At 41.8% G+C, this 121,735-nt stretch overlaps 2 protein-coding genes across 5 annotated transcripts; one reads left to right on the forward strand and one right to left on the reverse strand.

Moving 5' to 3' along the window:
• The first annotated feature begins 46,636 nt into the window (after positions 1 to 46,636).
• Positions 46,637 to 66,567, forward strand: SERBP1 (SERPINE1 mRNA binding protein 1). 4 transcript variants are annotated; one of them, XM_063137654.1, is made up of 10 exons: positions 46,637 to 47,175; positions 55,407 to 55,560; positions 55,989 to 56,135; positions 56,260 to 56,355; positions 57,108 to 57,182; positions 59,926 to 60,103; positions 61,526 to 61,573; positions 63,324 to 63,497; positions 64,308 to 64,361; positions 65,111 to 66,567. In XM_063137654.1, exons 1-10 carry the CDS (start codon positions 46,755 to 46,757, stop codon positions 65,165 to 65,167), a joined length of 1,404 nt encoding a protein of 467 aa, XP_062993724.1. In that variant the 5' UTR covers positions 46,637 to 46,754; the 3' UTR covers positions 65,168 to 66,567. The 4 variants fall into 4 exon arrangements, with proteins under 4 accessions (XP_062993724.1, XP_062993739.1, XP_062993732.1 ...); XM_063137669.1 differs by having other exon boundaries at positions 56,284 to 56,355; XM_063137662.1 differs by having other exon boundaries at positions 46,638 to 47,175; positions 64,308 to 64,346.
• A 13,350-nt stretch (positions 66,568 to 79,917) lies between these two features.
• IL12RB2 (interleukin 12 receptor subunit beta 2) lies at positions 79,918 to 99,493 on the reverse strand. The gene is made up of 16 exons (XM_063134407.1): positions 99,461 to 99,493; positions 97,479 to 97,747; positions 95,686 to 95,800; positions 94,964 to 95,136; positions 93,253 to 93,395; positions 92,272 to 92,410; positions 90,016 to 90,095; positions 89,429 to 89,444; positions 87,571 to 87,768; positions 86,818 to 87,006; positions 85,303 to 85,404; positions 85,064 to 85,222; positions 83,470 to 83,604; positions 82,808 to 82,892; positions 81,009 to 81,108; positions 79,918 to 80,598 (listed from the first exon to the last, which is right to left on the reverse strand). Exons 2-16 carry the CDS (start codon positions 97,738 to 97,740, stop codon positions 80,065 to 80,067), a joined length of 2,430 nt encoding a protein of 809 aa, XP_062990477.1. The 5' UTR covers positions 97,741 to 97,747; positions 99,461 to 99,493; the 3' UTR covers positions 79,918 to 80,064.
• Between the last annotated feature and the right edge of the window lie 22,242 nt (positions 99,494 to 121,735).

Consider the following 121,735-nt stretch of genomic DNA (forward strand, 5'->3'; position numbering starts at 1 on the left):
GCCTTCACAGCGTCACGTTCCTCCTAAGCCCCATGGTTTCACTCCTGCGGGGTGGCATCAGGTAATCCCCACACCAGGATTGAGCATGAGGTTTCTGGTGGTCATCTGTGTACCAGAGCCACCGTCCCCCCTTCCTGGCTTCCAGAGATCAATGGCCAGTTGCCATCTGCCCGGAATGCCCCCACCCCCAGATCGACCATGGAGTGAGGTCAGATGGCAGAAGAGCCAGGGTGACCTTGCTCCCAGTGAAAAAGTAGGGGTAAGTCCTCAACTTTTTAACAGTGCAGTTTCATGGAAAAGCCCCACGGTGGCTGTGAATCTGCAGCTGTTTCATATAGGGTGGCCATATGGAAAGGAGGACTGGACTCCTGCATCTTTAACAGCGGTATAGAAAAGGGAATTTCAGCAGGTATAATTTGTATCTGGTCAAGAGGACAGGGCTCCTGCAGAAGAGGGAATTTCACCAGGTGCTGCATGCATACAAAGGACACCTGCTGAAATCCCCTTTTCTATACAACTGATAAAGATAAAGGATCCTTGTCCTCCTTTCCATATGGTCACCCTATACTGACATAAAGCCGATTTGCAGCCACCGCGGGGCTTTGAACATGCATAGACAGCCCCCAGGTGACCCCTTTCTTTCTTGTAACCTGGCTTTTTCAAAAAGTGCCCAATGATTCAAGCTAGCCATGAGAAATTAACTTTCAATTAAAAGAAAAGCAGGAAAAGTGCAATTCTATATGCAGTGTGATGGCTTCAAGACCTGTGTGTCCCTACAATCATCACTAAAGGAAATGTTTTGACGTCTAGGGTCATGGACCAGACACTGATAGAAGAGAAGCTAGGGCCGTCGCTTTCTTGTTGCTGTTTTCTTTCATGAGCACAACGTGTTCTGTCTGCTTGCCTTCCTGCTTCATGGGCTACCCCCAGCCCCGTCCCAATGGCCCAGTTTCTTCCACGCTGTGAAATCCTGACTGCACCCCATGGCCTGTATTGCTTCCTTCCTGTGGTGGGAAACTTGTCACTAACCTTCCTCCTGTTGACGGTACAGCTTGCCACCATGAAGTTTTCCATCAAGGCGCGTCACCACAGAGTCAAAGCACTGACACTTGACTCCTCTGTAAACATTGTAGTAATACCAAAGAGAAAAAGAAGATGACGGAGGTTTTCTGCAGGCGAAGAAGTTGGGGGGGGGGAGAGAAAGAAAAGTGCTGTCTGTCTGTTTTCAGCATCTAGTTGGTAATTTATTCCCTCCCCCTCCAATTAAACACATGCAAAACTTTTTCATCAGCATAGTTATTTATAAAGAGTAATTTAATCCCCTATTAGTCGCCAGACTGTTAACTAGTAGCAATTCTCTCTCCAGGAGCCTGCTAGCATGGAGCACAGAAGCACCCTGGTCGCTTTGCAGAGGCCTTGAAACTCACAAGACACAGAGCTCAGGAATTTACATGGGGGGATAGAGGTAAGGAAGTGGCTCTGAAAGAGCGGGCAAGTGAAGTCAGGCTAGATCAGAAAAAGAGTTCTGAACTGCCATCCCCTTCCCATATATTCCATAATAACCCTTGCTCGTGCCGCTTCCTCAAATCAATTCTGAAGGGTAAAATAAAAGGTGCAATGTTGCTGGACATTGCTAGTACATTGGTGTTCGTTGGGCTTGTGAGGCAGAGGGCATGGCAGATACACAATCAGGGCCGGTGCCAGACTATTTTGCGCCCTAGGCAGGTGAGCTGCTTTCACCCACCCACCCCCTCCCCAGCGTACCTGGGCACGGGGCGCCATCTCGCCCACCCAGCCGAAGTGAAGCCAGGACACTGGGGTGGGGATGGGGGCGGGCGTGGCTTCACTTTGGCTGGGTGGGCGCCCAGCCGAAGTGAAGCCAGGACACTGGGGCGGGGGGGCGGCTTTGGAACGGCGCACCCGGAAGCCGCCCTCTCACAGCCACTGTGAGAGAGCGGCTTCCGGGTGCGGCATTCAGCGACCCCCTTACCTTGGTGCTCTAGGCAGCCGCCTGAGTGGCCTCTATGGTAGCACCGGCCCTGTACACAATATTCTACTGAGATTATCGGAGGAGGACAGGAGAAGACAATCAGTTACAACTGGCAGTTCTTTGCTGTTCATAGGAGCAGATGTACTTGGTTGTGTGTGTGTGTGTGGGGGGGTTCTCTAGCAGAAGTGGGTGAGGGAGAAGCAGAGTGTCACCACCCCATTAGCCCCGAACATAGAGAAGCCATACACCCATGACGGCCTTGTGTCGGTTCTCAAATCGCTTATTCAGATGACTCTAGATCCGAGCCCCAAAATTGATTGGACATCGCTCTCCGGAGACTGGCAGACCGACATAGCCAGAAAGATCCTGCAGGTGCGAACATGAGGCTCTTCTGAGGGATAAAATCTTCTCAAAGAAAAGCAAGTTCCCACAAATCAAGCAAGGCCCATTAAAATCAAGGGACAGCTGGCAGCTCAGGGTTTTTGCGTGTGTTTGTTTTCTAATGGGGGGTGGGGGAGCACTTTTCAGTTGGAGCTGTTTCGTTTCTCCTCCTCCTCCTCCTCGCTGGGCTTGCATGTGGATTCTTGGCCAGGCATCCAGGGAGTGGATCACACAGCTGGGCAAATGCAACCCTCCCTCCGCTTGTTTAGTTCCTGAGCCATGTGGCTGACCATGAGCGTGGGCATTTGGCCAGCTGCTTCCCTCCGAGTCTGGGTCAAGGCAGTCCACAGGGGAGCCTTGTTTACCCCACGCTGCTCATTAACAGCCCGTGAACTGCTATTGGCTTGCGAGATTTGACTGACGGCAGGAAGAGGAACGATCCAGGAGGCCCTTGGAAGAAGTTAGGAAAAAGCTAGCCTTCGCTTTGCTTATTCCAAAGGAGGGCGACACTGAACATCACTACTTTGGCCCACGTGGTCTGAACGCAAAGAGGGAGCTGCAAAGGAAGGAGAGGTGGGAAAGGTCATCAAGTACAATGGGCTGTCGTCAGTGGAGGCTGGTGGCTCCTATGACAGTGGGGCAGTGGATCCGCTCTGGATTTCAGTCAGAACTCTAAAGGAGCAATCCAGGGTGCTGAACCCAACCCCCCAAATGGGTTCAGAACATTGGATTGTGCCTTTAAAGTTCTGGCTGGTTCTGACTGAAACCCAGATCAGATTTAACGCCCCACTAACATAGGAGTCACCAGCCTCCACCTGCTGTTGAGATTGTTACTTTTAAAGCAAAAGGTTCAAGCAGTTCGGGCCCGCACGTTGTGCAGTGTTGCCTAGAGGCTACTCTTTGTGCTGGTCTCCTGTAACCGAGCAGGCTGCTGAGCAGTCCAGTCTATCGGTTTAGTTGCTGCAGCTCAAGCCATCACTTTTCTGCCAGGCGTGCAGGGGTGGAAATGCCGCAACCCTTTACCCTCTGCTTCTCCTCACTTCTCACTTAGCAGTGCTGGTGCCATGTTTGTCATTGTGTTGGGGTATCAGGGCCTGCAAGGGACACGAGGGTGCCTTCGCCACACTTACTCCACCACCACCACCAAATCCTGCGCTCTGCAGAGTTGCACATGCAGGAGTTTGGAAGGAGCCCTGGTGCATCGGATCTAGTCACTATTACATGTAGGATTGCCAGTCTAGATTCTGAGAGGCTACAATCCTGTGTATGCTGATTTAAGAGCAAGCCCCATTGAACTCAGTGAAGTTTACTTCTAAATAAAGACGTATTGGGTTGCAGCATAAGAGTTGTACTGAATTTCCCCAGGGATAGGGTGACCATATGAAAAGGAGGACAGGGCTCCTGTATCTTTAACAGTTGTATTGAAAAGGGAAGTTCAGCAGGGGGCATTTGTATATATGGAGAACCTGGGGAAATTTCCACTTTATCACAACAGTTAAAGCTGCAGGTGCCCTGCCCTCTTTTAAATCTGGTCACTCGGGTATAGCTCCTGCAGCTTTAAATGTTGTGATGAAGAGAGAATTTCACCAGGTTCTCCATATATACAAATGACACCTGTTGAAATTCCCTTTTCTATGCAACTGTTAAAGATACAGGAGCCCTGTCCTCCTTTTCATATGGTCGCCCTACCCAGGGAGGCTACTTGGAGTGGCCAGATGCAAAAGAGGGAAGGGCTCTTGCATCTTTAATAATGAGGTGAAACAGGGAATTTCAACAGGTGTCACTTGTAGGGTGACCATATGAAAAGGAGGTCAGGGCTCCTGTATCTTTAACAGTTGTATTGAAAAGGAAATTTCAGCAGGTGTCATTTGTATACATGGAAAACCTGGTGAAATTCCCTCTTCATCACAACAGTTAAAGCTGCAGGAGCCCTGCCCTCTTTTAAATCTGGTCACTCTAGTATAGCTCCTGCACCTTTAACTGTTGTGATGAAGAGGGAATTTCATCAGGTTTTCCATATATACAAATGACACCTTGCTGAAATTCCCTTTTCTATGCAACTGTTAAAGATATAGGAGCCCTGTCCTCCTTTTCATATGGTCACCCTAGCCATGCAAGGTGCACAAAGGAAGGGGGATTTAACCCTTTCCCCCTGCTGTATTCATGAGGAAAATCCCTCCTTTGGAGCTGGTATTTGGTTTACATGGGAAATCTCCCATTGGTTCCCACTGGAAATGACATTCATTCACCCATGCAAATAGAACTTGCAGAGGAAGGATTTTTCCTTTGAATTGCATCGAGTTAAATGTCTCCCTCCATGTATGCTGAGATGGTGATCAGCCTACCCACCCCTGACTCCAGCTGATAACAATTTGCATGGTTTAAAACCTGCATGTAAAGATACATTTAATGGTCATGTCTGGTTTGGCCTTATGTCGGCAGACAGATGCCCCCAGACGTCAAAAGAAAACTGAAGCGCCCGTAAGGAGTTGCAACATTTGGGCCTGTGTTTAATCAATTCCACTTTGCAACCTCCAATTGTCGTTGAAGATTTTCCTTGCAGTTCAGGTCTGCAGAAAAACTGCAGCAGAAACTCGAAAGATGTTTGTTCAGGAACTTGAATGAGGCAAGAGCGAGACTGACTTGGCAGAAGCCGAATCTGGTTTTCCTGGAAGGGAGTGACTGAACTTGCTGTACTAAACTGAAGCAAACCTGCACTTCCCGGTATGTTTTCAAGGACGGTTGGGTGTTTTGGTTGTGCAGGTCGAGCAGGCCACACACACAAGAAAAGAGTTAAACTGTAACAGCCAGTTAGCAATTGCCACTTCCTTAATGCCTTGGACCCGCAAAGTGTCCAACGGTGGCAAAAAAGGAGCTAAAAATCATAATATTGAGTGCTGTTGGGGGAAGGGAAAATATTTATGAACTGCATTATTGAATGCTTTACTGGAGTTTGTCAGCAGAGGTTTGGTTGGTTGGTTTTTGCACATCATGTTTATTCATGCTCCTGAAATGTCATCATGTGCAGTCTCTCGTTACAGTTGTATTTGCCAACTTGGACCACTGACTAGAACAATGTCCTTGTTCACCCAATTGCTGGCACCAGTTGGAGACATGACATTCTTCTCTTGCTACCATAGCCCACCCTTTATGTCCCAGAAACATAAAAGAAATACGGTTTTACGTACATCTGATAGAATATCCTTGTCTGCTGTCATTCGATATTTTTCTCTGAGGTTGGAAAACAAATGTTTCTTGGGAAGTGCAGCCTACAACCACCACATGATTGAAACGGTTCCATTTTATTTCCCCAAGTAGGTGCCTCCCTACACTAAGCAGGATACAACAGTTTGAAAACTGTATATGCAGTGTGTCCTGGGCCCCAACAGTTGTCACTACTGTTATAAACCATATTAAAGCAGTAGTGTAGACCCTGACCCTGTCCAGCTAGATTATCAATGCAAACAAAAAAAAAATGGAAAATGTTGCTAGAAAGACGTGGTGGGATGAGAAAGTTGGCGAGGGTGGTGTTTTGTCTGTGAGACGCGAGGACTTCTTTGAGCGGTGCAGAATGAAGAGCGCACCTGCCAAGAAAGCTTACTGAAGTCTGGATGGAGGTTTTTAAAAGTTTAGAGAAGTGGCTGGATCATTTACAAGTTTGTTGGAGAGATAATAAAGGTACAGCTTGACCTTAAGCATGTGTTTACTGAGAAGTCAGTCCCAGTGAGTTCAGTCAGTGGTGCAGCTGGGTAATTTTAGACCTTAGACTTAGGGTGCAATCCTAGGCGTGCTGAGACAGGAATAACGTCCTACAACTCCCAGCATTCCCCAGCCAGGGAATGCTGGGAGTTGTAGACTTTATTCCTGTCTCAACATGCCTAGGATTGCACCTTTTATTTTCTTATTAAGCTCCTCTTTAGAAGGTGGTGTGTATTACTCCAGTTATGACCCGCGCAACAAACATTCCTCTTTGCCCCTTGTGGCCATGCCATGCTTCACAATAGGGTTCTATATTCCTGATACGTTTGAGCGAAAAACAACTCCACCTGTTTTACCAGCCCTGGATGAGAAACAACACATGTCTCCAAGTATCTGCAGTTTTGCCTTTTAAACTCAGATCACAGCACCGTTGTGTAAAATGCAGCCTGCTTCTGCTGCCTTGATACTAGATACATTTACCTGGGAATAAGCATAACTGTAGGAAAGGAGCATCTGTAACCACGCCCAGTTGGCTGCTCCTTGCATCTAAAATGCTTACAAGTCAGAAAGGGTGCTGCTGCAAGCAGCGGCAGCCCTCATGGGGGCCTATGCTGGCCCAGGTGCAGGTTCAGCACCTGTTTGCCCCTGTCTCCAACACTTAGGGGGCATAGCTCAGTCTGATAGAGCACCTGCTTTGCATGCAGAAGGTCTCAGGTTCGATCCCCGGCTTCTCCAGGTAGAGTGAGGAAAGAATCCTGCCTGAAACCCTGGAGAGCAGCTGCCAGTCAGTGTCGACCATACTGGGCTAGATAGACCAATAGTCTGGCTCAGTATAAGGCAGCTTCCTGTGTTCCTATGTTCCTACTTGCTTCTCCCTGGGTGGTCATTTGGAGGCCCTTGGGCTGTAGGGTGCCTGGGTCTCAGCCCCAAGATTCAGCCCTAGCTGCACCAAAAGTTCACTGAGATTCCAGTACAATCCTATCAATGTACACTCAGAAGTAATCCCCACTGAATTCTATGGGACTTCCTTCCAGGTGAGCACAGGATCACAGCCTTACTCCTGGGTTAGTGCACATAGGATTGATGGATTGATTTTGCAAAATGCTGTATTCTTGGGGGTTTTCTCCCACCAACCCTGTATGTTACATACATTCTGCTCCCATTTCACAGATGGGAAGAGCGATAAGCCTGCTTTCTGAAACTGATGTCCAGAGCTCTAGTCTCTGGGCATCCATAGCTCACTCTCACGTGGGGCCTCCTAGAAGTGATTCTTCTCCCATTGCTATAGTCACATGAAATGGGCTAGGAGGCCACTGGAAGGCTGCAGGCAGACTCTCTACCTTTAAAGGTCCCAAGGCAGAAGTATATCTGGTGCAGCCTTTGCCCAGAAGTGGAGTTGGTCCTGTGTATTTAACTTTGTTGGGAGTCGCAGCTTCCTTTTCTGCTGTGTGTGCATGTGGGTATTAGACAGACACCCACCCAGCCACCCACAGCTGCTCATTCAGGGGCGGGAGAGACATTTGCTACCAGTCCTGTTCACCTTTCTGCCCCACCCCATGTCTAGGACTTAATTTAAGCCAGGGCTGTTTGCCAGAGCTAATCCTCTCAGCCAGAGGATCTGTTTTCATGAACTCTGGCAGGGAGTGCCAGCAAGAATGAAGCCCCCGTACAATCCTTGCTTCTAGAAAGGTTCCCTTTTCTCTGAACTACATAATAACAGTCAGAAATATTGCCTTAGTTGCTCCCCTATCACTGCCTGTACACTTTGCAAAAACCTGCATTTGTTGACTTTCTGTGTGTCATAAGAACATAAGAGCCCTGCTGGAACAGACCAAGGGTCCACAGGTCCAGCATTCTGTTCACACAGTGGCCAACTAGCTGTGACCAGGAACCCACAAGCAGCACATGCGACTCATGTCATGCGATTCTGAAAGGCACTGGAGCTCTGGTGTAAAACGTGGCAAATCATAGAATAGTAGAGTTGGAAGGGGCCTATGAGAGCCATTGAATAGAAATCCACCTTAAACCATCCCTGACAGATGGCTGTCCATCTGCATCTTGAATGCCTCTAGTGAGGGAAAGCCCAGGATCTCCCTAGGTAATTGATTCCATTGTCGTACTGCTCTAACTGTCAGGGATTTTTTCCTGATGTCCAGCCGGAATCTGGCTTCCTGTAACTTGAGCCCATTCTGTGTCCTGCCCTCTGGGATGATTGAGATCCTGGCCCTCCTCTGTGTGACCTTCCAAGTATTTGAAGAGTGCTATCATGTCTCCCCTCAGCCTTCTCTTCTCCAGGCTAAACATGCCCAGTTCTTTCAGTCTCTCATCATAGGTCTTTGTTTCCAGATCCCTGATCAACCACATTGCCCTGCTCTGAACCCCCTCCAGCTTGCCTGCATTTTTCTTGAAGTGTGGTTGATGCTGACACTGCTCAGGCCTCCCTTTGACCTTCTTACCTGCTGGCTTCCTCTTATCAGATCTGCTTAATACAGTGACAAAGTGACTGATCTTTGGGGTCAGATTCTCTAAAATCCTTTGGGCCTATGAGCCCAAAGATTGTTCTATAGCATGACTGAGCAACTTCTGAATGTTGGGGACTCCATTGCCCCTGTAAACTGCCCCCCCCCACCTCTGAATTTGCTGCTGTTCTGTGATTTCACAGGGAAACAAGGCATGTGAGGAGAATGGTGAAACCAACAAGGTTTGAATCTAATCCAGTCCCTGGCTGAGAGATCACTAGGAGCCACTCAGATTTCTAAAGCAAGTGTAGTTATTAACAGCTATAGGGGTGCAATGTTAATCAATTAAAATTCTCTCTGGCAGTTAAAATAATGCCCACAGTTCATTTGTCCTCTCTTTCCCCAAGCCAGCCTGATGAATGTCCAATAGCTTGTGGCCACAGAAGGACCACAGGTGCGCAAGACCCGTTCTGGCAGTGCACAGTCCCCTCAAACTGGGAGCACAAACCTGTGGGCATGGTGAACCAGCCCCCCTCATCTCAGAGGCATGGAAATAGCATGCTGGGCCCCTCGAGGAACTATGCTTCCACAGCTCTGGTGATGAAGATGTGGATCCTAGGAGAAAGCAACACAAATGTCTTGTGAGATAGTGAAGGCACATGGGACATGCATGAAATTTGAAGCAGGGATGTCCGTCATTTGCAAATCCTGCCCTTTTTGGCACTGACAGATTCCCCCTGCCTGCCTGCCTTGGCTTGCATTTGCAAGCCGAGCCACAGGTTTTTCCTGAAATCCGGAACTCTTTTTGGAGTTGTTTTCTGCAAATAGAAAGTTGCACAAATTGAAGCTGCAATTTGCATGATGTACACCAATTCCAGCCATAAATTGTTTAATTTGGGCAGATTACATAAACTACAGCTGCAATTTGCAGATCTTTCTGTTTATGAAAAAATCCCGGAAAATCTGTGAGCCGGCCCAGCTTGATGCAAATAGGCCCAGCTCATGGGGAAGTGAGCCAAAGACCAGGGGGCCGAGCTGCTGAAAGCTGGGCAACCTCCACCTCTCGGACGGATTCCTCCGATAACCCTACTTTGAAGCCACATTGTTCAGCAGTTTGGCCAGTGAATAAGTGACCAGGTATGAGGAAGAGGGGTTAATCTACACCTGAGTTTTCACCAAATTGGTACATAGGAGACAGCCTTATTCTGCTTCCTAACAGTGGCTGTCCTGGTCTCAGGCAGAAGAGAGGACTTTTTCTTCTTTATCGATAAATTGTAAGCTGCTCCGAGACCCTTTTGGCTGAGGTGCGGGATAAAAATACTCTAAAATAAATAAATAAAATAAATCACCTGCTCTCTGGTCCTTATTAACTGGCGATGTCGAGGACCTTGCATGCAAAGGATGTGAACATTAGAAGAGCTATGCTGGATCAGACCAAGGGTCTGTCTAGTCCAACACTCTGTTCACACAGTGGTCAAACAGCTATTGACCAGGGACCAACAAGTAGGATAAGGTGCAATAGCACTCTCCCACCAATGTTCCAACTAGTGTATACAGGCTTACTGCCTCTGATACTGGAGGTAGCACATAGCCATCAGAACTAATAGCCATTGATAGCCTTCTCCTCCAGGAATTTATCCAACACCCTTTTAAAGCCAACCAAATTGGTGGCCGTCACCACATCTTGTGGAAATGAATTCCATAGTTTAACTATGTACTGTGTGAAGAAATACTTCCTTTTATCTGTCTGGAATCTCTCACCATTCAGTAACATGGGGTGACCCCGGGTTCTAGCATTATGGGAGGGGGAAGAAAAATATCTTCCTATCCACTTTCTCAACACCATGTATAATTTTGAACACTTCTCTCATGTCTCCCCTTACTCACCTTTATGTGCTGTACCACTAAGGGATGGGCCCTACATATTAAACAGGATTGGGATACTACCCTTCTTTTTTTCTGGGCATCAGGGTGAGTCCTTCATCATTAAACAAAGAGGAAGAAAATATAAACACTCAAGATGGCCAGTTGAACACAGTTGCAATGCTGTTCCGAAAGACCATTGATGTGATCTAGGAAGGCCCAACTCATGTTCTTTATTTGTCTCCATGTTCCTAAGCACAGTGGTGGGCCAACTTCAGGTTTGCAGGATCTGCTTTGTTTATTTTCTAGAACATTGAGATCTGCCAATAGGAGCCGGGTGCAGAAGATGTGCACCTCTGCTCTCTCTTTAATAGGAGTAGAAATCAGTTAGTCCTGGCATGGAGCTAAATATTATCACCTGCTAATAGCTGCGGATAAAATCTGTTCCAGGGGCAGTTACAGGGATTGGTTTGCAAGCTGGCACTTCTACAAGAGAGGTGTGATTGGCCGGTTGGAGGCTGAGGAGGAAATTTCAAAATAAAGAGATAACAGGACATGGACGGGATTGCAAGAAAAATAAATAGGCTTTGAGGGTTTTTTGCTTTTTTGTTTTTGAGAAACAACAAAAACAACACTGAGTTATTAATAAGCAGATAGTATAAGCTGGATGGTAAACATCTATCTGGGTATAAACACTGCATGCTCTTGTTTTTAGAGGAAATATGTTTGTCTTGCATCCCTTGGCTGGTCAGGCAGTTGAGCTGATGCCCTTGCTAAGCCTCCTGCAGCTGGACACGGTTCAGTCAAGTGTGCAAAGAACCAGGTGTGAGACTGGGGGTGGGCAGGGAATGGTGTCTTGCAAGTTACTTTAGTCACACAAGACACAGTGAAGCCAGACACTTTTGCTGCTGTTCTTGTTTTTAACATCAAAACAGCTAACTGGTCTTGTTAAAAGAGGCACAGTGTGTTTTGAAGAAATACATTGGAAGGTCCCTTTTCCCAAACACACATGACAGAGAGGGTGAGTTGTTGATTTCCAAATGCCTATAACCATGGGGTTGGATTCAGGATCTGTCTTCTGTGAGAGGAAGGGCTGAACTTACAGAAGGTCCCCCTGCCCCAATTTTTGAGGATACCCCCATACCCCATAGGTCACACCGTTCAGCAGGGTCTCTTGATTCTCTAGCATTTTCAGGGAGCTGGAGGGGGCAGCACAGTTGACCCTCTGTACATCTAGATCCAACCCATGGTCTCCAACGTTTCCCAAATGAAAGTACAGAGTCTTGTGTGTTTATTCCAAAATCCACATTAGTGTAATACCTTTATTACGCCAAACCAAAAGGTCAGAAAGATTGCACAAGGTTTGGAGATTTCCAGATCTCTCCAAGGAGCAAGATGTTACAAACAGGCAGGGAGGTTATGTTTGGGAGGGGAAGGAAATAGGGGAGAGAGAGAAATCTGGCTTGATGGTGAAGTCAGTGAGTGTCTGCATGTTCAAAGTTCTAAGGTGAAGTGGCTGACATTCAAATTAGAATCTGCAGGTGATGTGACAGCTGGGCCTGCAGCTGCCCCAAAGATTGCTGGGAATTTCCCATTTTGGATTTCCCATTTTGTCTATTTATAACATCACGCTTTTAGCACAATCAATCGCTGTATGCCACTATTGCATCTCGTTTAAAATCTTCAACAGCCAGTCCTGAACTAGCCTCTAAAGGCTTTTCTACAAGAGTGATTTATTGTATGCTCACTTGTGGAAGTTAACGGGGCCTTAACATGGGAGTATCAACCTCCTCCAGGATGTCCCACACATCCCCCCCCCTTTATCCCGCTTTCAAAAAGATTGGAGATAAAGGGACATTGAGTGTCTCTACACTAAGGGAAATCACATTGTTTATTTGGGGCTGTTGTGTTTCCTGGTTATTGGCATGATTGATATGAGCTGATTACACCAGAGGAGAGGGGTGACAAGGTGGAAGATCCTGCTGCTTCCCAAGGCTCCTTTATTGAGGGAGCGCACCCCTCCCTCCATCCCTGGCATGTGTGCAAAGGAGGGGAGGGGACGTCTGTTGTACTGTTTGTTCGCTGCCTCCTGGAAAGCCAGGAATTACTCTGGGTAGACATAAGACCCCCAGCACGCTTACTTGTGAGTAAGCCCCGTTGAACCCCACCAAGGGGGTGCTCTTGGTGGGGTGGGGGATCAGAGCTGCCTCCCTTTGTTGCAGGGAGCCATTTTACCTTTTTCTCCTTCAATCGCAGACACAGGAAAGTCCTTCCTCGGTAAGTTCATAGCGCAACCCCACCTTTACACACAGCCAATTTTGTGCTATTAGGGTTTATTCCAGCTTGTCTTTGCTCTATTTTATAATGGAATAAAGGGGGGTGGAAGCTGTCGTGGCTGATGCCAACATCATCAAAAAGATACACGAACTCCCAGGAGTGGCCAGCCAGGAACGTGCTTTGCCTGTGAGAAGCCTATTATTCCAATCTATCAGCTGTGTGAAATGCTGGCCTAGTGTTATAATGACAGTGCCATCTAGTGGCTGTAAATTGAAACACACAGGAACGTATAGAACTTGCCAAGGAAGGACTTTCCTCGATACAAACCACATGTAAAGACACCCATCATAATCCCACAAAGAAAACAAAAGCAGAAAGTCCCCGTAAGGCCATGGGATTTTTGCTTAATGTTGGAAAGCTCCAAAACTGACAACAGTTTTCTATGTTAAAATGGCCATCCCCTTTGAATTTGGGGTGTGTGTGTGTGTGTTTATTTATGTCAAGGGGAGAAATATATATGGTATTGCACTGTTAAACTTCTAAAAAGTCTAACAGAATATTTAATATCTCAATGGATGGAGTTGAAGTTATTATTACGGAGCAGCAGCAACTCAAAGACATTCAGCAGTGTTTATTATCTACACAGCCAATGGTAGGAGAATGAAAGGGATGCTAGTGCTCCCTAGTGCAGATGAGTTGATAATGATGGCAACTTTTAAACAGGCATTCTCCAGAAGGCAAAACAAGGCTGGTGATTTTCTAGAAAACGTGCATTGTCCATAGAACATGGTGACAATTTGTGTCTCATAAGGGGTAATGCGCTTTTAATGTTGAGAATGTTATTAAAATGCTACAACCGCCACCTGCTTTTCCACTACTTGAAGTGGAAGCCTTAGCAAGTGAACTTTATCTCTATGCTGTGAACAGCTTCACCTGGCTGATTTCTGCCCATCAGGTTTCCATTAAAGGTACAAGAGCAGAGCATTTTTTCCTTATCAGTTGGTAACAATATTGCCCACAGAAAAGCTTTCCTGCTCTTGAATGTGTGCAGTTTGTGCAACTGATTTCTTTAAAAGTTGCATGAAAGGGCAAATTCAGCTAGACAAAGCTATTAGCTATTTCTCAAAAGTTGCACTTCTGATCTCGAATACTGCATTTCCCCCCTCCCCCAGAAATAGATGTGTTGTACTTTTACCAAGAAAAATGTGATTCTTCCCAGATCTAAACAATTATTTGGATTACCTGGTAACCCACAAATGTATATTGAATGGGGGCAGGAAAGAGAAAGACCAATTGTTTTACTACTTGTTAATCCCCCTGTCTGTTAATACAATGAAATGATGATGAAAGGTTATTATGATATAAATAATCTAAGTGATGTTGAATATATACAGATGTAATAGTGTAAAGGAGCGAATCATAATCTCACAAACAATCTGGAAGCAGAACCCCTGTTAAAATGCAGAATAAAAAGCCTCATGTAGAAATGCCACTTGAGTGGTTATAGAGTGTTTATGCCTATTTTGTATGGGTGAATATCCTGAAGAAGAAAAAAGTGGTTGGCTGGAGAGATGATGAAAAGCTAAAACACTATGTATTTCTTGAAGAACATAAGAAGGGTCCAACTAGTGGCCAACCAGCTGTTGACCAGGAACCCACAAGCAGGACAAGGTGCAACAGTACCCTCCCACCCATGTTCTCAAGCAACTGGTGTATGTAAGCTTACTGCCTCTGATACTGGAGGAAGCACATAGATATCAGGACTAGTAGCCATTGATAGCCTTCTCCTCCAGGAATTTATCCAACCCACATTTAAAGCCATCCAAATTGGTGGTCATCGCCACATCATGTGGTAGGGAATTCCATAGTTTAACTATGCGCTGCATGAAGAACTATTTTCTTTTATTTGTCCTGAATCTCCCACCAATCAGCTTCATGGAATGACCTGTTTGAGTTGTAGTATTATGAGAGAGGGAGAAAAATCCACATTCTCCACACTATGCATAATTTTGTACACCCCTATCATGTCTCCCCTTAGCCTCCTTTTTTCCAAGCTAAACAATCTAACCTTCCCTCAGAGGGGAGATGCTCCAGCCTCTTGATCATTTTAGTTGCCATTTTCTGCCCTTTTTCCAGCTCTACAATATCTTTTTTTAGGTGTGGTGACCAGAATTGTACACAGTTGAACTGCTTTTGCTTCCTCTCTGGTGCCATCTTGTGGCTATTTTGTCTTACACAGAGACCAATTCCTTTTCTTTAAATTGCTGGGCCTTGATTACCACCAAATAAACTGCCTCACCCAGATCTTAATCTTCTAAGGCTACATTCACACTTACTCATTAAGAAATTCCTGATTCTGCCCAAATTGCTCTGTGGAAATGTCATGTTAACTGCCTCTCTTCTCTAATACATGCACGCTCACCCACACCCACACTTCCATTGATAATTAGTTACTCATGTCTTTTCTCGATTTATCCCTAATGCACACTTAATTCTGGATGCGGGGCAGGATTTACAAAGTCTCCCTTTATGGGAAATTCATCTCCAGACTTTTGTAGACTAAAATTCATATGACTTGAATTTAAGAAAATGTAAAATTATTTGGAGTCCTACTCTAGACTGGATTGACAAATGTTTTAAACATGGAATAGGAACAGAAAGGATCCAACAATCCCCCCCCCCCTCATTTTAAAAGAAAATGTGGACCTTTGGCTGTCCAAAACCACACCTTAAAATCTAATAGAATATGTAGGTGACAACCTCATTGGCCCTTATTTATTACATTTCTCTCTCGCCCAATAGCTGAAGCTCTCTGGGTGGTTCACAAAAATGAAGAGCAGGGTGGATGAAAGACTGTTTGCATAGAACCAGGATGGGGGACATCTGGCCCCAGTTAATACTGTCCAGGGGGGTTCCCTAACTGGCCCACCTAGGCCTTACCCTGCAAGCCCTGCCCTTATGTCTGACCCATAGAAGACAGGAGCAGCCCTACCTGCCAGCCACTGGTGCTCTAAGTGAACCATGCAGTTGACACCCACACCCCCAAACCCCAAGGGCAGGTCTGGGATGAGGACTGTGGTAAACTGGGAAACATTTTGCCCCTGTTTTCAGTTTAACCCCACCCCACATCTTTGGAAGCAGAAATATTACCGTTTATAATAAAATGTGCCCCAAATGTTGTTGTTTTTATAAAAAACTAAGCACTAAATCAGCACAGAGGGTCTGATAGCAGCAACAATGGAACAAGTCCATCCCTCCCTTCTGCAAAGGGACAGAAGTTGCATCCGCAACGCCCAAGGGAGGTTCCTAGAAGAAGGGTCCCAGTTGCATCCTGGGGGCAACGTGGCCAACAAGGCGCCCCCAGCCCCCAGGCTCAGCCCTCCAAGGGCAAAGGAAGCGGCTGCTCTTTGGGGAGTCTCTCATGCCCTGCCTCCAACTGGGAGCAGCGGTGGAGCAGGAGGATATCCCACATCGCCTGAGGGAGGACTTGATCCCAAAAGTGGGTGGGCGGCCTGATTTAGCCCCACCTTTCCGAGTCGGTCCCTCGTTCACCTTCACAACCTCGTTTCTATTCCCGCTGTACGCACATGTGTGTTTTTTTGTATTGTTTTCCTGGAATTCGGCGCCCCACTTCACTTTGGCCCCCTAGGGGACCTATATGGATGGGCCACCCCTGATAGAAGCAACCACTCATTTCTGAAGGCAGTTGTAAGTTATAACTGGTTTGCTTTGGCCCAAGAATGTACATGTTCAAGAGTTTCATGATTGTTATTCATTAGGGTGGTTGCAGAAAAGCTGCTGCTTGCAACCAAGTGAATGTGATAACCAACAGTGGTATGCCGAGGATGTTTTTAACCAATGCAGAGTACTTAATTTCTACCTGTGAAAGCTGAAAGGAATACTATTTTGAGTAGTTCCACAGTCAATGGGGTGTGTATGTGTGCAACCAACAGGTGCCTTTTATGGGCTGTCCTGGCATGCTGTGGTTGCAAAACTGGTCTGTTATCTCTGTTTTCTTTGAAAGGATGGAACATTACGGTAGGATTAATGGGGAGAAGCAGACAGTTTTATTGTTTTCCTTTTTAGCCTGCACCTATTGTTCATTTGTAAATTAAGGTACAGTTGATGAATAGAGTAAGTGGGAAGGGGGCGTGGAAGGCTCAAAAAGATGCTGTGGTGGATCCCTGCTCCAACAAGTTAGTTTGTATTATGCATGTATTTTCAAACATATTCTCACACCTACATTTTAGGTGTACCTGCCCCCAAAAGTAGTGGGCCGTACAACTCCCAACATAAGTTACGTTGCACTGGTGTAAATTATCCAAGTGCAGTGGCAATAGTGTTACCTGGCATTTTGACCATCAGCTAAAGCTATTGTGGTTGCACTAGGGTAATTTATGCTAGCGTGACATTATTTGCATTGGCAGTTGTGCCCTGTTGGATACTGGCCTATGTTTGTGGTACAATGACATTACCTGACAAGATGGTGTGTTAATCCCAATTCTCAGTTTCAGCCCACCCACCCACCCAAATTTTTTTTTGGCTTGGCTTGGCTTCTCATTAGCCCTCTGATGTGTTTATCAGTGCCTGGAAGATAAAGCAGATGGGCCCCTGCTGTTATAAGAAGGCTTAAAGCTTCTCTACATTAAGCAAAAATCCTGCACTTGTATTAGGCTTTCTTCTTCCGCAGTCTGTCCAGGTTTATGATGGGCTCCTTTAGACAGTGAACATGTGATTTCGAATGAAAAACTTTTATTGGAAATGCTCTATTCGTTCAATGAAACATTGCCATCTAGTGGCTGTATTGTAGTGCCACACTGGCATTACACACTGCTGATATGGCACTATTAACTTTTATTACAGCTTATCTCTGATTTTTTTGAAAGTGGGATAAAGGGGGGAAACCGTGGGAAACTTCCAGGAGGTTGACAATGTTGTATAAAGGACCCACAAACCTCCATAAGTGACCAATCACGAACATACAATAAATCAGTCGTGTAGAGAAGCTTTTACAGGATAAACCAGTGAGGAAACTGAGTGTTAGGATTGCACCCGAGGAAGCCTCCTCAGATGAGGAGGAGGCAAACTTACAAGTAGTAGAGGGTGTTTCCTCCCCCACAGCCGGACCAGAGACTTTCCGCACAGTTGGAAAGGAGTCGTGCAATGGAGGAGGATGCAGGTTGCGTGGAGGAGCCACGGGCCAGTCAGTCGCTTCCTCTGCCTGTCTCTCCTGAGGCTGAGTCAGAGACGGAGGTGGTTCGACCACCAGCCCCCGCGAAAGGAGACGTAAGAAAAGGGCAGAACAAATGCAGGGGTTCAGGCGAAGTATGCGCCTGCAGAACAGGCAGGGAAAAAACACTGAGCTGTAGTAGGGGGTTGGGTCAAAGGGTGGAGGAATGAGGCACAGCTGGGAGCTGGGTGGGGTCATGCTGGCAGGGCTTGAAAAGGGGAAATCTGACCGCTGGTCCAGTGTAGCAAACACCTTTCGTTCCTCCGGTTGCTACTGTGCCCCACGCCTTGCCTCTTGACCGTGACTTTGGATTCCTGACCTGGACTGGCTTGATTGACTCAGCTTGAACGTTTATCTCTGGCATTTTGGACGACTGACTTGGCTCTTGATATAGGACTGAACTTGATCTTCACTTGCTCTTGGCTCCTTGACACCGGCACCCTCTGTTTGGTTCTTCGACCCGGATCGGTAGGCTTGCGCTTCAGAACTTGTCTCTGGCTAGAACTATTGGACTTTATGTAAAGGACTGTGTTTTTCTTAAACAGCAGCAGGACCCTCCTGCATTCTTGGCCAGAGATTTATGGCTGGGTAATTGGCAATAAAACACTAAAGCAATAAAGCATTTAGCAGAACGCTTTGACTCGCGGCTGGTCACTGAAACTGAGCAAGAACCTTATTGTCTCGCTTCAACAAGAATAGAGCAGCAACAGGAACGCCTGACTCCACCCAGATAGAACTAAGTCGATTGCCATCTACTGACTAAACTATATACCCTTATATTTAAGAGTTTTCTACATGAGGTTGTTAAATGGCAATTAATTGGCTGTATCTACCTTTGGTTTCATGGCAGAATTAAGATCCAAGCATTACAGGAGGAGCATTTCCTCTTCTGCTTTTCTGCTGCATAACCTCTAGATGGCACTGTGGCATCACTGAATAGCACACATACACAAGAAGAAATGGCACTTCTTTCACTTTCACAAGTTTCCCTGCTCTAAAAAAGCTTGCAAAAAATGCTGGTTAGACCCAGAAGCAAACCTGGTGGGTCACAACATTGTCTAAAGAACCTGTAAGTAACTGAGTAGGAGTAACAAGTGCATGATAAATGCCTCATGTAGAAAATCCCTAAGAGGTTCCTGAAGTAATTTTATTTATTTAAACAAAATCATATCCCACTTTTCTTGTGCTTATGCAACACTCAAGGTAGCTAACAACAATTAAACTAATAATAAAATGCAGGGCCTGTTCAGATAACACATTAAGCTATGGTTAGGCTGCTAATCCTTTTAGAGCAAACGGTTAGTGAGGGTGTTTAAATCGTGGTTATGTAGCCACCATGGTTAGGAATGTGTATATACAGTAAAATCCAAGGCCAGTATCTAATTTCTTTCAGGCATACCCACCTAATACAACTGGGACTTTTCAGGTGAAATATGAGAGAAATAGTTGCTGCCCAATTCTTTAATGGCTTGGTACTTGTAATGTTGGTTTATTCCCTAAATTTGCCTATAGCAGGTTGCTGCTTTTTGTTTCCTTTGATACCTAACACAGGTATCAGTTGGAATGTGAAAGGCTTGAATACTAGCTGAAGGAATGATCTCTCTGCTCTCAAATTCCTTGGCCTCTGAAAGAAAGGCACTCCACACATGCGCTGGTGCACTCTTCTGATTTTTATTTCATAAGTTATAAAGCTTCGGCTATGGGGTGGTATATAAATTTAATAAATAAATTGTTGACCCTAACCCCTGACAAAATGAACCAATGAACAACACACACACACACACACACACACACACACACACACACACGTGTGCGCCATTCCTAATGGGGCCCTGGTTTGAATCCTTGCTCAAATTAAGCTGATTTGTTTTAAAACTAATTTCCAAACTTTCACATTCATGGTGTGAAAATGTGATGCCAATGAGCAATACTCCTTAATGATGGTGTGTAACTACTGGAGATCACTGTCTTGGCAATGGCATCATATTTCCAGTAAGAAAACCTCTACTTTTACCCACCAGTGGCTGCCATCGCCCACTGAAAAATGCATCATTCCAGTTGCCAAGGTTTTGAGCTGTCAAGAAGTCAGTGAAGTAAAATGTTCTGGCCATGTCTCAAAAGAACTATTCCAACGTCTGGCACAATATGTTCTAACGCTCACTGCACCATAAAGCCTCTAATCTACATATCTACCTGTTTCCTCTATTATATATAACCCCTTCTTCCTCCTCCATCTCAAACCGATGAGAATTATGTTAGATTGGGTCAAGTAAGGAGTTCCACACTCATCTGGATCTTTGTCTGTTCTGCATTTGGCAATCATCTGCATATAAGAATTGTGTTGTAATTATATACACCAAGGATAGGGAACCATTTCAGGCCAAATTCAAAGGTCTTGGGGGCCACATTACCCCCAAGTAATGTGGCTAGAAACGAAGAGGGCAAGGCTACATTTGCAGTGGGTGGAACCAATCAATTTTTTCTCATTTTACCAATCTTGTTTATTTTTTAATTTTACCAAAGTAATTTAATTTACCTCTTTTCACTTTGCATACATATTACTCAGAAGTATAGCATACACACTTAAATGGGATTGTGAGAATGCAATGAGGCTTACTTCTGAGTAGACTTTTTTTGGATTGCTGTGCTCGAAACAATCTGAGCTGAAGAACATGTAAATTTATTTATTTATTTATTTATTTATTTATTTATTTATTTATTTATTTATTACATTTATACACCACCCCATAGCCGAAGCTTTCTGGGTGGTTTACAAAAGTTAAAAACAGTGAACATTAAAAAGTATACAAAATTTTAAACCATCAAAAACATAAAAACAACAGTATAAAAACAATGGTATCCATTTAAAAACAACAGTTCTGGGGTCCGTTAAAAATAAACAAACTTAGCCTTATTAAATGCTGTTAAATGCCTGGGAGAAGAAAAAAGTCTTGACCTGGTGCAGAAAAGATAACAGTGTTGGTGCTAGGCGAGCCTCATTGGGGAGATCATTCCATAATTGGGGGGCCACCATTGAAAAGGCCCTCTCCCTTGTTGCCATCCTCCGAGCTTCCCTCGGAGTAGGCACTCGGAAGAGGACCTTAGATGTTCAGCACAGGGGTCCAAAAAATCAAGAATTCTGTGGCAGAGCCTTGAACATAATGAAACAATCTATTAAGAAACTAATTTGTAATCTGAATGGGCTATTGAGAAAGTGCTGTTCCAAGGAAATTACAGAAACTAATGGCAAATCATTGTTTAAAAAATTATCATTGCAAGATATTGCTAGACCTCTGGTGATGTGTAGGACTGTTAAAACATGGAGACTAACTCATTGTATGAATACAAAGTTCTTTTTCATGATAGAGGTGTACAAAATTATGCATGGTGTAGAGAAAGTGGATACTAGAAGCTTGAAAAAGTGCAGAAAAGGACAACTAAAATGATCAAACAGCTGGAGCATCTCCCCTATGAGGGAAGGTTACAGCAGCTAGGATTGTTTAGCTTGGAAAAAAGGAGGCTATAGGGAGAAATGATAGAGAAGGACAAAATTTTGCATGGTGTGGAGACTATGGATAGGGAGAACCCGGGATCATCCCATGAAGTTGATTGGTGGGAGATTCAGGACTGATAAAAGGAAGTTCTTCTTGACACAGCACATAGTTAAACCATGGAATTTGTTACCTCAGGATGTAGTGACAGCCATCAACTTGGATAGCTTTGAATGGGGATTAGGCAAATTCATTGAAAGAAAGTCTATCAATGGCTTCTAGTCAGAGGCCGTGTGCCACTCTATACCAGTTGCTGCGAAACATGAGCAGGAGATTGCTATTATGTTCAGTCCTAGTTATGGGCAGGGCCGCCCCAAAACATTTTTCTGCTTGAGGCAAAGGATAAGATCACACCAACTTCCCATTTCCTGTACTGAAGCCAGCTGAATTAGCAGTTGACTCTTAATTCAATACTGGTGCAGTGTCATCTGAGGCAACAGGCTAGTTAAGGATGCCCTGGACAGTCTGTGTGTCCTCTAACAAAGGGGAATGCCTGGCAGCTCAAGAAAGAACAGCTATGTGTGTGGGTAGGGGGAGCAGTTGCTGCCACCGTATCCCAGCATTTGCTACCTGAGGCGGTTGCTTCACTCTGCATAATGGTGGGGCGGGCCGTGTTTGCAGGTTTCCTCTTGACAGCTGGTTTGCCAATGTGTGAACAGCACACTGAACTAGAGAAGCCTTTAGCCTGAGGTTCTTATTCAGTATTTGGAAAACAGATATACATGGTTAAATGGTTTGTTTTCTCTGAAGTTGGAATCAGTCCCTGTGATTCCTTTGATGAATGCTCCTTCAAAGAAAAGTGGGGGAAATACTGGAGCTGTAGTCAACACATTTCGAGGATGGTTGGGCAAAGCTGGTCAAAAGTCTACCAGGCTAAAAGTCTACCAGGGAGGGAGGAGGCTGGACCTGCTGGCAGCTTGCCTGAGAGCCAGTTTGTTCAAGTGGACTTGAGTATTAAGAGTGGGACCTGTCTTCAACACCAGTATTCTTTCAACTGGTCTTGGGACAAAGGGCATTCTCCTGCACCTCCTGTTTTTTTAAACGTACGGACGATAGAGACCAACATCACAGCGTTGTTGGGAGCGCAACACAGCCCAGCTTCTAAAATGCTTGGCACATCAGGATGTTATAGACACGATAACATCCACCCACAACGCTCTGGCAGCCTTATCTGAGATACACAGGGTAGAGTTGCAGGGCTGGGTGGGGACTGCTCCCTGGGTGGAGACCGGTGGGTCTGGGCCTCCTCCTGGGCAATGTCTCAGTCTGATCTTCAGAAGCGTAATCACGTCGTTCTGCTTTGCAGCATTTGGGAGACCTGGAACTCTAGGTCGACTCACCTTTGGGCAGCCCTGCCTCTGTTTTCCTTCAGTGAAAGCAGTGGAGGCTGGTGGCTCTGATGTCAATGGGTTGGTCAATCCGCTCCGGGTTTCAGCCACAACTCTGAAGGAGCTATCCAAGGTGCTTTGCAAAGCTCCTCTAGCGTTGCTGTGGAGTTTATGTGAGGAGCTGGTGTCAGGGCTGGCGTAAAGGTTAGGCACAGTCAGGCACCTGCCAAGGGCCCACCCCCCAGCAGGGGCCCCCTGGCCTTGCTCCAATTCTCCACCATTGCAGCCCATTTGATCACCTGCCTCTACTCTGGCCCAGACAATGGTGGTGGTGGTGAAGAGGAGGAGGAGCAATAGAGGCACTGTCTATTTGTTTCCTGGCTCTCTCTGCGTGGCAGGCAAGCAATGGCACCTGGTGACAATGGCAGTCAGAAGGTAGGCTCACTGAGGCAGTTTCTTGCCCAAGGGCCCTCCAAAACCCACAGGTTGCACTGGCTGCTTAGCAGATCCCCTTTGACTTGCGCTCTTCTATATAGCCAGGGTAGTCCAGTCTACACTGAATATATGTGGGGCACCGACCACACCAGTTGGACTTCCTTGCTGTTGTCCCTCTTGAACAGCTGCCACCCCTGGCCGCTTTCTTGCAGCTGCATGTTTTTCCTGAGCAGAGTGAACTTGTGAGAGGGAGGTGAAGCAGGAGGGCTTTGGAGGCAGAGCCTGCTGCCGTAAATATGGAAGCGCACCGTCACCCGAACAGGTGGATGTTGGGAGTATGGAACCAGTGGGCCCCGTCTGAGTTTCCCCTCCATGCACTCACTGAAAGTGGGAGGATGGGTGTAGTAGCCGTTATTAAATAATGTGCCATTTTACTCTACTTCAGCCCGAGGACATAATTCAACATGATGACAGCAGAAGCCCTTCTTGAGTCTGAAGGGTTTCCTAAAATTGGGTGAGGTGATTTAAAATACAGCATGCACAGCCAGGAGCTGAGCCATTTCCCTCTTCTACCTGTGACTGAAATCCCCCCCCTAGGGGATTTGGGGAGAAATGCAAAGGGGAAGGGTTCAGTTCTCCCTTTAGCCTATCTGTCCTTGCTCCACTTTAAATACCCCCTCTCTCTTACACACACACACACACATGCAGGCCCCATTCAGACACTAAACCATGCTGCTTAACCATTTTGTGGTTAAGCAGCATGGTTTAGCATGTTGTTTGAATGGGGCCAATATGGGTTTGATGCCAGACAGAACTCTACACATGTCTGTGCCAGCATTGTGGCTGCGTTGCCCATTAATCATTTGGCTGCTCCCCAGCAGATGGGTAACTGCCAGCTCTCCCAACCCAAAAACAAAAAACTGACAACAATGCAAAACTGTTTGTTACTGGTTAGGCTTGATCTTCTTAAACGTAATGCCTGACTAATTGCTTTGTTATCAAGAGTTTGGAAGTTGTATCCATGACTCAGAGTTAGTAGGATACAAAGCCATCTTGCCTAGCAAAGCCTTTTTTTAAAGGGCCTCTTGTGTATAGCATTAAAATATGTTTATCCCAAACGTGGTGGCAGGGAGTAGGAAATCACGGGAGAGGGGAGGAGGAGGAGGAGGAGGTGAACACGACTGAGAGGAGAAAGTAGAAATAAGAGGTGGGGTGGGAAGGTGATCCCAAGCAAGGAGGAGGAAGAGGAATTAGGGGGCAGAAAAGAAATACCCTTGCAGGGTGGGGGGGAATAGCAAATGCATTCGTGAACCCATGAAAAAATGACAAATGTGCCTGAAAAGATTGCCTACCCCTGGTCTATATGATATGTTCCAGTGTTTGGATATACATATTTCAATAGCCATTCAATGATAATAAAATGTTCCAGGTAGAGCAATGGTATTCTCTCTAACATTGTAGGATGAAATATACCTCTAAGCTTTTCTACACGAGGCTGTTAATCCGCTTTCAGTTTTGTCACAGAATTGAGATCCAAGCACTATACGAGGAGCACTTCCTTTCCTGTTTTTCTGCTCCATAACCTTTAGGTGGCACTGTGTTATAGTGGAATAGTGCAAATACACAAGCAGAGAAAGGTTTACTTTCGCTTTCATAAATAATACCACATTTTCCCTGCTCAAAAAAAAAAAAAGCCTTACCAAAATTCTGTTTAAAAACAGAAGTGAAACTGGAGGGTCATGACATCATTAAAGAACCCATTAAAAACCATGAATAGGGAACATCAAGCACACAATTAATTTATTGTGAAGAAAAGTTCTATATGAGGATGGATGACAAACAGGGCTCACCCGTGAGATGTGGCTCAGAGATTAGATGGAGATGTTTCTCTGTATACAGGTCAGACTACAAAGCATAAGGAGTCAGCCACCAGTTTCTCTCTAGTACACCACTTTGGTGCTGTAAGCATGGCTACAAGGGAATAGCATTTAGTAACAGCTTTAGTGTTTTCTTTGAGAAGTAACTTGGTGATCTAGTTGGACAGGTGTGTTTAGCTTTAAATGAAAGCCTGTAATTTATTGTTCAGCCAAACACCGCAAGTCTTGAATGTGACTCAACACAGCCATTTTGTGTCTAACCATAGATAAAACTATTTTCTTTGAAGGCATAGGGTATTTTCTAATTTTGTACAATTAAACCAAGGGTAGGCAACCCAGTGACATCCAGTTGTTTTGCACTACAACTCATATTGACTGTTGGTCATGCTGACTGGGGCTGATGGGAGTTGTAGTCCAAAACATCTGGAGAGCACCAGGTTACCACCCCCCTGAATGAAGGAGTTCAGTTACTCCCAATTAGGAAGCCCAGTCATATATTTTTAAAGTCTGAATTTGCTTCCTTGGCTTTACAGGGTTGTGTAACTTGATTGCACTAGCAATTCCAGATGGGTTGTAATTCAGTTAGTACACTAACAGTTGAAATCATCCAGTTCTTTTACTTTAAAGAACTGTTAGCTCTACTGTATCTATCTGACAATGCAGGCTTTTGTCAACAAAAGTTCATGCTGCAATAATTTTGTTAGTCTTGGTGCAATAGGACTCTTCTGGGCATGTGACATCATTGTGAATGGGCTTCTCTCATAAAGGTGCATTTGTATCACCACCTTTTCCTATCACCCTACATCACCCTCCCATTAAACAAGGGTGGGGAACCAGTAGTCCTGCAGATGTTGTTGGACTCCCACCATACCTGATCACTGGCCATGCTGGCTGGGGCTGATGGTATTTGTAGTCCAACAACAACTGGAGAGCCAGTGGTTCCCCAACCCCTGCTATTAAAGCACCATTTTTGGAGAAAATTTAGTGCCTTTCTCCCATGCATTGCCATCAAATCCACAATAGATCCACTGGTGGAAAAGAGTCTCATCTGCAATCTGCTTATTCATAAGTAATTCCCCAGAGGTGTGTGTGTGTTTACCCAAGCACAAAGACTGTTGGCATAGTAGCTTATCATAGAATAGTAAGGCTGGAATGGGCCTATAAGGCCATTGAATCCAACCCCATGCTCATTGCAGGAATCCACATCAAAGCATACCTGACAGATGGCTGTCCAGATGCATCTTGAATGTCTCTAGTGTGGGAGAGCCCACTACCTCCCTAGATAATTGGTTCCATTGTAGTACTGCTCTAACAGTCAGGAAGTTTTTCCTGATGTTAAGCCAGAATCTGGCTTAACATCAGGAAAACAAGGGGAGGGGTATAGAACTTAAAGTAAACAACCCCTCTTGTTCATGGGAAAGGGATTGAAAACAACATTTAGTCATGCATGCAGGACCAGAATCCTTTAGGAGAGGGGACAGGCTGACATCCCCCCCCCCCCACAACCAACCCTGAATAGATGAAATGATATCAGGGGTTTTGGCTCCACCTCCTGACATTGTTTGGTCCTCACTGATGTGCCAAGTGGAAGATCAATCCAGCACATCAGCCAGAAGCTGGTCTTGCTGTGTGCAGAGCTTCTGCCATGGAGGAAGCTCCATACATGGCAAAGCCACCCCAACCAGTGTGCCAGGTGGATGATCCCCTGGTGCACTGGCCAAGGCAGCTTTGCCTGCCCCTTGCCTTCTCCCATTGGGTAAGGATGTGGGGCAGAGGAAGTCAAATGGGTGGGCACCTCTTTTGCACGCTGTCCTGACTGGGGCACCAAACTGCATGCAAAGGAAAGGAGTCACCCAAACCCGTCAGGAGCTCCTGCAAGTGCCAGCCAAGCACTCAACTCAGCTTCACTCAGAGATAACAAGGGGATTTCCCTTCCTGCCTTTCCCTAACAGGAGAGGGAATGATGCACAGGGAAATCCCCTTGGTATTTCCAATCACAGATTGGAGAATTCCTCCCCGGCCTCTTCCTCATGACTCCCCCCTCCCATGGGCTTCAGGTGAGGAGGTGGGACTTGGGGAGATGAGTGAACTCCCACAGTGGGAGCCCAAACCTCTGTGGCCCAGAACTTCCTCACTCTGCTTTAAACAGAAACACAATAATTTTGTCGTAGTGGGGACAACTGTGGCCAGGTGACCTCCAGACGCTAACTATAGATGATCAACTTCCACGTCCCTTCGCTATCTTCTGGTGTGGTCCTTTATCTTTAAACCAGACTTGGATATGGCAGCACTTCAAGTAGAAGACACTTTCAAATACAGGCGGGTTCTCCTTAAAATAGGATGCAACAACTGCTGCTTTCAGTTTCAAGCAGTACATTTGAAAACTCAGCCATGTTCTCTCCTCTGTGTTAAAATGCGCATGCTTTCGATAAACAGAAATAAAGTCAGCCATTTATGACCATGAAGAAATTGAGGAGTCTTAGCAACAAAGCTGCAATGCTCACTCTAAATGTGAGTCACAATTAAAATGCCTCTGAAAAAGGCAGTGAAGTTTATAGGTTGTGACATGCTCTTGTGGAAAGCATTTTTTTTCTTTGCAAAATTGCCCAGCACCTGAGCAAGGGTGGAGAACAGCGAGGAGTAGTACTCAGCAGAAAAAGCCAGTTTGGGGGCAATTAAATATTTGGGTGTGGTGAGACAGAGAGGCTAATAGGTGTGACCACAGAGCATAGCTACAGCATAGATGCTCTCCAAAAAGGATGTGCCCTTATGTGCACTCTCTATGGCCATCTCAAGAACAACAGCAGCCCTGCAAGTCAAGACTTGACAGCAATAGTGTCTTAGGCACAGCTACCACAAAGAGCTATATGGTGGCCATTTGAAGCTGTTCAACATGGCAAGTCAATCAGCTACAGCTGCTCCTAGTATGAAGATACCAATTTTCACAGCACCACTCTCAAAAATGGCCTAGTGGCAGCATGGTGAAAATGGGCAATGCCCACTTGCTTTAAACATACACTTTTCACACCTTTAGTTGCGTTTGAGCTTTTTATATGTGTGGTACAGGGATATCCCTCTCGCCCTCCTCACCCTAGCATTCCAGTTGCTTTATTTTGTCTCTGCCCTTAACCACTGGTTCATCAGTTCTGTTAGTGTTGTGTGGCATGTGCTAGAGTTGAGCCCACCTATTGGCTAGTGCCTGTGACATCAATAGTGATAAAGCTACACAACCTTTCCTCATGCCTGGCCTAGTTTGAGAACTTTTTCAAAGTTTGATTTTACTTAAGAAGTTCTTGCTTCCACTCAAATGCTCATGATAGCCCTTGTGGGGATGGGAAAACCATAGCAAACACCAACAAGAGGATTTTTTTAAAATTATTTTTTTAAAAAAAGCTTAGAATACCCTAACACCATAATGTCTTTTTTATTTTTCTTTGCTGCCCTGCCTGACAATCTGTATACATTTGAAAACTGTGAGCTATTCCAAAGAATTATATTTGACCCAATAAGTGATGCTAGCTGCAATACAAAGGCATATGATATATTGGGTCATTGCATTTCTGCAAATCTGAGTCTAAAAAGTAGCAGCTTGTGGTTTAAGTACAATGTACTACAAAAAGGAGAAAGCACCTAATGATTGCTCACAAGTATATAAGGCACTTTGCTGTATCACATATCAATCATCTTTATTCCCTCAGGAAATACTGGGAGTTGTCATTTTGTGAGTGTGCCAAGGATTCTCTGTAAGAATGTCATTACTCCCTTAAAACTTCATTTCCCAATATTCTTTTGGTGGAAGCTTTGGGAATTAAATCAGTTTGTATAGTGGATAAGTTCCCAACTCTTGGATTCTGGGAACTGAGTGCAATATAAGTGCCATCACATATCAACAACTCTCAGATTCTGGGAGTTGCTGGCTAGCACCTCTGGAAGAAAAGCTGATCTATAGCTTAAAATATTTGAAAGGAAACCTATGTGACCCTGTTCAGAAAACACGCTAAGCCACAGCGATTAAGAATTTTGAGCGAAACATTATGGCTTAGCAGGTTGTGTGAGGCATGACTTAGAGTGTCGTGTGAGCCATTCCTAACCACGGTGCCTACATAACCACGGTTTAAACACACTCACCATTTCCTGTAAAACGGTTAGCGGTCTAATGCTTAGTGTGTTGTCTGAAGAGGCCCGTAATCTTAATGTTATTTTCATAAACCTAAAAAGAGACTATCTAAAATCATCCCTAAGGTGTTCTAATGGAGGCAGCAGAGAAGCATGAGCCATACATATATGCAGTAGTAGACCCAGAAGAACGAAATGTTAATCTGTTTCAAGGCTGCAATATTTCAAGATTGTAACAAGGGACATACCTAAGAAATATGCAGTTTTCACAAGTTACATTTGTATCAGTCATTGGAAAACTAGTTTGTAAAACTGTGCAGAAAAAACAAAGAAAGAATGACAATGGAAAGTAACGGGACTCTCATTCTTCTTGTGAAGCCCTTGGATTTTTCTTTGGGGGAGGATGCAAAGTAGTCAATGAATCCAACGTTTATTGCACTAGCCAAAGGCCATGACAAATACATCAAAAGAAAGCCGGATGCAAAGTGGCATAGATGTTGTTAAAGCTTACTGGAAAATTCTGAATGAGTGTAGAAAGGATTCTTTACATGAGGAACATGAGGGGGGAAATCCATGTTGCTATAATTCAATAAAATAATGATGCTTTGAATTAGGATTTTTAAAATAACAACAACAACAATAATAATAATAATAATAATAATAATCCATGTTTTTTTAAAAAAATGAAACATAATTTAATGCATCCTAATACTACAAAGGTAGCTATGGAAATCACCATACATAGTTACTACAGTTGCTCTGTCCCTAAACAGATTTAATTATCAATGTGGACCTGTAGGAAATTTGAGGAACTGCTGTGGGTACCGGAACAAAATGGCTCCCATGGAGGTTGTGGCTAGTCATGTAGGGTGACCATAGTAAAGGAGGACAGGGCTCCTGTATCTTTAACAGTTGTATTGAAAAGGGAATTTCAGCAGGTGTCATTTGTATATATGGAGAACCTGGTGAAATTCCCTCTTCAACACAACAGTTAAAGCTGCAGGTGCCCTGTCCTTTTTTGAATCTGGTCACGCTCCCACAGCTTTAGTAGCGAGGCTGGGGGTGGGGAGAGAAATGGAAAGAGTTGCCGTATTTCTTCGATTGTAAGATGCCATCAATTGTAAGATGCACACTAATTTCAGTACCACCAACAGAAAAAAAACCTAAGACACACCCGCGATTCTAAGACGCACCCCATTTTTAGAGATGTTTATATGGGGGGAAAAGTGCATCTTAGAATTGAAGAAATATGGTACTTCTTCCACCCAACCTTCTTCTGCCCACACAGACGTTTCCCCCCCCCCTCTCTCTCTTTCTCCTTCTCCTCTCCTAGCCTCTAGCCTGGTTATTTTTCTACCCCAAACCCATGTTCTCACTATTTCTCTCCCTTCCCATCCCTAACCTTCTTATTTCTCTTTTTCCCTAGCCCCCCTAGCCTTGTTGTTTCTCTCCATTCCCAGCCTCTAGCCTCACTATTGCTCTCCCACCACCTCTTTCCCTTGCTGTTTGTCCCGTTTGCCTGTGTCTTGGCATAGTCCATCTTCTTCATGTTCAGCAGGAGGTGGATGTTTGGAGATGAGTTAGAATTCATAAGATAGTTGCAAAGTCCCTCTCATTCCCCATCCAATGTAGTTGCTTAAATTGCTTTCTCATGGGCTCAGGGCAGGTCTTTTTGTTTTATCATTACAATAATTGTGACATGTGACATTGAGAAATAGTAAACTTGCCCAAGTCCACAATTAATTATTAATTTAACAGCTGAACATGGATTTTTTTGGGTGGGTGGGTTGAGACGGCAGGTTTTCTTTCTTTCTTTCTTTCTTTCTTTCTTTCTTTCTTTCTTTCTTTCTTTCTTTTACAAGTCCTTGTTCTGTAAGTCATTAGTAAGTGACAATGTTTTCTCCCTGCTGTGAAAAGCTTCACCTGATTGGGTTGGGGTTTTTTGTAGATAGCTGCTGTTAACCTTGCCACCTGGACACCAGACATGCTGCTTTAATGCATTCAGTGCAGCTGTGGTTCCTTATGCCTGTTCCCAGGGTAGAAAAACATACATTATGGGTTCTCATGCAAAAGTCACAACCCCCAATTGATATGTGATGGCACTTACATTGCACTCACAAAACGGAAATTGTAAAGCATACACACACACACCACACAGAGAGCATTCACAGCCACAGGAATATTAAATACAAACTAATACCAGTAAAAGTCCATTTCAACTGTAGGTTTTTCCTCAAGTTCATTTGAGAATAGTTTCTACTTCCTTGGGAGAAACATCTATTTTGGAGTGTGTGTGTGTCTTTTTTTCAGTTTCCAGCTTGAGTTGTTGCCACCCGCAAAATCCTCCCACTCATTTTGTACATGATAAATGTGATTCTTTTAGGCTCAACCTGTGAAGAAATGTTTTGTCAATGTTTTGGTACTTAATATCAAACCACATATCAAACATGCCCTGTGCAGAGCCCAATAACACTTAGCAACCCACAATCAAATTAACTTCTGCCACACACACAAGCTGTCTTTAGTTTTTCTTTACATTGTCATCCAAAGAAAAAAATTCCTGGAAAAGGCCTAGAGTTCAATTTGGCTTTTACTGGTGTTCCATTGTACATGTTTAATATTCATGTACTTGTGAGTGTGTGTGTGGATGGATGGATGGATAGATAGATAGCAATTGGTTTTGTTAGTGCAAAATAAGTACCATTTGTATATCAATTGGGTCTTATATTTGTGGTTGTGATTGTTCCCTCTTCAGGTCTGTGATCTACCCCTCACTTTCCCCCTTTGCTATGTTGAGGGGTACAAGCAGTCAGGGCTAGGGAAAGAATGAGCAGAAGAAGCTGTAACTATCTTCAGTTCAGAGAGCGCAGCAAACATGGCTTGTATCTAGGGCTAGATCTTCTGCTTTACAGCAGTATTGAAGGGCACTGATAACTAATGGGGCAAATTACACATTTGTTATACCGCTTTCATAGAGCATCATCACATGGGTGGGTTGTGTTTCCATACCATTGCTTTTCCACACTTCCTCATTCTTCCTGGTGGGGAAAAAGGAAATAAACGAAGACCATGTGGCCCATTCAGAGGCTGTTTTTATTGTGCAGCTTTTCCTGCACACAGCAGGAGATCATGGCATGTCCTGGTTTTTTTTTAAAAAAAGTCAGATTAAAAGGGGTCTATTTGCTACAGAAAAATGAGTGGAAGGAGTGGGAGGCACATGGGAGGTGACCGATGTTGTCTAAAGGACACACGCTCATCTGTAAGTGGGTGGTAGCGAACATGTGATAAGATGCTCGTCTGATGAACCTCATAGTATTATTTCCTGCTGTTTATTCCATATTTTCTGCATGAAGCATTTCTCATCCTTCCCTACCGATGTTTACGGATTCTTTAGATGATCTTGTGACCCTTTTTTAAACTGCACTTTTGGTAAGCTTTTTTTAGAGCAGGGGAAATGCAGTAGTTCTTGCAAAAGAAAATGCTCTTTCCATGTGCAATTGCGGCATTCCGCTATACCACAATGTTACCTAGCGGTTATGTAGTTGAAAAGCAGGAAAGAAAATGTTTTCTGTATGGTGCTAGGTTCTCAGTTCTGCAATGAAATCGAAAGTAGATAAAATGGATTAGCAGCCTCAGGAGAAAAGCTTCTGGTGTGCACCAGGCTGAGGAAGACTATTACAGAGGCATCTTAGGGACAAGCCTTGTTGCAAAAGCAAATAGTATGGGTGTCCACTGGAGGCATTTGAGTGTTGTGGCACTCTCTCCTTACGTTTGCACTCTTCTTACAGTGCCATGTCAGCTAGGTCATGAGGAAACTGTTGTGGGGTGTCGGGTGTTTTTTTTAAAAAAACATGCACTGTTTATGGTAGCCCAGTATTCTGTATAACACTAGTGCTATATAAACAAGTACTAAACAGAGAAAACTCATGTCTTTGTTATGGCAATGCCCTGGCCTAAATATACATGTGCCAACTTTAAGAAGTTGTGCAGCTTCGTTTGGAATATTGGCAAGGCAATGGCCTAAAGCTGTAGGTCTTTTTCTTCTTCTTTGTCCTCAATATCAGTTTGTTGCATTTTCTATTGCCTGTTCAGTGCGGCTTTCTAAGCACCCTGCCAGCAGCTGTTGGCTCTGCTTGAAAATAGCACAAACAGTGTAGCGTGTCACAAAGAACTCAGCTCCTCTTTTGGTAAGGAGTGTAGGGGCAGTTCCTTAGGTAGGTTGTGCATGAGTCGGTGTGAGCCAAGTAATGCTATTTTCATTCTGCAGCCATAAATAGCTCCCGCAGTCTTGCTTCTGTAGCTGCTGGAATTGCTGGCTTTATTCCAGGGCTAAATAGTGACTAATAAAATAAGCTTATTCCAAAAAAAAAGCTCGGTGCTTTGGTTGAGTTCCTCAAAATCTTCAGCTCCAGGTTGTATGAAAATGGCTTCTTTAGATTTCTTTTTAAAAAAAATCTATTTGCAAATATAGCAGAAAAAAGGGGGGAAGGGGGTAACAACAAAGGAGGGAATCTACTCACAGTAACCATTCGCAGCACCATAAAAAAAGATGGAAAAGGTTCAACATTTCTGTTTCAAATGTCTATGTTAATATAAGCATCGAGACAAAATTGTCAGCTGTAGGACATGCATTCAAATGCAGCAAGAGCGAAAAGATCTTCAGATCATTGAATGATAGGTAGTGGTGCTCCCTCCCACCCCAGGCTTAAAATATGAGTCTCTGTGCAACTGAAAGGGCTTTCAAAGTCCACTTTGGCTATCCGCCCGTTAATCCCCACATCGCCAGGAATGTAATGAAAATGGCTTGAGGCTTTTTCCTACTTCTGGGTCTATGCCTAATTTGATGCATTTCGTTGCAACTTCCCCTCTGAACACAGCATACAAGTAAATGGCAAGGCAGCAAACACTTCACATTTCTGAAAATATCCAGGAAATCACAAGGTCTAAAATGAAAGTGTAACCTATGATCTTTACTACTACTACTACTACTACTACTACTACTACTATTTATGATGCATATAACACTCTTTAAACCTTGCCAGATGCTTACTCAGCTTTATTATGTTGCAAGTAACTACCATCCCCATGTTTACAGCTATGGAAATGAATGAAGAAGAGAGAATAATTTGCTTAAAGCTACCTAACGAATTTGTGGGAAAGCGGGATATAAACCCACCTCTCTTAAAGCTCCATCACACCAGCATTATAGTCTGCTGTCGTGGTGAACTGCATGCAAAAAACTCAGATGACATTGACCATGTCTTGCTGTGATTGCGGTTCTTCCCCCCACCACACCCCCCGGTGACGTATTTTGGCACGAGGAAAGTTTGGTTCTTCTGGTAATGCGAAAGCACACTGCTCAAACTTCAATGTGTATTTTCATCCATCATTTTCAACCTGATGTTCTGTGGCATGTTTTCAAGGGGTGGTAATGTTGACAAAAGAGAGGGGCGTGCCTTTTCTCTAGTGGGCTGTGTAGCTTCTCTCCCCTCCCCTTTCCCTCTCTCCTTTTCAATAAAAAGGAGTTTTAGTTGATTAATCAATTAATCTATGGATGAAATTTGCATGTGGGTTATAAGCAGTCCCTCTGGAGCAAGAAGAGGTCCCCTTGAACTCTTTGTTCTTACTCCTGAGTAGGCATTTTCACGTTAAAAGAAATGTGGAAAATGCACCCTCCTTGCCAGCAGCACCCTCATTTTTAAAGATAAAGAGATCCAAATTGGCACTTTCAGAATGCCCAATTTGAATCCAATTGGATCATCCCTTGATTTTAAGAGATTTTTAAAATGGAAATTAAACAAATGCTTACATTTGCGTAAGTTTCAAAGATAAAGAGATCCAAATTGGCACAGTGATAGCTCTTAAGGAGAGCTTTCAGCCTACCAAATTTGAATCAGATTGGGTAATCCCTTATTTTTTTTATAATTTTTAAAATCTCCCCCTTAAATTCTTTTCCTCTTCTTTAAATTCTTTCCATCCAGGTGGGCACTTTACTGAAGTGGGATTCTCTCTCTCTCTCTCTCCCTCCCTCCCTCTCCACACGCACCTTTTCTTTCTTTCTTTCTTTCTTTCTTTCTTTCTTTCTTTCTTTCTTTCTATTTTCTACCAGACCAATCCCAGGCAGTGTTCAGTGCTCCTAACTGGAACTCACTTCCGAGTAAAGATGTGTAGGAGGGAGCTTAATGACTTATAGGGGATATCTATGAAACTACTTAGGGGAGAGAAGTCCTTGTTTTTCCCAAATCTGTTCAGCAACAAGAGAAGCTACTGCCAAGGAAAAAGCAGAGCAACACCCTAGTAGCCCCATGTCCATCACAGTCAGTGCAGGGGGGGTGGGGGAGAAGTTGTCCAACCACCAACAACCAATAAAGTGTAGGGGGAGGTACGAAGTAGAGCTGTGGGTGGATGCAATAGCAATTCGCAGATGCGCAGGAGAGGAGAGGTGTAAAGATGCATGAACCCTAAAAGCGCAGACGTGTAAGTGATCAGGGCTTCACACGCTATGGAAACGAAGGGGGATAATAATACAAGGGCAAAAGTGATGGAGCTTATAGAGCTGTAATCCAGCACTACCTACTCTGTTGCTATTATGTGTTTGTTTGTTTAAAAGTCTATAATAGGTGTAGAAATTCAGCCTATGGAGTCTTTCCCTGGTCTGTACAAACTGTGTAGTAACCCACCTATGTTACTACAGGGGAGAATCTTGGAGCACCAGGTAATTGTCCACCTTCTCCAGCCTGGTGCCCATCTGATGCATTAGACTACAGTTCCCAGAATTCCCCAGCAAATGTGGCTGGCTGGGGGATTCTGGGAATTGTAGTCCAACACTTCTGGAAGGAACATGTTGGAGAAAGCTGCCCTAGTCTTGATATCAAGCAAACATGTCTTTGTGAAGTTGTGCATGCCTGCTATTTCTGCCCATCTGCCTTTCTGTACCTTCTGGGACTGGAGCCATGACCCTGACCTGGTTTGCCATCTCCCTGGCACATGGAACTGGTCACATGAAAGGTCACATGAAGCACTGCTACGACCACAAGCATGAAGGCTCTGTGGTAGCTCTGTTCCCAGCCTTGTTTCTTGGATGGCATGAATCATCTTACAACTTTAAAATCACTGTTTTTTTTTGCATGAAGCTGCCTTATAAGTTGGGCCACTGGTCTATCTAGCTTAGTATCATCTAATCTGACAGCATTGTCTACTCGAGATCTCAGGCAGAGATCCTACCCAGCCCTATCCAGAGATGCCAGGCATTGAACCGGAGGCTTTCTGCGTGTAAAGCATGTGGCTCTACCCCTGAGCTATAGCCCATTGGGAATCTTTAGGTACACTCATGTCTCTTTAAAACATACTATGCATTGCGCCCCTTACAAGTGACATCCTTAAAAAAATGGCAGGGCCCAGAGTAGGAGGGAGAGTGCTTTTGAATACCGTAACCTGAACTAATAAAAAATCAAAGCCCCTGCATCTTTGGTAGGATAGGGGCAGCTATGCCAAGAAGCCAACATGGCTCTTGCATGGCAAGTATGAACACTGGGCAAACTCACAGAGACCATCTTTCTTCTAGTGGGATTGAAGTTGGGCCCTGCCTTGATGGCACCGCATTGCCGCTGCTTTCCTGCTAAACCCCGTGGTTTCGCTGCTGCGGATAATCCCGACGGTTGGAGGCAGCACAGGCTATCTGGGTGTCCATTCAGCTCGCCAGCCCCAGCCCCTGCCTGGCTTCCGGTGACCAATCAGTGGTTACCATCCACCCTGGAATGCCCCATGTCAATGCTGGAGCGAGGTCAGATGGCACAAAGGTTGTGGTGACCTCGCTCTCAGCGGTAAAAGTCAGGGTAAATGCCTGACATTTTAAATACGCAGTTTCACAGGAATGCTCCACAGTGGCTGCAAATCAGTGGCTGCATCATATAACCAAGGTGGTGCCGATTCACAGCCACCGCAGGGCTTAGAAGACATATAGACAACCCTTTGGCAACCAAGGCCTCTTTTGCATCTGTATTGTCTTGCACTTGTTGCAGTCAAGTCTCTGAGTTACAATGAAACCTAGGGGGGATCTACACTACAGCTTTAAAGCGCTTTAAAGTGCTTTATAACAGTTTTGACAACTGTTGGAGCCCAGGACACACTGCATATACAGTTTTCAAAACGTTTTCAAAGTGCTTTAAAGTGCTTTAAAAGCAATAGTGTAGATCCCCCCCGAAAGTAATGCTCTCAGAATATTGGTAGAGGAACCGGAGAACTGAGGCCAGACTTTAGAACCAGGGAATGGAGTGGACTGGTGGCACAGAGGGGTGTGGGAGGTGGTTGGAAAAATAGCAAGAAGCAGCTGGGGAGGACTGGGCAGAGATGTGTGTGATTGTATGATGGATGAATGGTGTGTGTGGTTGTGTGTCTGTGAATGAATGGACGGAGCTTACATATGTGTGTGTGTTGTTTGTGTGTATAATAGAAATAAAGAGTTTAGATATGATCCAGTAGAGGAGATTATACAGGTATTTTGAGGGGGAATGATCCTGAAAGAGACAGAGTGCTTTTTTCTGTGTTTTCTACTGTGGGTTTCTGTATGTGAGTAGAGGGGTACAATGGTTTTTGTTTGTGTGCTTGGAAGGAAATAATTTCAAAGTGACCAGTTTATTTCAAGGGGGAAATTTAGGGAATAAGTTTTAGAGAGATTTATTTATTATATTTTTATACTGCCCAATAGCTGAGGCTCTCTGAGTAGTTTGCAATTAAAACCATGAAATACAACAGATCAAAACATAATATAAAGCTTTAAAAGTTTAAAAATACCACATAAAACCAAACTAAACCCATCAGCAATTACAGCCCAGGGAAAGCCTATGTGAAAGGATGTGTTTTCAGGAGGGATTTAAAGCATGTGGCATTTTCCACCTCCCGAACTGCACAAGGGAGGGTTTTTCCAGATGGTGCCGCTACAGAGAAGGCCCGACATTGAGTTTCTTCATGGTGACATTCCATTTGTTTTGGAAAGACCAGGAAGAATTAGAGGTGATTAGGGTAACTTGGTCTGCCTGTCAGTAAAATGAGTGTTCTGTTGGAGCGTGCTATCTCCAGTATCTGAGGCAGTAAGCCTGTGTCCACCAGTTGCTGGGAAACATGGGTGGGAGGCTGTTGTTGCACCATGTGCTGCTTGTTGGTCCCTGGCCAATGGCAGGTTGGCCACAGTGTGAACAGAGTGGTGGACTAGATGGACCCTTGGTCTGATCCAGCATCAGGGCACTTCTTAGGTTCTTATTGTACAGTATACAAATGTAAGTCAATATGTGCAACGGTGTTCCAACGAAGCCATTGCGATGACTGGTATTTAAAAAAAGCAAATGTAAGATGTTTTGAAGTTAAAGAATTTTGGAAAACATGGCTCAGTTCATTTCAGGCACTATCCCAAATTATTTTCTAATCACAACTCCTGCCAGTGATGGGGAGCAAAAATTATTTATTTTTATAAAATTAGGCAGTAACCTGAGCTGATGCAACCAATGACCTGACCTAGTAGGCAGTGGGTGAGTTGGCACTAAATGGACAGACAGTGACAGCTGTTTGAAGGAGCTTCTTGGAGGTACCAGGATACAAAGAGAGAGAGAGAGAGAGAGGTCTTGTGGAAGAGACAAAAACACAGGGATCAGGAGGAGGAAGGATCTACCATAGCAATATTTCCAGATTAAGACTAACAATTGGTTTGTCAGAGACAGCTGACAAAGGTGGTATGATAAAAGCTTTGTCACCTGCAATTGTACATATTCATTTCTTTTGCCCTGCTGTTGTTCTTTGATGAAACAGGCTTTGCAGGTTTTTGAAGCACCGGGAAAGTTCTGCAAAACTCCTTTGATCAAGGATTACAGGCAGCAGGATGAGGGAATATACCATGGGCAATGATGCCTCTTTCATATCATCTTCCACTCTTTGAAGAAGTATAATCTGACTGCAGCCACATGGTGAGTCAACTCTGCAGTTTTGAAAGAGAACAGATGTATACCCAAGACATAGAAAAGCCATAGAGAACATTGTCAATCCATGGGGGTGGGTGGGTAATTAAAAGACACAGTAGGGTAATAATTTATTAGGATTAACTAATATGCCACAAAATAGTGAGGTTGACTTGAATTCTCCAGCTCTCTTAGTCTGTGGAATGCTGATTAGCCAGCGTCTGGACAGATTCTTCTTCTCTCGCTCTGTCTCCCTGAAGTTCTGGTCCCTCTCCTCACCTTCATGCTATTCCTCCATTCCCATAGCCTCTAGAGAGGCCTCTGCCAAGATGCCAGACCCACTCCTGACATCCAAGTCTCCTCTGCTAACACCGACCTCTGCTGCTAACTCCAGTAGGGTCTCTTTCGCCATACTGGCCAGAAGCACCATTCCATGTCTATTTCTAGCATGAAGGGGGGAAAGGGAATGATATCAGGGCATGGGGCTATGCCCCCTGGTGGCGTCCAGCCTATGGGAGTGGGGGACAACCTGCATCCCTGCCATAATGAATCTTATGATGTTGTTTGTACCATGTTTAGGAACATTTGTTTCAATGAGTACACACACACACAGAGACAGGTTGTTTCCAGAACAGGGAAGCTAGTTTTATATAACAGGAATCAAAGGGTACACATGATCAAACATGGGGAACCAGATTTTTGCAGGACTCTTAGTAAAACATGTCCCCAAATTCTAGTAGGGATTAAATTAGTTCATATAAGACAAAGATATTTTTTTCTATTTTCCAAGCAGGAGCCACCCTGGCTCCAGCCACTGCCACAGAAGCAACTGCAGAGCTTGCCACACACCAGGAGCAGTGTGGTACCTTGCAGATGGGGGTGGGCAGGAACCAAAGGAGTGATTTCAGCAAAGTGGGGCCAGTGTGGGTACTGGAACACTGAGGGGATGGAGACCACGGTTTTTATAGGGTTTAGACCATTGGCAGGCAACCTTTTAGGCCTGTGGGTATATTTGGCAATCTGAGAAACCATCCTGGGCACCACCACATCCTGGATGCCATGGGAGGCATGGCTCGTTACAAAGGACAAGTAGCCTGCCCAAAAGACTGAGTACAAGGCAAATGTGGGGTCTGAGCCCCAATACACTAAACTACCCGCTTGGGGCCATAGTTTACAGCATCAACAGAAACTTGTTTCACAGATGGAAAACTCTTTTTCTCTGTCCCCACTGTCTGCCTGCTATCTCATTCCCCCATCTCTTTTCTCTCTCATCCTGGTTCACCATGCATTGATGTGCTCTCACGCCATGCCCCATCTATCCTCCATCCATTCACATACACACTTTGCTTTAAAGTGATTCCAGCTGCTGGTAACAAAATACATTAACTTAAACAAACAGTGGAAGGAGTAGCACACCTTGGTGGGCTGGTGCCAACGGGTAGCATATTGCCTACCTCTTGTTTAGACAACAAACCATCTTGGGTCCAACTGAAACAACCCAAACAAAAGAGAGGAAAATGGCATTGAGCACTGTTAGACTGTGGACTGAATAATCAGAAATGTGAAAATGTCAGAAAAATATGCCTCCCTGCTCCCAAACTAATAAATTATGATTGGGTACCTACGCAACATTATTTGAGGGGTTGCGCCACCTTGGGAAGCCCAATCACTCTGTTTTGTTCAAATGAGTTTTACTCTGGGGACCAGTTTTGGGATTTTCTTTAAAGTTGTTCAACAACAACAACATAGCAATACCAAATGACAAAAATGTTGTCACAGTAGTAGCTTTTTTGGTGATTCATAAGTGGCCACCCTAGTTTTTTAAGGTAGTTCCATGAATGGATGTAATGTGACAACTTTAGGCCCCTTCTGTCTGTGAGGGAAATCAAGCATCTAGGCAAGCCTTCTCCTTGAAATGTTTGTTTATTTATTTATTTATTTATTTATTTATTTATTACATTTTTATACCGCCCAATAGCCGAAGCTCTCTGGGCGGTTCACAAAATTAAAACCACAATAAAACACCCAACAGGTTAAAACACAATTACGAAATACAGTATAAAAAGCGCAACCAGGATAAAACCACACAGCAAAGTTGATATAAGATTAAAATACAGAGTTAAAACAGTAAAATTTAAATTTAAGTTAAAATTAAGTGTTAAAATACTGAGTGAATAAAAAGGTCTTCAGCTGGCGACGAAAGCAGTACAGTGTAGGCGCCAGGCGGACCTCTCCTTTAATTTATTCTTTAGTTATTAGATAAATGTATTTACAGATTGCTTTTCTGCTCCCAGAGCCCTCAAAGTAATGTACAATTTAAAACATCAATACAATAATGCAATACAATAAAATCAACAAATCGCAATAGCAAAACATTTTCCAGGCAAGCAATCCATGTGCATAGTTCAAACACAGACGTGTAGTACAGACCATGGGGACTGTACTACATGTCTATGTGTTCATGTTTGGACTAGTTTACTGAGTGATCACTCCAAGATGCAGAATGTCTGCTATTTCTTGTTTGCTCGTCCTTTCCTATTTTCTTCACACACACACACACCCCGCACCCTTTCCAAATGACATGCCTTGCCTTTAAATATCTATTTCCTTCAGTCTGATGGCCAGAATTACGGCAAATTGCCTGTAATTCAGGGCTAATCTGTACAACCAATTAACTTGCTGAGTGATGCCATACAGATTTGAATTGTAGTGTTAACCAGTCACATCTTTGCTTCACCCATGTGCCCAGCTTACAACATGACTCACATAAACTAGGATATCACAAAGCAAGCGCGTCCTGACCACTTCACAATGTTCAAAACTCTCCATGACTCTATTAATCGCACTCTCTCACCACACACCATCTCAAATTGGACGTGAATTAGGGCACTAAATTTCAGAATGTTCCATCTCTTCTCCTTGACAAGTGCTGGCTCTGACAAGCTCACATTCTGAAGAGTTAGGTGAAAAATGGCTGTTATTGGCCTGGTCTGCTGCTTTGTATGTTTCAACTGTCAAACATACAAGGTAACTGACGAGACTGTATTTAGGCTGATTTGACAGCTGTTGGCAATTGACAGGTGGGGAGAAGGGGTCAAGATCATGTGTGGTGTTCCCTCACCTATCACCTATCAAAGGCTGCCAAATCAGCCTATATACAGCCTATTGTTCTGCAGACAACCCACACTGCATGGCTTATTCTCCAGGGTGGATTGTTGTATTATGCGAACTCAGCCTATATATCAACTTACTTAGCAAGTGCAGCAAGCAAGGAATCTTAACTTTAAGAAAGATATTATGGCACCATGTTTTCTATTTATTTCCTATGTTGAAACTCTTCAAACTTCAAATTCCAACCCAGTACAGTTGCCTATATTTTTTCTAATATACACATACACACAAATAACATACATTCAGATATACAGTACTCTTTATGTTGTATAAATTGTAATTTTACTCTTTCATTGAGTATTGAGCTCCTAACTTAGGCTATTTTACTGTAGATGTACCATAAGCATATCAGTTATATACTAAGACAGATAATTAGTGCATTTCTTTGTTTCTTTAGTGATTTTTTCTTTTTGTTACCTTTATTTTGAAATAAAATAAAATTTCATGGGGAAAATAGATATGTCACATACAAAAATGGCATTAATCTTTGCTTGAATATGTTTGTGTAAAGGTAGGATCACGTGCAAAAAAAAACCCCACTGGGTGTGGTATGGTAAGGGATTCTTTACTGAGCATTTTTTCATTGTGAAATGAAAGCACCAATCTTGTATTGTAAGTATTCTCTAAACACAGATAATGCACCTTCTTTTTCTAGTATTTTTTAAAACTCAGGACCCACAGATTAGAAGGCAGATTATGCCATATGATGAAGGAAATGAACAGCAGGGGACTCTCACTTTAGTGTTGCTAGGAAGAGAGTCCTGCTATTTTTTACCTTCTCCAAACTGGATATAAAAGATCAGGGAAAGGATATGTTCAGTAGTAGGCTTCCTGCTTGCCAGGTGCACTTGGCTCTCGTGAGTGGATTTGTCGACACCTTTCTTGAACAATAAATACCTAAAAGATCTCTATAATTCTTCACTGCTTTTCAGACTTTTGATAATTTGTATTTTGCATTAGATATCAGTCAAACATTTTTTTTTAAAAAAAACCTTTTTTCTTTATATAAGGCCATAATTGTTTTCATTTTGCTGATGTTTTCATTATAATAAGTTTCTTAAAACTTTGAAAAAATAAATACTGTAAAGCCTCCAAAATGTTAATACTTATAATTTTACCTAGATTCTAACTTTTTTTTTACTGTTGAAAAAATGGCACCATATTTTCTGTTGTGTTAAATAGTTCCTTTATTGTAGTTTTAAAGGATTCCTTACTATTGGCCATGCAGGCTAGAAGTGATGGAAGTTCAAATCCAAAACAGCTGAAGAGCACCAGGTTGGGGAAGGCTGGATTAAATGGTGTCTGTCTATTTTGTATCTCCACTATTTCAATTGGAGGACTTTATTCTCAGAATTCCTTTGTTTGATTACAAGATAGGGTGTATAGAAATAGCTTGGAGAACCTGATTCCCTCAAAGCAGGACTTCACAACCTTTGTCATGCTGAATCCTCTTAAATTAATGCTTTCTCTGTTTGAACCACACAAATCTCTAATGCCTATGTACACCAAATAACAACAACAACAACAACAATTTATTTCTTATCCACCTCTCCCTTTGGATTGAAGCAGGGAACATCATTAAGTAAAACAATACAATATAAATAAAATGCATAAAACTTGATTAAAAGATCACATAAAACCGATAAAATGTTAACAATCAGGACATCTTAAAATTCCTGGGTTTAAAATTCATCTGGGTAGGCCTTCTGGAAGAGACTAGTCTTTATAGCTGTCTTAAACTCAGAGAGAGTGTTAAGTTGACGAATCTACTCCAGCAGGCCGTTCCGCAGTCTGGGGTGGCAGAAGAAAAGGTCCTCTGGGTTGCTGGAACATGGGCAGGAGAGTGCTTAAATATCCTGCTTAAAGGCTTCCTGTGAGCAGCTGGTTGGCCACTATGTGAACAGAATCGTGGACTAGATGGACCCTTGGTCTGACCCAGCAGGACTCTTCTTATGTTCTTGTGTTGACTATTGTATTTTACAGCTATGTTGTTTTAAAAATTACTGCGTAAGTCTTAATATGAATGTACAGGTTTCTTTTGAACCCCCTATATATTGGGTCCCTAGCTCCAAAAATATTCAATATATTTGTATGAATTAGGTTTGAACAAAATGTTCAACATTCGTAAGTTTTCAGACTCTAACTGTGAGAGAGCTCATAGGTGCATCTTGTGTACACAACCCATTTAATTAAAAGTATTTAGAAATCGGTTGAATATATTATGTTATAAATGAAGGAATGACAGAAGTCATTAGAAGCAGACTATCCAGTTAATGTTGGTCTTCACTTATTTTAATGAAATTGTTATGGGACTATTATGATGTCTTTTTTATCTGCTCATGATTTTGGTTAGTGGTTTTTCACTTATTTCAATATTGTCTGTTGGCTGTTGTAGCTTTTTATGTTGCTTTTTTCTCATATTGCGTAGATATTAGTACTGCTGTAAATAAATTAATGTGCTGCAAACATATTGATTTATCCACAGAGCAACTTGTGACACCCCAAGGCTGGATTACTGCAATGCATTCTATGTGGGGCTAGTGCAGAACACAGCAGCTCAGTCGTTGTCAGCATGCATTGCTACAGGTCAGTTTAAGGTACTAGTACTAGTGTACAAAGCCCGAAACAACTTGGGACCAGGATACCTAAGGGAGCACCTGCCTGATCACTGAGGTCATCAGAGGGCACGCTCCTGATGGTTCCACATGGACCTATGGCCCAACTGGAGTTCACCTGGAGAAGAGCCTTCAGTATGGTGGCTCCCTTCCTTTGAAACTCCCTGCCTCTGGAGACCAAGCAGGTGCCAACACTGCATTGTTTTCAGCACCTCCTGAAAACAGCTCTTTTCCAGGAAGCTTTCCTTGGTTGACTAGCCTCAGTTTTATTGGCACTCTATTTTAAAAATAATAATTTTAATAATGTTTTGTTCTTTTTATCTTTTGTTCATTTTTATTTATTTTTTATTTATTTATTTATCATATTTATACCCCGCTCCTCAGCCAAAAAAGGCTCTCAGAGCGGCTTACACTTAGCAAAAAAGACAATCCCTGCTCTCAGGCTTACAGTCTAATAAAGACATGACACACAAGGAACAGGAGTTCAGGAGGGAGGGAATCTTGTTGTTCATGCTCCAGAATCTACCTAGATGTGGAGTGGGATACAAATGTTGTAAATGAATAAATGAACTCCCATCAGCCCTACCAGTAAAGCCAATAGTCAGGGAAGACAGGAGTTTTAAGCCAAAACATTTGCAAGACCACAAGTTGCCCACCTATTTTAAAGAGTGTATAGGATTACACTGCTTCAAATGCAGTGTAATCCTATGCATGTTTTCTTGGAAGTAAATTTGTGTAAGGGTGCTTCCAGATTAGTCTTTTGTCCTGCCATCCTTCTGCATCATTCATGGAATTCTATGGAAGCATGTGTGTCCCGATGACATCATCTTCCATTTGTAATGTTTTCCCACCATTTCTTTAATTTTTTGAGTACGTACAGACAGAGGATTCCTATTACTATCAATCAAAGGGCATTGTGTACTTATTTTGTCTTCTCCTCTTTAACATACTTTTTCTAGAAAGAAAAAAGATGGAAGCAGTGGGAAAACATGGGATACAAATGGAACACGTCTGGACGCTCCATCAAGTACTGTGTTTGAGATAGGGCAATTGCACCTCTTTCTTACCAGAAACAAAATAGGTGAATAATACATTTTGATTGACAGTGCTGGGAGCCCTCCATCTGGAAGCATGCTAAGATTTCAGCTTCATCGTGTACAGGTATAGATGCAGGCAATGTGCACCTGTATAGTAAAGGCATCAAGAAACGACTGCAGCATGAACATGGTTCAGTTCTGAGGATGCTTATATAAAATGTGTTGTATATACCCGTAAAGATATGTGTGAACTGAAGCTGTCCTAAGTGATCTGTGGCAACGGATCTTGAGTAAGCAGCAGCAGTTGCTTTGGCCTTCCAGGTTTTCTGGCATGTCTGCAGGGAACAGCATTCCTTGATTTGCTTGAGGTTAAGAGAGGGTGTCATTAAAACTTAGGGGGAGGAAAGGAAGCGTCTGCCTCCTCTTTCCAACCGTTTCTCAGTGACAAGAGGCTGTTCTGGGACAGGGCTTCAGGGGGAGGTCGCCTTCATCTCCCCTTTTCTCGCCTCCTTGATGCTGCGGTGCCTGCTGGGATTTGTGGTCCCTCCCTACGAGGAGAGACGGTTGCTCGGGCAGTCGGGATTTTGGCCTCCAGCTCCCGAGATCCTCTGCGGGCACTAGTGGCGTCTGTTGCTGTTTCCCGGATGTCACTCTCGCCGGAAGAGAAGCGAGTTTCTTTGGGGGCCGGCCATCTTGTGTGGGCAGCAAGCAAGCGCGCAGGGGGTGGGCCAGGGGCCTGGGCAGCATCGGAGGAGGATCCCACCGAGAGGGGCCCATCATGCCCGGACACCTGCAGGAAGGCTTCGGTTGCGTCGTCACCAACCGCTTTGACCAGCTCTTGGACGACGAATCCGATCCCTTCGAGGTGATCCAGGCGGCCGAGAGCCGCAAGAAAGAGAGCGCCGGCGGAGGAGGTGGCGGCGGTGGCGGCGGCGGAGGAGGGAGCCACCAAGGTAGCCGTGGAGGTGGCGGCGGGCAGGTGGCCCAAGCCAACTCCTCCTCAGGCGGCGGCGGCGGTTCAGGCCAGGCGGGCTCCGGTGGCGGGAGTGGCAGCGCGGCTAAGCAACTGCGCAGGGAGTCGCAGAAGGAGCGCAAGAACCCTTTGCCACCCTTCGCGTCCTCCTCTGGGCCTGGCGGCGCCGGTGACCGAAGGGAGGATGGGGGCGGTCAGCCTGGCTCCGCGCCCCTCAGGAAGGAAGGTGAGTGGCGGGATTTCGTGTGTGCATGGGGGTGGGGGGGTGAGGTAGAAGAGCAGGGCCCCTTGCAAGGTCAGCGCCTGCATTGGGCGGGCGGAGAAAGCCTGCGGGGCCTCCCCCCCCGGTCAGTAAGTCGAGCTCGCGGCGGTCCTCCCTCGCAGCTCCCCACCGCCTTCTGAACAGCACGTGGTGCCGGAGCAGGAACCCCCCCTTACACACACACACACACACACTCCTACACATTTTTCCTGGTGGACCCAGCAAAGGCAGACCCCTAAAGAGACGTGAACCTCCCCCCTACGTTTCCTAAAAGGGTGTGGGTGGGTGTAGAGCTGGCTCTGCTTGGCCTGAGTCGAGCCACCGCGTGTGAACGCGCGCCGCATGGGAGGGAAATGCGGGGGGTGGGGAGCCCGCTAGGCCAGGCTAGGGGGCCCTTCAAATTCGCAAGCCGTTCGTGGGGAGGCAAGGCTTGTTCCGAGGGGCGTGCGCCAAAAAAAAGAGGCCCCTTGCGCCGTGATGCCTTGGCCCTCGAGAGATCTTCGTTTAAAGGAGGGGGGCTTAGTAGTGAGATGTTTCTTGAGGGGGTGGATGTGTTTCTAGCTGGAGGTTTAAAACGCGGGTTTATACATCGAGAGTGGTTTTGATGGCTCGTTTCTGTAAAGCTGCCTGTCTTGAACCAGAAGAAGTACGATGGACGCGTGGCGGGGCTAATGAAGTTTAGCCAATTTATACCTGGGCCACGTGCGTTACCCGCATGTTGCTTGTCTGGTGGTTGGGCTTCAACTATCTACTGCCGCCTACTAGGGCTGAGCGAAGAGACAAAATGGAGCTCTTTAAGAGGTTTAGTTGAGGCCTTGTACGGTAACATAGGAAAGGAATATTTTAATAACTTTTAAAGTTTTAATTGCAGACATGCAACACAATGCTGTGGATGCTTACTAGGAAGTAAGCTTCACTTCAGTGGAACGTGCTCCCAAGCAAATGAGAATAGGTTGTTCTCTATTTAGTAAAATATTTGCATTACTTTTCTGATTAGGGTTTCAAATGATTTATGCTTATTCTGAGGCGAAATATTGGGAACTGTGCACCACTGTTTGAATTCTCCTCTTCCTTTGCAAGTTGAGTAGTATGCAGAACATGGCATTTGAGATGGGGAGTCAAACCTAGAGTTTTTCAAAGTGTATTAATTTTTCCTATCATTTTAAACTAATAAAACACCCTACATATTTACTGTGAGTTGGGCTTTCAGAATATTAAAAAAAAATACATTGTGACATTGGCTTTCTTCCTCTTCAAAGTTGTACAGAAGCATAAAATGAAGTATTGTGTATTCTTATAACAATGGCAGTGTTACCCATGTGCTTTTATTAGGGGAAAAATTCTGACATAGCTTTAAAATTGTTAAATGTAGTTATAGTCAAGAAGTGAGATATATATGTTCTTATGTATGAATAATTAACATTTGTTTATGGGTCAATAAAATTGTACTTTTAAATTTTTGTGCAGTAACATTTTCTCGGGTATATTCTTCAGATTACTTAATACAAATCAATAGCTACTTACTGTGCTTAAGTCTTGCCTTCATTCTCAGAAATAATTGGTTAAAAAAAGGAAAGTGACATTCTTTCTAAAAAAAAATGCATTAGGACTTAATCAGGGTTTCTGATTATGGAAACATGCACCTGTAAGGCAACAGCAAATAAAAACTTCACACCAGGTACTAATTGATATAGCACAATTGTCATAGCTGTCAAATACAAGTACTTAAACAATGTATTTGCTTTTATACTGAAGATTAAGCATGTAAGCTATGCTCAATAACTGGCCTTTAAGTCATACATACAGCTTTTCTGTCTGCTTGTTGACCCAATGGTGAAAGGTCTCCTCCCTCCCCCTACTTTTGTGCTCTTGTAGTGACTCCATTAACTATAGTAATGGTTAATTAGGGAAAAAGTTGGTGGAGTGATTGGCCTGTTCTGAAGATTGATTTAGGGTGCACTCACATGCATGTTTAGACAGAAAAATATTCGACAACACCCCAGCATTCCCCAGCCAGCATGGCTGGCTCAGGCATGCTGGGAGTTGTAGGACTTTTTTTTTTTTGTCTAAACTTGCATAGGATTTTGCATCCTTAGTGAAACAAGTGGCTGAGAAGGAGGTGATTGGTTATAGAAAATGAACTGAAAGTTGACTTGAAAAGTTAATATGCAAATAGAACTCTTAATAATGAAAACATTTGTAAGCTTTATTGTGCTATGTAGATTTACCAATTTGTTTACCACATTTTCTAAAGCAGCTGTTTCATTAACAGTGTCAAATGATTTACTAATATGATGTTAAAACAAATTTGGGGGGGGATACTTTTGCTGCATTTTATACTTTTTATGTTTTGGAGAAGGTTCCCCCCCCCTAATTTAAATAATCAAATGGTAAGATGTGCATCAGGAAGGAGACATGATTTTGTGGTTAAGAACTAAGCAAAGACTTGGAATATTTACACTTGGATCCAGGTATTATACTAGTACAATTTCTTCTGAAGTGCATGTAAAATATACTGGTAGCATTTGAGAACTTAATGTCCTCATTAGCCTGTAAAAATTACCAGATGCATATTCCTGTACAGTGTACTTTTATGATTACATGTGAATATCATTATTTAGATACTCAAGTCTGCTTGTACTTACATTTTCACATGAGGTAGAGTACTACTTAGCTTAAGTTTATGAAATTGGGTGAAGAATGCCTTTTACAAGGTATCTAAGAAATAAAATTATTTCAAATGTAAGATAGCTGTGTTTCAGGTCCACATTTTTCTGTGTCATTATCTATTCATGGAATAATATTTGTATACCCATCCTTTCATGAAACTCAGGGCAGTCTTCATGGAATTCTCAGGAAATTCTGCAACAAATTTATTGGCCAGGCCCAACTATGGCATGCACCAACAACACTTTATGTAATTTAGGTTTTTATGATGAAATATTTGAAGCTGATTCTGTGTTACAGCAGTTGTAGATATTCTTTTTTTTAAGGTTCATTGCATATACTTTGTCTTCATGTATGACATGAACCTTTTTTGAGGCAATCCATTAATGGTGATAACTCCATTACCTTTGATGGTGTTATAGTCCAGTTGTGATGTTCTAGAACTGCCTTTATTATTACAGAATGTGTAATAATTCTGTGAATTCAGGAAAAAAAAACTTCGCATCGTTTATCCAAACATACATATCTTCAGAAAAGTAAAAATCAAGGTGTGGTGTAAGTTGCTCACTAATATATTTCTCCTTTTGGCATGCTCACTAATATATTTCTGCTTGGCAGTGCAACATGAGAATCCCTTCTTCATCACTGGAGAGAGAAAGGGGTGCATTTTGAGCAAGTGACTGCCTCCTCCAAAACCCAGCATGGCCTCCTTCCTTCCCTGAATTCTGTAGTGACTAGGGGGGATGGTAGCAGCCAGTGGTAAATGCAAATTATGATCCCCCTTTACATTGTCCTTTGAGGGAAAAACTTTTTTTTTAGAAAATAAGTGGTAAATGTCCCTTTGCTGAACAGTGCCACACTACAGTTGTAAATAGATTAAATAGGGGTTTTAAGCAATTCTGATAGAACGTGTATTGCTTGGAGTTTGTCTTGCTGACAATATGGTGTGAGTGTGTGTGGGGTACTGGATACTACTGGTTCCTTACAGATTGTAAGCAAATCCTGGTCTAGTCAATTTGGTCTTGTCAATTTCACTAGACTTGCGGGACTACTAGAGAAAATGCTTCAGTTATATTTGTATAGTGATCATGTTATTGTCATTGGATCAGGAGTAATGTTGTAGTAGCTGTAAAGTAAAAATTCCTGTACAGAAATAATGTTTTATACATAGCCCTGATCATCTGCAATGTCTATAACACAGCATTGACCAGTTGAGTTAAAGCATCTTGCTGAATAGTGGGCCTAGAGCAGTTGTGCACGATGCAGTATGTTATACTGGGGGAGAGCATTGGGTAACCAGCAGGTAGTGCAGACCTTTTTACATGTTTAAGGTGTTTTTCAGCAGTAAACGGATGTCAAAACCTGTGCTGTTCCAGTGGCACAAGAGCTCCTTTCAGCCACCTTAAGTAGTCTGATACTGTGCAAGTAAGCTGTTTTGTCTGGCTTTATAAAATGCACTAGAGTGTTTTTATATTGCTAGTAAGTGTGTAATCTAGACCAAAACTAACAGTGGCCCAGCAAAGGCTATCATATCTCTTTCATTTTGAACTGTTACAGAAGCAAATGTCAGTGGGTTGGATCCAGATTAAATTAGTCATGCTGTTGTCCCGTTGAAACCTATGGGACAAGTTAGTCTTGATTGACTCAGTTGGAACTAAAGCATGACAAATGTAGTTTGGAACTATCCTAATGTCTTAAATTATATGGTGCAACTGTGTAATACTTTGAGAAAGAATGTTATGTCATTGGTACTACTTTTTTAAAACCCTTGAGTATTCAAATGCTGCTTAAAGTGCAGTTCTTACTTATTGCCTTTTCAGTTCCAGGGCAGTATAATCATTGGTAGCCAAAATTTGCAAGAGCTCTCCCTCTCACATTGAGGAGAAAGAGAGGAGTGTTGTCTCTGTCACAATGCATTGGGGGAAATTGGAAGCAATGGACAATCTCGCTGCTTCTGGAGTGCCTCCAGTTAGAGATGTGAAGGCCCAGGGAAAAAAACATTTTTTCCCTGAAGCCTTTTTTGGTTCCTCCCCGCTCCTCACCCAGATGAAGAAAAAATGGATTATGGAACATTTTATTTTAGCATGATGAATAAAATGTTTAAGACAAGGTGTTCATATATTTACTTCTCCAAATTCTTTTTCAAAACTATCAGGTTATTACAATTTCTGTGCACTGAGGACAAGCAAGTCCTAGGTTGCAAACTGAGAGTACAATGCTCAAATGCAAGAGCAAGATGCATTTCTGCCTCTAGGGGGCTCTGCCATTGAAGCAGAGACTGAAACTGATAGTGATAGCTATAGCTCAGAAAATGAATCTGATTAAATTTCATGCATATTCATTGAACGTTGGTCCCCCCCCCTTTTTTTCTCAGTTCTTTTTATAGAAATGGGTGCTTTATGTCTGCTTGACACTGGAGGGCTAGCGGATACATAAATAATTTTCTTTGTTACTAATGTTGATGGTTTCTTCTGGGTTTTTTTATAAATAGTTTCTTCCCTGCTCCTCATAAACTGGCAAAACCATAGAGGTTCCTTACACTTCAGGAGATTGTTACAGTGAACCTCAATTTGTTACCAACAAAAAAGTAAAGATTTAAAAAATTAATTCAATAATTGTTTGAATACACTGTACTTTTAACATATCAAATGTATGGTAATAATTTTATGCCAAACCAACTTGTACATAATTACATTTTATGTTCCTAAAGTAACAAAGTGACTTTCAATCTGTACAAAGTGATAATAATGTATTTTTTCAATTTTTCTGAAAAATTCGGTTTCTCCCCAAACCCCTCCACGCACCCCTGGAAAAAAAAATTTTTTTTTCATGGCTTCAGAATTTCTGGAAATTTTACATGACTACCTCTAGTGCCTAGCATGATTCTGAACAGGGCTCCTGCCCATGTCTCACCTTACCTTAGGGTAGGCTGTACAAGGACAAGGATACCTGTTCATTGAAGTGGCAGAAGCGAACAAAGTTGCATATCCTGGAATTGCAAGGACAAGCGGCCACAGAACGGTACAGAGGAGAGCCATTATGGGTACAATCAGAGCACATTCTAAGATATCCAACAGCTTTACCATAGGAAGGCACTCTAATCTTGACTTCAAAAGGGTAGGATGTACTGGCCAGGGTGACTAGGATGGATTCTTTGCTTCCTGTGGGATATGGGAGTCCTTGCTTCCTGTGGGACAGGGGTTGGTAAGAGAGCAGGCATAACCTTGTTGAGAGCGTGAAAGTTAGAAGGGGGAATGGGCAAGGAGGATTCTGCCATGGTACCTAGTGATGTGAGAAGGGATTGTGGAATTAGTTCAGTGATGGTTGACAGGAACTCCATTCTCATCAGAGGCCACAGCAGGTAGCCTCAGGAGTGGGCTTGGACCTGACACAGAAGCTTGCCATATAAAAGATATGGTCACCAGTGGCAATCAATTGAGTATTTTTGTGGACTGCCGGTCAATTCTGTTTCAGAAAGAGCCAATATTATTCCAGCTACACTGATCAATAGTTTTAATAAACAATAAGCACTCTTCTAGCTATCTTGTAATAGCTTTTATTTCTTACCCAAACTGTACAGTCACATTATGGAGTGCATTATGGGTCACACTCATAATGTATGATCTGTTTTATTAGAGGAGGCTATTTCTTAATCTAATTTGGAGTTTTGTTTCCAGCGGTTTCAGGGATGTTTCTGACATTATTTTTTAAGACACACAAGTGTGAAGTCATCTAGAATGGGCTTTAGCATTCAGCACAACTCTGAAAGCCAGTCCAAAGCATCTTTTCTATAAAGTGGGCTTATAGCCCATCAGTTTTGCATATGATGCTGGTATTAAAATATTGTTTGAAGCAGCCATTGATGCTAAGAGGAGGAAAAGCTGATTTCTAACATTGAAATATACCTAAGTTTCCTTATTTATTTGAAAAGTTGGGTACTGATCCACAGGAGTTCTAAGCTGTTTTGACACAAGTCTCCCCCGACTTCCATTAGACCAGGCAGCTGAGTACAAACAGCATGGCCAGGCTGCTGGGTAGCCACCATTTACAGCTCCCACACCGGGAAGAGTGGGTTGTGTGCTGGGGACTGTTAGTCTCAGTTGCAGCAATGTTTCTTACTGTGTAAAGTTAATTGGAGAGGAATGCTAGTGCTGCACCCCACAGTGCTTCTACACAGAGAACTATTTCTTTGGGGCCATAGGTCCAACTTACTCCTTATCATCAAGCCATAGTACAAGCCCTCATCTAGCACATTTAACTTGATTAGTGTTTGTACTTAATGCGGGAAAGGGTAGTTCCCTCTTTTCCTAAATGCAGCTCTTCTAGTCCAGCCTTCCCCAACCTTGTGCCCTCCAGTTGTTTTGGACTTCAACTCCCATCAGTCTCAACCGGTGTAATCATTGTTTAGGAATGCTGAGAGCTGTTATCCAAAACTCTGCAAAAGTCTACAAACATTTCTGAAGTGGAAACGCTGACTAGACCAGCTTCTCGTCCAGTCAGTTTCTCTCCTCCCCCCTTTATTCTTAAAAATAAGAACATGTTCTTGAATGGTGGGGTGTTGCTCAGAGGTGGAAGTGCACTTTCAATGTTTTTCTTTCCCTGATAAGGGCTGCCTTTCTGCATATATGAATATGTAGCCATCCTTCTACTAACAAAGTAAAAGTAAATTCTTTGCAAGCTGTTCCAAAAGGGAGGCATGTAATTAGGGGAGCATGGAACAAATTACTTGATAATCTTATCAACACATATGCTGATTGTGAATTTTGTTAAACAGAAAAGAGGACAATAAATATTTTAATAATCTCTGTTTCAGTAGTATATGCTTTGTGGGTTTAGTTGCGGCTTTTCTGGGGTACAGCTTGAAGGACTGTCAACACCTGCAAAGCTAATTTGACCAGACGATGGCTCAGTTCACACAACACTTTACTGTACACCATGTGAAAACTCCACTCAATGGTGGAGTTTTTAGGAGGTACTCGCCACACAACATATTCCAACCTCACCATTGTGTGAATGTGGGTTCTAGCCAGGGAACTCTAGCTATTGGGGAAATTTCACTCAACTCCGCAAGAACCTCCATGGAGTCCTCCAGACAACACTGAACCCAACAGTTGTGCAGGAACTCTCCTCTGCACAGCGTGGATATTCAGGGTGGAGTGTTTTTCAAAAACAAACAAACCCTCCATCGTAGGGTGGAGTTTTCCCTCCAGACAACACATTTCTCAACAGTGGTATAAAAACTCCACCATGGAGTTCTAAAACCACTGTTGAGAAACATGTTGTTTGAACTGAGCTGATGCGTGTACCATAGGCAAAGGCTGTTTTATAATACTGCTTCCGAGTCTTGGATTATTGTTTTTTTTTTTAATTACTATGTGTACCATAGACAAAAACAGATAATACTGCCTCCAAGTCTTGGAAAAACTATTATCCATAAACCATGATGCTTGTACTGTATGTTGAAGAATAGCACTTGCTTTGTGGAAGTGGATAAATAACTTACTGATGCGGATTGCCTTCTATTTTAGGGATAAGACGAATTGGCAGAAGGCCTGATCAACAGCAGCCACAGGGAGACGGCAAGCCTGTTGAGAGGAGGCAAGAGAGACGGCCTCCTCGTGAACGACGATTTGACAAACCTGCTGAAGAAAAGGGGGAAGGAGGAGAATTTTCCGTTGATAAGTAAGAATTGTGTGCTTTAAGATTTGATTGGAGGAGAAAATAGTGCTAAGTGGTCTGTTATTAGATTTAACATGAGATAACATAATGCAAAAATATTTGCCTTACAATGGCATGTTTCTTCATATATTAATAAAAATGCTGAAACCAGTCTGGCCTAGAGATGAATGTGTGATCTTTAAAGATAATACTTTCCAAGAATGTTAATAGTTCTAAAGTAGTTGCATCATCATTTTAAAACAATATTGGGGGTGGGGGGAAGGCTAAGAAGAATAGTCACTAGCACTGTTATGATAAAGTATAATAGGATAGATGCCATATATATCAATGACTAAAGTATTTCAATATTATAAAGATCTGGACTATTTTCATTAGTGCATGTAAAATGCATTTGCAAGTGTAATTCCCAATTTAATTTTTATTTACCATAGGCCCATTATTGATCGTCCGATGCGTGGCCGTGGTGGCCCAGGTGGAAGAGGCGGCCGTGGTGGAAGAGGACGTGGAATGGGCAGAGGAGATGGCTTTGACTCCCGAGGCAAACGTGAATTTGATAGGCATAGTGGAAGTGACAGATCGTAAGTCTTAGACACAATATTTTTGCCATTTAAAGATACATTGCTTCCCAACAGACTAATACTTTGAATATTTGCCTTTGAATTTCTGTGTCCCAACACTATTATGTTAACTCAGTTTTGTTAGTTCTCTCTCACATTCACATTTCAGTGGTCTAAAGCATGAGGACAAGCGTGGTGGAAGTGGATCGCACAACTGGGGAACTGTCAAAGATGAACTAACGTTAGTATTTTGCTTTGAAATGCTTTTTTCAGAGTAAATATAAGTTATGAGCAATGCTATATTATCAAAATTACGTGATGAAAGTTTAAAACTTCACATATTAAGCATAAAATTCAACATGCAAAGTTAGAAATCAGGGGAGGTGACTGGAAGGAGCAGGATTTTCTAAAAGTGTAGCATACAACAACATGGAAAATAGCAAGCATTTGTCAATGGGCCTGTTCAGACAATATGCTAAGCCATGGCTAGGCTGCTAATCCTTTTGCAGCAAATGGTTAGTGAGCATATTTAAACCATGGTTATGTAGCAATGATAGTTAGGAATTGTTCTCATGACATGCTAAGTCATGGTTGTCATGACACACTAAGCCATTATGTTTAGCTCAAAATGCTTAACCACCATGGCTTAGCATGTCATCTGAACATGGTCTGCATTATGATTCTGGTGGTTAAAAATGTCAGCGTTGAATCTAAATTGGAATATAAAACCACCCACATTTTTGCTTTTTCAACTTCATTGATGGCATTCTTTATTGAGAGAAATACCATAAGATATTTTATGATAACATTTTTTTATGATGCGGATGCATATTTCTAGGAAGCTAAAGGATCTATGTTTGAGAGAATGAAAATTCTGTGAAGATACACCACATGTTTCCAATAATTTTGAGCCCAATGACTGTTAATTAGCCAAATATATTGAATGTGCTAATTTGAACCACCAATCTTAAAGAAAGCCCCACTTCATTGCAGTGACTTGGATCAATCAAATGCAACAGAGGAAACACCAGAGGGAGAAGAGCATCCACCTGCTGACTCAGAGAATAAGTAAGTGTTAAATTGCCAGGAGTGTTCTTTGGTCACCTGTGAGAAGTTAGGCTCTTGATGAGATAGATCGTACATGTGGAAAAGGCTTGTTTTTTGTTTTGGTACAAAGCGTTTCTTTTAAAAATAGGTATCTCTGAGTGCGAATTTATCTTTTGTTATGTAACAAGCTGATTAAAACTGGGATTTTAATTAGAATTGAAGTTAATCTAAAATTCCTCAAACATGTGAAATTGTTTAGATGAGAAGCTCTGGTTTTGAATTGTAACTGGTGAAACTTGTGAAATCCAAATTTGATCCTGGGGAGGAGGTAGAGTAATTGTAATTGCTTCTTCATCCTGATGTGGCGTAGCAATGCTGTGCAAAACTATTAAATGGGTGAGAAACAATTTGCCTGACTTTGTCATGACCTTTTAGAATGGAAATGTCCTCTCAGGCAGTATAAAAAGAATATATATTGCCTCACCTAAGAAGCTGCTGTGCCAAAATATGTTGGTGCACACCACTCTATGCCATATTTGGAGTGTCAGGTATATGAACTTGGCCCATGCTTGCACTTTGGGAACTTGTTGGCAATACTTCAATTTTTGGTGGGTAGGATCTAATTTAACAGAAGTCTAATCTTGAACTTCTTGCCATTTATTTATTTATTTCATTTATATACTGCCCAATAGCTGAGGCTCTCTGGATGGTTCACAAAAATTAAAACTATAAGGTACAGCATAAAAAATCAAATATAGAATCTTAAAACCACAATATAAAAGTACAACCAGAGTAAAACAGAGCAGCAGTGGAGAGATTTAAAATACAGATTGATAATAAAGATTTAAAACAGCAGAGCTAAAATAGTATGGTAAAATGCTAAAATACTCGGGGGAAAAAAAATTTCTTCACCTGGTGCAGGAAGAGTACCACATAGGTGCCAGGTGAACCATATCATTATATATGTTAGATGCAATATGATGCATTTAAATCATGGCATTGATGTATTTAATCATATCTGTGGCCACCTTGTGACAGGTCTCCATCATATTATTGATACAGCAAGTTGCTCATCACTGTTCTTTGTGCAATTTGAATAAAATCGCCCACTTTTTCGCCCAAGGTAGAAATGAACATGGTGATGAAATCAGTATGAAATTTAAATTAAAATGCCTCTGACAAATCAGTATTTGGAACTATACTGCATCATCTTTCTATTTGGAGGACCTTAAGTGTGGTGCACATACAACAGTTGGCCAGTGGAGGTTAATTTATATTTCTCCATGTGGTGGCTGCCCCCACATGACAATCTGTCTTATCAGCAATTGCATGGAGACAGATGGACTTAAAACAATAGAACTTTTAGGAGTAAGATAATGCATCTGTTGGGAAAAAACAAGCTCTTCCATACTTAATAATAATAGGAAAAGGTCAGAATTATTCCATTAGTCCCATCAGTCACCAGCATCACATTAAAAAACTATACAGAAAACCTTCAGAATACATATATCCACACCAACATCCAGAAAGCAGTCATAATTAAAACATGTTTTAAAGATGTTTTTGTATGGTTTGTGGTTGTTTTATGCCAATAAAGGTACATTGATTGATTGATTGATTGATTAAACATGCTCCATTGTCAGGAAATTCCTGAATCTGTAAAAGACAGCATGACTTGGCAAAGCCCATCATGTCCATCTAGAAAAGGCTCCATGAGAGAATAATAATATGAATAAAAAAATACTATAAAATACATAAAACTGATTAAATACATCTAAAACTAATACATTATTAAAATAACAGTCAGACTTGCTGCTGATGAGGAAAGAACTTGGGAATGAAGAATGATCATGCACAATTTCCCATGTTTTTTGTTCTCTGCTAGAAATCGGTTGTCAGCAATATATTCTACACATAGATTAAAGCCAGATGTTACCCCTTAACCTGGTTCGCTCATAACAACAAACCATAGTTTATTTAACCATAGTTTGTTGAATTATGAGTTGTTGTTATATGCGAACCCGGAACTATGGGTTAACTATGGCTTTTCAGCCACAAACAACCCATGAAGAGAACCTATGGTTTGTTGGATTGAGGCTGTTCGCACAGCATGCCATCCCATAATCCATGGCCTGTTCTAGGGTTGTTTAATTCTCGCATAATGCACTCTTCACTGCATTCACACAACACAAGTGGGTTGCATATTTAATATAGCGCCCACAAGCGCCGTGGCTTGTTGTCAAAACTCGGTCACTGTGGGTTGTTTAAACTGTTGATTGTTAGTCCGTGAAGCCAGAATTAGATTGTTCATGGGTTGTTTCACTGGACTACAGAGGCAGTGGGCAAGAGCAGTCAAAGAACCCAACCAGTACTACAATGCTGCAAAGGCAGTTGTGATACAGGGAGGGAGAAAACAAAGGCTGAAAATAACAATGGTTTGTTTGATCATCTGCTGTAAAAACCCTGGCTATAGGGTAACAAAGTATGGTTTAAATAAGCCATGGGTTAGCTTTATGTGCTTAACCAGGACATTGATGAGTTGAAATTGGAAGATAAGTGTGATAGTAAAGCTTATGTGTTCAAATAAATTACAGCAGAACATTATTTTGTCTGAATTAGAAATTCATGTGATTAAATTTTGTTAAGAATAAATTAGATGGCCTTCCTACTTGCTGTAGTGTTCCTGTGTTCAGACGTCATTCTGGATGTATTACTCACTGAAAAAAATACGAAATGAGTAGCCATCACTGTAAACTTATTGTAGAGAGAATGAAGTAGAAGAAGTCAAGGAAGAAGGTCCTAAGGAAATGACTCTAGATGAATGGAAAGCTATTCAGAATAAGGATCGTGCAAAAGTTGAGTTCAACATCCGCAAACCAAATGAAGGTGCTGATGGACAATGGAAAAAAGGTTTTGTTCTTCATAAGTCAAAGAGTGAGGAGGTAGGATATACCTTGAGATTTTTTAATTGTGTTTTGTTCATACTTTGTTGAAGGTGGGTTTTTTTTTTTTTACACTTTAGGGTATTCTAACCATATTTATTCTCTAGGTCGGTTTTTACCATGTGAGTGCCAAAACTGTGTTTATCCCAAGCTTGTCAACTTTCATTTTGAAACACAATTTTTTAGCATTTGCAGTTGAAGAGGAAAGCTTAGCAATAAGACTAGCATCTGTGTGAGGGTGAGTGGGTGGGGTGTTTCAAGGTATAGATACAGGATATATCCCAACTCCATTAAATTCAATGGGAGATTTCCCAGTGGCGTCTGGATTGCACCCATGATGAATTGAAAAACTGAATCCTAGAGCCAATTCAAATCTGAAATTGTGTGGTACAGTTTTTTTCCTGGATGGTAGTACTACTTCATATGGGTAATTCAAACATGCATTGTTTTACCACATGAAATGTAAGGAATCTCAAGGAGAAAAAAAGGGTTAATTTATGTGAAGTAGTAGCATCCCATCAAAAACATCAAGGTGAATAAAGTTAGTGCTAACGAGGTGATGTATGGGGGAAAAGCATTGGGTTTAAACAAATGTTTGCCTTTTTAAACCCCCTTTTTTTCTCCCAGATGGCAGTGTTTGTTTAGACAGATAAATGTTGGAAATATGGGCATGTGAGATATATTGAACATTGAATATGGGGCTGCAGAGCTAACTGTTTTTGCTGTTGAGCTATTTTATGGTTAATTGTATTTATGCAGGTAATTGTTGATAATATGTCATGCTGCCATTGTAAATATTTTTGTTTCCCTTGGTCCTCTATTTCTTCTAATAGTACAGTTGATTACATAAAATAATCCTGTGTAATGTGTTTAGGATTGCACCTGGATATTTTTTTTGGTGTTTTACGTCTCCCTTAACCCTAAGAGCCAGTTTGCACGCAGTGCATGAGTAGGAGTGTGTGTGTGCACTGCCTCCCTCATGGTTCTTACTTCCACTTCTAATCAACAATCTATAATTGGCTGGATCATAGGTTAATTAAAAGGAGAAATGAAGAGCATGTGGGAGCCAGTGTGCTTGCTCACGCCTGCTTGTACGGGACAAATCGTGGGTTTGCCATGTGAGTCAAGTCTACGATTGCATTGTAATGTCATCCATCTTTCTGCATTTTTTCATGAAGCTCATCTTACGAGCGTTGAATTTGCCAAAAAAAATCATTAGTTTGAAGACCTTAAGTGTCTCATTGCAAAACATCCTCTTCTGCTTGCTGCTTTTGACTTCATCCTTGCTCTGTCCATTTCTTTAGTGACATGTATCCTAAAAGTTCACATACCTAACCATAGAACATGTTATTCCTATATGTAAAGACTCATTTTCTTCCCTTTGGTTTTATCCCTTGCGTGTCAACATTCAACTTGTATCAGACAAAGGGGATGACAGAGATGCAGGGGAGTCCGCTGGAACCCAATGAGGTATTGACCTTTTATATTTAGTGAATGAGGAACAAACTTTGAAAAGCTCTGTTTGAGAGGTTTTTAAGAAACCCATTGGAAATGGGCAATTTAAATCATGAATATAACTCCTGATTGTGAATTCATTAATGAAATCTTTCTAGTTAATATGCCTGCTGCCCAGTCAAGTCAGTCTTGTCCCTGTTAATTCATCTGTGCCTACTTTGTCACATTTTGCCATACATCTCTCTTATTCTTAGTAATAAACCATGTGTAGCACTCTTTAAATAAAAAAGTGAAGGATCTTCACACTGCATCCCAACACACACTTCTACCATAATGGCTACCCAGGTACAATAGTTATATAATCTAAATAGTAAACCTTTATTACTACACCTTTTTTTCTGAAAGAAGGTTTGTATTTCTTTCCAGTAACATGTTTGTGACTCTGATAATAATCCTCCTCCTATGTAACTCTTAAAATATTTGTCAGGGCATGTGATTACTGTGATAATTCCATCTATTTCTAAGATGGAATTGTTTGCAGTTGTTTATGTAGTCAAAATAGCACCACCCAAAACAGCACAAGAGGGAAGTATCAGCAGACTTTAGGGAACTCCAGGGTTTGCAGAAGTACACATTTTGGGAGCAATCGTTAGACACTGTTGTGATGGCCATAGGATTTTTTGGGGGTTTGGGAACTGAGGTTGGAGTCAAGGCTCTGACCTTGGTACCCAGAAACCACTTGCCCTGCCCCCTACTGCCTCGTTACTGGCACAGTTCTCTCATGTTGGCTCCTTCTCTGCGCTCGGGAACAAAGTGCAGAGAGGGTGAAAAGGGGACGGGCCCAGGGGCAGGGAGGGGAGGAGACTGCAGAAGCTCCCTTTATGCAATTTCCTGTGCATCACGGAAAATCAAGCATGTAGTGAAAATTGCAGGACGGAAGGAGAGGATCCCCTCCATCTTCTGACTACCCTGTATTGGGTAGTCGTTAACTTCCGAGATCGGACACTTAGGACTATCCTAGTAGGATTGTGTCTTTAAAGACTCTATGAGGACTAAATGACCTTAGTGGCCACCAAATGTTGAATGACTGTTGGAGAGGAAAACCAGAAAATGAGGGAGGGGTGTGTGAAATGGAATGGCTGAAATCCTGAAGACGAGCACTCCACAGTTACTGTTTTATTGATTTGTGTTTAATTGATTTGTTTTATGTTTTAATTATTTTGTATTTTATCTTTATTTTATTATTGTTAGTTGCCTTGAGTGCTATTTTAAGTAGAAAAGTGGGATATAAACTTAATAAATTTAAATTTGTTACAGGTCCCACTTGTATTGTATTGATACAGTAGTAAATGTCCAGTCTTAAGCATTTCTGTACAGATAATTAAGTATTAAGATTGGGTTTCAAATGTCTTTTTGTAAAGCTCTAATTTTGAATAGATAATTTTGAACTTGCTTTATGAATATCCAGAAATATCCATTTTGAAGTTAATATGCTTAAGTTGTAGTATATGCAGATATTTAAAGGAGTGTCTGATAGTTTAGTCAGCTGTCACTATCAAAATTCAAAGAATTTTGTGCTCCAAATTGAGGTAATCACATTTTAGAGGACTTGTTACAATAGTGATAACTAAAATTAATTTTGATAAACATGCTTATAGGCTTTCAAGCAAGTAATGTTGGTTAAGTGGTGCAATGCTCTTCTCTTGTTGTATTCCTGAATTGATTTCGGCGGTACTTGATCCTAAATTGCTTGCTTTCATTTTAGCCTCATGCTGAAGACTCTGGAATGGATCATCATTTCCGCAAGCCCGCAAATGATATCACATCCCAGCTGGAGATAAATTTTGGTGATCTTGGTCGTCCTGGACGTGGTGGTAGAGGTGGAAGAGGAGGGCGTGGGCGTGGGGGAAGGGCTAGCCGTGGAAGCAGAACTGACAAGGTAATCATTGGATCTATTTAAATGAAACAGTTCTTCATAGATTTACTGACTAGTAATAAAATACGAAAGGGTTTTTAGAAACTAGAAGAGCAAGGAGGTAATTTATGATAGCTGTTTATTAAGTAATAGTGATTTTAATCCTGGGATGTCAGGTACATTTGTTTGCTACCATGAGTTTGAAAGTTGAAAGAAGCTTGAATCTAACCCCTGTGTGTGAGCAGAAGACCCTTCTGTGAGGACTTGGTGATTTTTACTGATTCCTTTTCTCAGCTGCTTCATGCCCCTAAAATGCTGTTCCATAGGGGCCTCTAAACCTTCGGAAGCACTCAGTGCTACACCCAGAATGAGGCAGAAAAGGCTTTATGGATGAGCAGAAGTATTAGATTCAAGCCATTGTTTTCTTGACATAAAAGGTGGAATACCAAGATTCTACCATATGTTACATTAGTTGTCACACAATTAGGTATAACTGAACCATGCCGATTTCAACATGAAGTTCCCAGTTCGTAACAGTGATTTCTTTTGTTATAGCTGTATTTTGGGTAGTGCAGCTTCAAAATAGAAATTGATATCCCAAGTCTCCTATATCACAAACAGGAATGTTTATCTTTGTTTTGAGTGTGCTTTAAAGGGGGACAAAGTAGTCTCCTTTCAGTATTAAATCAGTTGCTGGATGTATTTCTTTGAAAAGTTCTCACTACTAAAAGTCTTGCTGAAAGCAGTTCTTAGAACTAGATTTCTATTTGTGATTTTGCTCATTACAAAGTGTGATCCACACTAATATTTTTGTTTCACTGTGTTTCGTTCTAGTTGGTTAAGGAGTTTGATGTGATCCACACACCCAGCCAGGTTGGTGATTTGATAGTATGTGTTTTTCCATATCCTTTTAAGTTAGACTAGAGTTGTGGAAATTTCTAGATCTATCTCATATAAAATATATAGGAGTTAATATATTGATGCCCTTAGGCTTGGCCTGACATTTTTTAGTAGTGAAAGTCGATATGGTAGTATTGGGATGAGTTTTTTGGGCTTGCATGCAACACCTCTCCCTCTAGACCAGGCTATATAATGTCTTCTGTTCACAGGACTTATGATTTCGTAAAATAACTCCCTATCCACTTTCTCAGCACAATGCATAATTTCATATGCCCCTTAACTTGTCTGATTCCTAAGCTTAAAAGCTTAATGCATCGTAATGTCTATAACAATGGGCACCAGGCAGTGCCTGGCAAAGGACATTCCTCAGGTGGGGCACAACCCACAAAAAGGCACCACAATACTATAAACATAGTAGTGTCAAAATATGCCAATTTTTACTAACTAAACAATGCCCTTCTGGTGGATATCTTCCATAAGGAACTAATAATTCTGTGCACAACTGCTGATGTATAGGGACCTTTTAACAAGATTGTCACTAATAACTTCTACAGTACAGAGCAGAGGCAGAACTAGCCTTTGGTCAACATTCATTGTGGTTTCATAACTTTAGCTATACCACCTCGTATGCATTCATTCATTGGATACAAATGTTTCGCTATTTCATGTAATGCCACAAATGAAAACTGCTACACACATTGACTCTCCAAATGACATACGTCCTATTTTTCTTTCAGTCAAGTGCTTCTGCTCCTGACGTTGATGATCCAGAAGCTTTCCCAGCTCTGTCCTAAACTGGATGCCCTAAGCCAACCCTCTGCCCTTGTTGGGCCCTCCTCTACAAGGCTTGCATGCTTAAGGATCCTAAAAACAACTTAAGAAATTAAAAAGGGGACTCTCATTCATACCATTCACACCTGAAGACTGAATTTTACCTGTTTTGAAAATGAACTTCTCTTGCTACACAGAAGCAACAATATGGTAGTCAGTTTTGTATTTAGAAATGTAATGGTAGCAGGGATGTTTTCATAATTTTTTTCCGGAAATTATGCATTCTTCATGGATACTTTTTTGTATTGCTGCTTGAAAATATGCGTTTCCAAACTTGAAATATAGGTGTGAACAGTGTGTACCAGTTAAAGCTTTCACTTCATTTGTTTTTATTTTTTTAAGTTAGGGTTTTAGATGTGTTTTCCCTGAACTACAAACAATTTTAACTCTTGCACACTATCTTTATTCTAATACTGCTTAGCAGATTGTTTTCAGTCCATGGTCAGCTGGGATATGTACAAAAAATAATTTGGAAAATTGTTAGTACTGTGTGGAATACTAACTTCTGGAGTATTTTGAGTTTTTAATACTTAAATTCAAACTTGGGAAAGTCCATTTTCTTCTATCTTTGGTAGTTTGTGTATTCAAAATCTTTATATCAGATACTTGAAAAATAGTCAAAGCACATTGGTTTATACTCTCAATACCTGCTTAAGAATCCAGCAGCTCTGTTTTGGATAATTGGTCTAAGCCATTTTTTAAAAAAAAAATCTGTGTTACACCTCCCATATTTACCCTTTTTATCTTATTCCCTTCCTTTTTCTTCAACAAAACTAGTTGTCTGTTCGGTAAACTTTGTTTAAACTTGTTGATATTGTTGCTACCGAAATTACCCTGTAGACAGGAGCAACTTTTTTTTTCAAGACATGGGAGGTTGGGGAGGGAGTGGCATCTATTTCTTAATACAGTTGGTTTAAACTACATTTAATATTTGTCTGGCAGTGCAGTATATCTACATAAAAATGCTACCTGCATTGGGTGCATTCAAACATTTTTCAATTAGCTGCGACCATGGTTCTAAAGAAGAAACCAAAGGGCACTATTTACTTCTTGGGAGGAGGATTATTTGACTCGTATAAGTTGGAGAACAAAAGAGCATCAAAACGGGACAACTGTGGTCTCCGTGGGACATAAACCAAAACCTCACCACCTAATTGAAATGTGGATTTTGCTCTGTTACTTCAGCTTCTGGTCTCTGCTAGCTGACAAGTGAATGTTTTATTTTCAGAGGGTGATTGTAAGAAATTCTCCTTTCCACTGTAGAATTTTCTTAATAGAGTATAAATGAATCCCTGTGAACAGGAATGTTACCACTTTCAAAACACAAAAGGACTTGAGCAAATAATAAAAAGGACTACTTAGGTTTTTTGTCTGCAACATTTGTTAGGCTAGAACAGGAATATCCATTTATTTAAGGTTTTTACATTTTGAGCAGCTTGTAACATTTGTGGGTTTCTTAATGAGGTAGAAAACTAATGGTGATGCCCTATTTTTTTAAAAGCTGTACAGAATGGGCAAAAGTATTGGACAATTGAATAGTAAACTCCTTGCTTGCAGTATTCAGCTGACCTGCATAATCTGAATGATTTCTATGAACATTTGTTTACATAAGCAAAGGTTACTGTATTGGATTGGACTCCTGGTACTTTCAACTTTTCAGCATTGTAGTCGGGAAGAAAGCAGATTTTTAAGCGTATCAAATAGATTTTGCCCCAAGGGTGGTTTTTAAGATGCTAAGCATTTTTTCAGAGTTTCTTGGTGCTTAGTTTTGAGATCTCCGATCTTTGGAGGTAGTCAATTTCCTTGGGTCAACAGGTACATAAGTTTTCAGTAGGGTTTTGTTTTTGTTCCCTGCCCCCTCCATCTCACAACATATTTTGGAAGATATTGGGTGTTGTCTAAATCCTTAAAGAACATTTCATCATATAACCACTGTGTAAGTATTCTGGTCCCCAAAGACATGCTTACTGAATAGTTCTTCGTTGTTCTTTATATTCCCCATTCCTTATACTTCCCTTTTCCAGAATAATAATGGCTCTTTCCACTCCAAATCTTACTCCTTTTGTCCATGTTATTCCTGAAAGCCACACATCCCATGCCATGTCAATTTGATACTTGACACATAATTCCTTCATCTGACAGCATACTTGTAATATAGAACAGGTTTAGAAAGACCTTTTAAAGATGGCCCATTTGCTGTTCTTTTAATAGCTGTGTACTTAATTTGTGTCAAGCTGTGAAAAAACTTTCTCTAATATTGGTGCGTGGCGTGTGTTAACAAAATAAAGGTTTATTTTCATGCTCTTTTATAAAAAATGTCATGAAAAGTTGGCATTATGAATGCCTCTAATGTCAGGCATCTTATTTAGTTTCTGGCTTCTAAGCCCCTAAATACTTTTCCAGGGGATGGTCCCCTTGTGGATCCGTTATCAGCAGTGGGCGTTGCTTTGGCAAAATACCTACTTGCATAGTTCTAGTATTAGATAGTAAATGAATTTGACTTTGTTTCATTTTCTCTTGCTTGCTTACCCTGCTGTTGCACCGCTGTGTTTAAGGGTGAGGCCTCTCCTTAAGTGGGTCAATATTTGACTTATTTTAATGTTCGAGCATGAAAGTTCATCTTGTGTCAAATGGCTGGCAGAAAAGTTACCCGATGAGTAAAAGAAAAGAGCACAAGCCCTTCTAAAGTAAAACCCTAAGGATCAAAACTATGTCTATTGTGAAAATGCATCGTCTTTCTGTTGGACGGGTACTGCATCTTATGGTTGGTTACGTCTTGCCCTATGAGATTCACTTGCATACCATACCTGTTGACTTAATAAAAGCAGGACTGATGCTTCTGGCTGTCTTGAGTGCTCAAGAGTATAGAGGTGTGTTCATCTTCAGATGAATAATACTAGTTGGGGTGCTAAATGAAATTATTGATTAAAAATTGTGATAAGATAGTCCCTGTATTTTGTAGGACTATAGATGTCAGTTATATATTTGCCTTCAGCTGTGGTGCCTTGGAAAACGCACAAACTATAATATGGTGGTAAGTTTTTGTTGGTTTTTACTACAGATGTAGTCAAAACATCCTAGTCCACAGTTTATTTGAGGTGGTCCCAGAAGAGTTGTTGATACCCCCCACCCTACCCGTTTCTCTGCATTCTCCCCTTACCATAGGGGAAGGTCACTTTTGGGGGGCTTCTGGGCACATCTGATAATCTGAGAAATTCTAGGCTCCCCCACAAAATGGCTGCTTGCCACAATTGACAAGTGACCTTCCCAGAAGGCGGAATACAAGGCAGAGATGAGGTCTCAGCCCCAACACTTTAAACGGATTTATCCTCACGGTTTTTGGGGCCGATGGAAACCCATTTCACAGAAGGCAAACTCTTCACCTCATTTTCCCTACCCCACCAGTCAACTCATTTCCACCATCTCACTCTTTGTCACTCTGGATCATCACTGCAACAGATGTTTCGCCACCTGTCCGAGCCATACATCGTCCCTCCTTTCTCTCACACACATACCATGTACCCTTCATATATACATGCATGCATGCACACATGTACCTCCCTTCTCTCTGCAAGCACATGAAAAACCATTTTTCAGGATCCCACCAATATCTCCCCAATGCTTTCTTCCTCTCTCACACACACACACACCTCATCCATTCAGATATACAAACCCTCCAGCTGGCTTACTGCTCTTTACTAGTTCTCATCCCTACTTTCCCTACCCCACCTGTCTCTTTAGCCCTGTCTGCCCCGTTGGCTTACAAGGCAGAAGTGACATTAGTCCTTTTGTGGCTGGGTCCACTGCAGAGGAAATCTCAGCCTGCAGCTGCCTGTCATTTTTCATTTCCTAAGAATGTTTTGGAGCCCTCGTGTGACCCAGAGGCATTCACGGGAAATGAGGATGACAGCAGCTGGAGGCCCTGACTTTTCTTTGATGCAATCCCAGCCCCTGGTAAGAAAACGTGTTGTTTAAAAAAGAAAAGAAAAGATGGGAATAGGACCACCTCAGCAGGTGCCAAGAGAGGTGTGCCCATGGGCCCAAGGTTGCTTACCCCTGCCTTAACACAATTCAGTTGAAGTTTAAAAAAATTCACTAAGGCCAATGCTGGTGGGATCAATGGGGTGAGGGAAGGGAAGGGTGGTAAATATTCTAATAGGGAGATGTTGGTCTTCGTCACTCACATTAAACATTGTTCTGCTAACTCTCTTGTGATTTCAGATGTTTTGCATTTGCCAGTATACGCCTTTTGTCAGTTCATGCTTTTAACTTCCTAGTTGCACGTGTAAGCACTTGGTCTCACTGAGTCAGTTTTGTAAGTTCTTGTAAGATAATGGGGGCGGGGGAATTGTAAAATAAAAGCAGCAAAAAGTTGATTTGTTTTCGTCAGCAGCAACACTTCCCATCGTCTCTGATCAGCTATTGGCAAAGCATTCTTTGAAGATGAAAAGTAAGGGGAAAGGAGTGAATGGGAACATTTTTTTAAAAGCATCTTTTCGCCCTTGCTGCCTTCAAGAGAAGTATTAAATATGCAATACAGTGGTTTGTTGGGTTAATGAACTAAAAAGTTGCGGAGGATGTTAGGAAATTAAAAGTTAAAGTTTTCTTTCAGAAGTAACTGAAATACAAGTGTAAGCGGCTTGATCAAGGAAAATGGAAAGCAGGACTTAGGATAACAGCAGTGCAACCCACTTGTTGAATTCATCAGTGTCTGGGAATAGGGTGACGTTAGCTAAGGGAGGAGCACGTTGCTTAGAGGCACTTCTTTTTGTTCCTCTGTTTTAAAAGTCAATCCTGGCCTAAACAGTTTCTAGGAATTTAATTTTGAGGAATACTTGTACATTAAGCTCAAATTAGTGGTCTTATGTTTCCTTGTTAATTCTGCTGTCCTTTAGCTACATTTGATTGTGTGACTCACATTTGGGCTTATTTCTAAACCTGCTCTTATTGGGCAATCGTTTATATCCTGGGGTATCATATTGCATATGTTGGGAGGGGATACATCATATTGATACTCGTGGACGCAGCACTAGTAATTTTTTCTTTATAAGGCAGACATGTTTCTGTGCCTGCACTAGAGGCAACAGAAGCCCTCTAGAGGCTTGAGATGGAACATACACAGCAGTCCTCTTCCCCCTCCCAGTTAACCCCTGAAAGGACATTTAACATTCCAACTAAGGAACTGCTTTGGGAGATCTCACTTAGCAACTGATCTATTTAGTTCAATGACAGGCTAAGCCTATCAGGTGGTTTCCTCACACAAACAGGATAATGTCTTACAGGTTCTGGAGTAGATTCAGCAGATGGTGTTGGAGATAATTAGATGGCAGTTCTGGCTCTTGTTGGAGGTACTGATGAGCATACTGTTTCTGTAATCTGGTCAATCTACCAAATTCAATGCAAGTACAGCTAAGTCCTGTAAGAAGATAATTCTTACACCAGTGCCAGGTTACATCAGATGCAAGTGAAGAATATGCTTCTCTCACAGTTTGAATAGTACCTGGAATCCCATTTTTTATTTCCTCTATATGCTTGAACAGGGATATGTTGACCTATCTGTAGTTCCGTTCAATGAAGAGTGCTCTCACATTGCTTTACTTGATCAGTCTTCTGTTGAGAATATCTTTAAAGAGGTCAGGTCTTACCAGACCAGATGTGGAAGCGTATCCCAGAAACAAGCTAGATGTCTGGTTGACAGGTGCACAACATTCCTATATGCCTACAATTTTCAAGTTTTAATATACAAGGAGCCCTAGTTCTGTAGCTCTCAGAGGATGTTTCATAGTTCGGCGAAAGTATTCTGCTAATCGTTGGTATGGATATGGTATGGATGTCACATGCTTGATGCCATTTTATTTTATAAAGGTTTGGAATTCTATTAATACAAATTGAACAGCATTGCCTGTTACCACTTGCACAGGCAACCCTGTTGGATCAGAAAGACCATTTGGAACATCCACCCATTATTTCTAAGACATTTCTGCCAGGTGATTATGTTCCCAGGGAGCTGTACCCAGTTCCACAAATGAAGTGATGCCCATTCAGACATACGTTGTATTTGCTGACAGACAAAAAGCAATTCTTTCCATCTGCCTAACCCAATGCCATCATCTTGACTGCAGCCTTTCAGGGATTATCACATAACATCCTCATGCAATTACAGCCTTGGTAATTGTGAGTTCATTTCTGCAGTGAAAAATGGTTTCAGACTTCCACTGGCTTGTTTTTCTACTCTTTTAAGGTAACTTCATACACTTCTGCAAACAATGGTTCTTTGCCTGTCTCATTTTGGCCATAATTGGTAGATTACTAATCTGTGTTGTGTTAAACATTTGCACAGCAGTGAGCACACCCTTGTGTTTTGCATCTCAGTCCAATTTAGTGTTTGGCTGTTTCTTTAAACATAATTGTTGAAAAACACCCCAAAACAAAGCCCATATTTAAATATGGGCTGCAGCAATCTCTGGAATGCCCTTCATGGAATGAAAAATGGGCAGCAACAGTTTGTGGTCTGTAACAAATAAATTTCCTACCAGAAAGATAATGCCCATATTTCTGAACTTCTCGGACCAGACTCAAAATCTCTTGGTCTATTTGAGTATAGTTACTTTCTGCAGGGCTCGAGGATCTGGAAGCAAAACCTATGGGCTACTCTTTTGTAGCTGGCATTGCATGGGAAATCACTGCTCCAATTACATGAGCTGAAGCATCACATGCCAGGGTGAGTTCAAAGTCTGGGCTGTAATGTGTTAATACACGTTCTGAAGAGACCTGCTTCTTTGTCTCTTATATGCATGTTCACAATAATCCCTTTCCAGTGTATTCTTTTCTGAAGCAAACTTGCTAAATTTAGTAAAAAAAAAGAACAATAACAGTTAAGTTAACCTATGTTATGTTCTCTGGGTGAGATGTCCTCAAGACTAGTTTTTTTCCAGGGGACTTTTATAACCCTTTGAAATCTATAAGATGGCCACAATGTATAACTGGCTTTTTGAAGAGCACATGTATCATGATTTACTTGTAGTCCATATTCTTCAGTCTCCTGAGAACTTGTGCCAGGTTCTTTGGATGATCCTTATCACTGGATCCTGTAACAATGATATCTGGGAGCTCATCTATACCAAGCAGGATATTCCATTATGAAAATGGTATATAAAAGGCAGGAGCCACACTACTGCTTTATAGCGGTATTGAAATGCACTGACAACTGTTGGGGCCCATTGACGCATACTATATACTGCTTTCACACCACTTTCATAGTGATATCCTGCTTGGTGAAGATGTGTCATGGGCCCCAACAGTTGTCAGTGCACTTCATTACCACTATAAAGCAGTAGTATAGACCCTGCAGTGCACTTCAATACTGCTATAAAGCAGCAGTGTGGCTCCTGCCTTTTATATACTGCTTTCATACCACTTTCATAGTGGAATATTCTGCTTGGTGTAGATGAGCCCTGGGTTATATCTACAACTGGATAAATGTAGTACTTGGTCCATGGACCTCAGCCAATTTCCAGGAGCAAATGCCGTTCCAGACAACACTTGATTATACTGAATATATTTTCCTCTGGCTGATGATAAAATCTCAATTCAAGACAAAGGATTTTATTCTGTCTCCTTAATTGTCACCTTGAAGTTCTCACAAATTTGTACTAATCATTTTTTTTCATAATAGGAACAATAGGTGTTTCCCTCAATTTTAGTAAGTGTGCCCGTTCCTTCTAGTCTGATCCAGTTCCTTAACCACTGTCTTTCGTAGGAAGGGTAACCTGTTGACCTTTCAAGAATATAGGTTTTGCTCCATCAGTCAAAATGATCCTGGCTTTAATATTCCTCAGATGTCAAATGCCTTATTCAACAAACTGGATTGGCCTTGGGCAAGAGTGTGTAATCTGTTCTTGTGAGCTGCTTTTTTGGTGGAGTTGAAGTGCTGATCGAGTTCCAGTTTAAATTCGTAATGTACTCAGTGTCATCCAAACGGTGCTGCTCCCTTTGATGGTATAATGTACAGGTTTAAGATGACTCTAGCAATTATGCAGTGTTGCCATTGTGCACACCCCCAGAAGAGTTTTCTTTTTCTTTCTGCTGTGTGTTCAACTGCATGCTGCAGATCTTGGTAAACTCTTTGTGAGGAAGAAGAAATTCAGACAAGCCTGTGTCTAGCTCCAACTTGCACATTTCTCCATCAGTTATGGATGTTACTCACACAGGTTCTTATCTCCATCTCTTTTACAAGGAATAGCCAAGCAATACTTACATTTAGCTAAGTCCTCACTACTCTCCATCTGCTTCTACTGCATGCACTTTATGTTGTCTTTCTGTCCCTCTTATTTTTTTCATTCTATTCTGCATGGCAGACTACACACTGTGCCTTTTCCCCATACTGCCAGCAAGTGATGTTTTGGAGATAGCAGTCCATTACATTATGTCCTGCCTTACCATGGTGATTGCATTTTTCTTTTGACTCCATTGTCTTTTTTTATGACTAGAGGAATAATGTAACTTGTGGGTGAGGTTTTCACTCCTGTCCATGGCCTGAAATTCCTGTGACTCATGGCTGCTTTCCTGGAAGCAGTTCTTTCAATGTCCTTAACAGTGAGAGATGATAATGTCAGGAGGCATTTAGAAATAATTTGATCTGAGACCAAAGACCACATGGTCCCCCAGAATCCTTTGTAGGACATCTCTAGAATTGGTGTTCTGCCAGCTTTTGGGGTGCAGCTCTTTCTACTTCCTGCTGGTTACACTTGTGAAATCCAAATCTCTGCAATCTTCAGGGGCTTTGGAGCAAAATGTTTTGGCAGTGGAGCCCATAATTTCAGTGAAAGATTAGGAGCATGGCTTCTCTGAATGTGTCAAACTATGAAGCAGATGGTTTGTATGATCCCCATCCCCCATATAGTTCAGCAGTGCAGGCACTTTATTTTCATCTGGGGTATCATGGAAAATAAAATACTGCTCAAGACATTTAACATATGTGAGGCAGTCTTCTCCAGTACTAGCAAAAGGGTCCATATACACTCTCTGCCAGTTTACTTACACTGACACACCTACCTACCTATGCTTGAGGCCTGTACTTAAGTAGGGATGGGGAGAACTTAGTTCAGTCTACATTTTAATGCAAATTTACCTAATTCTGGACTTCTGAACCACTATGTGAGCTGAAACTCAGCTATCCTTACAAATTTGCACTTCTCTGCAATTTGCAATGGAATTCTTCAATAAAATGTATATCTTAAGAGAAATAATATTTTAAAAAGCTTTGTATTAGAATTTTCCCTTTTTTGCTAAAAGAGTGTATATTAGGCAAATATGGATTAAGATGCATGTATCAGGAGAAATGTGCATAAAAATTTGTAGTTTTCATGCAAACTTAAAAACAAATTCTCAAAGGTCAAGACAAACCAAACTTAAGACTGGAAAAATGAGAATCTGAAATTGACTGATTCATCCATCCCTATGCTTAGGCCTAGTTTTAATAACAAGGCCTCTAATCCAAGCCCCTCTGTCACTCCTTTGGTGATAGTGCCTAATGCAGTTTCAGTAGTATAGCAAAATTGTGAGTCTACCATCGCTACTACATTAGGCAGACATGTTGCCTACCTGCTTGCTTTGTTCTGCACTGATGCACAGAGACAGCGGAAGCTGCCTAGAGGCTTGAAATGGAACATTCACAACAGAATTGGGCTAAATAAATAAGTGTAGAAATAGTCTGCATTTTATGGCGTTGGCAGTCTGATCCTATACATATTCAGAACTCCCAATTTTAAGACTTCAGGTAAGGACTTAAAATTGCCACTTTTGTTTGTTTCATTTTGAAGGGCCAGATTTAGACAGCTGATACCCAGACAGCAACCATATGCAAAGTAAACGTGTTGGTTTGCACATAACATGCAGAGTAAGTGAGAGAGACCTTTCAAATTGATGGATGGTTGTTACATAGGATTTGGCTGTTTTCCTAAACTAGTGAAATCGTGTTCTGTCTAGTATGCAAGTATCCCGATAAAGTTCTATATTCAGATAGGCTGGTTAAAAATGTCTCCCGCACACACATTCACTCTGTTGGGTTTAGTAACTAACCTGCAGCTAATGATTTCTCTCTCTTGGTGTTCTTCATTTGTAAAATAGGACTATTTTCATTACCTTTGATCAAGTCTTCGCACATGTTACCTGGTGCATTTTTTGGGGTGGATATTAGAATCTTTGATCAGAACTAACTCAGATGTGGCTATGTTCCTGGACGTGCTGGCCACCCCAGTGAATGCCTCATAGAATGCAGCTAGTAATTTTATTTATTACATTTATATTCTGCCCAATACCCAATTGTGACTGATAGTGTTCCCTGAGCCTCCAAGTAAGTCCCAGAAGCTCACAGGGGCCTGAAGTCTGCCCAGCTGGATACAACTTTATTAAATTTTTGAACAGACGTTTGACAACACCTGTGCAAACTACAACAAAGAGAAACGTGTTTTCAACGCCCACCACTACCTGCACCTTCGTACTATGCACTGTTCTACTTCATTCCACTTTCTTGTTACAAATAAAATGCTTAAAAATAAAATACAAACTAAAAAAAATATTTTTTTAATTGATAGCAAAATAAAATAGAAAAATGTAAATGTATGTTATTTTTATCCATTCCACTCAGTATATCTCAAGGTAGTTAATCCATACTTCTGTGAATTTATCCTAATTGTTCAGTTTGTTCCATAATAACCATTCATGTGCTGCTTGCACCACCAGGTCCTGGAGGATGCAAAGCAGCAAACGGTATGTTATAAAACTTAACAAACTTGGAATTGGGTCTAAAAACTTGGATGTGCACAACAAATACCACACTTAGGTATAGAATTTGCACCCATCACAGTAGAAGGTGGTCTTGATTGCATGCAACCACGTGGTCTTATTCACTATTTTTTTTTGTAACTGGCATTTCAACACCTCCTGGCTTGAATCCTATATTTCTGGAAGTTGTGACCAGTTTTGGGTAGTGACTGAGCCATCTAAGTACATTCTGTGTTCATTAGGAAAGGAAACAATGCATTTATCTGCTTGTCCCAAATAGGCCATCTTAGTAGGCAGATTCTGTCTTCTCCCATCCACGTTATGAAGATAAATTCTAGAACTGTAGATGAATATAATGAATCACTAAAGAATGGATTGTAATGAATTGAATTTTGTAGGTATGAAAGTGATGCAGATTCTAGTGTAATCTGATGGATGTCCATTGGTGTCTTCTATAGTGATTGATTTCCCTTTTCCATTGAATACTAAAACAGCACCACATTGTGTAATGGCATGGAATCCTTTCCCAAGCTTCAGACTTGTTTCTTCTTATGCTTTTGACAATTGGGTGTGTAAGTAAGATGCATTTCCCACAACTAATGCAATTCAATTACTGACATAAGAAAACCTTTTCTGCTATATCCTTCAGATGAATAGCACTGCCTGTTCCGGGGCATGTACCTTTTGCTTTAGTTAATAGTTTGAGTTGTGTGTTACAGTTCTGCAGAAGCTCAGAAGTGCTACAGAATGTCATTTTGGCCACTTCAATATTTTCTGTTCTTATTTGAGGGGTGGGGTTGCAGAACACTGTAAAACAGCATGATAAATGAACCCAATTTTCAATCACAAAAAAAATTAAAAGATGGTTCTTGCAAATGGATACTGTAGTGAAGATTCTGTGTGTGTGCATGCATGCGCGCACACACACGGATTATGCATCATCCATGTATCAGACAGACGGATGGTTAATTTCTGCTACAATCCCGCCTAGGGAGCATATTTAAATGGACACAGTATTACTGAAATAGGCAAATCTAATGGACAGTGAAAGATCAGGCATCTAGTGTTGATTTTGTTGCAATTGATAACTATAGAGTTTTGTGTTGAGAAGTAGGATGCATGGATGAAATGTGTTGCATTGGTTCATTCCCAGTGTCTTGAAATTGATGTATGCAATACATGGAGTAGACATGTTTCTCAATTGCAGTAAGGAAGTATCCAGAATGGTTTTTTTTTTTACTATTACAGACCTTTCACTTAAAGGTCTAGAGCAATAATTAATATAGAACAAAGTGTACTAAAGGAATCCTTTGCAATCAAGTGAAGATCCTTTAATTGACATGTAAGAGTCAGTGTTTTAAGGGTTTGTTTACATGACCAGCAATTCTGGGATAGGAATCCATAATCTCACTTCAAGGGATTTAAAAGATCAAGGGATGAACCGCAGATGGCCATTTATTTGTTAAATTTGTATTCTAGCTTTCCACCAAAGAGTGCTAAGGCAAATAACAATACAAGTACAATAAAATAAAAAGAAATATAAGCATAAAATCAAAATGGGTAAAAATGACAAAATCAATACACCAGTTAAAACTAATGTTAACGTATTTGCTAGTGGGTGTTAGGGGAAAACACCTGTTTACATAAAAATGTCTTTACCTGCTGGCTGAAGGGCATTAGAGATGGGGGCCAACCAGGCCTCGGCAAAGAGTACCAGAGCCTGGGAGCAGCCACCAAGAAGGTCCTCTTTAGTTCCCACCAATGTGCTTCAAATTTTGATAGGACAGACATAAGGGTCTCTCCCAAGGCTCTTAAAGCCAAAAGAGTTATAGGAGATCACAGTCTTTCAGGTAACAATCCCACATCATTCAGGGCTCAGAAAAAGCCTGGTAGCCAGTGAAGCTGTTGCAATTTCAGGGGGTGTGGGGGTGTCACATTCTCCCTAATGATGGAGGAATAATTGTCACATTAATTGATTATTTCCTTGGAAAGAAATTAGGTGAGAGTTATCCTTTAATTCAAAATATTTTTCTTGTGTATGGAGATTTTGCTCAATCTCCATATCAAACTGCACTGTGGGAGTTGTTTGTAATTGTGTAGTGCATGAGTGCATGATGTACCCCCTTCCTGATTGGTTGTTTCCACTGGCCTTCCTACATAATATTTACTTGCTGTTGCTGATCGTTATATGGAGGAAGGAAAATGGTACTGCTGACTAACCATTATTAAATCCTCAGTGCTTGATATTCTGCGTCAACAGGAGTCCGCTAGAATTGCCAAACTTCTGTGATCAAATAACTGCAGGACCCATATTGAAGGTGTTAATACTTCATGGAAGGTGGAGATTTCTCCTCCAATATCATTGCTTGGAGAGTGCAGAGATGTACTGAAGATTATTTCGTTGAGATCTTAGTCAAATAGCATTTCAGTACAAGCACTTAGATGTTCACACCTGCACAGTCGTTACACTAGCCCTAACTGTTCCTTTAAAGGATGCTGAATAGTGAAGAACACACTAAAGGTAAGTTGCCTTTTAATTTTTAAAGAATTCCCTCCGTGCGTGTGCCCCATCTCTTCCAACACCTTTTGCTGGGGAGTAGTAATAGTAATGGAAAGCATGGGTGGGAGGTTTGTGTTTTGGATTTCCTAAGTTGAAAATGTATGCAGAATACCTTGAGTATGTATGCATAGGATTTTAAAATGAAAACATACTAGAATTCTAGCTTTTTCCAACTTAGTGCAACTAATTCCACTTCCACGTTGGTGGCTCATTTATTTCAGGCAATATTGATACATTCTCCCTATTCGTGTTGTTATGTAGGAAAAACATCTTTTATTACACTAAAAACATTGTCCTGGATAAATTTTGCTTTTGCTACACTGGAAACTACAAACAATTCGTACATTTTAGTGTTTAGAACTGCCTTTGGCCTTCATAAGACGGGGAAGAGATGATAGCAATCTTAAAGTACTCTAGGAAGATAGGAAACATTTTTTAAACCTCTTTATATGCACAGCTAGAATACTAGAAACGTGCTACTTCCCTAAAAATGGGTGGCTAGAAAGTGCAGGTTTTCTGAGGAACCTCAATTGATACCTGTTAATATTCATGGCTTTTGCCACATTATTAGTATCCTACCATTGTACCCAAAGTAGTATTTTAGCCTCACAACAACCCCATGAAGGAGTGGGGCATCACTTTGCCTACACCCAAAACAATAAAGACAGTTGGGAAATTTGTCATGCATGCTTGCATGTAGTTCATTTAAATGTGTCATCTTCAATTCTGGTTCTGGGTGCTTCCAGACAGAGGGCTCCTAGTGCTACTAACCAGAAGGCATTGTGCAGCAATTCTATCATTTTTTCCCTTAACAGGTTTTCTGCAGTAAGATAAAAGAATTGATAGGAAAACCAATGGAGGTTTATAGGTGGAAGATGACTGTAAAATCAAAAATTCTGTGAATGAAACATGGCCATCGTGCCGTGAAAGCCTCTGGAAGTACCCTTACAGACCCAGTTCGTAGAGTCTATGAATTGTGTCTGTAAGAGGATGAGCCTTACAACTCATCCTAGTTTTCAGAGGCTGCCAATCTTTTTGTATGGCCCATTTTAGGCTAGAGAAGCAAGGCAATGTATTGCATCCATTGGACTGTGAACAATAATGGATGCTTGCCATGCAATGGAGGACAACATAAAAGATTTGTATAGGTGGGGTGGGAGGAATATTCAAAATGACCACTGTACACAAACATCGGCCTCACCTTTCTCTAGATCACAACCTGTTTTGAAATTGGGAGCTTTGTTCACAGACTGCTTTTTGAACCTTTTGACATATTCTAGATCTGATCTCTCTCCATTTCCATTGCTAATGTGACAGCAACTTCAATAATTACTACCTAGTATTTGTGCATAGACCTAAATAAAGGGGGGGGTGTCTTAGCAAATGTCTTCATGCCAATCTCCACCAAGAGGGTTTAATGGCTTTCAGCATAATTCTATATACCTCTATTCTGAAGCAAGTCCAACTGAGTTCAGTGGGGCTTTCTCCTGGATAAGTGGGTGTAGGATTGCAGCCTTACTCTGTGAAAGACTTACAGTCCATTCTTACAGCATCTAGAGTAAGTTTTCCACCAAAAGGAACTGTCTGTGGTAGAAAAGAAGTTCTTGGGAAAACGGATAATGAACTGAGTTCAGTTTCAGAGCTATCTCCATCAGTGTTCATAACCGTGGGTGTAATGGTTGTCAAGTAGTCTACTGTTGCATCCACAAATGGATTGGCAAGGTACTCTGAAAATACCTGGCCTTGATGTGGTTCTTCGGCTGCAATTTTTCTGTACAAAGGCAGAAACTGCTGCTTGTTAGTATCAACCAATGTGCTGGTGATCGAGGGCTCGTAATCCAAGTATTTCACAGTGGGATTTTCTTTCTGCAAACTGCTAGTAGTTAGGCAGTTGTGGCTTTCTCCTTTCTCAGTGTTTTTCAAGAGGGGCCCATCCTCAAAAGCTGGATGTTGTCTTTTTACGAAGACTTCCTCTATTTGTAGAGTTTCAGGCTCTTCAAAGCTGTTTGGGTTGCTTATGTTTTGTGTAGAGTATAAGTTTGGATCATCCTCCATGAAGAGATGAGGGAGAAACATCAGTTTAATGACAACTCGTGAATAAATATCTCCCATTCCCTAAAAGCAAACTAGGTTTGCATAAAAGCCTGCATTTTATGACCACTCTGCAAAGAGCTGATGTTTCTAAATGCTCTTGAAAACACAGGCTGCTTGCTACAACATTTAGCAGGCTATGTGATTCAAATGAGAAAAAGTTACATGAAATCATCCTGGTAAACCTCTACCTGCTAAAAGCAGCTTTGCTCAGGTAACAAGAAAGTCCCAGCAAACTGGAATTCTAATTATTCATATCTCTTTTCTGCAAATATACCTCTGCTGACTTAAGGCAGGGGTTGGTTCATTAGAGACTAGTGAGTTATACAAAGAGATTCTTGTCAGAGATACCAAACAGGTAGGCTTACCTTTATAGAGGTGAATTCTTTAGCCCATGAAGAGTTGGCTGGATCAGGAACAGCTTTACCGTACCACCCAAATAGCAGAACAGAGAGGAATGAGACAATCCTAATAGGAAATAATACAAACCCAAATATTCTTAAGCTTCCAAGTTTTAAGTTGGAGTAAGTGAGTCTATTTGTGAAGTATTAATAGCTACACAGGGAAATATGCTTCCAGCACAAGGACAATGGGCAGTATCCAATGCTTTCATAGTACTAGTGCTAATGACATTGTGCCAATGTAAACCAATGCTAGCCCAACATCATTAATGCTTACAAAAAGTGAAAAAGCAGTGATTGGCCAGTGAAATTAATTGGCAATCACTGATTTTCCCCATTGCCTAGCAAGTGCTAATAACGCTGCACTAGTGTTAGCTTACACTGGCATTGGATGCTGCCAATATTTTTTAACTGTTGGAAGATATTTTTCCTACACTGATGTGGACTCTGCCGGGCCAATTGGGGGGGGGGGGCTACCTAAGATGGCAGATTTTAAGGACAGAACATTTTTAAAAATATGAACAATAATAACAGCAACAATATGGGGAAACTATTTGGATTCTCTGGTTTGGACACCAAAACATCTTGGAAAAACAATGAAAGAAGAAACCTCAAAGGTGCTGAAGGATTAAGTTTTTTTTCGTCCAGTATGTTTTGAGCCTTCTTCAGGAGCACTGGTTGAACAACACAACCTTCTATACTGTCTCCTCTCTCATTATTTCTGCACCAGTTTTCTCCCTCCTTGACCAATATGTCTTGGACAACTGCTGAATCTTTGTAAGAAACACACACACACACACACACACACACACACACACACACACACACACACACACAGATACCAGCATTTGTGAACTGCCTTGTGCATATTTACTTTCCCATAAATTAAACAAGTTTGGAAGCCACAACGTTGGTTTCCTGACCATGCCAACTAAATACTTCTGCTGTATTTTGTGTGTGTTTGCTTTCAAAAATATATCCAAATAGATAAAAAGTTGTGTGAAACAACTGATACTCAGGTTCCACAAGGGCTTTATGAAAATCATCTACAAGTTAATGTTTGCACATAGTTCCTGCCACCAAAGCTGCTTCCTCCTCCACCACCACGTTGTGGCTACTGACTTTCATTTTCATCTCCCCCTCCTTTCTCTTGTACTTAGAGGACACAGTTAGTTTCCTTTACACTCAGATCATCAAAGTGCTGTTCCTGCCTGCTCCAAGAAAAATCTGTACTCTCTTGAATCTCTTATGCTGGGACTTCCTTCACCTCCCAGCACTCTTGGCTGGAGAAGGAGGCTGTGGTGACTAGTGGAAGGTCACATTATGAGGTATGTCTGTCTCTTTCTTTCTCTTGACTTAAGCCATCAAGGAATCATCATGGACTCATGAGCAACAACCTGGCTAATTCTGTCATAGCATATGACAGATTTTCAGCAGTGATGTTCCTCAGTGATGAAGACATTGACTGGCCTAGCCAGGTAAGATATTCATGAATGAAATGAAAACAAAACTGGATTTGTTGATGACTTGCAAAATCCTTGACTTCCTTCTCTTTAGAATTTACTATTTAAAGTTTAATGGGAAGCCAATAGGAGATTTGCAATTTGACTTGGATGGGTTTAGGGCTTGACCATTTAAATTGAAAACCTTTTTCTACAAGCATTCTTATATATATAGTCTTATGTACCATTATATTACATGACATTTGCTTGCCATGATGCATTTGGAATCCATAATCATCTCAAAAGTTCAGAATATTCACTTACTTTTGCCTAGCAAATGGTACACAGCAGACAGAGGCTGAAAGACCCACAATAATGCAGATGACAATAGAACCCCAGTCCGGTGCATCTGAAAATGCAATAAGTCTGATAGTAAAACATGTTTTTAATACATATGGCAACTTTTATAATGTAAGAGTTTAAGAAATGTCTCCAAACTTGGCCAGATTTACATTAAGCAGGATATGACACTTTGAAAACAGCTTGAAAACTGTACATGGAGTGTGTCCTGGGCCCCAAAGTTGTCACTACTGTTGTAAACCATTTTAAAGCAGTAATGTAAATCCTGCCCATGTTGTTAAAAATCAGGTTTTTCTACCTTGGCAGGTCTGGCATGCAAATTTACTACTATGGGAGATCATTCAGGCCATGATCATTCATTTTACCTGCCTTTCATATACTTTTTTAAATGTACTGGATGTACCATTTCCACATCTTAGCTCCCTAGGACTTAGCCTGATTAAAGTTGAGCATGGAGTAATTGTATCCAATAAGATTTGGGATGCATCCTCCTCCTCCTCCTAATGAAGCTTGATAACAGGAGTTAAAAAACTTTTTTCTGTCTAAACATGGATGGGATTGTGCTTTAAGGCAGCTTTCTATTGATTCTTCACACACAAGTTTTAGAAGCAAAATGTCATAATTACTCTGTATGTAAATCGCTTCTTCATTCCCTTTAGGGCTCTCTCCAGCTGTGGTGGAAGCTGTCATCCATATAGCATATGCATTACCAGGCTGTATGCTTTCTATTGGGAATGGCTGTGGGTCTGTTGTAGAGATATCTAAGGGAGAGAAATGAAGGAGGCAAATACAAGCAGAATCTAGTAACACGCTACAGATACCTTTTCCCAGCCCCACATATCCAACTCCATGATCTAAGCATTTGTTGCAACAGTCTGTAAGTTCAACAAATACTTCTGAATTTGATCACTTTCTCTGGCTGAGGGTTTCATATTAGGGGCTCAAAATGTATTTGTTTTTGAAAATTATAACCTGGTTTTCAGCCGAAATTACTTTTGAAGCCATTTTACAATAAGAGCAAAACAATCAAAATTAGAATTTGAAAAACAGACCAAAGCAATATTACCACAAGATGTGGTGATGGCCACCATTTTGAATGGCTTTAAAAGGGAGTTGGATAAATTCCTGGAGGAGAAGGCTATCAATGGCTACTAGTCCTGATGACTAAGTGCAACCTCCAGTATCCAAGGCAATACACTAGTTGTTGGGGGACATGGGTGGGAGGGTGCTGTTGCACCATGTCCTGCTTGTTCATCCCTGGCTGATGGCTGGTTGGCCACTGTGTGAACAGAGTGCTGGACTAGATGGACCCTTGGTCTGATCCAGCATGGCTCTTCTTATGTTCTTAACAATGCTAGAGCAGCATAAAACAATACCAGGATGCTCTTATATCGGCATCTTCTATGCTGCAAGGGCAGTTTCATTGTGCTGCATCACAGCACAGCATGGGAAGACAACGGAGCCTGCCACATTGCCATGACAATGAAGCAACATTCTCTGTCCTTTTGCGCTGCACAGAGAGGGGCAAGGAAACCACCTCCAGCTCAGCAAATAGAGAGCATTCAGTTGCCTTGGCAACACAGACACGTTCCCTTCCTCCTACACCAGGAGTGCAGGCCTGAGGGCTAAATCTGCCCCGCTGCCCCTGTACCCCCCCTTTCCCTCAACCACCAATTGTTTGGTCATTTCCAAGCTTTTGTGCAATTCTTTCTCTCATTCTAAAAGACTGAAATGCCTCTGCGAAGACTTTGTGAGTGGCAGTAAGGGCTTTAAGCTGAAGTATAGTGGCCCTGTCCCTTTGGCTCCTGCCACCACTTGGATGTATGAGGCCCCTGAGAGATTCTCCGGAACGGAATTCAGCCCTCAGGCAGAAAGAGGTATAACACTCCTGCCCTATACAGTGAGCAAGCACGTTTGTGCCTGTTTCTCCTTTCTCCCACCCACCCACACCCACAAATATTGTTGAAAGGGCAACTACTTTTCAAAAGGCAAATCAAAGACTCCGTTTGGGCTCCATCCAAGATACCAAACTGTCATGACTTCAACAGCTTCAGATCTGGCTCCAAGCTTTCTAGCGCTTAGATTTTTTTAGAGACGTTTCAGAAAACCACACACCCTGCCCTCTGTCTAAAACAGGTGTGTGTCCCATCCCACCCACTGCCATTTTCAGTGCCCTATGCAGTGCAGGGATCAGTATGCTAATTTTTAGCAAGTACCTACCATAGACTTTAAGGGGCACGTTGGTGAAGTATTGATTCTGCAAATATATCTTGTAGCCAACAATGCAGCCCACTTGTTGATTGCCTGGGATTTCTTCCCAGGAGACCAAAATGTGCTCTCCTCTTACTGTTGCATTAATGTGAGGTCCTGTTAATGGGGCTGTAAAACACAAATCCTTTGTGAGAAACCTGAACTAGCTTATTAGGCTGGGGCTCAAACTGAGTATACATCACTCTTACCTTTTGCTGACACATTTTCCACCGTGGCAGCTGCTTTTCCTGCTCTGCTCTGATAGAGTGCAAACGCGCTGATGGAATAGCACACATTAGGCTTAAGGTTTGCTGGAAAGGAGAGAATGATCTTTGATACACAGTTGACAGATGTCTATCCAATACATCCTTCCTCAACCTGGTGTCCTCCAGGTGTGTAACGCCCATAATTCCGAGACAGCGTCCTTCCACCAGCTTCTGTTGCAGCCTCATTATACACAGGTTTATCTGGACCCATCCCATAGATTGAATATAAATACAAAATTTGTGATTTTAACATTCTACATTACACCTATTTCTGAGACCTAGAAACCCAAATGGAATAATAAATGTTTTCTTCCTAAAGTCAGATTTAAAAAACCATGTTATTGTAAAGATAATCAGTATGTAGAGGAACAGGCTTAGGAAGAGCCTTGAGTACAGGTCAAGGAACACATCACATCATTCTGGAATATGGGGTTTTAGTAGAACCCCATAGTCCCATAGGGACTTGTAGAGAAATACTTCATTAAAAAATCTAAACAATGCTAAGTTTGTGCTGCTAAATTCCATACTGAGTTGCTGAAGCATGGTTTCACAGATTTTTGAATATGCTTATATGTCTAACTTCCATCCTTGTTCTTGGTAATTCTCAGCTCGCTATGGAAGTTCTGTTTGTCTTTTTTTCTAAATGGTGGGCCACACTTTGACTTCTATGAATGTTCCAGCATATTTCAAACCTCTGCTGACTTTCTCATAAATAAAAGTCTTATGTGACTCAGTCCTTCAGCAATGTAGATAAGGAATATATAACATTGCTGAAGGACTGAGTCACCTAAGACATTTCGTAAGACAGTGAGAAAAATACCAGGTGTTTGACTTCTATGAATGTTCCAGCATAGTTCAAAGTGTGGTCCACCATTTTCAGAAAAAGCAAAACTTCAGTAGTGAGCTGAGTCAGAAGGTCGTGAGTTGTGATATCGTGTGTGTAGAAAAGGTGTTAGAACCCACACAACTACGGTATTATTACACTCACCACCCTACAAGACAACAGTTTGTGATGGCCCCACCAATATATTGTATCGGGTTATGTGACTCAGTCCATAGTGCGAGTTTTGAAATTGTATTGCTGAAAAAAGACTTTCATCAACATGGCTGTGTAAATTGGCATTGAATTTGGAAGTGAGAAGATGTTGGGTAGACAGTTTTCTTAGATGAGCTCAGCCAATTCGAACAAGCAGAAGACAGATTTCTTTTCAGCCTGCAGAGCTTTGCTTTCATTTATTACGATCAGCTGTGGCTTAAAAGAGATAATCTTGAGACATCTGGAAAAATTAGATGAGATGAGCTATTGCGCCGTGCAGAACTGGGATTTAATGTGTGAATAAAAAAGGAGACCCTGTCCAAGAATATGTAATGGTTTAACCTTGACCAGGGGCATAGAGCCAGTCTTCCCTCTAATAAATGGTTGGCAATGTCTGTCCTCCTCCTGTACTATGCACTTACCTATTATTACTGTAAAATTGGATGCAGGAACTTTGAGCCAAGTTTTCAAATGATGGCCTTGATGGAGCTCTACCCATTCCACTACATACCCATTGATAAAAGGTGAAGGTGCAAGAGGTGCTTTCCATGCAATAACAATGCTGCCATTCTTCATCGATGCAGCAGAAAGATGGCTAGGTGGTGGCAGATCTTTGAAGAGTGAGAAAACAAGAAAACAATACTTTAACTCCTTAATTGAACACAGGAGAACAAGTCTGAACAGTCTTGGAGTAAGTCAGCCTAAGCAAGTGAGAGATCATCCAAGAGGAAACTGAAGCTTGATTGGCAGAAAGGTTAGCAACTGAAGATGGGATAAGATCTCGAGAATGTAAGTCATCAGTTTCACAGGGATCATAGTTAATGCGATATTCCTGGGAACAACTGAAACCAGCACTATACAAGAACATAATCTGCAGATAGTACAAAGCGACAACAAAACTGTCTACTTAGATACTTCCCTACTCTCTCCACTTGGAAATGATGGAAGGGAACCCAGTGATATAAAATCTACTCAGTACTAACTGAAGCTGAGCACATGTATAGAAGTGTCACAACCATGTCTCCCCATCACCCTGGCCAGGACAATGTTGGACTGTTAATAACTGAGGCCTGTAGTTGAATGATGAACTAACCTAAACATAGTGGTTCAAGTTCGGCCACATGTAAAAACAAACATTCATTTGTGTAGCTTTCCTACAGATAGAAGCATCTTACCTGTAATTCCTAGTTTAGTGGTGATGTAGATGGGTGAAGATATTCCCCGTGAGTTGTAAGAATGAACTGTTATGTTGTAGTCTGTTTTAGGAGTGACTCGCGATAAAATGGTATGTGTTGTAGAATCTGTTTCTACTGCTCTGTGATGCTTTTGGTTCAGAGCAAAGAATGTCACACTGTAATTATGGCTTTTCCTTCCTGTTCCTAATGCACTCATCTATAAAGAAACAGTAGATATGTTTTTTCATTCCATGTAGTTTTATTGCCCCCACCCCCAACATAGTTTTTTTCAGCAGTTTAAAGCTAGCATTCAATCTCCTATCTGGTTAGGAATGGAGAAACACAGGTTCAAAACCCCCTCACAGTCTTAAAGCTCTCTCTTCTTTTCAGCTTGTCCTACCGCACAGGGTAGCTGTGAGGATAACATGGGGGTGAGGAAGAGCCATGTGTACTGTTTCATGCTATGTGGAGAAAAGACAGTGTATAAATATAACAAACTACTGACAGGTTAAAATTCATTGTATTTTCAAAAATTTCTACTGCATTTGATACTGTACAAATTGCTGCACAGTTTTAACCTCACTCCTCCAAGAGAAGTCAAGCCAAGAGTAACTTGCCTGAGGAATTCTTTACATTGTGGGTGGAGTGAGAACATGGACCTGGCCTTATATGCTGAATGGCCCAACATTTTGAAATATAGGGTTCTTTCAATTGAGCTTGCAACAGCCCTCTGATGTCACTCCAACTTGACAGATGGGGAGCTGAAACTATGAGAGAACAAGTTTGGCTGCAGCAACAGATAACAGGGTCTCCTCACCCCTGCCTCAGTTTCCCTCAATTGGATGTATCACTGCAATTCAGCAAGAAGTAGACCTTGAGGGTAGTGTCCAAGGATGGAAGTGGAGTAAGAAGAGTTCCCATCTCCATGACACATTGCATGGTGAGAAACAGGGACCTTCATTGGTCCATTTGCACCTAAGCAATGAGATACTCTAAACTTGCTCTTGCCAAGCTCTCCTGATATGCTGGTTTTATACAGAGTACCTTCATTTAGCCAGAGAAACCAGACTAGGGCACTCAAAACACAACCTCTCTGTATTATTCAAAACTTATGTTTTTTAATAAACCAAATTAAAAATTGACTAACTTGATTGTTTTAGAACAAAACACTTGTATTTATTGAAGTGCTCAAAGGGGATTTGACGGTGAAAGAAACATGATCATCACTATTTTCCAAACCAGAGCCACTTTGGCTCCAGGCACCTCCTCCAGGACCACTTGGCCTTTCCAGGGCTGTAGAGCACCACTCTTCCCCCCCCCCCCATCCCTGGTCAAGTGATGATGCTGTGACTTGGATGCCTTTTTTTGGGGGGTGTCTCCTCCTTATCCTCCCCCAGTTTATCTAAGCAGTAAGGCCTCATCATTCAAATCACCAGGCAAGCCAATTCTGGCAGGATTACTTGGTCCTTGTATTGTGAAGGATCTTCTTCTCATCATTGAGGGGGGTGCTCTACTCTACTCAGTGCTGCAAAATCTGCGAGTTCAGGTGCATGTTGCTCTCTGCAAACTCCATTTCCCCACTACCATTGGTGTAGTGCACCACGGCAGCTAGCCAATCACATTGTTCTTTGCCTCTCGGGCTCCTCCTCCACCACAGCTAACTGGCTGATTGCTCCTGCATTCTTCTTTTCCCCTACCCACTTACAGCTGAGGAGCGGCAGGTCTCCTGTCTCCCCACCCCACAATGCCTCTGTTTGTAGCCCAGATCATAGCAGCTGACCCATTGCTAACACAACAAGGCAAAGCTAAAGAGCCCCTGCTGAGAGTGAGCAGCTAGGGCAGACGGAGAGAGGTATACTTGAGGTGTGAGTAGCCTCCAGGCCTTTTAGTGAAGCACCCTGCATTAGTGCATAGTAGGATGCCTCTTGAAGGATGCACAAATCCCAACCAGAAGTAAGGATTCTTGTTGGATGGGAAACAACACCATATATCTAACAATGAACAAGTCAAAATGCAACATGCCCTCGCTCTAATCTCAGAAGCAATGGCTGAAGTATGTGTGGGGAGCAAAGCTATACCAAGAATCACCCCTCCAAATAAAGATGAACATTTCACAGACCATGCAACTCTGTACAGGGCTGATGCAGAAGATCCCACCAAGTTTTTGTCCAAGACTGTCTACTGTTACCTTCTGGTGTGGCATTAAAGAACTTTTCCTTTCAATTCCCACCAACCCCTTTTTCATCTCTATATTAGACACCAACGATGCAGTACTTGTGGCTGGAACATTCCCCCCCCCCAACAAAAATGAGGGTTTGAAAGTGTGGGCATTTTCTTGTTCCTATCTCTCCTTTTTAACTGGGGTAATGGAGTCGTTCTTTCTATTGGTTCAGACACCCATATCATAGAACCTTCAATTTTGCATAGGAGAACAGAAATTCTTACCTTCCAGAAAAGGGTAACGTTCTGCATTTGTGAAGACACATCCTCCTTTAAATACCAGACATCAATGGGTTCAAATGGCACTAGGTAAAAAAGAGAAAAAGTAATCATATAACATGTATATGAATTTGGGAGTGACTTTGCAAAGCGTTGGACAGCATGCAGGAAACCATCGTAATTAGGAAGAACTGTTTGTTTTACACAATGGCAGATCTCCACCTGGGGATTGAGGTTGGCAGTGAGTCCTACCAGCTTGTAAAGTTGCTATTTATTTCTTTGTTTCATTTCTATACTGCCCGATAACCGAAGCTCTCTGGGCAGTCCACAAAAATTAAAACCACAATGTACAGCATAAAATATAAAATACAGAAGCTTGAAACCACAATATTAAAATACAACCAAAATAAAACTGACCCATAATGCAGAGATTAAAAATACAGTTTTAAAACAACAGAGCTAAAAGACTAGGATGCTAAAATGCTAAAATACTGGGGAAATAAAAAAGGTCTCCACCTGGCACCAGTAGGTGCCAGGCAAACCACTCTAAGGAGCTCACTAGGAGCGCCATCAGACAAACATTTTATTGCACACTCGTTACTGGGCACTCACTGCTTTTTGCAGGCCCCTCTCACGATGTCGTCTGCCTCCTGCCCCTTCTAGCCTTCTTTGCGCAACAAGAAAATCCCCCAAAGCCTTATTCACCATAGTTAAAGTCATGGTTTAAGGTGTCTTCTGAACACAGCCTGACTTCCTGGCTTAACCACCATGTTTAAAGCCATGGTTTAAGGTGTCTTCTGAATGGGCCCATTGTCTTGGAAGTAGTGCAATAGTCAACATGACGAGTAGCCATTGGTTGCCTTATCCTTCGTTAACCTGTCTAATCCCCAATTTTAAATATTGCCATTCATATATATTGGTTTAAAATGCTAGCAGGCATACAGAAGTGTGGGGGTGGCATTCACACCTCTTGTATCAGTTGGTGTTAAAGACAGAAACAGATACTTTGAATAATGGTCACAGTAACATTTTGGTATGCTTGACAGAAACCCCAACACATAAAGATTCCAGAAGATTAGAAATTTGATGTCATGCTACTAAACCATTGCTGAAACCCTTATATGTTACAGAAGAAATGAAACTTTGCAGCATGGTTCTTTATGAAGGTTCAGTTTGAAGTAAAGTCAACCATATTTCTAAAGGTTCAGATGCTCTTATTTTGTTTGGATTTGATTTGATTTGATATCCCACCTTTTAAACCAAGAAAATGGCACTCAAGGATGTCAACAACCCCAAAAACGTTTATTAAAAATCGTAGTTAAAAACAATAACACAAATATATTAAAACACAATTACAGAATAAAAAGCACCCAGCCCAAAATACCATTTTAGAAGCTGAAGTGTGTGTTAGAATCTTAATATATTTTTTTCAAATTGGCAAAGCCTTCAGCAGTCTTTTTATCAAACTCTTGCCATTATGCTTACAGAAGAGATTGTTCTTACTGTAGCTAATTCTTCTCCGTTAAGAGATGTTGTAACTTTTTAGCTTTGCAACTTAAAGGAAAGTTTAGTGCTCCAAACGTGCTTTATTTTAGCCTTCCCTGACCAGGTGTCCTCCACAATGCTATTTAATATTTACATGAAACAGCTGGGAGAGATCAAATATATTTCTCTATGCCTTCGATGACAGCGTCAGCTAAGGATAGTGTGTCTCCTCTGAATGAATGCTTGGAGGTGGTAATGGGCTGGATGAGGAAAAACAAACTGAAGCTGAATCCAGACAAGACGGAGGTGCTCGCTGTCAAAGGCCCTAACCCTGGTTTAGAGCTGTGTCAACCACTTCTGGATGGGGTTACACTCCCTCTGAAAGACTTGTGTTTGCAGCTTGGGGGTGCTCCTGGATCCGTCGCTCCAAATGACAGCCCAGATAGATGCAACGGCCAGGAGTGCCTACTATCAGCTTTGGCTGATACGCCAGCTGCGCCCCTTCCTAGAGTTGGAAGACCTAAAGACGGTAGTGCACGCACTGGTAACTTTGAGGCTCGACTTCTGTAATGCACTCTACATGGGGCTACCTCTGTGCCTAGTCCGGAAACTTCAATTAGTCCAATGGTGATAGACTACAATGTCTATCATCCCCAGCCAGTTGCTGTCTTTTCCTTCTGACTGAAATCATGAATGTGTTATCTATAGATTTTAACACAGGCTCAAAATAAATACTAGGCCTAAGCTGTGGTTTAGATCTAGTGTTTATTTTCTTACCGGCTTCTGTTTGAAACGCTGTGCTCCAATCACTCCATAAGCCTCTGTTGAGAAGGAACCTACAGGAAACCTGGAATTCATATTCTCTATCTGGCTCTAGGTCATGTAGATCGTATCTTCTAGTAGTTATATTTTCAAGCTTGAATGAAAAGAAACGAAAGTACACAGAAGAAAAATAACAAATGCTGGTATTCCGGATGAGCTGCTGTTCTTCTACAGAGAGAGATGAGTTTTCTGCTTATGTTTGCAGAAACTCTCCAGGCATTCTGCAGATGTTCTATGTCCACAATATACACTGCAAGGGAGACACATAAATGCCAGGCCAAGTATCTGGGTTATGTTACTAATTCCCTGTTGGAACAAATGCTGCACCTCTCTTATAGCACAAGCCCTCATTTTTCTTCCTTTCTCTTCAGAGATGTGTGGCTAAAATAGGGTGAACATTTGGAAAGGAGGACGGGGCTCCTGTATCTTTAACAGTTGCACAGAAAAAGGAATTTCAGCAGGTGATATTTGTATGCATGCAGCACCTGGTAAAATTCCCTCCTCATCACTGCAGTTAAAGCTGCAGTTGTTCACATCTATCAAAATGGTGAACAAACATGAAGCCCAGGTACATTCTGCAACACCTTTCAGTACTGATACCAGGTTGTGATTCTATACAGATGTGCACATATTCATGACCTAAAATTGGAATTACAGCAGAATTAGAAAAGTCTGGTGTGTGTTTTCAGCTACTCCTGCTTTTTCTCTCTTTTTAATGTTTGAACAGGCCTGGCATACTCAGGGCTATCTACTAGCATGTTATTCTGAGAGATATTCTTGGGATATCCATCTATCCATCCAGTGTTTTTAATTCCCTCTACTATACATGGGGTGCTTACAATGGGTACAGAAAGAAAATTTGGAATTATTTCTGTAAATAACCAGGGCATTGCATCTGAGTACCACATTAATAATATAACATTTAGAAAATATTACCATGGTCCAGGAATTACTATGAATCGGTCGGTATCTCAATTTAAAGTGTTGCGTCTCTTGTTGGTCTTGCCACAAAATAGTGCAATTTGTTGCAGCAAAACTATCACATTTCACTGAGAGATCCACTGGAGAATGAGGCTTCGCTGATTTGTTGTGACCAAAAATACATTAAAAAAAATAAGCACAAAATTTAATACTTTTAGAATGGCAGGTAGCAATATACAGAAAGCTCAGTTTAATACTAGTAACAACCTAGGATCCTGCTGCATTTTCTCTGTTGGATTTTTTTTGGGGGGGTGGGGGGTGGAGTTTGTGAACTGTTGTTCTCTTGTGAATTATCTCCAAGAAATGCACTATTTACTGATGATCTCAATTCCCAGCCCTCTGAAGTGGTGGATCAGAGGATACTAAATTGCCTTCCCCTGAATGATGGCTCTCAATAACTCAGCACGTTCACAGAACACCTTCACGAAATTTAACCCCACATGAAATTTATGGGGCCATTATATGATTCTACGTACTCCTGTTCTATATTATTCTCTGTTCCAATATTCTCTCTACTATAAACACAACTGATATTCTCTCAGGTGTTCCTATTACTTACAAATCCACATGACCCTATCATTAGGAAGAGTGAGCTGGCTGCCCCAGGCAACCGATTTTGGGTGTCATGACAGGACAGCAAATGGTTAATTATTTATTATTTTATTTTTACTGCCAGCAAGGAGGAGAGATGTTTCAGGGATTTACTGTCCCAGATGGCAAAATAACTTGGTTGGCCTTGGGTACTATGCACCTTAATGGGGGAGGGGGGATTTGCTGCTCTGCCTCATCAACATACTATCTTGAGCCCCGTGACTGAGGTGGAGAGAAGCAAGCCAGGCAGTCTCCGACCACAGGATGAGGTAGGGCGATTTCACCTCACTGATGCTGACTGTACCACTGTAAATATTTTAAAAACAGGCTGAACAGAAAGCAATCTATTGGGAAGCCCTCGCACAACCTATTCTTATGGGCTACTTTTTTTTTTTTTTAAATACAGTCAGTCCTCTACACTCCTTTGTTTGTGTGTATGTGAATCTGCTTTGATTCACACTTTCAACTGTTTGCCTGGTCGCTTAGGGAATAAGTTCCTGTTATATCTCTATTCAATAATCTCTCTCTCTCTCTCTCTCTCTCTCTGTGTGTGTGTGTGTGTGTGTGCGCGCAGCATTCATGTTCATTTCAGGACAATGGTCAAAATCTAGTGTTGTAAAAATAGACTTCCCCTCAAGTGATGGTATTTTCTCCTCCTCTTTTTCACCCACCCTCTGAAAATCTGTTCCAAGGGGTCCCTCAACTCTCAGGAACATATTTTGAGGGTACACTGGGGTGGATGGGTTGCAGGGTGGAGGGGGAACTGCCCCTCCCAGTTCCACTGATGGAAGTAGTTCTGTTGGATTCCACTCCATAATCCCCTATCTTTGCTCCATCAAAACCCACTTCAGATGTCCCCCCACCCCCGTATCATCCTCCAGATTTGAGAAGCCTCTTCTAATTTGCCAGGAGGGGTAGGGGCTGCTGTTTAGAAAAGAAAGCAAAAATCCCCACTGAGCACAGGATTTGATTTGATTGGGGATGAGAATTCTAATTAAGACAATATTTTCTTGAATTCGTTTGGAATGCCAGTTAAATAGGATTAACATATTTGAGACAAATTCCTTACGTTTACCTATGTCTATTAACGTGAATTGAATTGGTTGGGATGAAGTGTTCCCCAGTCCATTTGTAGCAATGACCACAACTGTGTAAGTAGATTCAAAGCCCAGTTTTTCTTTGAGATCCATTGAGCCGATGGAAATGCCCTCTTGTGAAAATGTTCTATTTGTGATTCCATTTGTTAGCCTGCAATAGAAAGACAAACCTGGATGACAAGTTTGAATGTCTCTTTTCTGTTAAGCACGAGGATGTGGCTCTGTTGCTGAGTTAGGCCAATTCCAGACCTGTGTAACACTGTGTGATACTAGCAGAATGCCATGTGTCCTCTTTTATAGAGGACACTCCTCAATTTGAAGGCCAGAGAACAGTCCTCTATTTTGAAGGTGCGCTCTGTTTGAAGAGCTGCCCCATCTGAGTCCCATATAAAGATAAAGAACCATCTGAAGGCAGAACTAGGTCTTGGAGTTGCCCATCACCAGAACCTGTACTGCAGCCTGAATGAGACACACAGTTCACAATGACAGACTTCCCCACTATGGCAAAATGTACTCCATTTCTCTTTAAATCAGAATAATTATTTCTAAATTTGCATCTATACATACATATTAGCATATGCAGATATTATTCAAATCAGTATCCTTTTTATGGTGATTCCTAAGTGGTCATTCTAGAGATGTGCAGGTGTGAGTGAGGGAACACACGTACAATGAAAGCTGAGACGCAGGTAACACTTACTGTAATCTATAATTAGTAGTAAGGTAAGTATAATGTCCTTTGTCCCACGAACAAGTAGAATGTCCATTTTTCCCGTACTGGATGCAGGATACATTTTTTGGTTGGTCTGGAGGAACTTAAAAATAGACAACCATTCATGGTTGAGCAGCTTAATATCTGTTAATATGAATAATTGACTTGGATTTTTTTAATGTCCTTTCAAGCTACATGCCTACAAATAGCTCATTTTATTTATTTATTACATTTATATCCCACTTTTTTTCCTCCAAGGAACCCAAGGCGGCATACCTAATCCTCCTCCTCTCCATTTTATCCTCACAACAACAACCCTGTGAGGTAGGTTGGGCTGAGAGTCTGTGACTGGCCCAAAGTCACCCAGTGGGTTTCCATGGTCGAGTGGGGACTAGAACTCGGATCTCCCGACTCCCAGTCCGACACCTTAGCCACTACACCACACTGGCTATTTGGTTTACTTCATTAATATATATATATATATATATATATATATATATATATATATATATATATATCTGCTGACCCAAAGTTATAGGAGATTTATCTAGGATCCTGGATGAAATGCATGCTATATGTTGCAAGTGACTTTTCATTAGCAGGTGTGCAATATTTCATCCACATTCAATAATGTTGATGTGTATTTGAATGATGGGGAAGAGATATGTGTGCTTTTTATACTGTATTTTGTATTTGTGCTCTTAACATATTGGTTGTTTTATTATGGTTTTAATTTTTGTGAACCGCCCATAGAGCTTCGCCTATTGGGCAGTATAAAAATGTAATAAATAAATAAATTCCTGCATTTGGTACAACAAAGAAATCTAGCCAGATGATCTACGAGGAGCACACATCAGGCTATTGTGTGATTAGTGGGAAGGGTTCAAAATCTGAAGGAAAAAAATAGATTCATAACTCTTAACAACAACCAAAGTCTGTACCAAATTAACTTGGAAACAATCATATCATGGGCATCCATGAGAGATATTAACTCATTCTACCAAGCAATCTTTACTGGATTGGAATTACTGTCTCAGGACGATCATATTTTCCTTTGTGTAAAAGTGCCTGTAAAATGTTATATACCTGCCCCCAAAGCTGTAAGATTGGGAGGGAATGCAAATAGTAGATTATGCACAATAAAAGTATGCCAATAGGGGTGAGATCCTAAGTTAGAGCTTTTCTACATGAGGCATTTATTATGTGCTTGTGAATCCTTACTCATGATTGTTTACAAGCTCTGATCTTTTAGTTTTGCTTTCGTTTCTTCAGAGCACTTTCCCATATTTATTTATTTATTTATTTTAGAATGGGGAAAATGAGCTATTCTAGAATGGGGAATATGACACTGTTTCGGCAGGATCTACATTACTGCTTTAAAGCACTTTATAACAGTTTTGAAAATGGTATATAGCATGTGTCCTGGGGGAAGACAGTTGTCAAACCTGTTATAAAGCTCTTTAAAGCAGTAGTGTAGATCTGGCCCATATGTATTTGGGCTATTTTGCTATAACACAGCTCCACCTAGAGGTTATGAGGTAGAAAAGCAGGAAAGGAAAAGCTCTTTGTGTGAAGCCAGATTCAATTATGGGCTAAACCAAAAGTAGATACAATGATTAACAGCCTCGTGTAGAAAAGCTCTTCACCTGATCTGTGGCCTGTTTAATCTTAAAGCTCTGGAACAGATAATATTAGTAAACAACAGATTCCTTTGCAACAGTTTTCTTTACGCATGCCTGAAAAGATGGCGTGAACACTTCCAAACAAAAACAGCTTCTTACTTCCAACAACAATGTGAATTCCACATATGAGAACTGGTGTCTTCTTTCCCTTTGGACATTGACATTGAAATGTCTGGTTCCCAAATCTGTGCAGTAAAACGTGAGTGCTGACTGAAAGGCCATTGCCGCTGCTTACTTCTGAGTAGTTTTGTAAAATGGATATCTTGTGTGCTTCTTGCCTACTGCACCATCCGCTCTTGTTCAGCCAGCAGGAGAGAGTCACAGTTGATCCACGTAGCATATAAATGCCAGTAACATTCATGCCTCCCCTATAATGCAGAAACATTAGACACTCTGTGTGTACTGCAGTGGTTTTGTATATTAGAAAATAATTTGGATTTGGATAGCAGACATTGGCCTTGCATGCTGAAAACAAAATGCCCTCACAAATGCTCACTTTCCTTGTTCTAGCGCAGCGGTTCTCAACCTGTGGGTCGGGACCCCTTTGGGGGTCGAACGACCCTTTCACAGGGGTCGCCTAAGACCATTGGAAAACACATATTTCCAATGGTCTTAGGAAACTGTATTGACTGAACTATGTCATGTATCATCTTTTGTATTATTAAAGCTATTGTTATGTATTATTTTCATTAGCAAACCATCCCATGACAATGAATCGTGTAGAGAAGAACGAAAATAATTTTATGGTTGGGGGTCACCACAACATGAGGAACTGTATTAAAGGGTTGCGGCATTAGGAAGGTTGAGAACCACTGTTCTAGCGGTCATCCTGACCTTGGTAACTGTGTCCAAAACACAAAGCATTTTGGTTTTGTTTGTTTGTTGTCTTAACAACAGTCTTTGCGCTTCGAATGTGTTGGGCTACATATCCCATTGTCCCCAGCCAGTTTGATCCATTGACACACTGGCCTGTGATGATGAGGGCTTGCTGTCCAACACACCTGCAGGCTGCTGGGTTGGGGAAGGCTGCCCTAACGTCTCTCCAGGTCCTGTACCTGCCTCTAACTATCCATTCACAGATTCCATTTCCCCCTTCTCTGCTGTATCCCTGTACCTGTTGCTTTAGTCTCTGTCATTCGTAGCCATTATGTGATAAATGCAGGATGTGCTATCCAATGTACTCCCATGACATATAGGACTGCTAGATTTCATGTTGGAGAGGGCTGCTGAGCCTCGCTTGTTGAGAAGAAAGAGAGGATTTTAGGAAAGCTTCACTTGACAATGTCCTGCCACCGCAATTGAGCTGACTAGCCTAGTGTTCCAAACATGGAACACAGGAAGCAGGTGACTGCCTTATAAGAGAGGTAGGCAACCTGTAGGCCACATGTGATGCTCAGCCTAATTTAGTGTAAGTTGGCACAGAATGGGAGTGGGGAAATGCAATCCTGCAAAGTCTGCCCACTCTTTGTTCTGGCTTCTCTCACCTTTGGCTGATAAGCATATTTATATCTATAAGTAGATATAGAAGCTATAATGTTTGTGTGAGGTTAAGTTTTACCTTTTTTTTTTTTTTTTGCAGTGCTTTGTTCCCAGTGCTGTAGGTCTACAAGCAATAGAGTTGCTGTTATTTTATTCTTTCAGGTTTCCTTGATATTTAACAATTGCATGGAAGGTAGATAATCAGCAGGTCACACCAGAAAAAAGCGACACCCCTTGAATTGCCAGGGCAAAAAAGATGGCAAGCCATAAGTTATATGCCCATAGAGAGCTTCCAGCCCTTTTAGCACACAACTAAAATGGCTGGAAGTGACCCTAGAATATACAGAAATCCTGTCTCTTAAGCCCTATGCCAACATATGTGTACAAACTGTCTTTTAACTTTGCTGCACTGATGGGTACCATAGCCAGAACAGCTTATGTGAACTGTAGTAGGAAAATGCTTTTAATCCACTTTCCAAACGAATACATAACTTTATGCAAGCAATTAGGAATTCTGATGGGTGGCTCTTAACAATATTTTTAGCCTAATAACTGAAAATAATATTACTTCAAAAAAAAGAAAAAAAGAAATACTACTCAACTCAGTATCGTTGCATTGTTCCAAACTCCCAAAATGTATTCCTAGAATTTAAAGAAAGAATGGTCATAAGAGCATCAGAAGAATCATGCTGGTTCAGACCAAAGTCGTAAGAAGAGCCCTGCTGGATCAGACTAAGGGCCCATCCAGTCCAGCACTCTGTTCACGCTGTGACCAACCAGCTGTTAGCCAGGATCCCACAAGCAGGACATGGGTGCAACAGCATCCACCCACCCATGTTCCTCAGCAACTGGTGTATATAGGCTTACTGCATTCTGTTCATACAGCTTTCTGTTCACACAGTAGCCAACCAGACAGGAAGCCCATAAGCAGGACAAGAGCACAATAGCAACCTCCCACTCATGTTCCCAGCAATTGGCATACAGAAGAATACTGCCTTTGATACCAGAAATAATGACCCGGTTCATATGTTGGCAACAACCCATAGTTAACAAAATAGAGGGTTGTCTTCTGCAGCATAGGATACATGACCACCCTATTCCCAAATCCAGAGACAGTGTTATAGAGATATACTACTTACCTAATCCTACATGCACCAAAAGTGAAACCTTTAAGGGCACATTTCCTGTAAAGAACATCTTGATGAATTCTGCAGAAGGGAGGGAGGGGGAGGGTTGTTGCACTGTTTTAAAGTAAACTAATAATTAGTGTAGGAATGTAGAGAATAACCCTTTAGCAAGTCATTAAGTGATGTGATCAGTTGTAGGGCCTTTTGATGAACAGAGAGTTGATGTTCTTCAGCCCCATGTTCCAAGCTCCTGGGACTTTTCAGCACAGTGCTGAGCTGCTGGTTTTAATGAGAAACAATAGTGTGGTATGATGAAACATAGAGCAACTTCTAGGACTGGCACCTAGTGCTGAGACAGCACTTGCTCCATTCTAGGGTTTCTTCATATTCTTGCTTCTCATGATTAACATTTCCCTAGTTTCTTTTCTGGTTCATGAGCAACATTTCCCGGGTTTCTTTTTTGGATGCATGACTGCTGAAATGTAACAGAGAAGAAAGTCATTCCAATGATACAGTATATTAGCTTTTGAATGGATTTGTTAAAGAAAGAACAAAGGCAGACACTTTCTGTGTGACGTTGACTATGCCAAATTTAGTCATTCATGGGATTCTACATCAGAAGAAGAATATTTTATACCACTTGAAGCTGGGACTATATTCTCTGAGGGTACATCCCCTCCAACTACTAGATAAAGCTACCCAACTTGGCTTCTATTTACACTTTTTTTACCTAGTAGTACACCATCTAAACCTTTCTCCAGCTTTGTTAATATAAAAACTGCCTGCCTTCTTCTGTTTTCCACCTACCAAAGAACCTGTGTGCTTTACCTAAGGGAAGAGGCAGATCACGGTAACAGTTTAATTTTACATTTTGAAAAATGGGATGAAGAAACATTGTTTCTTCATGCAAACAGCCTTCATGTAGTTCTAAGTAGAACTTGAAACTATCACCATGCCTAATATGATGAAAAGATCTGGAGACCCCAAAAGCATGCACACCATTTCATCACCTTTGTGTCAGTCTATTAAATTTATTGAGGTGCAAGGCAGGTAAGCATCCAATGTGAACATGAAAAGAAAGAATAATCTGAGGATGCTGTAAACGACTTTACTGATGAAAAGCCTTTTCTTTTCATCAGTAAAGCCATTTGCACCATCCTGAGATTATTCTCTCTTTTTGTGTTCTAATCAATACATTGCCCGATTATGGGATTTTGAATTCTGTTTAAGAAAACATCCTAGTTCTCTTTCCAAGCATGCTGGGTGGGGTTGCCAGATGCTCTATGGAAGAGAGCGCCAGTACAGAAGCTAGTTTGAAGCATTGAAACTGTTGTTCAGTCCTTTGACCCAGTGGTGCAACTAAGGGCAGGATGTTGAACTCTCTATCCGTGCCCACCCCACCCCCCACAGCCCAGTGCTATAATGATGGTGCTATTGTTTTGGTGAGTTTAAAAGGTGAACCTGCACATGCACAAAGCGTTTCTTTTCTTTTCTTATCAGGGTTGGCAAACAGTTTTGCTGATATTTTGCACTATCATATTAGGAATATGACACGATTATAAAGCACGGAACAGCACTGGGGGACAGGGAGAAGAGAAGCGATAGTTGCACTCAGCACGGTCTAAAATGACCTAGCTGTATCACTGCCTTTATCCATGCACCCCCCCCCTGCCTCCTGTAGAGTTCTGTTGTTTACTGCAGGCCTGGGAACTGGAAGGTCAAGGATACCAGAAGAGAAAGGGGCTGCATAAAAGTATAGCCAACATGTATTGGTGAAGATCCCTTGTAGACGTTAATTTGTGAGGGATTGCTAAACGGCACCACTTTCATTTTGTTTGCTGTACTGAAATGGCTGGAAGCTAATTATATTGCAGCCTTCCTCAACCTGGTCCCCTCCAAATGCTTTGGACTAACCATTGGTCATGCTGTCTGGGGCTCATGGGAGTTGACATCCAAAACGTCTGGGCAGGGCTAGGTTGAGGAAGTCCATTATATACAGGTCTGGTGACAGGGGTAGGCATGGTTTGGCACCAGCCAAGGGCCCATGACCCAGCAGTGGCCCAGTGACAAGAGCCCCCTCCTCCTCTTCATTATTTCCACTTGCTTGTTCACCTGCCTCTCCCTCTGGCTCAGACAACAATGGTCATAAGAAGGAGGAGCTGGAGATGTCACTGTCTACTTGTTCACTGACTCTCTGACTTTCAAGCAAACAGAAGGAATGATGAAAGAGAAGATGAGGAGCAATAGCAGCTGGGGACAATGGTGGTGAGAAGATAGAACTCATTGAGGGAGGAGCTCATGGAGGGCGACTTGCCCAATGGCCCTCAAGAACCAGGAACTGGCACTGATTATATCAGAAGAAAACATTCTACACTGAAGAATTGTTCTTTGAATCATCCAGAGGAACTGCAGGTGTAAGTGAATTCGATTACAATCCTATGCAAGTTTACTATGGAGTAAGTTCCATGGAATTCAGCAGGATTTACATCTGAGTAAACATGTACAGAAGTGTCCTGTCACTCAGTCCTTGCTGAAAATGCCAATATGACAAGAAAGTGGAATTCAAAATGTGTCTTCCTGCTCTATAACAACAAAACCTTTGTGGACTCTGTTCTTAAAGCACAAACTGAAATGTTGTCCAGCCTGCCTGTAAATGTGCTTCCACTTTTGGATGCTTCTGGATTCTATCTGTGCTATGGGTGATAAGTCACTGTAGCAATGAGACAACTCATTAATAAAGTGCTTTCCAGCAAATTGAACTGTCTCATTCATTAGAAGCATAACTGACATATCCTTCTCTTTGCTAGCGAAATCATGAATGTGGAACAGCCTGAGTCAAGAAACACAATTCACCCATGAGTACCTTCAGCGAAATGTGTATCATTCAAGTTCAAATCTAGCACGAAACTCAAGTACAAACCATACACAAAACAACAAAGTGCATTGCCCTGCTAAAAGGAATGCCTTTGAAACAAGATGGAAGTGCAGACATTTTCTTTTCTGCTTAAGTTTCCTAATGAGTGGAAGTGCAGTGTCACAAGCCAAAAATAGGCTTATTGATAGGAAATGAAAGATACACTTTTTTTAACAACAACAACTACAACAACTTTGTGACACAGAGCTTTTGTACATCTGTATACAACTAGTCACCTGCAGCCAAAGGTTTGGTTGTGCTGAACAATAGATGAAATTCAGTGTCTCCTTTTCTCCACCACCCTATATAGTCCTCCTTTCTGTCTAGCTCCCCTGCCTATCTGCTTGCTCCAGGTTTTTGAAGGCCCTTGGGCAAGACACACCCCAAGTGAGCCTATCTTCTCACTGCCGTTGTCACCAGCTGCTATTGCTCCTCCTCTTCTTTTTCATCATTGCTACCACTGGCTTGCTTAACTGAGGGACAAGGAGCAAGTTGACATCTACTGCTCCTATTCCTCATCACCACCTTTGCCTGTGCTGGAGTGAAAGGCAGGTGAACCAGCAGCTTGCAATAGTGAAGAGGAGGAGTGACTCCAGGGGGGTCTTGCCAACTGCACCTACCCTTGACCTCCAGCCCTGGTTCCAGCTCCTCGTCTTCCTAACCCCTAGGTGAGGTTTTATGTGGCCCCTCTTTCTCTTTGACCCAATCCTTTCCTTGTTGCTTTCCTCATTGCTTCTTCCTTTCAGCAGACTGGGTGGGTCGGCACAAGGGGTTTCCAAAGAAGGATAGAGTATGCAGTTGCAATTCTGTATCAATTGAAGATACTATTCATGTACTGCTAGAATGCTCTGTTTATAATGGTCTCAGAACCAAATACATCTGTCCATTGTTAAGATCGTTCAAGGGAAGGCTGTCCCTTGTTAAGGCTCGTTTCCTATTGTCTGATGCTGGGAAGTAAGTATCTTTTAGAACTTCCAAATTCCATGTCAATGCTCTACAAATACGTGCCACGAAGTCTAAAGGCTGTATGGAAAACTATTCAACTCTTAATGGTTTATTAGTAGAGTTTTAAATTGCATAGCATTTCCCCCCTGTATTTGTGTATAATGGCAATTTGCTAAGGCACCATAAATCTGTGTGCGTGCGTGTGTGCATCTCAATCCTTTCCTCATTGCTTCTTCAGCTTTTTCCTACTCGGCTACTGCTTGCTCTGTCTTTCATTCATTCTGCCTTTTAACCTACTTGCCACCTGTTGTGGTCTCTTCTCACTCAGCTTACCTTCCTTCTGCCACTCTGCCTTTATCTTGCCAGCAGCCGTCTCCTGTCCCATAGTTCCAACCAAGGTCAATCCCCAATCAAATTGCTCTTTATTCACCACAGCCACACCTCTTTCCAACACAGTATGAGTGACCATTTCCCCTCAGTGGTTAGGGAGCTGAGAAAATTCCATGACAATATAGCCCACCCAGTTGTGGGTAGATGAATCTTGCACAAAGGCGACATCATTTTTCTAGCTACTTAGCTTTTTTCGCTACCACCTCAGCAGCAGATAAAATTTACTCCACATTAGCTCATCCTAAAGACGCTCCAGTCCCATATATCTGGGGGGGGGGATCTACACTACTGCTTTAAAGCGCTTTATAACAGTTTTGACAACTGTTGGGGTCCAGGACACACTGCATATACAGGTTTCAAAATGTTTTCAAAGTGCTTTAAAGCGCTTTAAAAGCAGTAGTGTAGACCCCCAGATCTCACTAATTCCCATTAAAATTCCCATTGGAGGTATGACTAATTGATGGGTAGGAATTCTCTGCTTCCATAAATACTTCTGAAACACTTGTGACCAAAGATTTCTTTCTTAATGGCTGATAAACTATCATCAAATCATTTACTGATTAAATACTATACTTCTTCAGCTAGCAGGACCTCTATTTTTTAAAGCCAAGTGAGGGTGTGTTAAAACAGAAATGGCACAGCTTAAGATTTTTGCTTTCTGAGCCTTCCTTTGGGTAGATTCAGATGGCTGACTTTAGGAGATTACTCTCCAATCATATAAATGCTTACTGCATGGTACCTGTAACCAGATGGGGAAACAGTTGTCCATATTATCCATCCTTGTGATTACGCCCTGGAGCATTGCCTAGACCTCCATTATACTTTCAGGAGGCTGTGAAGTGGTACTGCTGGTTTGATTTTATGGTCAGAGTTTACAGACCTCAGTTGGAAAGGCTTTGTTTTGGGGGATCTATTTTATTTTTTATTAGAACCTTGAAGTCCACCAGCTGGAGCCAGGTGCAAAACAGAGATGGGAGTAGAGCCAGGTATAAAATGGTGGCTTAGGAGCAGAGCCAATTACCTACTGAATCCCATAAGCCATACACTAGAAGGTTGCCTTCATGGTGCTGCATTGCCTCCGCTTTGCCACTAAACCTCATGGTTTCGCTGATGTGGGTTGGTGGCGAGTACTTTTGATGGCAGGAGGCAGTGCAGGCTTTCCAGCAGCCATCCAGCTCACCAGGCCTGCCCCTTGCCTGGCTTCCAGTGACCAATCACTGGTTGCCATCCGCCGGGGAAAAACCCGTCTCGACGCCAGAGCGAGGTCACACAGCGGAAGGGTCATGGTGTTCTTGCTTCTAAGAGAAAAGGGACCCATTCAGAAGACACCTTAAACCATGGCTTTAACCATGGTGGTTAATCCAGAAAGCCAGGCTGTGTTCAGAAGACACCTTAAACCACAGCTTTAACCACGGCAAATAAGGCTTTTTGCTTTATTCAACAAGGATAAAGCTGTGGTTTAAAGTGTCTTCTGAACACAGCCCAGCTTTCTGGCTTAACCACCATGGTTAAAGCCATGGTTTAAGGTGTCTTCTGAACGGGGCCAAGTTGGGGTAAGTCCCCGACTTTCCAAAATGTGCAGTTTCAGGGAAAAGCCCTGTGGTGGCTGTAAATCAGCGGCTGCATTGTATAACTTAATGCAGCACTGATTTGCAGCCACCATGGGGCTTTGAAGACCTATAGACAGCCAGTAAGTTAACATCATACACAAGTACAATTCTACAGCTAAGTGACTACAAATCAGGGATTCTAACTCAAAACTAGCCAGGAGAATAGTACAAAGACTTGCTCAAAGGCAAACATTTTATACTTGCATTTTACAACTGAGGAAAACTGAAGTTGAGAGGTAAACCAGCCATGCCAGAAAGAGCTTTTATTTTTTTTCCAGTTTTGCTTACTATTGTTAAATTATTTGGAGTTAGAAATGGTTGCTGATCTACTGAAAATCACCCAGAAATCTCCCAGTAGAACAGTGGAGGCTGGTGGCTCTGATGGCAGTGGGACAGTAAATCCATTGACAAAGTCACTGACCGAAACCCAGAATGGATTCACCACCCCACTGACATTGGAGCCACCAGCCTCCAGTGCAGTGGATCATGATCCACTTTCTACATACCCCTGCTATAAATAATCAGTTTCCCTCACAGTACAGATATCATGTGATCAGCATTTAAGCAGCTACCATTATGTATTAATATTTGGGTTTTGTTTTTTTCATTCTGAAGGAATTTCTTCTCTCTTAGAAGCTGAAGTGCTCCTAAATGTTTTGCATTTACACAGTTTTAAATATGTGCTGAACAGTGGGATGGTAGCCTATTTTGATGGTCATTATGACCGTCTCCATAGCCCTGCACCCAACGAGAGTTCAAAACTCAGGCAGCTGGATTGACACATATCAACAAACCAGTTCTAGCAGGAGCAGATCTTCTATAAAATTATTGGGTCTTGACTGCCCATTCAAGATCAGGCTACCCCAAAATACTTTGCATTACAGCAGGGATAGGCAGTTCATAACTATATATCGTTGCTGAGAAAATCCATCCCCCACCCCCACACTACTGTGAGGATTGCAGCTGAGTACAGAGTACAAGCTGAATATGAGCCAACAGTGCGATATGGCTGCAAGAAAGGTAAATGCTATTTTGGGCTGCATTAATAGAAGTATAGTTTCCAAATAGCGTGAGGTACTGGTTCCTCTCTATTCGGCCCTGGTTAGGCCTCATCTAGAGTATTGCATCCAGTTCTGGGCTCCACAGTTCAAGAAGGATGCAGACAAGCTGGAGCGTGTTCAGAGGAGGGCAACCAGGATGATCAGGGATCTGGAAACAAAGCCCTATGAAGAGAGACTGAAAGAACTGGGCATGTTTAGCCTGGAGAAGAGAAGATTGAAGGGAGACATGATAGCACTCTTCAAATACTTAAAAGGTTGTCACACAGAGGAGGGCCAGGATCTCTTCTCGATCCTCCCAGAGTGCAGGACACGGAATAACGGGCTCAAGTTAAAGGAAGCCAGATTCCAGCTGGACATCAGGAAAAACTTCCTGACTGTTAGAACAGTAGGACAATGGAATCAGTTACCTAGGGAGGTTGTGGGCTCTCCCACACTAGAGGCCTTGGACAACCATCTGTCAGGGATGCTTTAGGGTGGATTCCTGCATTGAGCAGGGGGTTGGACTCGATGGCCTTGTAGGCCCCTTCCAACTCTGTTATTCTATGATTCTATGACAAAGTGCCAGGACTGTGTCCCTGAAAGCTCTCGCTCCACTGCACCACTGGTGCTGAAATCAGTGCAAGATGAAGTAAGTAGTTTCCCATCAGTGCTCCCATACAGAAAGAACAGCCAATTGATCCCACTGTAGCAAGCACTGTCCACACAAATCTCTAGATAGAATGTCTCTTTGTCTGTAACCGCAGGACTCTGGATAAAGTGCTCAATAAAGGCTGTTGGGAAACCTTCAAAGCGTTTAATGTTGTAGGAAGAAGAAGAAAAGCACAAGACCGAACTTCTGCCATGTTATGTATAAATAAAGGGCAACACTGTCTGCCTGCCTGTCTATCTACGTATAAAATGAAAGAGACCCAAGCTGGTCCATAAGGGGTAAAATAAAATTAAAATAAAAAATCCACAGCAGGGCAATATCTTAATTAGGATCAACCAAACTCCCTAGTCTGGTGAGGAATTCTAGACAACTTGAAGGCTTGTACATTTTTGTGAAATTTTGATTGGTCCTAATAAAGATATTGCCCAACTGTGGAGAAAAGCTAAGTTAGTGTGGAAATCGGTACAGCAGTGGAACTAAAACAGATGGATGGCGTATCTCAATATTGTCTTAATTAATGTTCTCTGCTTTTTGAGCTATGATAAGTGTTATTTAAGCCATTTGAAAGACATATATGATATGTTGAGCTGCAGACTGGAGTAAAAGGTACAAATGTGACAATTTCAGCAATTTCCCCCTTGCTATACCTGTAGCAATTTCTACCAAATTGGTTTGACATTTTACACAGTTGTAAGCCTCATGACGTAGTTTACGAATGTCATGTTTCACATTATTAGCTCAACAGGTGTTATTTTTAGCAGCATTTTTGAGGCTTATAACGGCAGAGCCTTTCTCTCTTTTTGCGACTCACCTTAACTAAAGGGAAACTTTTTAACTTCTCTTCCCTATTAGTAGTTATTAGCATGGCAATAATTAATGGTTTGGATCCATGGAATAGTGTGGAGAAGGAGAAAATGCATTTAGACTTCTCACAGTGCAGGCCACAGTGCAACAGGGATTGTATAAGAAACAGTGAATAAGGCAAATATAAGTGGGAGTAAGAATAATGTGCCTATTAAAAAAAACTTGAGGGTGAGTTTATCAACGTCTTGTAAAAAGTAAATAAAAAATCCAAGATCTTGGGACCCCTTTTCTCTTCTGTAAGTCACACCCTTCCATGAGGATAGAGGCATTCTGCTACTGGACATTCACCTTTTGGATACAACCATATGCCACCTGTTCTATTCAGTTATGCTGGTGGTATTGGGGCTACAATGATTTTTTTCAGAGATTTGAAAGTAGTATGATATAGCCATCATTATTAACTGTACATATATCTCTCCCTCTCCTCCAATGCTGCCATCTGTTAAAAGACATTTAGGAGATTTTTGTAATACTTCAAAATTACAAAATCCAGAGATGTTAGTGGGATAAGAGAAATTACCATGCATTGCATGGACAAAGATGGCTTTATTATATCATCTTCAACTCTCTCAAAAACCTTGGTTAAGTGTATGGGACCCAAAGCAGCAATTAAATGCAACTGGTATTCATTTAGACTGTTGCTTTTGCAGAGAGGAACATAAATACTCTGAACTGGTAGGCCTAATCTCCAACATCTCTAATGTTGTGCACTGGCTTCTGAAATTGTTGCGTTAATTCAAACCTTTAATGTTTCAAAATATATTTCATCTCATAATGGATGGGTTGCACTTATAGAGTAGCTGCAACTCAGACAGACTGAGCAGCGTTTACTTATCAGGACAGGTGGTTGTGGGGGAACAAAAGGAAATTTAAACAGATCTCCAAAAGTTCTGAAGAGTGCAAAATAAGGACAAAATCATGATTTACTAAGTATGGATGCCAAAAAGTAAACAGGGACAGTTTATTTACTTGCTTAAGCTGGACTATATGTATTCCCATGTTTGCTCTTAACAATAGCATAAAATCAGCAGTTTATGGAATTGCCATTAATTGTTTCCTGTACCACAGACTACTCAGTCGCTGATTGTAGGTTACAGAATGGTAGGTTACAGAAAATACAGACCTCCTTTGTTTAGCCTTTATCTTCCAGTAGCAGGAGGGAGATAAAAATTTCCATGAAATATTTTCCCTACCACCTGTTGGAGATGGGTTTCTTCAGGTTGATATATCAGGTATGATGAAGCACTACAAATAAACTGGCTTTCTTTTCAGTTTCTTTATCTGTCAAGGGCACAGACTGGATGAGTGATCAGTCAAGGCCATTTACAAGAAAAGTCTGGTGCCTTTTTACAAGAACTGTTTTCAATGTAGACTAACAGTTCATTGAGAGGAAGGGGGAAAAAACACCTCACAGGTTTATGTCAGAAGATTTCACATACAAACCCTATGCCCATTTTCTGGTGGGGACCAATCCATGGAATTCTCCCCCCTCTTTTTAATCCCATGTGCCTTGGACTGAAGCCCAAGCACCCAGTAGCCTCATGTACCATTCTGCCTCCAAGTGCACTCTTGTCAATCCCTTTCAGGGTTCTAGTATAAAACTACAAAGCAGGAAACCACTGTGGAGCACTAGCTTACCTAGTCTTCAGATATATGTGCTGTAGTCTTTCTTTCTCTTATTTTTATTTTTAGAAACTCAGTGGAGTTGAAATGTTGAGACTTCCAGATTCTGCATCAGATTCTGGTTTGTACACTGTTTATAAATGATGTTAAAAATAGCAAGAAATGGCAATATTAAGTACACACCCACCCACCAATAGAATTAATTAGGCAACAGAACCAAAATTCAGCTGTATTTTAAATGAGTCTAAATCCTTCACAGAAGATCAATAGAAATTGAGTTTAAAGTGCTCTTTTTAAGTATTGACTATTTCTTAGAATGAAATGTTTGGCAACCTTCCAGATTCACTAATCTTGGACTACATCTTGCTCACAAACTTAGATAACTTTACTTTTAAAGCTCTCTGTCACTGTGATTTGGTGACATCACATTCCTCTGCTTCTTGTTATAGACATTTCATTTAACTCATCTCCTTTTGACCACCTTCTCTGTACCTTTTACCATGATTCACCTGCCTAGAAAAAAACTTCCCCATCTCTGTTTGCAAGGGACTTTTTATGTCATTTATTCTTAACTGTGGAAACATTGCAAGGTCCTCAATCCATTGCATTATAGCAGGTGAGCATTTATCCTTTCTTTCTTCCAAGACTTTCAATATTTGAACAGATGGCATATAGATGCCAGCTTCAAATGCAACTTGTGGAGATGTTACCCAGTTGCACAGGGTCCAGATGGCTTTATTCATGGCTGAGCTTCTGCTATGGGAATATCACACTTTTTGCAGAACTCAAATGGCAATATTTTGTCACTGAGAAAATTTCAGCTCTGCCTCCCCAACCCCCCAAACTAGCACATTAATTACTGTAAATGGTGCATGGAATACAATGTCATGAATATTGTTGTCACTTTTGGGATAGTGCTTGTGCTATTATAATGCACCTGTCTCCCTCTGCCCCCATGTCCTTTACCATTTAGGAACCCTTAAAAAAATATTTTAAAAAAATAAAGAATAGCAGTTTGATATCCTGCCACAATAAATCCTTTTGTAAAATGGCAAACGCCAGCAAATCTACTAGTCCTTTTGCATCAGTGTCCAGACAGTTGATGAACCTTTTGCTCCCTAAAAACAACGGCACAACCACTTTGCTCCTTACCCCCCCTTTTAATGAACTGCCCAGAGAGATTTGGCTATTGGGCAATAGAGAAATGTAATTAAATAAATGCCCAATAAATAAATAAATCTGAAAGCTGCACATTCCTTCTCTTAAAATCACATAATTGTTAAGTATCCCTTTTGGGGGGCAGCGGCAAGGTACATTCTTTGTTTTCTTCACAAAATTTAAACAAAATAAATTATACAGCTGGGGTCACAACAGCTATCTGCCGCAGCATAGCTAATCCCACAATCCATTTTGGGGGATGGATTATTTCAGTGCTGTTGTTAGCTCAAGCTATATAGGAGACATGGAGGTTAGAAGTAACATTTAGGAAATTGAAAATGAAAAAAATAAACGTTTCTGGGGGAAAGGTCCCCAGTGTTGTTCCGTATTCCCCTTCAAGTTCTTGTTTAAGCCATGGGCTGCTTCCACACTTGGGGCTATTTTTGAACCCCATATCCCCATGTTGTGCATTTTGTTCTGTTCTGTTCTCTCGCACAGCACTTCCCCAATTCTTGCTCCTCTGCTAGTCAGTGGGGCCGTTGGGGAACTTTGGACTCTGAGCCTAATGGTCCCCACCCCTTTTGATGGATTATACTTTTACTTCAAAATGTGGTATGCCAGTCGTGCTGCCTTTGGGGTCCCCTGTGTGAGGCACCCAGCACTTCTACCCCAAAGTCCTGTCCTGCAGGGAGGTGGGTTAAAGTAAAATTTCCAAGTACACAAATGCCCTTTCAGACACACACACTGCCCATGCCAAACACACTATTTCTCCTTTATGACTGGACAGATTATCACCAACTCTAGTAGCAACTTAAACTTAAAGACAGATTGACAGGGCTATACGGATACCCAGGAAGGACCACAGACCAAGAAAAGTACAACACTGGCTGTCACCTGTAGCCTCCAATTGAAATGACTGCAACGGATCATCAGTGAACTCCTAACCCATCACCAGCACAAACACTTCTCTCACACAAGCCTTGGGAGGCAGACCAGTCCTGGCAGACAGACAACCTCCCAACCTGAAACAGCTGCTAACCAGCAATAGTACACAGGACAGAGACACAGACAGACGGACCAGACCATGCAATAGACCCAAGTGCCAACTCTGCCCCCACATCTATTCGGGCAACACTGTCCCACGACCCAACAACATCAGTCACACCATCAAGGGCTCTTTCACCTGCATCATTATATAATTTGTGTTACATGCCATCCCTGACTTTGTCTATTGTTAAGTTCTTAATAAACACACATAACACGTACCTTATTTTTTCCACCGCTTTTTCCAACTGCACGTTTTGTGTCCAACTACACACTTCAAACAAGCCCCGAACCCTGCTGTCCTAGTGGCGCCCCTTTCCCCATCGCCACTGTCCGTATATCTATACCCCCTGGCTCCTCCACCATTCCTGGGTCTCAGTGCAAATTGTGGTAGAACAGGAGCTGCATCACTTCTGCGGTCTCGACTGTCCCCAGGACACGGTTCACACGAACAATATTGTTCGCCGTGGGAGTCTCTTTTAAAACCATGGCGCAAATGCAGATCTTGCCGTGCAACCAGAGAGGGGACCATTTGGCTTCGTTGTGGTGTAGAAAGACGGGGAAGCGGGGGGGGGGGGGGGGAAGCAAGCCAGGAAGCTTTTACCCGGGGAAGAAGTTGGCGCCCCCTTCCTCCCGAAGTTCCTCGCAAGTGGACTAGCCTTCCCTCCTTCCCTTTCTGTTGTAGACGGCAACTCACCCCCGATTCACTACAGAGACGGCTTCTTCGCGTTCCCCTCCCTGTGCGCACCGGCTGCAGAGAGCGAGCCTAGCTGCGTGAGAGCGAGCGGCCCGGGTGGTTCCTGCCTGCTTAGAGCAGTGCTCTCGGCTCTCCCTTTCCGCCCGTACCGGCTTCCTCACTCACCACCTGATGACGGGTCTCTCTCTCTCTCTCTCTCTCTCTCTCTCTCTCTCACACACACACACACACACACACACACACACGTACGTGTACGTCGGTCTGGTTCAGAGCCGGGTTTGAAGCACTGCATTTGAGGTGCCTTGACCACCCGGCTCTGAAGTGCCGAGAGGAATGGGGTTAAGAATTCAGAAACTCCTTGTTTGACACTTGCATGAATCAGGGGGTAGGTTGTAACCTCGTGCCCTCCGGGCATTTTGGACTGAAACTCCCATCAGCCTCAGCCAGCATGACCAAAGAGCAGGGATTATGGGAAGTGTACTCCAAAATATCTGGAAGACACTGGGTTACCTATTCCTGAATAAACCCCATCATTAGCTTCTCTGTGTGTGTGTTGAATTCGGTCATTTAAAATATATTATCATAAACTATTATGAGGCAATAAAAGCTTTTATGAAGAAAAAGAAAGCAACAGAGCAGGGCAGAGGTGTAATTAGCAGAGTTCTTTTTTCACTTGGGCATACACTAGTTCTAAGACTAAAGGAATAATAACATTTACATTTCCTTCCCAGAACTCAAGCAAGGAATCCTTCATGTGACCCTAATCACACAGGAACTTCGGAAGCAGTTAGCCCATTTATGGAGAGGCATTAAGAGCTCCATCAGACGAGCATTTTATTGCAGGCTTGTTCCTGAGCACTCTCGGATTTTTGCTGCTCCTTCTTAGGTCGTCATCTGCCTCCCTACTGTCAGGCATCACACCAGTTCTACCTTACTGACACTCCTTGCGTGCCGGTGTTCTGTGGACAATACTTCAAGCTGTCAGACCCAGTAACACTGCTGAATCAGACATCTGAGAAATTAGGTGCTTCCATCTTTAATTCAGGCAGCATTTACAAGTTCGCCTGCCTTTTGTCAACTTCATCAATCTCAAAATCCAAAAGCTAGCACTCCCAAGTTTTGTTTTAACAGCAGTCACTAATATAGATTACAGCCCCATACTCTGAATTTTAGGTCATGTTTTTTCCACAACAGCTCAACAGTTAAGTTACCTGTAGCCTCATCTTGTTCACACAGAAAGTGTGGTTGTAGCATGTTAAGATGACCTCCCCCTTTCTTTCGGTGCATATTTACAGGTCCATTTTCTCATGTTTTATATTCACAGATGCTTATTATTCCAGATCTATATACGTAAATCAATACATTCAAATACAAATATAATGGGAAAGTCTGCTCTTATGTCATTTGTAACCACTGAGTTTATAAGAACACTGTGAATGTGTGAATGAGAGCCTTAGGATGAAATACAGTACAAAGTGGCATAAGAAATGCCTTGCTGGAGCAGATCAAAGTCCATCACTCTTTCTCAGCTTTGACCAGGCAGATGCCTCTGAAAAGCTCACAAATCAGGACATGAAGCTTTTAGCCTCTTTGGCCTCAGCATCTGGGACTCATTACTCAAGCATCTCTGATCTGTATTTGCTCCATTTAAAAAACAACTGTTTATAGCCTTCTGACTACTATAAACAGACAAGCTAGCAAATTTCTAAGGTCAATTCCAGAAAATGATGCCTTTTTCTTATAAAGGAGAAAAGAGGTTTACAGATTCACTTTTATTTGCCTCCAGCAAATGTTGCGTTGGAAAGAACTATGGGAAACAAAAACAAAAAAAAACCCTGAAAAATCAAACCATATATTTTGAAAACTTTCTCCTACAAGAAACTAAAAGAGAAAACAAACTTGTATTTGCCACTTACCTTAATAAGGAAGCATATGCTCACAGTGTCCTTTCTTCTCTTTTCAAGCTTATGTTAAAACATTCAGCTGAAAACCTGCCTTCTGAAAAAGGCTTTCAGTTACTATACAACCAGGAGAGTGACTGGTCTGTCCCTCTGTACAGTATATAACTTTCTGTCTACAAAGGGTAATGTCTGAATATTAAACTTCCCAACCACTACCGACATTTACCTCAAAGTAATGCCAGCATTTTAGCCTATGCTAGTAAAATTAACAGTAATTGGCTGTGGGAATGTGAGATTGCAGAAATGTTACTAGTTTCACTTTTCATTCTTTCATTTTTCTCTTCTTCAGTTTCACACTTTTTGTTGTTAAAGACGATCTTCCAGTTGGTTTTGCTTTGCAGATTTGTTTCTTTGAAAACTTGTGTTAGTAACAAACTAGATAAAGTAATCACAATATACTTGTGCCATGGTTTATTTATTTCTGCTGTTGCCCGTCTTGCACTGTTTAGAATGCTCAACGTAGGGCTCTTTCAGCGGCACCCATACAATACGCATCAGGCCCACATTCACTTAGGGCTAAATTGGATCTTACCCTAAGACTGAAATCCTATACCCAATTAGCTGGAAGCGATCCCATTGACCTCAGTGGGATTGTCTTCTGAGTTGACATGTACAGGGGTCTACTGCAAATGTGCTTAAACAGCATTTAATTCCCCATTTCTCATCTATAACATCTAGGAGAACTTCTTTTAGCTAATAACTTCACAATGTTCACTATGCCACCCCCACCCCCAACTCCTATCAGTCGATGTGGGGTAGTAGCAGGAAGACACGAAACATCATAATACAAAATGAATTATATTAGAAGTTATAGATGTGAGATAAATGGCTTATACAGTTACTGTTTATGGGTAGCGTCTAGTTTGGTTCCAACCTCAACAGTGGGAGAGCATCAAATACTTCCAGACCACTTATCACAATTACCCTGTGAAAGCTGACCAGATAATCACAATGACTGTGGGAAGCTGGCAACCACAAATAGTTAGACTCCACTAGATAATCAGGGCAGTGCTGAAAGGCCAGATTGCATCCCTTCATTTTGCTCATCTCGCAGCTATGAATACGAGATATGGTGGGTTACATTATAAAAGCATTACCTGGTACAGGAAAACTGCACATTAGATTCTTGTATCTTGGGAAATAGTTACTTCTTTAGATTATATATGCTCAGTTCTTTCAAATTTTTCTTTGAATACAATTTATTCATACTTCCACTTATAGCCACATAGGTATCGTTTAACTGAATTACTAGGATTAATCTAGTTCTAAGCAGTAACTGCCAGCCCAAAATGTTGAGAAAGCAATGCACAAGACATGGAAGCTAACCTATGCATCTTTCATGTGCCTTGCAATTGGTACAGCTAAAAAAAAAACCCACTCAAGGTGCAAGAGATCTAACATAACTGTACAGGAACCAATAAGATAATTTTATACTGTGTTTATAAATAAAGCACTTGATGGTACACAAATATGTATAAAATTATCTTATTGGTCTAGTGCAGTTCTGTTAAGTCTCTTGCACCTTGAGTGTTTGTTTTGAACTGTTAGTGGGACCTTTGTCTTTTCTGTTTTGCATATTTGCAATTGGTTCAGACATATTGGGTTACATCCAGACTCAAAGCTCCATCACACCTAGTCAAATGCGCGGCTCCCATCACTTCTTCTGTTGCTGCTCCCACATCGCTTCCTGAAAACAGGAAGTAATTAGCTCCATCCAGTCCAGTAGGAGAGAGCAGCAACCAGACTCAATGAGGTTTTTTTTTGTGGCACAATAATGCCCAGAAGGGACAGAAGATGGGTGAGAGGCAGACAACGTCATGTGAGTAATTTACGAGTGCCCAGTAACGAGCGTGCAGTAAAACGCTCATCGGATGGAGCTTTTAGTCATTACTAATTTAAGTCACATTGATTTCAGTGGGTCTACTATAAGTATGACCAAGTCTGGATCCAACCCAATGCCTAGATATTATTTGTAACCAGTACTGAAAAAGATCTGTAAATGGCCAGACCCCATGATCATACAGTTCTCAAGTATTCTCTAGAAAAAAGTTGCAGAGCGACTAGCGATTGTGCACAAAATGAACTAAAAGCTCTCCTATACAAGCTCAATTTAAATTAATGAGAACTGTGCAAGATCACAATGATGAGTTGTATGGGAAAACGTCCTTTGAATTGCAGTATTGTCTCCACTGAAACATATTGCTTAGGTCACTTATCTGAATCTCCTGTTACTTGATGCTCTTATACAGCTCTCATTCCTTTGAACAGGACTTTTGCAGGACATCTTTCTAGTGGATTGTGCCCCATAACTTCTGTGCATCATAAAGGGCTGCATAACAAACTCTCCCATTGTCAAAGCCAACAACTAGTTTAATAATTTAATTCAGACCACAGATGCATTTCCCTGGTTTAAAGCCTGAGCTAGCAACAAATGGTCCATTCAATACCTCATTATGCCAGATATCGGAGGGATTGTACAGAGTAGCCATAATAGTCTGTTACAACAGAAACAAAAAGGGAGCCTTGTGGCATCTTAAAGACTAACAGATTTATTGTGGACTAGACCCCACTTCAACAGATGCATTAATTAGCAATTAAGGATGATACTTCATATATCTGAAGAAGTGGACTCTAGAAAACTAGAGTCACAATAAGGCTGCAACCCTAAAGGCATGTTGGACTTTTCTACTCAAGGCATTTATTATGCGCTTGTCATTTTCTACTCCCGGCTGCTTACAGGTTCTTTAGATGATGATGATGATGATGATTTATTATATTTATATACCACCCCACAGCTGAAACTCTCTGGACGGTTTACAATGATTAAAAGACTGAACATTAAAAATCTATTTACAAAATTTTAAACTGTAAAATCATAAAAACAACTAACATTTAAAACAATTTTTAAACTCTCAGCCAGACCAAAGACAGTTCTAGAGTCAGTTAAAATTCAACATATGCTGTTAAATGCCTGGGAGAAAAGAAAAATCTTGACTTGGTGCCGAAAAGATAACAATGTTGGCGCCAGGCAAGCCTCATTGGGGAGATTGTTCCATAATTTGGGGGGGGGGGCACCACAGAGAAGGCCCTCTCCCTTTTTGCTGTCCTCCGAACTTCACTTGTAGGCACCTTGAGGAGGATCTTAGATGTTGAGCATAGTGTACGGGTAGGTTCATGTTGGGAGAGGCATTCCGTCAGGTATTGTGGTCCCAAGCTGTATAAGGTTTTATAGGTTAAAACCAGCACCTTGAATCGGGCTTGGAAACGTACAGGCAGCCAGTGCAAGCAGGCCAGAGTCGGTCTTATATGTTCGAACCTTCTGGTCTTTGTTACCAACCTGGCTGTTGTATTTGCACAAGCTGCAGCTTCTGAACCATCTTCAAAGGCAGCCCTACGTAGAGTGCATTGCAGTAAATCTAACTTGGAGGTTACCAGAGCATAGACAACTGAAGCCAGGTTAGCCCTGTCCAGAAAGGGGTGTAGCTGGGCCACGAACCGAAGTTGGTAGAAGGCACTCCGTGCCACCGAGATCACCTTAGATGATACAGCTGATCAACAGCTGATTAACAGCCTCGTGTAGAAAAGCATCTCTGTTAACCCGCCAAACTAGTATCTCCTCCAAACATATGCCAAAGTTTTGTGCTAGTTTAGTGCCACAATGCCAGAGTTTTGTGTTGTCACAAGCATGCAAATGATATATCCTTAGGTGAGGCCTGGCGAGTACTAAAAAATCCACAATCTCATAACTCCTCCGAACCTATGCCAAAGTTTTGTGCCACAAATCCTGAGTTTTGTGCTGCTATCAAAAGCTTTAAAATGACATACTCTTAGATAGGGCCTGGTGAAGGTAAAATATCCACATTCTATTTTTTTCCTTGTGGTTCTTTTTCTTTATTATTTTTAAATTATTATTAAATACACTGAACTCAAGAAAAAACAAAAATAAAACATACAATTACACATATTAATACTTATTCTATAACCCTCCCCATTCCCTCCCCACACTTGGTCAGTTACATCAAATCACAACACTAAATATGCAAAATAGAAGTATCTCATTAATTTTGACAAGTCCGACAAAGTATTTCAAGAAGATTGTTGATTATCTGTTTTTTTTATGAGTTCCACAGATTTCTATAGGCTTCTGCCAAAGTTGTTCTGTTTTATTCCAACAAGCTGGAGTGTGTTCAGAGGAGGGCAACCAGGATGATCAGAGGTCTTCAAATACTTAAAAAGCTGTCACACAGAGGAGGGCCAGGATCTCTTCTCCATCATCCCTGAGTGCAGGACATGGAATAATGGGCTCAAGTTACAGGAAGCCAGATTCCAGCTGGACATCAGGAAAAACTTCCTGTTAGAGCAGTATGACAATGGAACCAGTTGCCTAGGGAAGTTGTGGGCTCTCCCACACTATAGGCATTCAAGAGGCAGCTGGACAACCATTGGTCAGGTATGCTTTAGGGTGGATTCCTGCATTGAGCGGGGGGTTGGACTCAATGGCCTTATAGACCCCTTCCAACAATACTATTCTATGATTCTATGCCTTTTTCATGTAGTCTATATATTTTGACAGTCTGTCCTGAAAGTATCTCTTTTCTTTATCCCTCTATGTATTCTTAACTTCTAAACCACCCCAAAGATATGTCATTTTCATGTTTTGGTGACAGCACAAAACTTGGGCCCAAGTTTAGAGGTGATATGACAACGTTGGTTTTTGTGTGCATTTGATGTATCAGTACACAGTTGTGGGGGTCAGCACAAAACTTGGGATTTGTGGCACAAAACAACACAAAATTTTTGCATATGTTTGAAGGAGATACTAGTTTGTAGTTAAAGTCTGGAAAAGCTTTTTAGTAAGGAGCAAGTTTCATTGAACACAGTGGGACTTACTTCTGAGTAAACATGCAGGGATTGTGCTGTAAATCTGTTAGTCTTTCAGTGCCACAGGACTCTTGCTTGTTTTTACTGTCATATAGGATGCACCGATACCAAAAACTATCTAGTCTAAAAGGTGGACTTATATGGGTTATTATATATTCTCTTAATTAAATTGACACAAATTAATTGAAAGGTGGTGCCTTTTGGCAGAACAGAAACGTTTCTGGACTATAACAAGAATTGTATGCATTTCTAAAGTGTCAGGAGAACAATGACAAAAGAAAGATACTTTCTTACTTTCCATATCAAGCTTTATACATTCTCACATGTGTGGCTTTTCTCTTACTATTTCCTTCCTGCAACAACTACTAATTTTAGATCACTTTGCATTCTAGAGAAGTATTTATACCTAGTGATACTTTTCAGTTTCTAGGAAATCATTCATCTCCTTGAGAACATTCAGATGTGACATTTTCTCAAGTTAGCTATATCTCCTTGCTAAGTATTAAAGCTGTAATTTGCACATTATGAGACTTCTTGAAAGCAGGTCCTTGATAGTCATGTGGCTTCCCTTTAATGGGATCATGGGCAGGCTATGTGGTGACAGTCCCACACACAGGCTTGGCTCATACATTACTTTCAGCACTTTGGTTTCCACTAAGAACATAAGAAGAGTCCTGCTGGATAAGGCCTAAGACCAAAGGCCTACCTAGTCCAGCATTCTGTTTTCCACACTAGCCAATCAGAAGGCCCTTGCAAGCCCACAAGCAGGATATGGAGGGTGATAACCCTTTCTCTTTGTTGTTTCCTGGCAACTGAATCATGCTACCTGTGATCCTGGAAGTAGCATATAGCCATCATGACTAATAGCCATTGACAGCCTTATTCTCCCTGGTTTTGTCTGACTTTTTTCTAAAGTAATCTATGTTGGTGATTAAGCAATCTAAGTCACTAGACATTGCAGATGCGAATTCCATAGTTTAATTATATAGTATGTGAAGTATTTTCTTCTATCTGTCCTAAATATCCCACTACTCAGCTTTCATTGTATCCCAGATTCTAACATTATGACAGCAAAACACACACACACACACACACACACACACACACACACACACACACACACACACACACACACACCCCTCTACTTTCACATCATGCAAAATTTTATGCACCTCTAACATGTTCCCCTTTACTTGCCTTGTTTTCTAAACTAAATAAAGCCACGTCTTGTAACCTTTCCTTACAGGGGAGTTGTCCCCTGATCATTTTGGCTGCCCTTTTCTGCCCCCTTTCCAGTTCTACAATACTGTATCTTTGTTTAGGTGTAGCAACCAGAACTGCACAAAGTATTCCAAGTGTGGTGGCTTCCATAGATGTATGGTACGATGCAAACTTCCTTCCCCATAGTTAGCTCTCATCATACTAATGTAAGTGGAAAAACAGCTTGCATCACCTCAGCCCTTGAAAGGGCCCACCGATGCTGGCAGGCGAGGAAACCATGTGACATAAATCACTGATGTGAGAAATATTTGTATACAAGGAAATAACAAAAATATGATTCCCAGCCACCCTTTGCAGACTTCCTTGAGTCATTGGATACTCATACAGCAGAGGCAGGATGTTAGGTGATGTGGACTTGTGCCTAAATAAAAGTTGCTCCATGTCTGGATTTTGGCAACATTCATCTGGTCAATCATAATAAATGAGAATAGCTTCTCTCCCCCCTCCCCAATCAAACTGATAGTGACAATGAAGTCCTTGCACTGGTTCATTTACTTGGGTTGTCTGGAGTAATTTGCTCTGCAGGTACTTTCTGGGTTTGACATACTGCAGTTGCCTGTAGATCTATACAGGCTGATCTGTAAAGGGTCCATATAATATATACTTTTGCCTTTTTAAGAGGATTATCTAGATAGCCTTCTGGTTTCCTCCTTTAACTCCCATAGTCCCTGA

Source organism: Elgaria multicarinata, chromosome 1 (genome assembly GCF_023053635.1).
Source record: "Elgaria multicarinata webbii isolate HBS135686 ecotype San Diego chromosome 1, rElgMul1.1.pri, whole genome shotgun sequence".
In the NCBI taxonomy this organism is placed as follows: Eukaryota; Metazoa; Chordata; class Lepidosauria; order Squamata; family Anguidae; genus Elgaria; species Elgaria multicarinata.

What these genes read in the sequence shown, in the direction of transcription:
- IL12RB2 (XM_063134407.1), bottom strand. Translation starts at nt 97,740, where the DNA reads ATGAATGTTACTGGCATTTATATGCTACGTGGATCAACTGTGACTCTC. An exon ending in CAATTTTACAGTAATAATAG is followed by an intron (nt 85,405 to 86,817) that starts GTAAGTGCATAG and finishes TCTCCTTTCCAG; the next exon opens with CAAACCTTAAGCCTAATGTG. An exon ending in GTACCATTTGCTAGGCAAAA is followed by an intron (nt 81,109 to 82,807) that starts GTAAGTGAATAT and finishes ATTTCCTATTAG; the next exon opens with GATTGTCTCATTCCTCTCTG.
- SERBP1 (XM_063137654.1), top strand. Translation starts at nt 46,755, where the DNA reads ATGCCCGGACACCTGCAGGAAGGCTTCGGTTGCGTCGTCACCAACCGC. An exon ending in ATAAGTCAAAGAGTGAGGAG is followed by an intron (nt 60,104 to 61,525) that starts GTAGGATATACC and finishes AACTTGTATCAG; the next exon opens with ACAAAGGGGATGACAGAGAT. An exon ending in GCCAGGTTGGTGATTTGATA is followed by an intron (nt 64,362 to 65,110) that starts GTATGTGTTTTT and finishes TTTTTCTTTCAG; the next exon opens with TCAAGTGCTTCTGCTCCTGA.